The sequence below is a fragment of the Natrix helvetica genome (genome assembly GCF_964273705.1).
Source record: "Natrix helvetica genome assembly, chromosome: 7".
Classification (NCBI taxonomy): Eukaryota; Metazoa; Chordata; class Lepidosauria; order Squamata; family Natricidae; genus Natrix; species Natrix helvetica.
In genome coordinates this window covers 30,930,169-31,057,057 of record NC_138558.1, presented here as the reverse complement: position 1 = coordinate 31,057,057, position 126,889 = coordinate 30,930,169, and the positions used below count along the sequence as shown (strand labels likewise).

The 126,889-nt window shown below is 37.5% G+C and overlaps 2 protein-coding genes across 2 annotated transcripts; one reads left to right on the top strand and one right to left on the bottom strand.

The window, feature by feature from the left end:
* Positions 1-7,707: 7,707 nt before the first annotated feature.
* On the top strand, positions 7,708-34,642 carry SMARCA5 (SNF2 related chromatin remodeling ATPase 5). The gene is made up of 24 exons (XM_081959945.1): positions 7,708-8,124; positions 11,425-11,499; positions 11,947-12,113; positions 13,690-13,790; positions 15,366-15,466; positions 16,603-16,782; positions 18,572-18,727; positions 18,816-18,947; positions 20,559-20,627; positions 21,007-21,116; positions 21,248-21,474; positions 21,785-21,906; positions 21,986-22,138; positions 22,422-22,554; positions 23,220-23,368; positions 23,494-23,613; positions 23,707-23,817; positions 24,806-24,919; positions 25,089-25,211; positions 26,076-26,208; positions 27,624-27,742; positions 28,736-28,948; positions 33,846-33,956; positions 34,355-34,642. Exons 1-24 carry the CDS (start codon positions 7,987-7,989, stop codon positions 34,418-34,420), a joined length of 3,123 nt encoding a protein of 1,040 aa, XP_081816071.1. The 5' UTR covers positions 7,708-7,986; the 3' UTR covers positions 34,421-34,642.
* Positions 34,643-37,964: 3,322 nt separating this feature from the next.
* FREM3 (FRAS1 related extracellular matrix 3) lies at positions 37,965-103,918 on the bottom strand. Its single transcript, XM_081959943.1, has 24 exons — positions 98,422-103,918; positions 97,231-97,320; positions 84,492-84,638; positions 77,715-77,945; positions 77,444-77,569; positions 71,395-71,646; positions 63,413-63,562; positions 62,485-62,694; positions 61,227-61,424; positions 60,151-60,315; positions 58,526-58,708; positions 58,233-58,363; positions 57,193-57,351; positions 56,226-56,529; positions 53,784-53,915; positions 52,729-53,060; positions 50,152-50,344; positions 49,359-49,463; positions 48,522-48,649; positions 45,359-45,493; positions 44,044-44,170; positions 41,724-41,911; positions 41,486-41,632; positions 37,965-41,337 (listed from the first exon to the last, which is right to left on the bottom strand). Exons 1-24 carry the CDS (start codon positions 103,613-103,615, stop codon positions 40,816-40,818), a joined length of 9,549 nt encoding a protein of 3,182 aa, XP_081816069.1. The 5' UTR covers positions 103,616-103,918; the 3' UTR covers positions 37,965-40,815.
* Between the last annotated feature and the right edge of the window lie 22,971 nt (positions 103,919-126,889).

Below are 126,889 nucleotides of genomic sequence, written 5' to 3'. Positions count from 1 at the left end.
CAAGGTGCCAGACACAGAAGTCCTTTCCAGATCAGTTCACACCCTGCTGATGAAAGCCCAGACACACTGGGCAGGCCATGTTGCAAGGAGGCCAAGCCATCACATCCCCAAACAGCTCCTCTATGCACAGGTACAGTATAGGTGGTACCTTGCTCAACAGTAGCAACTGTGAAAGGGATCTTGGAGTCCTAGTGGACAACCATTTAAATATGAGCCAGCAGTGTGCAGCAGCTGCCAAAAAAGCCAACGCAGTCCTAGGCTACATAAACAGAGGGATAGAATCAAGATCACGTGAAGTGTTAATACCACTTTATAATGCCTTGGTAAGGCCACACTTGGAATACTGCATTCAGTTTTGGTCACCATGATGTAGAAAAGATGTGGAGACTCTAGAAAGAGTGCAGAGAAGAGCAACAAAGATGATTAGGGGACTGGAGACTAAAACATATGAGGAACGGTTGCAGGAACTGGGTATGTTTAGCTTAAGAGAAAGAAGGACTAGGGGAGACATGATAGCAGTCTTCCAATATCTCAGGGGTTGCCACAAAGAAGAGGGAGTCAAACTATTTTCCAAGGTACCTGAGGGTAGAACAAGAAGCAATGGATGGAAACTAATCAAGGAGAGAAGCAACTTAGAACTGAGGAGAAACTTCCTGACAGTTAGAACAATTAATCAGTGGAACAGCTTGCCTCCAGAAGTTGTGAATGCCGCAACACTGGAAGTCTTTAAGAAGATGTTGGATAGCCATTTGTCTGAAATGGTATAGGGTTTCCTGCCTAGGCAGGGGGGTGGACTAGAAGACCTCCAAAGTCCCTTCCAACTCTGCTATTGTATTATTGTATTGTATTGTGAGCTGTTTCAAGGAAAGCGATAGCACGGGAGACAAAGGAAGCAGTACAAAGACATGTTGAAAACCTCCTTGAAGTCCCTGGATATTCACACCACCTCCTGGGAAACCCTGGCACAAGATTGATCGACATGGTGCACGCTGATCCACCAAGACTGCCAGACATCTGAGGACAGAAGAACAACCATAGCACAAGAGAAGCGAGCACTCCGCAAAGCCAGAGCTGCAAATGCTGCAACAATGTTACCCACACATCTGCCCAACATGTGGAAGAACATTTTGTGCCCATATAGGTCTTACCAGCCACCTGCGGACACATCATGGCCAGCCCACAACCTGTTAAATGTCAAGGTCTCTTCAAACATGATGGACGAACATCACCTTTGTACTGTTAGAAATTATACAAGTGTTTTACCAAACACTAATCCATTCAAATTATAAATTCTCAGATACCAACAGATTTGAAAAAGCCTTGGTTGTATTTAGTTCATAAAATTAATTTCAACATTATTTTTTTCAAGCTACAGTTTTGGAGGTTTGTTCTGATTTGCTTATACGCTATAAAATCATTTTTCAAACTTTTAGGCTGGAAGGTAAGAATTGAGCGCAATAGCTGTCCTACTTAGTTTTACTGTTCTTATTTTATATATTGCTGACAGCTGACATTCTATACTGGATATAAATAACAAAACATTTAAAGATGTGGTTTGCATTTCAGTGTTTCACTACACTGAATAATAAATAACCATACGTTTGACAGATTTTTTTGCTACATTATGAAGTAATCGCTATTTAACCTAGAAACCTTCTATTATTAAATGTCTAGAAGACTGAACAAATGTCCCATTTTTTGCATCCTTATCTGTAAATAAAATCTAAATCTTACTAAGAATTCAGGAAATCTTCACAACACTACAGTTCCCATATTTTTCAGCAGGAGTTGAACAAGAGAACTATTGAGTTCATGTTGCATGAACTCAGTCATTGTGCTTTATAAAACAGTGTGGAAAAAAAACCCCAAATTGCTTTTAACTGCATTATCTTGGTAAGTGCATTATGCTAATATTTTAAACCTTTAAATATGTATATTTTTGGCCATGGGCAAATCAATTCAACTTGTTGCTAATGAGAATTAAAAAGATAATGTTTTAGAAACAAAGATAAGGTATTGGAAATCCTTTATGTTTGCTGAGCTAGTATAAGTATAGTATCAATGGTATCAATGATCACTGTTTAATCATCCTTATTAAAAAAAAACCAGAATAAAACTGAAATCCACCAGAAACTATCAAAAGTCTGATGTCATTTCTTTTCTTAGCAGTGGTTTCCTGAACTATTTCAGACCCTGCTCAATACAATGGCTGGATTCACACATTGCACTAATTACAGAGTGGTTGGTTGGCTTAAGGCAGGGGTGTCCAAACTTGGGAACTTTAAGACTTGTGGACTTCAACTCCCAGAATTCCCCAGCTGGCTGGGGAATTCTGGGAGTTGAAGTCCACAAGTCTTAAAGTTCCCAAGTTTGGACACCCATGGCTTAAGGCTATAATTGGATTTGACAAATTGGAACTGAATTTATGGTTCAGTTATAAAAGCCGTAAACCACGGCTAAGCAAAAATTCTAAACTAAGTCAATGTTCCTTTTCCTGAAAAACCGAATAAAAAAATTAAAAAGTTAAAAAAAAGATTAAAAGACCAGTAGTAAATTATACAAAAATTTAATCTGATGAAATTTATTTACATATTGAATGGCTGTGGGTCAAATGAATAAAAAAGACCAGTGAGGTTTGTGCAGTAATTAAAGAGACATCCACAGAAGCAATAACATAGATACACCAAACTCAGCAGACACTAAGTAACGTCAAGGATCTATACACTGTTGGAGTAAATGTCCATCTGGGTTCAGTTTCATGTGGGAAGAAAGACACTGGAAACATGGAGACTGCTTGGAAAGATGGTTTAATGGTGGTTTGAGGTCCTGGGCAAAAATGGGGAAGAGATGCTGAGAGTACCTGGGTTTTATGCCCTAAGTGGGATTTTGGATTTGAGCTTGCATTCTGATTGGTTGTCAGATTCCATGGGGCTATACACGGATAACTTTGTAAGTTGTCTGTGTCCTAGGCTTTGTTGACCTTGCTGGGTGGTGTAATCTTACTAGGTGCCATGTGGTAAGTTCTGTTGCTAGATGGGTCCTATTATGTCCTGGAGGCCATGTCTTTTGTGTTGTAGATAAGATGTTCCAGGCATTAATTGCCCATTAACAAAGGTGGGGAGGATGTTTCTGTCTTCCTTTTAGGGGAAATATTCTGCCCTTTTAATATTTCCTAAAATATCTAATTTTCCTAGGAGGGGTGGGTGCTAAATTCCTATAACACAGACTATTAGAAAGCAATTAACGAATGTAAAAATGACTGGCTGGAAACACAACCGCCCCAGGAGTAATTAATTGTATAGTTTGAACATGATAATCACAAGATTTGATTATCTTGTGTAGGAAGAAACATTATGGCTCTGTGCTTTAGGCTTACAGTGATTCCATGATTTATATGTGAGATATAAAGTAGAAATAACTAGAATAGCTGAAGTCTACTGATGTTTTCTATTCCTCCTACACATTTCATTTCATATGTTAGTGATAAAATGTATAACATTGGTAACTTCTTGGAAAGAAGTAGCAATCTACAAATTCTTATCTAAAAATAAATGTTTTGATAACTATTCAAAGCCAATAAGTGTAACTGGAGAAGATTTCTTATATATCACTGGTCCCTTACTGATCACAATAGTTGTATTAGATAGCCATAACTAGAATATCAAACATTCTACTCATGTGATAGTTTTATTCATAGGTTTCCTACATTTGGACTGCAGAAATCCAGATAAAAAATTACAGAATTAACATTTTACTGCCATCTAGGGTTCATCAGAATTGATGCAGCAAATGCCAAATACACTACATTCAATTTAATCTTCTAATGTAATTTTCGAGTCCTATTATAATTACGCAAAAGTTGCAGTCTATCAACTTCCTCTGAAGACACTGAAACACAATTTCAACTGCCATTTCAGCTGCCACTTGTTAGATTTTGGGCTCAATAAAATGATGTTGAATGATCAATATTTAAACACTTGAAAATGAAGATTTTATATCCAGATCATATAGAATCTTGAATGTGTTTTTCCAAAAGACACTGGACTTTGTCTTTCAGGAAGACGTTTTGCTTTTCCATAGTTTCAAAGATCAGCAAATTTTATTGGGATTCTAATGTTCCTGAAACTCACATAACATAGAAAATCATCAACATGAACACCTGTATTAATTCATTAATCAATCCCTCCATCCATCCATCCATTTATTGTTATCTAACTATAAATTAATCCATTTAGATGGAAGATTCTTTCATTAAACTATTGTATCTGTATACCTAACCCTAACTAGTGATATATTGTTATTGTACATTTTTGTTGATTATATTTGTTTGTTGGAAGAAATGTCCTTCTGGGTTCAGCTCCAAGTGGGGAAAAAGACATTGAAAACATGGAGGCTGCTTGGAAAGATGGTTTAATGGTGGACAGGACCACATGGCTTAAGTTCCTGAACAGAAAAGGGGGAATCAATTGCTTCCAAATGTTGGGTGAAGAAGAGAGAAAAGGGCTGAAAGTTCCTGGCTTTATATTCTCTATTTTGTCCCACCTCCCTGTTTCCTGTTCCTGTGTAAGAAATGTAGTCTGATTGGTTATCAGACTCTCATGGGGCCATGCAGGGGCAACTTTCTAGGCCAGTGTTTCTCAACCTTGGCGACTTTAAGTCCTGTGGATTTCAACTCCCATAATCCCCCAGCCAGCAGATGGCTGGGGGGTTCTGGGAGTTGAAGTCCACAGGACTTAAAGTCACCAAGGTTGAGAAACACTGCTCTAGGCTGTGTTTTGAGTCCAGGTTTGAGTTCCCAGATGCCATATGGTGAGTTGGGTAAAGGGCTAATACTATCATGCCTTAATCCCATCACCCTGGAGCTGAAGAGGGAAGTCTTTTGATATGTAGAATAGACTGGCCCAGGCTTTTTTAATGGCCCATTAACAAAGGTGGTGGCTATTAAGAGTGAGTCTGTTTCCTGCCTAAAAACATGTTTCCCCATTTCTTATCCAGGGAAATATAATTGTTAGATACCAGAATCAGTTACAATGGTTTACACCAAGGTCCTCTATTCCAGTGGGAACAGAGATTCAACCTGATTGGTCGAAGGGTCTGACAGCTCCCTATAAAAGGGCTGCTATCAGACTGAACCTTTGCTGGATTATACATAGTTGTTTCAGAGTTAATAAAGAGCTGTTGCTGCCTAAGCCTGAGTGTGCCTTTCCTTTACCCGATCTAACACTGGCGACAAAGGTGGGATTGGAAGGCAACTAGATAAACAAAAAGACCACAACAATCCAGCAAGTAAATCCAGCCTGGAGCTTGGTGCGGCATCGAGCAGCCATCTTTGAGCGGCAAATTCAAATGCGCTCAGGGGCACAAGATGTCAATGCACGCCCTACTGACTCCGTACAACCCAGTCACCAAGCACTGGGAATCCTACATGCTGAGGTTCAACTGCTTCCTAGGAGCCAACAACCTCATGGGCCTTTCTGAAGGCTGGAAAAATAACATGTTCCTGAGCTACTACAGATGAGAAGTGTTCGAGACAGCAAAGGACTTGTCCGAGCCAACGCCACTCCAATCGGTTGCTTGGTCGGTGCTACAACAGACGCTACAAGAGTACAATAGAGGACACACTATGCTCCCAGACCATCTAAACACGTCCGAAGGCACAAATTCAACATTTGTAACCAGAAAGAGGGTGAATCCATTAATGAATATGTTGCGGCGCTCACAAAGGCTGCAGGGTACTACGAGTTTAGAGATCTTGATGAACAGATACTTGACCGCATCATATGCGGTGTTTGAGACATTAGCCTGCAGAGGAGACTACTAGCGAAATCTAATCTGACGCTCCAAATTGCTCTAGACGAAGCCAGGGCCCCTGAGTCTGCCGTTAAAGCAACGGAAACCCTGCAGCGCCAAAACAGTCCTAAAAGCGCACAGAAGAGTTAGCGTGCATCGCGAGGCTACAGAGCCTTTCCTTTACCCGATCTAACAATAATATTCTGCATTTTCAATATTTCCCAGGATATTTCTTTTTTCTAGGAGAGATGTGGGTGCTAACTTCCTACATGTTTTTACTATACAAGGTAATATGCTTTTACTTTGAAAAGCTTTATAGCATTTTAAGGTTTTGTTGTAACATAGCCATAACCACATATAGCCTCTGAAAAATTTGCTTGCAACCACTTGATAGCACCAAATGGCTACAGAAAACTCTTTAATTAGATAAGTCTGCTTATCTAATGGTGTTGAAAGAAATGTCCTTCTGGGTTTGGCTCCAAGTGGGGAAAAAGACACTGGAGACCTGGAGGCTCCTTGGAAAGATGGTTTAATGGTGGACAGGACCACATGGCTTGAGTCCTGAACAGAAAAGATGATCACATGCTTCAATGTTGGGTGAGGAAGAAGAGAAGGGCCAAGGAAGGGGCTTGCAGGGTTTTTAATAATCTGTTCAGCCCCACCTCTCTGTTTCCTGTTCCTGTATAAGAAATGTAGTCTGATTGGTTGTCAGACTCCCATGGGGCCATGCAGGGACAACTCTCTAGGCTGTGTTTTGAATCCAGGTTTGGTTGAATTCTCAGATGCCATGTGGTGAATGGATAAAGGCTAATCATACCTTAATCCAATCACCCTGGAGCTGCACCCTGACAGCGCGACACAGCCATTCACCCATGAGGCTGTGCCCGGCTCTTTGGGAGCCCGCTCGCAAGAGATCAGCCGCCCGGCAACCCCAAAACAATAAACCCTTCCCCCGTAATAAAGCCCAAGCCATATTTTGTAGGTAAAAAGAAAATAAGACCCTATCATATTTTCGGGAAAACATGGTAACTTTCTACAGTAACATAGCCATAACTACATATAGCCTCTGAAAAATTGGTTTGCAACCACTTGATAGCACCAAATGGCTGCAGAAATTCTTTAATTAGAGAAGTTTGCTATTTAATAGCCCTCTGAATTTTTTTTTCTATTGGATAGACTCGTTAATTTTTAAAAATAAATTCTAATCAAACCACTGGTATGCTTAATAGAACAATTAATATAATAGTGTCAGTTATATTTTATGATTTATAAGCTTAAGCTTCGATATTAGTTATGAAAATCGGGTTTATCAAAAATCCTAACAGCTATAAGTTGTTAACCCAGCGACCGTCCTAATGTTTGAAGCCTTCGTGAAAACGTGCCAGTATTTTCCAAGTCGGGAATGAGGAAAAACCTGCAGGAGATTCTGCCAACAGGCAAAAAAACGCCGGGTGTCGTGGTTCCGAAATAGTGGAGGGCTGCACAAATCTCCCATTTCTATTCTTACTGACTAAAAGATTTGAAAGACCTGAAAAGGCTAAAACTCCACAACTTTTGAGATGTATGTATTTTAATGCATGGCTGGCTGGGGAACTCTGGGAGTTGAAGTCCACAGACCTTAAAAGTTGCTGAGGCTGAGAAACTCTGAGCTAATCTTCCGGCACCTCGACTTCTCTTTTTCGTTGCCTCTTTCATCTCAACGGAACTGTAAGCCCCTCCCCGATCTAATGACTCAAGGAGATTCCCGCTCCCAGTTGTTGGACTCATGGGCAAACTTCAGCCATTCCTACCCCAAATACCGAACGCTGGGGGCCAAAGGAACCCGCCTCCTTTGCTTTAATTGGCCAATCAGGCTTTGGCTTCAGCCAATGTAAGAATCAGAACGGGCTTTTTTTTTCCCCTTTCTTTTCCCCTCTCCGTGTTTTCTTCCACACCCAGCCCGCGAGGCTGAGTCTCGCGATACTCGAGAGCCGGCTCGGTTCCTGGTTGGTGGGACCGCGTTGAGAAAGCCGGGGCGGCAGCAGAGAGAGGGGCCTGAAAGAAGAAGAAGAAAAAGAAGAAGAGAAAGAAAAGAGTCCGGTCCGAGTCGCGCGCGGAGGGAATCGGCGAGAACTCCCTTCATTTCACTTTTGTGTTTCGAAGCGGGAGTCGAGAGGTCGGCGCCCTCGGCGGTTTCATCTCCCCGGGGCGGTGTTCATGATGTCTGCGTTGGGACCGGAGAACGAGAACGTGAGCTCCCTTTCGGGCGCCGCTTCGCTTCCCAGCGGCATGGAGAACCCAGGAGGGGCCGCGGCTTCCTCCGAAGGGGCGCCCGGGATCAATGACGAAGGAACGGTAAGGGGCTGGACAAACCGGCGCTGTGGGGGCGACCCGCAGGTTCCTCTCGCCGGCTCAGGCGGGGAAGGGCGACGGGCAACGTGGGGCGGAGAACCTCGGCCGTTTCTTCAGACCGAATCTGGGAAGCGCTCGTAACCGCTGAGTTTCTCCGACCGAGTTTCTCGGGGAGCCGGAGACAATAGGAAGAGCCGAGCGGCTGTTGAAGCCGCTCTAAGCCCAGCCGTGCGGCGCCTCCGGCGGTGGACGCCTTGGCAAGGCACAAGAGTGATGGGCGCGGGTATCCCGATGGAGGCGAGCGATTCCCCCCGGGGACGCCGCTCCTTTCTCCGGGTTAATCGCGCCGCCTCCGCTGCTTCCCCCTCCCTTTTCTTTTTCTCTCTCAGCCGTTAATAACAACAGCAGTTAGACTTATATACCGCTTCACGCCGTGCTTTATAGCCCCCCTCTGAGCTGTTTCCCACCGTCAGCCCCTTGCCCCCAACCATCTGGGTCCTCATCGGGTCTTATCCCTTCGCCTCCCTGCTTTTCCTGCTTTTCTTCCACCGCAAAAGCTCGGTCGGCGGCGCGGTCCTGGCTGGGCTGCAGGTGGAAGGGGGCTTCCAAAGAAGCGGCATTGATGCTCGTAGCGAAGGCGTCCTTCCCACGCTCATGGTCGGCTTAAGCATCCAGCGTTGCGTCGAGAGAGTTACCTTCCGTGTGGCACGGTGGTAGCCTGGCTCTGGCAAGCCTCCAGTCGGGTCGCCTTAGCTCAGAGCTTGGAGGCTCCCTTGGCAAAGCGGCGTGGAGAGGCCTTCCCTTTCGGTGGGTGATGCAGTAATCCTGTGAAGCCGCTTCCCCTTGTTTTAACCATTAGGATGTGCAGACGTCCAAAAAAAAAAATGCTGTTGCCAGGCCCGGAGACCCCTGCTCTTGACTGTGGAAAGTCCTTTGGACCCTGTTCCTCCTGGTGGATGTGCATTTCTGAGAAAAGGACCCTTCTCTACTTCTCCAGGGCATCACCTGGTTTATTGTATTACTGTTGAAAAAAACTAAAGATAAAGTTAAAATGTTTAACATAAAGGTTAAAATGTACAAAAATACACAAACCCTCAAGGGTAAATTTTAAGTAATTGTTCTTAGAAAATTAACATAGGATCTTTTTCCTTTTCTATTATTTTGCTACAGTATATTACTTGGGGTGTTGGAAAGGCTAAAGGTTGTATTTACTGGTCTGTTAATCTGAAATAAACCAGGAAATGCAACCTATTTGTAGGTGGATTCCAAGCAATTTTACTTCTAGGTGCTGCTGAAGTATATACTGTATGTTGTTATACAATGTATTCAGAAGTGCAGCTGCATCAGTGTTTTGTGTCCAGTTTCTGTCATAAATCCCCACTTCCCAAATTTATATTTGTAGTGTCACCTGAAAACTGTACATTGAACAGTTTGAATGCATGTCTTTTTATAGTTACACAATAAGATACATCAATGTTAGGCAGTGTCTTTCTTCACTGAGAACAATTAACATTTACATTAATGGTTTTTTTGTGTTTGTACATTTTAGCTTATATGTTTTACTTATTTAATACTTACTTTTATATGTTACTCCATAACATATAAAAGTATGTGGGGGTGCTTACATTTGGCTTGCAGGGCTAGCCTAGAAATATTAAATGACCACCCCACAGTGCCTCTGATGGCCAAAACGGGGCATGCCCACTGCCTGCGGCCCATTTTCATCTGGCAGAGTGCTGCAGGAGGCTGTGCAGGCGAAAATGGACGGAAGGGTTGCGGACGAACCCCCCCACCCATCCGCGGAGAACTACAATGCTGATCTGGCCCTCGAAGAAATCCAGTTTGACACCTCTGCTCTAGGATATTTATATCCATAAAAGAGCCTCACCATTTTTAATAACAGCTAATTCATATTACAAATTTAAAACACAATCAGAAGTATTCTAGTATTTTGACTCTGCAGCGATGGATAACCTAATTAATATGGTCTTTTGTGTGTATTGGACATCTTGAAATACAGGTAGTCCTGTATTTAGCCCATAATTTATGTTGCTAAGTGAGACATTTGTTAAGTGCATTTTCCACATTTTATTACCTTTATTGTCTCAGTTATTTTGAGAATCACTGCAGTTGTTAAGTTAGTAACATGGTTAAGTGACTCTGCAACCATCATAAAATTGATGGATTGAAATGAGGTCCTTAGTACTCTTTAAGCTTGGTTATTTTCTTGTAGATGTTTCATTATTCAATGAAGGTAACATCTCAAAAATGGGTGTTTTGGTGAGGACTTCCTTCCCTGACACACTCACTCTAGTTGTGAAGCAAGGATAATTCTCATTCTTCTGGTTTTCTGAAAACCTGTAAAAACGTGGCTGTTCTGGATGGTCTTTGGAACTTGATGCTGTAGAACTCCAAGTGGCAAAAGTATTAATGTAATGTAATGCAACACAGCACAATACAACACACACAAACACAATATGTAACTTTACTGTAATTTATATTTATTATGTTTTATGTTATTACTGCATTGTCTGCATCCATTCTTTTTGTACCACCTAGAATATGTCTTACTAATGTGGTTTATAAACTCATAAATACTATTTTCCCCAGAAAATACGACCTACCCTGAAAAAAGCCCTAGCCCGATTTTCACGCCTGTGCCTAATATAAGCCCTACCCTAAAATAAGCCTAGTTAAGCCCTGCCACCATCTGGTTGTACAAGGTGAGGCGAGGTGCAGGTGTAAAACTCAATGGCACATGCACCATGTAGTGGCTTGCCATGAGAAGCTGCACCGGCGCTGCGAGCCTTGTGGTGTCCTTCCTAGAGTGGCTCCATCGGCCTGACAAGTCTTGCCCTTCTTTCCTAGAGCAGCTCCACTGGCCCAATGAGCTTTGTGACATCCTTCCAAGAGTGGCTTCATTGACAAGACCCGAGCTCCATTGTCCCAGCAACAGAAAGGCCAGCAGACAGGGAGGCTGGAGGCCAGGACGCGCTGAGAGGTTAGGTTGTTGTGGCCGCAGACAAGTAGATGTTGGGCCAAAATGGAGCTGGTGGTAGCAATGCTCCCATTCCTGTCGGCCCCCGCACTTGCTGCCTCTTGCATGTCAAAAAATGAAGACCTCCCTGAAAATAAGCCTCAGTGCTTATTTCAGGGCCCAAAAGAAAATAAGTCTGGGTCTTATTTTTGGAGAAACATGGTATATACTTTTGCTGTATATAGTTTAGATTTCCAAAACAAATCTTAATGTTTGTAAAGTTATAAAATGTGAAAGAATAGTAAGGGATGTTATTTTTTCCCTAGGAACTTGTTGGTGATGAATCTCCAGGAAAACAAAAAGAAAATCAAGAACCAGATCCTACATATGAAGAAAAAATGGTAGGTATTTTGTATCATAATGTAGGTGATTACTTCAGGAATTGACAGTTTGGTTCATGCACTGGGCAGCCAAGCATCTCAAACTTGGACTGCTCTATTAAATAATCTTGATGCTTTATCAGTGTAATTTTGGTTTATTTTGGAAGGCTATTACGAATGAGAAAAGAAGTGTTTGTTTCAAAGAAGCCACCTCCTATTCATAATCTTAAGTTTACTTCAATGTCTGTTGACATTCCCCACCGTCTTCAGCTACACAATTTCTAGTAGTATCATTGTAATCAGAAGGCTTCCTTGACGGCCCCAAAGATTGGATGCTAAATTATGGTATTTTCTGCCTTTGCCACACTTTATAATTGATTTTCCAATGCTAAAAACTAATTCTAGAATTTGATTTTTTTTCATATAAACTTTCTTGTTTTCTTGCTAATCTTTATAACTTTATTGCAGCAAACCGATCGATCAAACAGATTTGACTATTTGTTGAAACAGACAGAATTGTTTGCACATTTCATTCAACCTGCTGCTCAGAAGACTCCAACTTCACCCTTAAAAATGAAACCAGGACGACCAAGAATAAAAAAAGATGAAAAACAAAATCTGTTATCTGTTGGAGAGTGAGTAACAACAGTTATATTTATTCTGAAAATGTGTCATTTTAAAATATTTTTAGCGCCTTTGATTTGCAATATGCAAAGGGCGTCATGCAACTAAATAAATAAATGTGAAACAAAGATAGATCATGAATGAATACAAATATGTAGATTAGTGTAGATTGTACTTAAATTGTCTGGGGAGATCTACCTCTGATGAGAATTGATAGGGCCATATATGTGAATACATAGTGCTTTGGAGCATTCTCTGATTGGTTTACAGTCAACATATTGCCCCCAACAATCTGGGTCCCCATTTTACTGATTTCGGAAGAATGGAAGGCTGAGTCAACCTTCAGCTGGTCAGGATTGAACTCCTGGCAGCCAGCAGAATTAGCCTGCAATACTGCATTCTAACCACTGCGCCATCCTGACTCTTCACTGTGAAACTCTTCAATCTGGGAAGAGTTCCTATATAAGGAACTCTTATATAGAGTTCCTTATATAGGAACTATAGTGATGTTTAAGAAAGCTTTAAAAAGAGTTTAAAAAGAGTTGCCAGGACCCTGTCTCTGAATGTCTTTTTCTCAGCATGTGATACAGGATTATCTCTTTTTACTCTTTCTAGCTTTGAGTTGGAGAGGAATAAAAACCAGCCTTTCATTAGAATTGGCAGCAATTTTTTTCTAATAGAGTTTCATATATGAATGTTTTGAATATTTTCAGAATGAGTGAAATTGCAGACATGGTTTTAGTTCAGTTTCTGGTTTACATGATTGAAAGAAGGAAAACTGACATGGCAATGTGTTGTGATGAGATTTCATCCTCTTCTAACAACCTCATAACCCCTTGTGGGGTGGAGTCTGGGCAACTGAATGGAGCTGAGTGTTTACTGGCCGATGCCCTTCCTGTTGCCAGCTGTGATGAGATTTGATACTTCAGAAATAGAAAAATAGCCAATACTTCCTAAAAACCATACATGAAGTATTTGCCTATAGAATAGAAGAACCATACAGAGCATAGTATACTTGTAATTAATAATAGCAGGAAAAAGCTTAAGAATGGAGAATGAGTCATTGGCATCTTGGGCCTAGAACAGGGGTGTCCAAACTTGGGAACTTTAAGACTTGTGGACTTCAACTCCCAGAATTCCCCAGCCAGCCTGGCTGGGGAATTCTGGGAGTTGAAGTCCACAAGTCTTAAAGTTCCCAAGTTTGGACACCCCTGGCCTAGAATAACTGCCTCTCACAATTTGAATTTTTTTAATGGGTTGTTTTTTTCTTCAAACCTCAGATAATTGAATGTTTGTTTTTATTTTTTTTACTTCTTCCCCCAACCAAATGTTTTCCAATAATTTACTTAATTTATTTAATAATTTTTAGGGAATAATAACTTGGACAAAGTCATGAATCCTGTTACATAAACTCTTTTCAACATGCATTGGATTGGAAAGTATGAAACGTTGTGATGGGTGCATTTTTTCATCCAAATAAGAGTTTAGCTAAGCAGCTTGTAATAGTTATTCAATGTAAAAATTTGGCTTATTTTTGAATTTATAATAGTGAACTCTTTATTTTCTTAACATTTCCATTGTTTCTAGTTATCGCCATCGTAGAACTGAACAGGAAGAGGATGAGGAACTTTTAACAGAAAATTCCAAGACTACTAATGTATGCACTCGATTTGAAGATTCTCCATCCTGTAAGTAAGACTTTTTGTTGTTTACATGTGGCCGTTGGGAACTATCCAAAATTAGAAGATTTTGATACTTCTTTGCTCATTTAGCATAATAGTATTTACACATTTGCCAATATTATCCTACTTAAATTGATATATTTTTGAAATGTTATATGCTTCCTTTCCAAACAGAAGTCTTCCTACAACACATTAGAAAATGTTCACTTTGTCATTTTGAATAAAATTTTACATGCACTTTTAAATATACTTATTCTGCTATCATGTTCTACTTTTTAAATTCATTATATCCAACTTTTAATATAAAGAAACCTATTTTTTAAGCAGTATGATTTAGTTGGTAAAAAATGGGAACATGTTTTAAATTTTCTACAACAAATTATATTTCCAAACTGTACTCTAAATTGAGCATCAAACTTATCTCTTCTAGAACTACTACAGAGAAGTTACATGTAAACTAAATCCATCCCCAATTAAATATGTGTGTAATAGAGATTTCAGGTTTTAAAGTTACGCAATTTTAAAATATATGTTCCCATGTGTGCTCAAAACTATTTTTCCTCCTTGATTTTGAATGTGTGTCATGTATAACACAAATTCAGGGATTTATTGTTTGCTGTTTCATAATGAACACTTTAATGGAATATCATTTCTTGTGTTTGAGAACAGTTAATTTATCTGTTCTGTTAGTGGGAAGGAAGGGAGGCAAGTGGGATTCAAAAGAAAAATATTGCTAATAAATACATCTATCCCTTTGTATCTAATAACTTACTATAATTCAGTGCTTCTCAATTATTTTCTGTCATGCCCCCCCTAGGAAGAAGAAAACATTTCGCGCCCCCCCGCGCGACTGTAAATAGTATTATTTGTCTATAAAATTGTTATAAGTACACCTCTGCATAACACTGTATCCTTGTTAACATATAAGAGAATAAAAAAAGAAAGAAATGTGGATCAATTTACAACAAAGAATAGCTTTATTAACTGTAGCAGAAAAGATTTAAAGGAGCACAGGATTTAAAGAAACACAATATTAAAAAAAACTTTAACCTGCAAAACAAAAATATATAAAATAATTTGAGCTGAGCCCCCCTTTATGGAGCCTCGCGCCCCCCCTGGGGGGCCCGCCCCACTATTTGAGAAGCACTGCTATAATTTGAGAGGGTTTGTTTATCCTGTTGTCAAGATATATTAAAATGCCATGATAATTTGTTTTATAAGTGTATGACATTTCTTTGCAAACAGAAAATAAACAACATTGTCTAGTTTTCTAGTGATTAATCTTTGTAGAACAGTCAGTATTTTTATTCATTTGTACTCTATTCCTGTTTCTGATGTTGGTTAGCATTTTGTTTTGCAAACATTGCAACTAGTTGGTAGACATGAGAAAAATCCTGAATTACCAATGAATTTGCTTTGTATACATTTAATTTAATCATAATGTCATAACACTTGGCATTTTATTCTGTTAAGAATATGGACTGAATATTAGTTCTTCCTCCTGGGGTATTGGGAATACTTACTACGAAGAAAATAAGAGGTGACTTTAATTTATTATTACTTGCTTCTGTCTTACTGCAGATGTGAAATGGGGAAAATTGCGTGATTATCAAGTCAGAGGATTGAACTGGCTCATTTCTTTGTATGAAAATGGCATCAATGGTATTTTAGCAGATGAAATGGTATGCTGAAAGCTGATTTTATTTAGAATTAAAGTGAAAAATAACATTTAATTTTAATTATTAAAGTTTGCCCAGTTCCTTTTTGTGAACTGTTGCTAATTGTTGAAATTGCTTATAAATTGTGTAATAGCATGAAATGCAAATCATAGTGAATTAATTAAGTGAACTAATTAAAAGTAGAATAAGAGCATAATATTTTTATATCAAAATGTAGGCTTTCTGATTGTAGATTTTCTAGTCAGTCCTGTCCCAATATAAAAGGTATTGATATTGTTATAAGCCTAGTACTAGCAGATATATGTTCAGATTTTTAAAAAAATCAGTGCTTATTCTAATAGCAAATTGAAAGTTGTTTTTTTTTATTTGCGTGGTAGTTAGGTAAAATATTTCTCATTTTATGTAATTAGTTCTGACTTATGGTATTGAACATAGATATTTGGAGAAAATGTGCTTTTAAATACTTGTAAAAACAAGATATATATTTCCTAAGGAATGTTATATAATTATTTGATTGGCTTTTGTGAAGGTATTCTATCTTGAGTAGAATTATTATTTAAGATAGCCGTGGTTCTGGAGCCATTACTGTAAATTCTATATGAATTGCAGAATGTTTTATTTTATGTTCTGCAGTTGTCCTGGGTTTTATATTTTGAGAATGATATATCAAGCAGGTTGCAGTCTTTTTTCCCTTTATAGTTAAAATTCTGAATATATAATGTTTTTATTATAAAGGATTATATGCTAGTGATAAGCAGTCGTATAGTTTTGAATGTTGATCTAATTAGAGATGGTTGTCATATTTGAAAATAGGCTTTCTGATAATATAGCAGCTCATCCTAAGAAAATTAACAATTCTTAATAGCACTTTCAGGAAGAATTTATAATATGGGATACAAATATATATACTTACACAGTTATACATTTTCTAAATTTAATATATTGATACATATAGACACACGTAAAATTCCAAGATGGATAAAAGGCAGCTGGCTTGATAAATGTATAAAATTGCATTTAGTTGTTGCTGAAATCTGCCTTTGAAAATTCAGTGTGCACACCCACACAAACACACACATAATGTATTTATCTTGCTCTCTGATACAAATTAACTTTTTGTGTGTATACATTGTTAACAGGGTCTTGGAAAGACATTGCAAACAATTTCTCTTCTTGGGTACATGAAACATTACAGGAACATTCCAGGTCCTCATATGGTATTGGTTCCCAAATCAACATTGCATAATTGGATGAATGAGTTCAAGAGATGGGTGCCAACTCTTCGAGCAGTATGTCTGATAGGTGATAAAGACCAGCGAGTGAGTATGAAGTCAAGTGTGTTTTTCTACTAGTCATATATATATATATATATATATATATATATATATATATATATATATATATATATATATATATATATATATATATATATATATATATATATATATATATATATATATATATATATATATATATATATATATATATATATGACTAGTAGATATATATGACTAGTAGATAGATAGATATATATATATATATGACTAGTAGATATATATATATATATATATATATATATATATATATATATATATATATATATATATATATATATATATATATATATATATCTACTAGTCATATATATATATATATATATATATATATATATCTACTAGTCATATATATCTACTATATATATACTACTATATATATTTGTGTTACAACCCCTGGTATGCCCAAAATAGCTTGAAATAGATCTATACTAGTCTCCCTTTATTTATTTATCAGCACAAATACAACACACACACACACACACACACACACACACACACACACACACACACATATTCAGTGACAATTAGCCTACATGCCCATAGCAAAGTACTAGGGATTTGTAACTGAAATTTCATATGGATAATGACAGACTTATGATGCCATTAAGTGAGACATCACTTAATGATTTCCTGCTGGCTTCTCCATTGACTCTGGTTGTCAGAAATAGTTTGTGAAGCATGCAATTGGTGAGCACATCCTAGATGCTGTGACAGTTGTAAACTCCTGTTTGAAAAGTGCCGGAATGGCAATCAATGGCTGCAAGGGTACTGTGATGGTCATAAAGTTACATTTCAGCACCATCGTAACTTCAAATGATCAATTGGCAGGGACGTCACTAAACATCTACCCATGTCCTACTGTATTCCCCTAAGCAATAAGTGTTATGGAATACTTTCAAGTTTCTTATCAATTATATCTCTATTTGGCAAAAGCATTTTTGCCAGGAGCCGTGGTGGGCTACTTTCTCGGCTTTTTGAATTTTATTTATGATTTATTAATTGGCAGATTTTTATAATTTAGTCCTGTTTATCAAAATAAGGAAATATGCTATACTTTTTTAAATTGGTTTTGAGTTTCCACATTAATTCAATCAAATTGCTTTTTTGCTTTTCAAATGTCTGTAAATCTTCTGTTTATAAAGAAAATGATAACTTTGCAGCATAATTAAAATAAGTATATTTAAATATAGTTAAATGCCAAAGTAAAATATTGCAAAAATTAAGATTGTTGTAGTGTCATTGTTTGAAATCTTCTGTTAACACAACAGCATTCTGCCAGTTAGGAATTATTATTCAATTGAACTTTTAAAATAAAGAACATAAGGCTGTTATTTTTTTACAGTTCCTTAATTTAATTGTTTCTAATTCTTTATGCAGGAATTAAGGGAAATGTATTGCTATGTTTATTAATTCTAAATTAGTTAATGTTAGGACTGTTGATTATCTATTATTTTTAAAATACACCCTTATTCCTGACATGACCTGTTGGAAAACCTGGTCAGAATGTTGATGCAATACAGTTTGTGAATTTTTGAATGAGCTTTTAGCAGAGTTACAAATTATCCAGAGTTTATACTTCTGTATGAAACCCTGAATCTCCCTGGTACATTAAGATTATATTATATCTAATTTTTGGGAACAAGTGGTAACAGATTTGAAATTATCAAGGTCACACGTGGATGTATTTAATAATAACCATAAAATAAAGATTCTGTGATATAATAATGATTATTTCTTTAAAATGTTTAATTCTATATTTTCTCTGATTAAGGCTGCTTTCGTGAGAGATGTTTTGTTGCCAGGAGAATGGGATGTCTGTGTAACATCATATGAAATGCTCATTAAAGAGAAATCAGTATTCAAAAAATTTAACTGGAGATACCTAGTTATAGATGAAGCCCACAGGATTAAAAATGAAAAGTCTAAGGTAATTTTAAATATCCTATTTAGATAAGAATTTAAATTTTGCAGATTCCTTTCCTGTCAGATGTTTATAGTAATCCTTTTCCTTTCAGTTGTCAGAGATTGTGAGGGAATTCAAGACTACAAATAGGTTATTGTTAACTGGAACACCATTACAGAACAACCTGCACGAACTGTGGGCACTTCTTAACTTTTTATTGCCAGATGTCTTTAATTCAGCTGAGGTAATGTATGAAAATATTTGTAATGTTTAGTGGATACTTAATTAAAAAATATAGCTGAGTGAAAGATGATATGACATTTATGTAGATGAGGTGATTGGTAAGCAGTTTGTGGATGAAGCCTCAGTGATCCTGATCTAAATAATTGTATCCCAATTGCTAATAGAAATAGGAAAATGATCATCATTTGGAAAACTGTAATTAAAGGGAACTTAGGTTCAGATTTGCCTCTTTTGATTAAGAAACATTTCTTGGCAAGTATAAATAGTTTTAAGCAACAGCAGCAGTTCTGTAGGAATTTATTACCGTGTTTCCCCCTTTTACTCACAAAATACGGCTTGGGCCTTATTATGAGGGGAGGGTTTATTGTTTTGGGGTTGCCGGACCAGCTGTGCAGAGCGCCATTCACTGGCATTTCGAAGGCGCCAAGTTGCGGGAGCCAGGCGGCAGCGAACAGGCGCTCACGCGGCTTGGCGATACCCCTAGGTCAGTGAATGGCGATGTGCCCGGTTGGAAAGGGGGTTTGCCGGGTGGCTGCTCGTGAGTGTGGTCGCTTCATGGCTGCTGTGTTGCGCTGCTGCGACAGCGCAACACAGCCATTCGCCCATGAGGCTGTGCCAAGCTCTTTGGGAGACCGCTTGCAAGAGAGCAGCCACCTGGCAACCCCGCTCTTCAGCTGGGCATAGAGCCGCTCACCAACCTAGCGGTATCCCAAAGGTGCCAAGCAACCCGATCACCTTTGCCCCCCCCCAATTCCCGTGACTTGGCACCTTCAGGATACCGCTAGGGTGGTGAGCAGCGCTCTGCCTGTCCGGAGGTGAGGGTTGTCCAGGGGGCTTATTTGCGGGGGAGGGCTTATATTTTTGCCCACCAGAAAAATATAGCATGGCCTTATTATCAGGACATGTTGTAATTTCGGGGAAACACAGTAGTTGAATTCAATGAGATAACAGCAACAATTATAATGTGGCACTGTGAGCTGTTCAGCATGAAATAAATATTTAAAATTGAAAATAAAATATTTTTTATAAAACTGTTAAAGCATTTGAAAAAGAAGCATTTCTAGCAAGGTAGAAAATAACTATAATTGATGGTTGTTATCTTCATAAGCATAACTCTTCAGTCCTATAGAGTATATGATGCCCAGAGAATAATGCTGTTTAATCCCGTGTCTCTATTTTGCAGGTTGGAAATCAGCCTGACCTTTAGTGCTATTTCAATTTTTACCCACTGATAGTTATATTTACTTTATAATGTGGAAATCAAATTATAGCTTTAGTATATCTTAAAAATCATTAAGAAAGATTATTGTGTTATCTTTAATCTGTATCAGTGTGTCATATGAAATTATAGATAAAGCGAGAAGAGTGGGAGTATGTTCATTTATCTCATAGCAAATGTTGACATGTATGTCAGCCAACACAAGTTATGTTAGCAGCATTCCTATATTATTTTAGCAAGAAATTGAAAGAAAATTGAAATATATTTTTGGAAAGCTAAAATTTTAAAGAAAGTTAAATTCTTTTGTTTGTATTTATTATATGTGTGGGCAAGGAGTAGTATATTAAATGCTGATAGTGAATTATTTGATTATAAAGCATGTTTTTAATGCAGGATTTTGATTCATGGTTCGATACAAACAACTGTCTTGGGGATCAAAAATTAGTAGAACGGCTTCACATGGTGAGTTTTTTTTAAAAAATGAACTAACTTTGGTCTATTTTTACTACAGAGCTCTTACTCTGTGTAGCATCTCTATGTATTCTACCTGGAAAGTAATAAAACATGCCTCTAAACTTTGCTTGAGATGCTGTTGGTGCAGATACTGAAACATTTTTCAATTCCATAAATAGCAGAAATAGTTTCATAGTCATTGGGACTTTTAATTTTGCCTATGTTTCTTTCCAGAAATGTTATGTGATAGTTGAGGTTTCTTCAGTTATATGCATAAAGGCCTTAGAACCACAATTATTTTGAAAAGCTGATCCTTTTAAAATAAATTAATCCAGTAGTATAAAGTACAATTATTTTACTCTTTGATATTATTTATTATACTTGACAGGTACTACGACCATTTTTGTTACGTCGCATAAAAGCTGAAGTAGAGAAAAGTTTGCCTCCAAAAAAAGAAGTTAAAATATATGTTGGTCTCAGCAAAATGCAAAGGGAATGGTAAGTAATTAAAATTAGTATTTGAATAAATATAATTTCTCCACATTGCTGATTGCTTTTTATTATTATTACTATTTGCCTTACGTTAATGCAGGACCGAGAGATTCAGTTGTCTTTGTCTTTCAATACAGGTACACAAGAATCTTAATGAAGGATATAGATATATTGAACTCTGCTGGAAAACTGGATAAAATGAGATTATTGAACATTCTTATGCAGTTACGAAAATGTTGCAATCATCCATACCTTTTTGATGGAGCAGAGCCTGGTCCCCCTTACACAACAGATATGCATTTGGTTACCAATAGTGGCAAAATGGTAGTTTTGGATAAATTGTTGCCAAAATTGAAAGAACAAGGTAACTATCTTATTGCTAAGAATTATTGGATAAAAATCAAGAAAACTTTCCAATTGCTTTAACTCTTCATACAAATAATGATGCTATTATTTTTTGTAGAATTACAAAATTATAAAAGTAATTGTGCTTATAAATTATCTTCTATCATTTGCTTATTATATATTATACATTTTCAAGGATTTCTAATAGCTACGTTTATTCAGATCGTATGTTGCATTATGAGTATACTTACTAACTTCAGTTCTTCATGAACTTTATTTAGAAGAATTTATTTGAGTAACAATTTTTAAATTCTTTCTTCATGCAATAGGATCACGAGTCCTAGTCTTCAGCCAGATGACAAGAGTGTTAGATATACTAGAAGATTACTGTATGTGGCGAAACTATGAGTATTGCAGACTTGATGGACAGACCCCTCATGATGAAAGACAAGTAAGCATGCAGATTCAAGAGGTTTATTTTTTTTGTCTTTACAGTCAGTGTGAATTGACCAATTTTTTTTTTATTGTAGGCTTCCATTAATGCATACAACGAACCTGGCAGTTCCAAGTTTCTCTTTATGTTGAGCACACGGGCTGGTGGTTTGGGAATCAACCTAGCTACAGCTGATGTTGTAATTCTATATGATTCTGATTGGAATCCACAAGTAGACCTTCAGGCTATGGTAAGCTTGATTAGTATGAAATCTTGTGTTTGAATCTGACTTTGTTTGCAGGGATATTGAACATGTAGCAATATGTTTGCTTGTCTGCCTGGATTTTTGATAAAAACTATTTCATTAAAATAAGTTTTCCCTGGTAATTATTACATACTATTTTTAAGTTGCAAACATTTAGACTTCTAAAAGTTATTCCAGTGAAATGATATTTGTTCACAAATTGTGCATTGTTTATATTACAAAAATGTAATTTTTATGAATTGAATATTCCTTTTTTCTTGCTACATAGGATCGTGCACATAGAATTGGTCAGACGAAGACTGTTAGAGTATTCAGATTTATTACAGACAACACTGTAGAAGAAAGAATAGTAGAAAGAGCAGAAATGAAACTTCGCTTAGATTCCATAGTTATTCAACAAGGTAAAAATGTTACACTGTTTTTTAATACCATATGTGATCAATAAGCTAAATATATCCAAACATAGAAGAAATGCATCAAAATAAAAAATGATTGCTAAGTAATGTAATGGGAAAATATACCCAAAACATTTTGTCTAGAGATACGCTTGATAAAGATATATATAGAATGTTGATTTAAGAATAGTTGATGTTATGATTTTAATTTTAAATAGTAATTGCAAGGATACAAAACTTTTTAAAAGAGAAGTTGCAAGTCTTATCCACCAGGGTGAATAATTATCAGTTTTTATACATTGGATGAGGAAGACAAAGTATACACAGTATAGACGTTGTGCTTAATGTTGTAAAATTGTATTTATTTAATATGAAAAATCGGCTTCACCTTTTCCTGGAATAGAATCACAAATTACATTTGAATAATAGAAGGTTGCTACTTTAAAAAAAAGTGTCAAATATTGCAAGAGAAGTAGGTGTGCTTGTTACTACACTATTGTTTTAATCACAGTCCAGCTTTCAGTACAGAAATAATTTTATAAATTCTTTTTTTAGCTTCAAAACACAAGTTAAATGTTGTAGTGTCAAAGAATTGCATGTTATGCCTGTTTTAAAAACTTGTTTGTGAAGTTATCAGCCTCTTGAGAACATTCTCTTTTATATATATACAGGAAGACTAGTAGATCAGAATCTGAATAAATTGGGAAAAGATGAAATGTTGCAGATGATTCGACATGGAGCTACCCATGTCTTTGCTTCAAAAGAGAGTGAAATTACAGATGAAGACATTGACGGTATTTTGGAAAGAGGTGCAAAGAAAGTGAGTGGATATTAGGAACTAGTAGAAAAAGTTATACTAATTCTCTTAATTCAGATTTTATTAGAAAACCATACCTGATGATAGAGTGTTACAAAACACTAATTAAAATCTCTTTATATATGTAGACTGCGGAAATGAATGAAAAACTTTCCAAAATGGGTGAAAGTTCACTCAGAAACTTTACAGTGGACACTGAGTCTAGCGTGTATAACTTTGAAGGCGAAGATTACAGAGAGAAACAAAAGGTAATGTATTTATTTACCTTCAATATGTGGGTTAACTTTACTGTCCATTTATGATACTCCCATACAATTTTCTAAAAGTACCCTATGTTGCAGATGGCATTCACGGAATGGATCGAGCCACCTAAACGTGAAAGAAAAGCCAACTATGCTGTTGATGCTTATTTTAGGGAAGCTCTTCGTGTCAGTGAACCAAAAGCACCAAAGGTGAGTGTCATTGAAACTTGTTAAAAATAGAATAATTAGAAAAAGCTTGTAAACTTATTCCTAAAATGTTTTATACACTTCAGGGACACAGTAGCTCAGTGGCTAAGACCCTCAGCTTGTTGATCAGAAAGATCGGCAGTTTAGCAGTTCGAATCAGTAGCGCTGTGTAACAGAGTGAGCTCCCGTTATTTGTCCCAGCTTCTGCCAACCTAGCACATAAAAAATGCAAGTAGAAAAATAGGAACCCCCTTTGGTGTGAAGGTAACAACGTTCCGTACGCCTTTGGCGTTTTGTCATGCTGTCTATATGACCACGGAGAAGTCTTTGGACAGCGCTGGCTCTTCAGCTTTGAAATGGAGATGAGCACCGCCCCCTAGAGTCAGGAACGACTAGCACATATGTGTAAGGGAACATTTACCTTACCTTTTTATCCATATTGATTGATGAAATTTGTAAACTATTTAAACCAGATTTATTTGTGCTTTTATCATAGTTGTTTCCAACTATGTCTCTTGAGACAATGCTTAAAGATACAATAGAAAAAAGGTTTCTTCCCTATAGATTCAGTTTCCAATTCCTTTAAAAGAATAACATATAATATATCAGTTCCATTCGTTCATTGAAATGCTTATCAGAATTTTTATGGGTTTGTATGTGTTGGTGAATATATTCTTTGCATTTTGTCATCATTTTTTGCTGTCTTTTTCTTTCAGTTTACCACTACATTGTTTGTTTTTTCTGTTTGTTTTGTAATAATGGCAAACAATGAAAATAAATCAAGCAGAATTGGAGGTTGCAGAAATTAAACCACTCCTGTATAGTTTTTCTCAATTAATTAACAATTAAATACACCTATGTATCAGTGGGGAGACACTTTCAGGGGGTGAGGAATAGCATAACATGGAAGTAATTTGTATTTTATGTGGAAATTAAATGCTGCTTGACTTCTGTTACTTAGGTGATTATGTTAATGTGTCTTTTTTTAAAGGCCCCACGACCTCCAAAACAGCCTAATGTTCAGGATTTCCAATTCTTTCCACCACGTTTGTTTGAATTGTTGGAAAAAGAAATTCTTTATTATAGAAAAACAATTGGATATAAGGTATTAATCATTTATGTTTTGCTTTTTCAATTTAAAAATTAAAGTTCTGTATGTTTTACTATATGTCAGTAAAGCCATATGTTTTGAGTAAAACTAGAGGTTTATATAAGAAACTATAATGTTTTTGGAGCATATGAACTAGTTGCTTATAGAAATATAAATTCCTTAGGTACCTCGTAATCCTGACTTGCCAAATGCAGCTCAGACACAAAAGGAAGAACAAATTAAAATTGATGAAGCTGAACCACTTAATGAAGAAGAACTAGATGAAAAAGAAAAACTACTTACTCAGGTATTCCTCCACTGCTATACAAGTTATAAACTACCCTTAATTCCTTTTCTAGGCTTACTAGTTGCTGTAGAAAAAAGTTCTTGTTGTAAAGGAATACAAAATTGAACTACAGTTTTGTTCTGCAACTTATGACTCCATAATTTGATGGACATTGTTTTGTCAATAACTGCATCTTGTAAGCTTAGTCAATATAGTCACGTTCTCTATTGGCCTCTTTTGAAAATGTCTTTGAATTGTTTAACTGAACTGTTTTCTATATGAGCCTTTCTTTGCTTTATTCGTCAGAATAATATTGGCTTAAGAGTTCCATAAACTAGTATCTTCCAGTCCAAGTATTGAGAAAAATTTTATTACTCTTAAATACTGTTCAGTACTGTTGAATAAATTCAACAAATTTATCTATTCCAATCATTCATAAATTGCTTCGGCCAAAACTTGCTGGATAAAAATGCCATAAACAAATCTTTATTGTCCTTTCCTGAGTTGAAATCCAGAAAAGGGAAAGGTGGTATTTGTGGGTATTTCCCCCCCAAAAAGGTATTATTGACCTCTTCTAATCAAGTTTATACTTTTGGAGTAGCTTTTACAGTATGAGAATGACCAGAACATTAATGAACTTGAATGAAATTGAGGATGGTTATTCAGTCATAAAGGATTTATGATTATGCCCTAGTGAGGCAAGAATTGCAGACTTCATTAGTTCCATTAGTGTCGTTATGGAACATATTTAAAAATACTTGGAAGAATCAGAGTTTATCCTCAACTGGATAATGTAATTTTTCAAGTTCAACACCAACCCAATTGAACCTTGTCTTCTAAAGGACAATAATATTGAACAACTTCTTTATTCTTCTTTTTTTGAAGGGATTTACAAACTGGAATAAAAGAGATTTCAATCAGTTCATTAAAGCTAATGAAAAATGGGGTCGTGATGACATTGAAAATATAGCTCGAGAAGTAGAAGGAAAAACACCAGAGGAAGTCATTGAATATTCTGGTAACACAATTTAAAATGTTTAAATCATATAAGAAAAAAATATTAACGATCCAGTCTGATACATGTTTGATGGAGTCTAATATAGTCTGATGCATGCTGCCATTTTCACTCAACTCATTTCCATAGTATGTGTAACATTACAAACAGTAAAACATCCATAGTAAGTGTAACACTAAAATGTACACAGTAAACAATAGAATAGTAAAGCATTTAAAACAACTTTTGAAGATTAGCTCGCAAATTTGCTCTTCTTGCCCCTCTTTTTGGTAGCTTCCACTGGCTTGCTGCCAAAAACCTGCAGAAGAGTTTCACTTTATTCTGGGAGAATGAGCATGAACACTGCATGTACACAACTTAAGCTTTAGCAAGCCAAGTACCATAGAGCTTTTTTGTGCATTTTAAGTGCACACTGATCATCCACAAAGGAAATCAAGAGAATATATAGATTACAATAATGAGCACATCTGTGCAAAAGAAACTCATTTTGCTGTTTTTCAAAGCTGGCATTCAACTAGCCAACTGACCCAAAAATATTCATTAGTCGTAGAAAACTTGCAAAAAATGATACTATATTGATTTTCAAAAAACTGTGTGAGTGCTCTTGTCTTATTGATTCTGGAGATTTCACACTGCTCTTGAAGATAAAGGCACACTGTTTCAGACATCCTGAATCTCAAAATCAGTAGGGCCCAACACCAGGCACAGTATGCACATACAGTCCCTTACACATTCTGTTCAAGTTCAGCAGGCCGAAATATGGGTACTTTTTTTCTTTTATATTCCATCTGCTTTTCTTTTGAGGAACATACAAATGTTTGTGTGAAGACTTTTAAATTATATGTAATCCTGCAGCTTTGTGACCATATTATAAAAGTTTTATCGAAGTCCTTTTAGCAGTTAAAATATTCATTTTGTATCTTCTTTACTGAACACGTTGAGCTAACTTTAACTCTCTTTGTTGGAAAAGAAAGTATGAGGCACTGGCATAATCACCTCTTAATGCGGTAAGATGAGTTAGATCAGGGGTGTCAAACTTGCGTTGTCATGTGACGTATCAGCACTTTCCTCCCTTTGCTAAGCCGGGGCGGGGGTGGAGCCAGCATGTGATGCATCCGGCCTGCAGGCTGTGAGTTTGACACCCCTGAGTTAGATGTTCCAGCAGTGGGATAACAACGAGTGCTTGAAGGACCAGCCCTTTTAAAATACACACAAATCAGTTTGTCACAGTTAAAGGCTGTGCTTTATGACAAGTTTGTGGAAGTAAATCAAAAAGATCTTCTCAAACCTCAGAAAAAGGGTTGTTGATCTCCATCATAATGAAAAGGCTACAAATCCATTTACCAAACTTAAAGAATGCTAGGATTTCCTTTGCAAGCTATGTGAGGCAAAACTAATAGATTACTTACTTTCTTCAGCTGTTTTCTGGGAACGATGTAATGAGCTTCAGGACATAGAAAAGATTATGGCGCAAATTGAACGAGGTGAAGCTCGAATTCAGAGGAGAATTAGTATTAAAAAAGCACTTGACACTAAGGTAATTGCCTTTTAAATTGTATCATGTGAAGAAAAATGTTAAAATATTAATAAGGAATGTTACTATTGTTTTTTAAATATTGTCTTTCCTATTTTATTGTCCCAAATGTTCTTTTTCAAGAGGCAACTGGACTTTCTGGTTTTTCTTCGAAGACGTTTTGCTTCTCATTCAAGAAACTTCTTGCATGAGAAATATCTTCAAAGAAAAACCAGGAAGTCCAGTTGCCTCTTGAAAAAGAACCTTTGGGATAATCATGATCTGTTTTATTGTTACTTTATTGATTATTTTTTCCATATTTCAGAAAGTAAGGTTGATATATTTTCTGGTTAACTAAGAGATTGGGAACCTTTCATTAGCATTTCTCAGCACTTCTTTGTTTCAGGTTCTACTTTTCCATGGCTCCATTGTGGGCTTCTAGAAATACAGGTAGCCCTGGACTTACGACCACAATTCAGCCCAGAATTTCTGTTGCTAAGTAAGAAATTTATTAAATGAGTTTTCCTGATATTACAACTTTTCTTGCCACATTGATTAAGTGAATCACTGCAGTTGTTAAGTTATTAACATGGTTGTAAAATCAACTCAGATGACATGGTGACCTGCTTATAGACTGCAACAATTTATGACCAAAATTCTGGACTCAAATGTAGTCACAAGTCAAAGACTAAGATGTATTAGTTTTTGTGATCTTTTGAAACCCTAATCCAGTGCTCAAATTTTGAAAGAATGTCTAAATATTTGGAAGGCTGCTTTCCTACAAATTAAGAAACCTACTGGGACTTAAATGTCAGATTGCCCTATTTCATCCTGACTTCTAATGTATACATCTCGAACAGAACTGGTAAGTTTATAATTAAGGCAGTTAATCAAAGGACCCATTATATTGAACAGATTGGTTTTGTTTACTGAATGCTGATGCTTTATATGTTTACATACATACATACATACATATTCTTTTACATCATGCCACATTGATTTCCTTCTTTTTCTTAGATTGGCAGATACAAAGCACCTTTTCACCAATTAAGGATATCGTATGGTACTAACAAAGGGAAGAATTACACAGAAGAAGAAGATCGGTTTTTGATCTGTATGCTTCATAAGCTTGGATTTGACAAAGAAAATGTTTATGATGAATTGAGACAGTGCATTCGAAATTCTCCCCAGTTCAGATTTGACTGGTTCCTCAAGTCTAGAACTGCAATGGTATGTACTAGTTTCTGTTCGTTTTTTTAAAAAAGACAAAAAGCAAGAAAACCAATTTGTGGATAGAGAAGGCTGTTATTATGTGTAGATAAACATTGTTTCTTACAGATGTTTCTTGATTTATGACCACAGTTGTGCCCAGAAATTCAGACAATGTGGTGGTGTTAATTGAGTCATATGATCAAACAAATTTTATGACCAGCTTTACTGCAGTTGTTAAGTAAATCACTGTGGTAGTTAAATAAATTACATAGTCATTAAGTGAGCCACATGGTTGTTAAACGAATCCAGTAATAAATTTGAGAATGGATCATAAGGCCGTCATAACTTTAAACAGTTTTTAAACAAATGATCGTAAGTCAAGAACTGTATGTTCTTACTGAAAAAATGTTAGATTGGAGGTAACAAGTGAAACCTGATTTATCAGAGTAGCATCTCTCCTTTGGATACACCATTTGTTATCTGTACATTTCCTAGTACAATTAATAATGCTGGTTATAACCTATGAAGGGGCATGGGAGGGAGGGTATGGCAATGTTCTCTCGTCTTGCTCATAGTTGAGTATTTGTTTTAATTAATATGATTTAATTCCCTTATGGATAAGCATTGTATGTATGTTATTTTTTATTTTATAGTATTTGGGGGAGGGGTTTCTTAACTTTTTAATTGGATGCAGGAAATGTTCATATGCTCATATGAAAAAGAAGGTACATTCTCTTGGAGTTCCATGTTTTATATATGATGATGAGGATATGGAGTAATATATTACGTATTGTTCATCTGAGGTTGTACTTACCTTTTTTTTAAAGAACTACTATGGACCAGATGATTTTTACTATTTCCTGATACATAAAACCCAAATATGATTTGATTTCTTTTTCATGTGACTGTACAGGTTTTTTTTTCATTTCCTTACTTTAAATCTATAAACATTAAAAATATTATTAAATATTCATTCACCTTTGCAGAAATAGGTCATGCTTAATGTTGTATGAGGTGCAGGTCCTACCAGCTTCCACCTAAACATAAAATTTGACCAGTGCCTAAATGTGTCCATCCAATTGTACGTTTGGAACAGCATTGTAATTGTGTAATAAAACATTTTTTAAAGTAGGCCATATTTACCAACCACAATTGGGATTGGTAGCTCTGTTGTTACACAAAGCAGTCAGTAAGTGGGAAATCACATGGCCATGTCTATGCTTTTTCCATTGCCCCTCACTTTGGTTTGCTCAGTTCGGCACTGGTTAGCACAGTTTAGCAAGAAGTGAATTAATTTTTGTATTTTCATTTATTAGAGAGGGAGGCATTACAAGAGAATAAGCAGGCATATTGAACAGAATGTGCTGCTCGGTGCAAATGATGATGATGTTATCTAAATACAAATACAAATACAAATACAATAGTAGAGTTGGAAGGGACCTTGGAGGTCTTCTAGTCCAACCCCCTGCCTAGGCAGGAAACCCTATACCGTTTCAGACAAATAGCTATCCAACATCTTCTTAAAGACTTCCAGTGTTGGGGCATTCACAACTTCTGGAGGCAAGCTGTTCCACTGATTAATTGTTCTCACTGTCAGGAAATTTCTCCTCAGTTCTAAGTTGCTTCTCTCCTTGATTAGTTTCCACCCATTGCTTCTTGTCCTACCCTCAGGTGCTTTGGAGAATAGTTTGACTCCCTCTTCTTTGTGGCAACCTCTGAGATATTGGAATAATGCTATCATGTCTCCCCTAGTCCTTCTTTCTCTTAAGCTAAACATACCCAGTTCCTGCAACCGTTCTTCATATGTTTTAGTCTCCAGTCCCCTAATCATCTTTGTTGCTCTTCTCTGCACTCTTTCTAGAGTCTCCACATCTTTTTTACATCGTGGCGACCAGAACTGAATGCAGTATTCCAAGTGTGGCCTTACCAAGGCATTATAAAGTGGTATTAACACTTCACGTGATCTTGATTCTATCCCTCTGTTGATGCAGCCTAGAACTGTGTTGGCTTTTTTGGCAGCTGCTGCACACTGCTGGCTCATATTTAAATGGTTGTCCACTAGGACTCCAAGATCCCTTTCACAGTTACTACTACTGAGTAAGGTATCACCTATACTGTACCTGTGCATTCCGTTTTTGTTGCCTAAATGTAGAACCTTACTCTTTTCACCATTGAATTTCATTTTATTAGATAGTGCCCAATGTTCAAGTTTGTCAAGATCCTTCTGTATCTTAAGCCTATCTTCTGGAGTGTTGGCTATTCCTGCCAGCTTGGTATCATCTGCAAATTTGATGAGTTCCCCATTTATTCCCTCATCCAAATCATTGATGAAGATGTTGAAGAGTACTGGGCCTAAAACAGAGCCTTGGGGTACTCCACTGCATACTTCCCTCCATGTAGATGCAGTTCCATTGAGAACTACACGTTGAGTGCGGTTGGTCAGCCAGTTACCAATCCATCTGGTGGTGATGCTGTCTAACCCACATTCTTCTACTTTATCTAGTAGTAGGTTATGGTCTACCTTATCAAAAGCCTTACTGAAGTCCAAGTAAACTATATCAACGGCATTCCTCTGGTCCACTAATTTTGTCACATTATCAAAGAATGCAATAAGATTAGTCTGGCATGATCTGTTTTTGACAAATCCATGTTGGCTTTTGGCTATTACTTTGTTTGCTTCTAGGTGTTCGCAAATTCGTTGCTTGATTATTTTTTCCAGAATCTTTCCTGGTATTGAGGTTAGGCTGATAGGTCTGTAGTTTCCTGGATCTAATTTTTTCCCTTTTTTGAAGATGGGAACCACATCAGCTCTTTTCCAGTCCTCTGGTAGTTCCCCGGTGTTCCAGGATCTCTGAAAGATATAATTCAGTGGTTCTGAGATCTCGTCTGCTAGTTCCTTCAGAACTCTGGGGTGTAATCCATCCGGTCCTGGTGATTTGAACTCATCTAGGGTAGACAGGTGCTCACTTACCATTTTCTTCCCTATTTCAATTTGTGTTCCTAATTTTGTGGTGCTGCTTTTGATAGGTTGGACTGTTTTATCCCTTTGTGTAAAGACAGATGCAAAACATGAGTTAAATAGTTCTGCTTTCTCCCTGTTGCTTGTCACCTTCTTGCCACTTTCTCCTAGCAATGGACCAATTGTTTCCTTAACTTTTTTCTTGTTTTTAACATGTTGGAAGAAGCTTTTTTTGTTAATTTTTACTTTTGTGGCAAGCCTTTCTTCATTGTGAGCCTTAGCTTTCCTCACTTCATCTTTACAGGCTCGGGCTATTTGCTGATATTCTGCCTTAGTTATGTCCCCCTCCTTCCACTTTTTATACTTACTTTTTTTGTCTTTCAGTTTGTCAGATAGTTGTTTATGCAGCCATGCTGGTTTCTTTTGGGAGCTGTTGTTTTTCTTCTTCATTGGTATTGTGTTAGACTGGGCTTTTCTAATCTCATTTTTCAAAATTTCCCAAGCTTCTTGAGTTGTTTTCCCCTCGAGGATTCTCATCCATGGAATTTTTCCCAAGCTCTCTCTAAGTTTATTGAAATTAGCTTTCTTAAAGTCCAAGACTCTAGTTTGACTTTGTTCTACTACTTGTGTTTGGATAATGTTGAATTCCAATATTGCATGGTCACTTGCCCCCAGGGTTCCTATGGCTTCAACACCTTCTATCATTTCCTCTCTGTTAGTGAGAATTAAGTCCAGTATGGCTGATCCCCTTGTTTCCTTCTCTACTTTTTGGAAAACAAAGTTGTCTGCTAGGTTTGTTAGGAACCTGTTGGATCTTCCACTTGGTGCAGAGTTTGTTTCCCAGTTGATGTCAGGGTAGTTAAAATCTCCCATTACTATTGTGGTGTGCTTCCTACATACCTTAGTTAGCTGACTAGCAAAAAGTTCATCTTCTTCCTCTGCTTGGTTGGGTGGCCTGTAGTATAGACCTATGGCAATGTCATTTCCCCCACAACCTTTAATATTGACCCAAATGCATTCAAGATAGTTCTCATTATTGTTGTGCTCTATTTCTGTAGAGACATAGTTATTTCTTATATATAGTGCAACTCCACCTCCTCTTTTATTTGGTCTATTTCTTTTAAATAATTTAAATCCTTCTAGCTGTATGTTCCATTTGTCAGTTTCATCCCACCAAGTTTCTGTAATGGCAATAATATCATATCTGCCCTCTTTTACTTGAATTTCTAATTCTCCCTGTTTATTCCTCATACTCTGTGCATTGGTATATAGACATTTGAGTCCATTTTGATTGACCTTGTGTTTACTGTCTACATAATCTAGTTGGGTTATGAAATGCCTGCAAGCAAACAACCAAGCTCTTTATTCCTAACTAGGGACATACATAGTGGAGATTTTATGCTTCATGTAATTGTAACCCAAAAGGGACACTCACTTTTATTGAAGTAGTATAATGACTATTGACTATACATCTTTTCTGCTTTTATTCTCTGCCTCATTTCCATCCCATCAAAAGAAGTTCCTTCCATATGTTGTACTTCTTCTAGCATAAATATCGGAACTTTGTAGTTATTCTTCAGAAATGGTTCATTCATTTTCTTTTTCTTTGGGAGCTCATTTCCATAGCTCAGTATTACAGGGTTCTTGGAACGGTGGTAGATAATCACTAACCTTCCAGGTGTTGTTTAGTGCTACATCACCATAAAATCTCATTGCTGAATATAATGATTCCCAAGAAATGGAGCTGTAGTTCCAGATACATAGTAGATGTAAATTGTTGACAAGTAGCCTTTTAACATGGCTATTTTGAAAGGCTGGAAGGGTTATTCTACAGAGTTTTCCAAAGTTTTGTCTTACATGTGGAAGCATCTATACAGTGGAGAGGAATAGAAATAACCTAATGTAATTGTGTAAAATTCTTTATACCATTGAATCTCTTGTTTGCCCTTGATTCAGGAATTACAAAGAAGATGTAATACCTTAATCACTTTGATTGAAAGAGAAAATATGGAATTAGAAGAAAAAGAGAAGGCAGAAAAGAAGAAACGTGGACCTAAACCATCTTTGGTTAGTGTAATTTAACTCTGAAGATTCAGATGAAAGAAAATGATATAAATGATAATATGTATGGGAAAAGATTATGAATCCATATTAGTTATAATATTTCTTAATCTAGTTTTTTAAACAGCACACATTAAGTCTAGATTTGTAGGATTAATCACATTTTTATATTACTTCATGCTAAATGGTGTAGAATTGAGCAGGATTTTAAGATAGTCTTTGCAATATTTATTTCTAAACTCCTTTTCCCATATTATTATGATTTTTAAAAAATAATAATTTGGCTATATAATGAAAAACTAATTATAAAATGTTTTTAACCTCACTATAGCTTTATAGTAATTTAAATCGTGATGAACAAAATTCTCAGATCTGAGACTCAATTTTTCTCTTTTCTGATTCAGACACAGAAGCGTAAATTGGATGGTACTCCTGATGGAAGAGGAAGAAAAAAGAAACTAAAGCTGTGAATACTGAATTCTTGTAATCACTAAAGTTAAGCTAGTTCTTTAATTTTACGGGTCTTCATAAGATGTACTTTACAAATCTCAACTATTATGTCATTAAAGGACATTGGGTTCATGTGTTTACTTGCTGAACTAGAAGAGTAACGTAGTTTCACGTTTTTAAATAAAACAGCTGTGCTGAACTTTTTTTTACCATTAACACTTGAAATAAAAAAATAGGCTTCATCTAGTAGTTGATGTTTTTTATATGTGTATATATATGTATGTATATACTGTTCAATTCTTTGTTTCTCGAATATGCTAAATCACACTACCCACTAGTAGTTTATAGATATCATGCTTAGGTTTCCCAGGCTTTAAAGTTTTCAATGTATGTCCATAGATTTTTATGGACATATATCCAATGATAAAATAAACATTTATCACTGGGCAAGCTATTTAGAATTATCTATGCCGCTCCATTAGTTTCCCAAGATGATCTCCGTACTTTAACTTTTGCCTTTTTAAATAGGCAGGTAAAGATATCCAACATCCAGCTAAACAACATTTTTATTTTCTATGAAAATGTCTGTGGGACACAAAATTGTCATTGGAAATATTACATTGGAATTGATACTTTGCATTATAGCATAGAGTCAGTCTTGTTGACCTACAATGTAACTATGATTGTGCTTATCTCAGTCATCACCTCCCCTCTCTTTTATGGGACTACTTTTTCTTTTTACTTGCCAATTATTGTATTCTGCTCAATCATAATAGTAATAAGCCAAGAAGCCAAAATCAAACTGTATTCCCATTTGTACATCATGTTAGCTGCATTTATAACTGTTAAGCCAAAGAAAATCATAACAAATTAGCTTACTGCACAGAAGAAGAGAATGTTTAAGTGAAAATCTTTCCACTCAAATTTTATTTCTAGATTTCTTACAGAAAACAAGAATTAGTCTTTTTTCTTGATTGTGCTCTTTAACCCACCTAATAGAGGTACAGAGAGATTGCTTTCTGTGTAACCTTCACGTATACAAGTTCTGAAACACTTAGCAGTCACTGATATTGGATCAAACTATATTGAACATTCTGATCATGGACTGAACTTTTTATTTCACCCAAATTGTGGAAGCCACCAACTTCAAACTTAGCGAATCAATTTACATTGTTATAATGAAGTGTAATTAGCTAATATAGTCATGTGAAAAAGAAAGTACACCCTCTTTGAGTTCTATGGTTTTATGTATCAGGACATCAGTGAAAATCATCTGGTCCTTAACAGTTCTTAAAAATAGGTAAATAGAACCTCATTTAAATAACAACGCATGACATATTTTATCTTTAAAAAAAGCCAAAATGGAGAAGCCATGTGTGAAAAACTAAGTACACCCTTTCCATAGGTATGAAGAGCCTAAATAGCAGCCAGGTGCTATTAATCGAGTGTCCTTGATCAATTAATCATCATCAGCAAGTGTGACTACCTCAACAAAGCTGAAGTTTTAGGAGTTTGTTGGTTTCCAGTGTCGAGGTGTGTGTTACAATGTCAAAGAGGAAAGACAACAGCAATGGACTTAGAGAAGTAATTGTTGCTACCCATCAATCTAGGAAGGGTTATAAGGCTATTTCCAAATAATTTAAAGTCCATCATTAGTGAGGAAGATTATTCAGAAGGGGAAAACATTCAAGAAAGCTGCCAATCTTCTCAGGACTGGACTTCCTGGCAAATTCAACCCAAGGTTTGATTGTAATGGTCAAAGAAATTGCAAAAAACCCCTGAAGAGTTGCATCTTGGAATCTACAGGGCTTAGTTAGCATGTTAAATGTTAAGTTCATGACAGTACAATTAGAAAAAGACTGAACAAGTATGGTTTGTTTGGAAGGGTTGCCAGGAGAAAGTCTGAAAAAACATTGCAGCGTGGCTTAGGTTTGCGAAGCTGCATCTGAACAAATTGCAAGACTTCCGGAACACTTTCCTTTGACACGAGACAAAAGTGAAGATGTTTTGTCATAATGCACTGTGCACTTTTTGGCAGAAATTAAAAAACAGCATATCAGCACAAACATCCCATACCAACTGTCTAGCACAGTGAAGGAGGCCCTGATGATTTGGCATATTTTGCAGCCACAGGACCTCGGCACCTTGCAGTCATAAGTTGACCACGAGTACCAAAGTTTTGTAGAATCAAATGTGAGGCCATCTGCCTAGTTAAGGCTTAGTTGACCTTAGGTCATGCAACAGGACAGTGATCCTGAGCACACCAGCAAATCTGCAACTGAAGGGCTGAAAAAGAAACATCGAGATGTTGCAATGGCCCAGTCAAAGTCCATACCACTGAAATGCTGTGGTGGAACCTCAAGAGAGTTGTACATAAACAAATGTCCACAAACCTCAATGAACGGAAACAATGTAAAGAAGAGTGGGCCAACATTCCTTCACAATGATATGAGAGACTGATCAAATCATATAGAAAGTGATTACTTTAAGTTGTTGCTGCTAAAGGTTTTACAGGCTTATTGAATCATAAAAGGTACTTAGTTTTTCGCACACAGATTTTCCATTTTAGCTTTCTTTTTGTAAAAGAAATGATGAAATGATGTAATGTGTTGTTCATCTGAGGTTATATTTACCTACTTTGGATCAGATGATTTTTACCACATAACTCAAAGAGGCTTTATACTCTTTTTCACACTACTATATATTTTACATTAGGAAATGTTAGGAATAAAACAGGAAAAAACTATGTAAGGATAAATTTTAACATAGTAACTTTATATTTTCTAATTACTTGAAAATAAAAGAAAACTTGTTTTGGTTCAATGAATTCTTCTGTTTTTTTCTACAAAAAATAATGGGCATCCACTTGTACCAACTAAATTCGTATTATTTTCTGTTCTCTACCACTATCTGAATATTTTATTAATCAGAATGCAATCAGTAGTGTAGTTTCTGGCAAACATATCTGACAATTCATATCAATCAAAGGCTACTGACAACTTACAAAAGTAGAAAAAATATTAAATATAATTTAATCTTATTTATTGTTTGTAGTAAACCTGTAGTAAATAATTATTTGCAGTAAACCTGTAGTAAATTACCTCTGTGGTTTTTGCAGATTCCAGGCTTTCAACTTTAATAGCAGGATAGTTTGGTCTTCAGCTTTTACACCGTGGTCATGGCATTTAGTATTTGGCCTTATGTTTAGGCCTAATGTCTTAGATAATGTAATATGACAACAAACGGAAAAGACAATACTTGTATGAAAAAACCATTTTTATAAAATGATCTCTGAAAGAATATTTTGGTAAATTCACAGTCATATATACCATAATACAATACAGTTGAAACAGAATGTTTCTGTTCTTGACAACCTAGTTTTACCTGTGTCTTGAAATAAGTGAGTTAAGTACATATCGATATATGACTTATAAATCTGAATGTAATATAAACTGCAGTAATCTACTGTTCGGGAAGTATTTTGTTCTACATTAGGAACACTAATGAAATAATGCTTATATTTAGTGGCTTTCCACTTTTCGGTTGCTAAATGAAAAATAGACTGGATGGTTGTACCAGTTGTCATATAATTTACAGTAAAACTTTGAAAAGAGAGATTTAACTAAAGTGAGTCTTATTCCAAGTAGTGTAAATAAAACTAGTCTTATCAGAATACACATGCTCTCCTCTTATTGAGCAATGTACAAGCAATGCACAACATTTTCCAAAGGTTGTTTCTTTTCAAGATATTTCTATCAAGAGTTTATCTATAGAGATTCTCACTCATCCAGGTCATGGTTGTCCCAAAGGTGCTTTTTTCAAGAGGCAACTGGTTTTTCTCTGAAGAAGTTTTGCTTCTCATCGAAGAAGCTTCTTCATCTACCATCCAGTCAGAGCTGAAGAAGCTTCTTGGATGAGAAGCAAAACGTCTTTGAAGAAAAACCAGAAAGTCTAGTTGCCTCTTGAAAAAAGCACCTTCGGGACTATCAGAGTTTGCTTCTTTCTTTAGCGCTTCAACATAGACGTATATATTTATATATATTAATGAAATAATCTTCCAACTGCTTGGTAATGTAACAGTGGTAATCCTGGAAATGTGAAAGTCTACAGTTAATAAGATATTAAGGCCATTATTTTCACAGAATAAATAACCAATGATTAACATATGATAAATTTGTTCAGCCAAGTATATAAACCTTATTAGTGCAGCTAATTAAAATAATCCTTGCAAATTTTGACTTCCTTTAAGCAAAAGAATCTATCATTGTCAATTTTACACTGAGAATTTTTCACACTTCATACATTTATTTCTTCATGAATGAACCATTCAACTACTTTGGCTTAACAAAAAAGAAAGGATGAGGAGGAATCAAAACTAGCTATTATGTCTTGACAGATAAAAGGTACAGAAGAAAATACAGCATGGTCCTCTGATATGAGTAACTTGAATTTAGCTGGTGCAGGTGGATAAAAATATATTGCTATTGTCATTTGGAACATATCAGGGCAATTCACAATAGCTTTGAAAGCCACAAATGTTGGTTTGCTTTAATGAACAGTAGAGAGCTGCTCTTATACAATGCACATTTCCAAATAATCTTGAAATGTGAATTGCCCTACATGAAACGAAAGAAGCAGCAGAGGCAACTGGTAGATCCATTATTAATAATTTTCTTCTCTAAAGCAGGAGACTTTTATATGCTAGTTATTTTTTGACCGATTAGCTAATAAACTCTGAATTAAAATATTTAAAGGAAACTAGCATCCATATTAAAATGGTTATTATAATTTAGGGATTGGTCAGTAGTATCATTCTGAGAATTTCTTTCTGGACAAGAAAAATAGATACCTTAATTAATTCACAAGATTATATCAATTAAAAAGTTGAATCTTAATTAAATTGCTTATAGACAAATTAGTGTCCAAGCACCATTAACAGGCGTTCCTCCTAAGCATGAGAAAAAAAGAAACTCTTTGTTTTAACAACACAATTGCTGTTAAAAAATAAAACTGGCTATCCAATTAACCAGGGATAGTTTTTAGTATCTCAAAATACTTTGAACAGCACCCTGATTAATTAAAGCTTTGATCTCACATAGACATTTACAATGAGTAGATCCTACTGAAATTGGTGTAGCTTCTGAATAAGTTGGTGCAATCTTATTATTAATGTACTTTGTTTTTCTGTAAGGAAACTCATTTGAATCTAAAACTTTCTAGATGTCTCGGGCAAAAACCTACTATGTGAGAAATATATAAATTCTGTAACCAAATTTAGCATATGCTGATTAATTCCACACTACAGAACCTCAAGAAATGGCAATACCTTACTTTTATTTATTTTGGAATTATATAGATTCTATCAATCTGGCATGGAAAGTTGTTTTAGAACTGAAGACAATTCTATCCAGTTCATAATTAAAGTTGAAATAAAAGGGGGGTTACCAGCTTTGAAAATATGGCACTATTTTATTCATCTTGGTTCTCCTAAAACAATATTGAATAGACCTTTCCAGAATGATTTCCCCCCCAAAATAACATGGTAATAATTGTCACATAATTTTTTTAACAGTTGCATCTGTTGACATAAAATTTACTATGATTGCTTAGATAAGTAGCAATTGTGTGTGTTTTTTTAAAAGGACACTCTGAAAAGAAATTTCTAGGCAGTTAAGGTCATGTAAGTTATTCACAATATTTTACAACATTTTCCAAGTTCCATTAGGAGAGAGCTATTTGAACTAACAAATAAAATACGACTAACGGCAAGCAATTGGAATAATAATCTAATATTTAGATTTAGTTGTATGACACTTATGTTACATAAGTACAGAACATTGCAGGATGTTGTATGAAAGACTATTTGTAATACCTATATATTAAAACATTCAAGAAACATTCTCGTTAAATAAGTTCAGTATTTTTCCAATACAGTGTTTTGCTTATCAATACAGATTCCATTATAGATATTTGCTTGTATCCCATTTAGTTAAAATTTTACCTTTTTTCTTAACCTCCCTCCCACCCTTTCATATAAAAATGGTATAAATCTAAACACTATACAACTTAATGAAAAGGAAATCAATATCCCTTTGAATAGCACCAGGCTTTCACGTTGATAGATAAGGCACACTTATACCTGCTAACGGAATTTTTTTAAAGCACCATTTCAGGGGGGAAATGCTAAATTTAATTAACATTGTAGTCCAGGAGATCATCCTGTGTTCCTGGGAGTTGGTTGTGGGGAAGTTATAAATAAGTCACATTTCTATACAGATTATCTTTGCTATATTTTTCTTCCAAATGCTGGAATCTCACACAACATAGCACCAAAACTGAAGCAGCCTAATTCCATATCTACCCCAGCCCCATATGGTTTCCATTATGTAGGATCTTCAAAGAGTCCTCAATGCTGTTAAACTTCAGAGCTATCACTATTGCTCTGCTGTGTAGTCACGGTTTCATTACTGTTGGAATGATTGGTAAATGAGCTTGTTTTTCCATCAGTTGAATGTCCCTTTCGCTTCAGAAGTAATATAATAATTATAACAGTGCAGAGAAGAAGCAATAGTCCAATTGCACCTCCAATAATGGGAATTATCTTGTCTTCTGCATTACTTCCTGGAATTTGCAGGACTGGCTTTTCATAAGGTTTACCTGCTGGAGACCATTCTTTCTGCTTGAGTGTAATTTTATTAGATCGGTCAAGAACTATATGCTGGATATTTGTTCCTCTATTCTTATCAGCACCAATATCTTGGGCAAGAGCAGGAATATCAGAAACAGCTCTCCGAGAACGACTAAGATGTGAGGTGCTGTTATTGCAAGATAAAACATGGTGATACTCAATACTTCTTTTTCCAAGGCCCTTATGAGCATTTTCACGTGATCGAACCATGTAGATGGTATGGATGTACCATTCTCGACCCACTGCTACCTATTAAATTTAAAAAACAACAACAGATGAAATAAAATAGAAAACCAAGAAAAATGAAGAAGACAGTGAGATTCCAGTAGCTGCACACCCAACTTGCGTGTAGCTGTTTTCATGCAATAACAGTATTATCCACCACATTTTTTTTTACCTGGAATAATGGAGTTGACAGCAAGCTGAATCCATCAGAACCAGGCTGTTTTACCAAAGGATGGCCATCAATGTGATCAACTGCTAGTTTGGCGTGGAATGCCATATTTCCAAACATTTTTGCTTGTGTATCTGGTTGAGCTTTATCCTAGGGAATAAAGAAATAGTGGTATATTATTAGGTTTAAAGTTAAAAATGATGTCTATGGTAATCTATTCATCTAGTATTAGCATACATACCAGGATTTTGAATCTGTACAATAGGGAAGATGAGTCAGCTAGACAACCATATTCTTTGTTACTTGGATTATACTTGGGAACATACCCATCGGCCCCTGTACATAAGAACACCTTCTCTATGTTACAGATGAAAGATTCCCCTAAATTCTGAACGGGATCCACCATGATACGACCGTAGATTTCTGAACCTAAAATTAAAGAAACATGAGATCAAAACCAACACTGGCTTGAAAAGCCCTTGGATATAATTCCCCAAATTCAATAACCAAATAATAATAATTCATGTGACAGAAAAGTAAAATTAACAGACTAAGATAATCACATTAACCATAGTTTGAATTCACTTTAAATATTTTTTAAAAAATCAAATTTATTTTTTTACTCCAATTTAGTTTACTATTTTGAAAAAGTGACAAAGGTTGAAATTTATGAACAATAATATTTATGAACAATATATGCTTGGCATATATTGATAACATCAACACACCATGCTATCATGGTGAAGAAGACATGCTAGGCCCAGAAAACCAGCATAGGAAATTATTTTCCACACATCACCGCACATTGCACTGCACTTAGAGAAGACATGCATGACATTCTGGATAAGCTAGATTTCTTTTATATATATTTAAAATATTTTTAATACTAGCATGTTTTAACAATTCTGTTTATTCATCCCTCAACAATGATTGGCTAGTATTATGTCATAATTTTATATAAATACTGTCCTTACTTTGAGCTATTAAGATAAATGCTTTATATTTGTCCTAGATGCTTAGTTCAGCATTTTACTTGCTCTAGCGAAAATTCCTGCAATTCAATTTTTCTTCACCAGGGGTCAGTCTTTATTCAGGACACAAGTAAAGATAATTTATATGATGTTACACTAGTGCAGTGCTTCTCAATTATTTTCTGTCATGCCCCCCCCCCTAGGAAGAAGAAAACATTTCGCGCCCCCCCCCGCGCGACTGTAAATAGTATAATTTGTCTATAAAATTGTTATAAGTACACCTCTGCATAACATAGCACACCGGTCTTTCCTCGTCTCCCACTGTAGTCACATGCTTTCTTTCCTCTTTCCCTCTTACTTGTCTATCCTTCCTTCCACCCTCCCTTCCTCCTTCCCTTCCTTCCTGCCTCCCTTCCAGTTCCCTCCTTCCTCTTTCCCCCTGCCTGCCTGCCTTCTTTCCTCTTTCCCTATCCTCCTATCCTTCCTTTCTCCCTCCCTCCTTCCCTGCCTCCCTTCCAGTTCCATTCTTCCCTCCTTCCTTCTGCCTCCTTCCTGCCTGCTTGCCTTCTTTCCTCTTTCCCTCTTGCTTGTCTATCCTTACTCCCTCCTCCCTTTCTTCCCTCCCTCCCTGCCAGCAGCTCCTCCAGCATCCCAGCTGGAAGCAGCAGCACAACAGTTGCCGTTACCAGGGGCGAAGGGGTGGCGGTGGCAAGATCGGGCGACCGCCGCCCCTTTGTCCCTTCCCCAACAGCGGCTGTTGCGCTTCCGCTTCCAGACGGAATGCTGGCGGTGGAGCTGCTGGCGGGGAGGCGAGCTACCTGCATAAAGACGCCGCCGAGGGCATGGCAGAATATATCCCGGCTTGAAGTGGCAGCGCTGGGGACTGCTCAGAGACTCACCAGAGCCGCGGGCTGGAGCTGTTCAAAAAGTCTGCTTGGGCTGGGGGGGGGGAAGGGAGGGAAGCCTGGGACAGCCATGCTTCCCTCCCTCCCACCCCCGCCCGAGCAGGCTTCTTGCACAGCTCCAGCCCGCGGCTCCAATGAAAATCCACAGTCCGAAGTGCTGCCACTTCCAGGCGGGATATATTATGCCTCGCCCACGCCGCCGCCGCTGTTGCACCCAGATGGAAAGGGAGCCTTCGCGCCCCCCTTTATGGAGCCTCGCGCCCCCCCAGGGGGGCGCGCCCCCCTATTTGAGAACCACTGCACTAGTGATTTAATATATCTTGGTCATCCCAGTTACAATTTGAATAAGGTATTAGTCAATATAAAATCAGGAATTCCGCTTCCTAAGTCACATTTTTTGCAGAGTCACATTACACAATGCATTTTATAATTAAAAAAAACAGCATTTCATACAAAGATGATTGCTCATCTGCACCACTGTAATTTTAAATATGCTTTTTAATTCATAGTACAAGTGGACAAAAATCCCCTTCATTCTGAATAACGAATATTGTAATATAAGAGGACAGGATTCCTCAGAGCATTATCCATTGTAAATGAACACACTGCAGTTAACAAAAGGGATTTGACAAGAGTGGCCAGAATGGTTCATTGATCTACTCCGCTATGTTAAAGCAGACGTTACCCTCTGTGAATGAGACATCAGTTTCTTCTCCAAATCCCAGAGAACCATCAGACAGCCACAGGTCCTTCTTGGATAGCAGAAACATTTGAGTATTGAGATTAAATTCAGCTGCTACCGGGTCACTGACCTGTATAAAACAAAGACTATTTAGGGAAGTAATTTCAATAGTCTTTCTAGCAAAAATGTAGCAATAATTTAATTGCAGTTTATTCTCAAGATTATTAGAAATACTCAAGAGCGTTCAAGAGAGTAAAACTAAAGAGCAGAGTATGGTCCATGATTTGTGTTATATAAATAATTCCTTCAAGAACTAAGTGCTTTGTATAGTGTCATTGTTCTACATAAATGTGCAAACTTGAATTCCTTCTCACAGCCTTTCAAGAATAAAATCTGTAAATGTAGGCTGACTCCATCAAACGATCACCTAGAGGAAATATCATAGAGTTGGTTGGAATCGGGCAGTATCCAAGTAATGAATAAATAAATATTATTTTTTTCATAGAAGGAAACAGCAATCTTTAGTAGGTGCTCCAGTCAAAAAAGCCCAAACCCAACTTAAAATAAACTGATGTCTGGCAATATTCAATCCTGCTGAAAACAATTCCTCTAATGCAGTTTTATCCAACGTAATGGCATCCAGGTCTGCTGGACGTACAATTCTTTTATTGGAAGGCATAGTCTCAAAACAACTGATACAGCATAGTTATAGAAGATGTTCTAAGTCTAAGATAATTCTCCTGCATTAAGGTGACTTCTAATAATCCTTTATAAGGCAGGATCCATTATAATCCATTATACAGAAAGATTGCATGACATTCTAGAGACATGCAACTATTTATATGACTAAATGTTACTAGAAGAGAGGAATGAGTTTAATTAACATATGGCAATTATTTTCAACTGTGAATCCTAAATTAGAGACATTTATAGGTATACTCGGTGTTTAGTGCTATAATCTCTACCTTAAAGGCAATATAAACTCTTGCACACACTTCTCTAATCTGACACTTTTCAGATATGTTGCAACTCTAATTGTCAGAATTCTAAAAGTTTAGCTTTAATGCCATCTCAACGTTGAGAAATACCAATTAAAAATAACCAGATTTTGATTTGGAGAGAGTGCAAAAGAGAAAATGTGTTTAAATATTTAGGGCCCAGTTTTCTAAGTCAGTTTATAACAACAAACATGTAAAATTAATTCAGATTTTTGGCCCTGATACTGCAATTAAGTCAATATGATTATTAAGTTATAATTCAGAGAAGTGTATCAAAATGCTTCATTAGTTGAGAACATTAAAGTCCTGAAATACTTTACCTGCTGGAACCTGATATCTAGATCAAAAGTGATTGGCTCCCGTGGGCTGCAGATGACAGGCTGGGTATATTCTTGGCTGGGTGTGGCAACACAAGGGATAAGTTTCACAGTGTAAGTGCCAGAATAGTCACGTACCTGGAAAAAGACACAGAAACTAAAATACAGGTAGTCCTTGAGTTACAACCACAATTGAGTCCAAAATTTATGTTACTAAACGAAACATTTGGTAAGTGAGTTTGCCCCATTTTACGACTTTTCTTGCGACCATTGTTAAGTGAATCATTGCATTTGTTAAGTTAGTAACATGGCTGTATAGTGAATCGGGATTCTCCATTGACTTTCCTTGTCAGAAGGTCACTAAAGCTGATGTGGAGCGACCCTCGGGACACTCCAGCCGTCATAAAGATGAACCACTTGCCAAAGCATCTGAATTTTGATCAACTGACCATGGGGATGTGAAAAACAGTCATAAGTCACTTTTTTCAGCGCTGTTGTAATTTTGAACGGTCACTAAATGAACTGTTGTAAGTCTAGGACTGCCTGTGTTAACTGATACAAATCAACAAAGAATAAGAAACCTTTGAAAGGGTATCTTGAAGTTTCAACTGGTGCAGAATGTGGCAGCGCAGGCAGTCGTGTACTTTTAGATCAGCATAAACTACACTCTGTGAGTTGCATTGGTTGCCAGTTTGCTTCTGGGTCCAATTGAAGGTGCTACTTTTAACTTTTAAAACCCTTCACGGCATGAGACCAGATTATCTGAAGGACTGTCTCATCTAATTACATCCTCCTATGCCATTAGATCTGGCAGAGAAGCCTGCTTTGGGTCCCATCTAAGGACTTATAGTTGGCAGGTGGCTAAAGGCAGGTCTTTTCTGCCATGGGGTCCACCTTGTGAAACATTATTTCTCCCAAACTGAGGTTAGCTTGATCTCTGTTAAGGTTCTATAAATCCATGCTATGTCATCGACCATAGGGGTTCCAGGAGACTGGTGATGTTCAAAGATGGTTCCAACATTATCATTGATTTAGTCTCTCTTGTACCTGGTGATTTGTATATTTTATTATGACTGTTTTACATTTTTAATAAATATTATTTTAATATATTCATTTAATTATTGTACATCAACCCGAGTCACCTCCAGTGGTGGGTTCCTACCGGTTCGCACCGGTTCTGGCGAACCTGTTGGTCAATGAACCCGGAAGTAAGTTCCTGTCCTGCCCCTATCACTCACTTGCTCGCCCCTGCCCATCCAGAAGCCACTCCATTGCTCGCTCACCCCCCTTTCCTCCTCTCAGCGATCTTTTGGGAAGGAAAAGAACTGAGAGGGGGAAAGCCTCCCATTGAAAACAGCGCAGAGTGGGGTGGGGAATCCTCCCGTTCCTCCTCTCAGCGATCTTTTGGGAAGGGAAAAGTGGGGTGGGGAATCCTCCTATTCCTCCTCTCAGCGATCTTTTGGGAAGGGAAAGAACTGAGAGGGGGAAAGCCTCCCATTGAAAACAGCGCTGAGTGGGGTGGGGAATCCTCCCTTTCCTCCTCTCAGCAATCTTTTGGGAAGGGAAAGAACTGAGAGGGGGAAAAGCCTCCCATTGAAAACAGTGCTGAGTGTGGTGGGGAATCCTCCCGTTCCTCCTCTCAGCGATCTTTTGGGAAGGGAAAGAACTGAGAGGGGGGAAAGCCTCCCATTGAAAACAGCGCTGAGTGGGGTGGGGAATCCTCCCTTTCCTCCTCTCAGCAATCTTTTGGGAAGGGAAAGAACTGAGAGGGGGAAAAGCCTCCCATTGAAAACAGCGCTGAGTGGGGTGGGGAATCCTCCCATTCCTCCTCTCAGCGATCTTTTGGGAAGGGAAAAGTGGGGTGGGGAATTCTCCCGTTCCTTCTCTCATCGATCTTTTGGGAAGGGAAAGAACTGAGAGGGGGGAAAGCCTCCCATTGAAAACAGCGCTGAATGGGGTGGGGAATCCTCCCTTTCCTCCTCTCAGCGATCTTTTGGGAAGGGAAAGAACTGAGAGGGGGGAAAGCCTCCCATTGAAAACAGCGCTGAGTGGGGTGGGGAATCCTCCCTTTCCTCCTCTCAGCGATCTTTTGGGAAGGGAAAAGTGGGGTGGGGAATCCTCCCGTTCCTCCTCTCAGCGATCTTTTGCTAAGGGAGGCTTCTCAAAATGGGAGGCCCCCATCTCTTTGCACCCTTCAATCCGTCTCTCTCTCCCTCTGACCTCCCCCAATGGCTCATCTTGAAAAACTGGGGGGAACAGAGGAAAAGGAGGAGGAAGGAAAGGGGGGAGAGAAGAGAAAGGGAAGAGAGAGAGAAAGAGTGACACACAAAGGAGGGAAGTTGGGAGACTTCCCTCTAAATACTGACGCCCTCTGCTTTTGGGGGGAAAGGAGGGGAGGGTCCTTGGTGAACCTCTACCCCCTATTCCCCCTATCCCAGTTAAGCCAGCTGGGTTTGGGACCCAGCCTTTCTAACTTCATTTGGGATCTTCTAACAACCCACTCCCACCCGGTCACATGGCCGGCAAACCACTCCCACCCGGTCACATGGCAGGCAAGCCACTCCCACAAAGCAGGCCACACCCACAGAGTAGGTTCCAAAAATTTTTGAAACCCACCACTGGTCACCTCCTATGAGATGGATTGCCATATAAATTTTATTTATAAACAAGAAAACAAATAATGGTTACATGTATCAGTGGAACGGTTGGCATATGGCTTTTTTAAATTATTTTTTTATTATACTTACACAAAACCATTGGGATTCTGAATCCATGGCATGGACAAAATCTGCATCAGTAGATGCCTAACTGATTCTGATATACCCATAACATGCTCTTCTTTTCTGTCAAACCTTAACCTAATATAACACTCTACCATATATAGTCTTAAGACACCAAACTCACTCATATGCTTGTTCTCTTTACTGAATATGCATGTAAAAATATCCGCTCCTCAGCCATCCAAAGTCTATTTTCAAGCCATACATTAAGCCATGGTTTGTGTACCTGTGATTATTTATAGCGCACTAACATTATTTTAAAGAAGGTTAGTATGAACCTAATCTAAATCTCAACATCACAGACTTGCAAGTATAAATGAGTTTATGTTGGCCCTTTTTAAAAAAAACGATAAAAACTACTACAAAACGCTAATGTTAGTACTCACAGCAAAATCGGAGAGAAACCTCCATTGCTGCATTGGCTGATTGAAGGTTTTCTCACTTTGAGAAAGGTTCAATATGAATGTAAGGCCAGGATGATCAGATGACATCACCATAGAAGTCAGAGAAGTACCTGCAAAAGTGAAATACCGTTTTATGATGAAGTTCATTGATCTGATCCAACACACTGTGGATGGAATTACCTTTTCTATTCTGTCAGTTTGTTGCATAAATTAAAATCCAGAAGCACACACAGATAACTGATTCAGTTGGATTCATTAACTTGTTTATATACATAAGAATAGATGAATAAATGTACAATAGCAACAGATGGTCCTTCCAATTAAACACAAACAGTTACTTTCATTTCAGCAGACAAAAGCCCAGAAAGACTGCTAGTTTACTTCTCAGAGCAGCAGACTTCTTAAGTTTTTGTTTCAATTCTTTGCACAGACTCAGATCTGTTTAAGCTCCCATTGGCTGATTTAATTCATCGACTGACCTTGTTCCCATGTTTCTCCCAGTCATGAATATTTTAACCCATTCCAATCTAGGAAAGCAAAGAATCAGGATATAAGGAGATGAACTAATGGGCAGTGTAGGATCAGGAAACCCTTGCTGTGTGTTTTGAAGACAGAAGGAAATTGGCAAAAATATGCTTCTCTCTTCTCACTAGGGAATCTAAAGCATTTCATGAATAGATGATAAAACCCAGCTGAAATCATAACTTCCTTACTGTTTATGAGATTCTCATTAAATCCCAAAGTCTGTTGTCATAGACCTACAAAGAAATTTTTAGCTTAGAAAAGATACTTAGAAAATATACAAAATACTGGCCTTACCTGGGTGGGATATTATGAATTGCCCCCTGAATCGAATTTCTGTCCTGAAATGGACCACCAATCGCCCTTCATCATTGATTTGCATACTGGTTGGGTAAAGAGACCCTAGATGTAAGCAGCCATTATATTATTTTAGAAATATTCATTAAAAGACTAGTTGTTTGATATCATTCAAATGCGTTGGATTGCAAGTGCCACAAGACTTAGTCAGCACTGTGTGGAGTAAGGAGCCAAAATCATTGCTATGATCAAATAAAGCAATAAACATGAAAATAGAATAACATCAATAATACAAATTTTGTTTTAAAAGGTAGATTGGCTTTGAAGCAGCTGTCACTCTGCAAATGGCTGGATAAAGTTGTTTACCGCAATCTAGCCTAGAAACCAGCTATTCTTTTCTTATGAAGTTCCATATGGCTAATTGTGTCTAAGAAGCTGAGTTTTCACATCCTGTAAGCCAGTTTTCCAGACTAATCTCTTAAGGTAAAAAGATTCTGGGAAAGAAAAAAAAGGAAATAATACAATACAATATAATAGCAGAGTTGGAAGTGACTTTGGAGGTCTTCTAGTCCAACCCCCTGCCTAGGCAGGAAACCCTATACCGTTTCAGACAAATGGCTATCCAACATCTTCTTAAAGACTTCCAGTGTTGGGGCATTCAAAATCCATTCCAAAATCAAACCTTGTAGGCTCCACTTCAATTCTAAGAGGCTGCCATTCTGGAGATGCAATTATAGTTCTTAATAAAGGCTCCAAAAGCTTCCATCAAACCTCTCAAATATTTATAATTTACCTTGCAGTTCTGCTTCTGGTGGGCTTCCAATACCGTCTTTCCATAGAATGGCAGTATCATACACAAAAGTGAGCCTCAACTCAGATTGCAGGTCAAAATGTTGCCAGCCCCCAACTGCTGCAGGTGAATGGAAGACATAAGATACATAGAGGGGCACTCGAAGAGTGACATACGATTGAACCAGATTCAACACCTGTAAAATAGTACAGCATTAGATAACCCTAGGTTCATACTGGATCTTCGGGAGTTAAAATCACAGCTCTTCTGAACACAGTATAAAATCCCATCATCATACCTTTCTTTCTTTATTTATTTTCTGATATGTGTTGGCTCCAGAACAAACATTTCTTGTTGCACTTAGAAATCTTACTCTGATGCTTCAAAAATGAATTTACAGCTTATGGAGAAGTGGGAGAGAATGAAGTGTGGGCCAAAACCTAAGCAGGCAGCCCTCTTCCTGGCTTCTGTAATTACAACCCCAGCAAAGAACAAAACCCCACTCTAAAATCAATTTGACAGTCATCCCAGAGTGTGTGGCAATCTAAGATTACAATCAAGGCCCTATTATGGGATTGATGCTAAGAATCTCGGATTCATCTCTTACCTCCGGTGCATTGCAGTCCAACTTTTTAAAAGTGAACTTGCTCATATTCAAAAGTATAGTTTCTGATTATTAAAGATAAGCAACATCATCACCAATTTCCTCTCCTGCTTTTAGAACTGATATCAAATCAGATAAACAATAAGAAGTGAACTAATCAAAGCCTGTATTCTAAGAAGTAAATAAAAGTCCAGAAAAAAAAATAACTGGCATCTAACACTCAAAATAATCTTCAGGATTTCAAGCAGTTGAGAATATTTTTAAAATCCAAAGCAAAACTGAATGTAACCACCCATCAGTAATAGCTTATAATAATATAAATTTGATTAGGAGATGACATGGAAGTCAAATTCTCCAAACATGCTTTCTCCTTGCCTGTTTAAACTACAGGGCTATAATTTAAATATATAGTAAATAATTTGGAAAAAACACTGTTGATTTTAAAGCAAGAGGCAATGTTATTTTCTCTCACTAAGTTGAATGTCACCCATCAGTAATAAATTGATATTATCAGGTTTTAAGCTCAAATAAGTTCTGCCACCCTGAATTAACTAAAACAGATTTTTTCCTGCTTTATATGGCGTTTCCATTTGGTGCATATTAGTACACTATTGCCTCATCAGTCACACTCTGAAATATATAAGATCTTACTTGGCTGCCTTTAAGTTGCCCCATTCATGAATCACAAAAATTACTATCTGTAATTTTAGTACTATCTGAATTATCTTTGTCAGTAAACTCATGTAATCATTTGACTTATGCTCAAACTGATTAGAATCATGTTCAGTCTTTGAGAGTTAGCACATAAAAGAATCATGTATATGATGGCACTTTTTTCTTTGCCTATGTATGGAAATTAAATTAATGATGCCTAGGAAGTCTGGTATCTATAATTTTATTTTCATACTTATAGTTTAGTTAGACATTAAGTTGACTGCCAAATTTTCCTCCAATCTTAGCTATACATATACACATTTCTCCTTTCTATATTCATTCTCTTTTGATTATATATTATGTATTCATTATATCACTTAAAAAGTGGCAATCTGTTTGAAACTCCAAATAACTAATTTGCTTGTAAGAGGATCTTTTTTAATGTGCTATCAGCAAAGCTTTTGTTATGCCATCTAGGTAGATTTTCTAATTGAATTGAACTGTTATGAGCATTAAGCACAAAATTGTTCCTTGGCTTTGTTTTACACAACACATAGATTCTGCCATTGTGTTGGATAAACTAACTTTATTACTTTGTTTATATCTGAATCAGGAAATAATGTGGTCTTTAACAAACCGTAATAAATTTCTGAGTTCAACTACATTATTGGCCCGTCTGCCACAAATCTCCTTTCCTGAATAGCAGCAATACTCCAAGTAATAGATAGGAATTTCCATCAAAAGGGTTAGGAAAAGGATGCTATGAAAGCTTTGCTGTAGACATATTGAATCAGAATATACAATGGAACCTCATTACTCGTTAATTGGTTCAGGGAGATGCAACGAGTACTAAAAATGATGAGTACCAAACAAACTATGTGATTTATCACAACCCTTTGTTTTGGCTTGGAATAACTTCCTGTTTGTCTCTTTTCTTATGTCAGTGGCCTTCCCAGCATGGCCAACTTCCTGTCTTCCCTCTGTGACCGTCCCACACTTCCTTTTGCTGTGACCTTCCTGGAATGGCTGTCTTCCTATCTGTTCTCCACAGCTGTCTTCCTCTTCCTATTGCAGCAAGTCGAGTACCAAACAAAAGGTGAGTACCAGGACAATATTTTCATGTCAAAATGTACTGAGTACCAAATTCAATGAGTTTTGAAGCAGTTGAGTACTGAGGTAACACTGTATATTTTGATTTTGTATATTATTGGTTTAAATGAAGGCATAATCTGTTCTGGTTTTTCATACTATGACTTGCAGTGTATGCAACTAAGCAAAATCCTTGCATTAATAGGTATTTGCTTTTCTTCAATGGAGCCTACCTGACCATCTGTCCCAATGGTGCCGCTACAGCTAGTTACCAGTTCTGACATATCATAATAACTGATAAATTCCCACAGGCAGGCCTCCAGATTGAGATTACGATAGAAACGTAAAGTTTTAGCTGATCGTATGCTACTGCTGTATTGATAGGATGAAGTTTCTCCAATCACGTTTGGATTCTTGATATCATCTGTGATGAAGCCATGTTTTGTTTCAATTTCATTGTAATCCAAGAGATTGGAGCATTTGTGATTTCCTACACGAGTGCCATCCGGGCTCAGTGTCAACTCAAAATTGGACAAAGGTCTGGTTGAGATTACTGGCAACATTCCTGAAATCAGAAATTGCCTATTAGATATTTTATGCACTAATAATGAAAGTAACTGGTGATTACATTACATTAACAATGTTACATTCAGAGCATATGTAAGATTCAGATAAGTTTTACAACAGTAATTCAAATTTCAAAACAGGGTGAAGAAAAATGTTTGTAGTTAGTTGCCAAAGGACATCTAAATCTTTTGTAGGTGAAGTACAATGTTTTATGGAACTAAAGTACGCTGAAGTAATAGTTATTTCCCATATAAGATAAGATAACCTTTATTGACATTTTTACTGCATTATTCCACTGTATGGTTGTGAAACTTCATATTGCTGTTTTTAAATTTAAACATGCACAGACAAGTCTGTGTTTGTGTGTATACGCATATTATATTTGAATCCTCAAATCTAAGCATTTGGTGAAACATTATTTAGAATAAAAAATAAAGGTTTTTTTAAGTCTATGAATTGATTCTAAATTGAGTTCCTGGTCCTAAAACTCCCAAAACTACTGCTTATTCTCCATTTCAGCACTAAATCTAATATATTTTCTCTCTCTTATAGTTAAGAATAAATATAACATTCTTTCTTTGTTAAGCATGTTAAGCAAAGATGAGGAAAAGCATTAAAAGTTGTCTTTGAATCATTGTTTCAAAAATCTCCTCCCGATGTCAATTGGTGCAGCACCATTTCCGCTGTTTTGGTTCTAGTGGCACACGTGTACGGTACTTACCATCTATATGAGGCATGGTGACCGAAAACCTGATCAGGTTTGGATAGTCAGGATCATCGGGACCCATGTAATGAATTTTGGCTGAGAAAGGCTCTGCTCCAACTGTACCCAGAATACGTGGTTGGCACAGACCTAATGGGAAAACAGCGCCCTTTATTGATTGATCAATGTAAATCAGGCCACACCTCTCATTAATGTGACTCTGGGTAACTTACACAATTACGAAAAATAAGCACAGGAAGTCTTTGTCTTATGACCGCAATTGGGCCCAAAATGTCCACTGATAAGCAAGGCAGTTGTTAAGTGAATTTTGCCTCATTTTACAACCTTTCTTGCCACAGTTGTTAAGTGAATCACTTCAGTTGTTCAATTAGTAATACGGTTGTAAAGTGAATCTGGCTTCCCAATGGACTTTGCTCATCAGAATGTCACAAGAGCTGATCATGTGACTCTGGGACACTGCAATTGTCATAAATATGAGCCTGTTGCCAAGTGTCCAAATTTTGATCACATGCTCGTTGGGATGCTTTAAATGTGAAAAATGGTCATAGGTAACTTTTTTCAGTGATGCTGTAACTTCTAACGGTCACTAAATGACGTTGTAAATCAAGGACTACCTGTATTATCGTAATATAATTTTATTTATGCTCATGGTTTAATAGTAAATGCTGATAAATGCTTGATGTGGAATTCTATAAGTCTAAATGCTCTCTCCAAGTGTCATTTAGTTACTAAAGTAATCATTAAAGCTCTTGTGTGTAAGTGTGTGTGCGTATGGTATATACCAGCGATGGCGAACCTTTTTTGGCTCGCGTGCCACAAGTGGGGGGAGCGCGGGGGGGTCGTGTGCGGGCGTGCCGCACCCATAATGCAACGCACCCCCAGTGCGCATGCGCGCACGCGCCCATTTTTGCATGATTTTTTCGCCTTCCCCAGGCTCCAGAGGCTTTAAAGGAGCCTGGGGAGGGCGAAAAGAGCCTCCCCCGGCCCCCGGAGGCTTCAGGGAACGTCCAGAGGCTTCCCTGAAGCTTTCGGAACACTTAAAACCACCCTCCGAGCAACCCGGACTTCCGGGTTGCTCGGATGGTCGTTTTAAGCGCTCTGAAGGCTTCAGGGAAGCCTCGGGACGGTCCATGAACAGGCACGAGACGTGCGTCTCCATCGCCCGGGCCCGGATCGCCTCCGCCGCGCAGCGCCTCAGGCTTGGCGTCCTTGCGCCGCTCCGCCCAGGCTCTGCGTGCTCGCCAGGGCCCGGCCTTCACATCGCTGCCGCCGCCGCTGCCACCACCACTGCCGCTAGGACGGGCTCGGCCGAAGGGAAGTCCGTCAGGCCTCGGCCGCGCCGCCCTCGCCTCCTCCTCCTCCTCCTCTAGCCGCGCCATCGCAAGGATTAAGGCGAAAGGGGGGGGATGGGGAAAGCGAAGGGGGCTTTGTTGTCCTCCTTCTCCTTCTCCTCCTTTCCCCCTCCGGCTCGAACGCAGCGCCGGGGCCCGGCAGGCAGCGAACGAGTCGGAGCCTGTCGACTGGAGGAAGAGGGTGAGAGGCGGGTCCTGTGAACGGCGGCAGCAGCGGTGGCAATAGTCGCAACTCGGCTGCCTGCCGCCTTTCCCCTCCTTTGTCTCCCAGCCGGGGTGGCCCGCCGCCGAGTTGCGACTATTGTTCGCTATCACGGGTATATACAATATATACTTGTGTGTGTTTGTGTGTGTGTGTGTGTGTGTGTGTGTATGTGTTATGTCAAAGCACCTTGTATGCCCAAATATGGGAGGGAGCATACTCTTCCTTTTTGCCTTTCAGCCCTATGAGCCTTCCAGGCAGGAAACCATTTTTGTGTTGCATTTGTGCTGATAAATAAATAAAGGGAGACTAGTATAGATCTATTTCAAGCTATTTAGCTCTCATCCCAGTAAGGGTATGCATCCCCAATAACAGGCAGCTCACATCTACAACACACATATCACAAATATGTGTAAACAACAGATTTGGAAATCCTTTCACAATTGTTTCCCTCATAGGCAAATTGTAGGAAGCATCAGATGACATGCAGATTTAGAGCATCACAGAACCTTTGGATACTATGCAAGCCAACTTTATGTTTTCTTTACATGTATGGAAACCAAAATGTTTTAAGCTTGTTTTCAAATGACATAAATGCAGAGGAAGAGCCCTGGTCATAAAGCTACTATCTCTATTTTTCACCTAGCTACGTTACACAGGTTCTTAAAGATATTAATTTCAAATTATTATTTTAAAAAAATAAAAGTATACTTACTACAATAAATATATTGAAGTGCAAATGTTGAATGTCATATCTAACTCCCTTTGCAAACTAACCTAATAATTGCTCTCTATCTTTTTCATTGCTAAAAAAAACATTTCTCTGAAAGAATGTTCTATCTGAATAAAAGTGTTCAGAATCACTTCATGGTTTACTAAACTTACCTTCTTCTCTATTTATTACATGAATGGGACTCAACAGTTCTAAGCCCACATCACCATTGGCCTTGACAGCACGTGCTGCGCACTGAACCCTGGAACCAGCTTGGAAATAGATGGAGTCTAAAGCAATTGACTTGGTGTTAGTGAAGAAAGTATTGGAATCCACTTCACGCATAGGACTGGTTACACCATCCATGCCACTTGGGGCACTGACAAGCCAACGATACAAGGTCACTGTGTCATTGATGTTTTCAGCAGCACAAATAGATCCAGTCTTGTCATAATCTGAGTATTTGGGGTTGCATGCCTAAATGCCAAGATGCACACATTATATCCATTTAGTTACATTTAACATATATGCCATGACAATGCTTAATTAAGATGCAATAAGATTGTCCTCTCTTTTTGTTGACTAGAGTATTTAGCAAATTCCTTATTCTTGTTATCACTTCATAAATCCTATGTTATGTTCACCCTAGCTGACAATTAAGTATTACTGACTCTGGTATTTAAATGTAAAAGCCAAATGCTATGGAAAGACTTCAATTTATTGAGGCTTGAATGAAAAAAGATATGGATATCATCTGTTAGAAAATCAGGGGAAAGGAAGAAAGGAAGCATCAGTAGATTATTTAGGGAGTTGCAAGAAGATTTAGATCAGGTTTTAATTCTAAGGAGAATGCATATGTAATACTAAACAAACATCTATTCCTTCATATCAGTTTCTTTTCTGTGAAATTGGCATTAACATGATTTTTTTCCATAAGCAAAATTTTGAGGGCACATGAAACAAAAAGTATAACTAATATCCTCAACATTAAACTTTCTATGTTTTTAAATAGATACTGATAATCAAGTATGAACTGATAAAATGAAACTTCTAGAAGCTTAAAAGTTTAATCCCAAATATTTTTTCCATCTAGTAGAAGAAAAATCAAGACAATATAACTTGAAAAAAGATGGATCGTACCGTTACACACACAACAGGATAGCCATTGGGAGGCTGGGGATTTATTCTGCTTTTGGCAGTGTCATCATACAACAGAAGTGATACAACTTGTGGCACAGCTGGGAAAGTCACATCTGCCATGCTATCCATTTCTTCAATGTATATAATGGCTTTATTCGTCTATATTGGAAAAACACAAAAAGTTTCTATCTCTAAATGTAAAGCTGACATGAAAGCATGCTTCTGTAATCAGCTACATTATACATAATATATGAAATGTTAAGATTAGTCTACCCATGATAGAATGCAGAATATGAAGATATAAATTAAAGGAGCATACCATTCAAAACTGATTAATTTTGACAATGAAACATATAATGAAGACTTTATCATAATAAAATATAATAATCAAGAACTAAAATATATGAAACAACAGTTTATTCCTTTTCAAGATATTTTAAACCTGACTTACGATGTAGGGTCATAAGACTTGTCTTATGCCATTATTATCCATTCTAGAGGATGAATCTAAAGGTTTCTTTTTGTTAGAGGAAGAAATTGTTCATTGGACAAAGGGAATCATAGAACCATTCCATGCCTCTAAAAACATATTAACAAGGAAACTGCTTTCCACCTTATTTGGTAAAAGAAACACCCATGGCCAATTCATCTTGATAGCTGTTCATATGTATCAATCCATATTTGCTAGAAAGATGTAGATTCAGATCTAGAATTCAAGCATGCTAAAACTATTTTTCACAGAGAGGCAATTGGATATTATTGGATGGCACCAACACTTATTTGGTCAGTTTAATGGTCAGTCTAAGGGTAGAGATTTTAAATCAAGCCAAAGCTTTAAATCTTCCTTAATCTGAATGCCTGAATCTGAAACTTTCCAAAGAATAGCAGCAGGTCTGGGTAAAGGCTTTGCTTTCAGTTTGATCTCCAAAAGCAGACTTTCATGAATTCTGAACAGCTAATGCTGAACAGTTAATGCTTTGACATTTCTGAATCATCCTCAACTGAATGCAAACTACAGGACAAACCACTTGGATATTTACCTGTGTCTCAGCCACCATATTCTCATCAGGTTTCAAATGCACTATAAATGCTTCACGCATTTCTCTCACTCCATCATACAAAACTTCAACCTCCACAAAGTGCTCTGTTTCTCCTTCTTTAAATTCAATATCTAAAATGAATAATGAGAAATGAGAAATTTGGGTCATATCTGTGAAATATGAATATTCATCAGTCAAAGTTTTGCACTCACATTTTGTAGCATTAAAAACATATCTAATTCCAGATTGTGCAATAAACATTTGTTGCATTGACATTAGGACCAGAATCTTACCCTCGGACATTGGATTATAGTCTTCTCCAGAAGTAGCGGAACCATCTTTAGTATGAATTCTTACAATGGAAACTTTGGAAGTATCTCCAAGTCGCAAGATTGGGATCTTTAAAACTGCAATCTCTCCAGGGTCCCGTGGTTCTTGAATGTTGTATTTAACCTCAGAGAATTTAATCATTGGTTCTGCAAGACAACTGGAAAAGGTCAACTTCTCCTTTCAATCAAGGTTAAACTTCGGTATCGCTTTTAAGTATAGACTGAGACAGAAAAGAAGTCCTAACCAAGAAAATAACATTTTGCTTAATTCACTGAATTTATTATTTAGCAATGTGATTTATGTTAAATTTACTTAACGACAAGACAAGAGCGATGCCATTAGGAACATCAATTGATCAGTTCAAATCATAAAAGGAAGACGATACAGAATTTTGTAAGGTTAAACTTTATAAAACACCATTGTTCCCCCTCAGGGTTTAATTCTATTTCAATACATTCTATTTTGTCATCATATGCAATAATAGAGTTGGATGAATACAAATCAAAACTGATTCTCACCACTCTGTACGGGTGTGAATTACAGTAAGTCCCTGAATGGTAGAGCTAGATCAGTGATGGCGAACCTTTTCAGCCAACTGCCCAAAGTGGAACGCACATGCATATGTGTGCATGTGTGTGCTGGAGCGCTGGAAACCTGAAGACCAGTTGGCCGGTGTGTGCATGCCTGTTTGGGGGGCATTTTCAGGCCGCGTTTTCGGCCATTTTCAGGCCATTTTCTGGCACTCTGGTGCCCGCAAAGAGCAGCTGGCCGGCCAGAAAAGCACCTGGTGACAGCATGCGTGCCCACAGAGAGGGCTTTGCGTGCCACCTCTGGTACGCGTGCCATAAGTTCGTTATCAGGGAGCTAGATAATGAATAGTTACTTTCTGAAGTACCATAAGAGTCTCTTTCTTAGATTATCCAGTGGCACATCAGGGGTAATGTTAAAACAAATTATTCATAACGTTGAGCAGTTTGTTTTCTGTAACTACACAGGGAAAGTCTGTACCAGAGGATACACATGAAAAGAAAAAAGATTTTAAGTATCAAGAAGGATTTCCTAATAAGCTATTAAACAATTGAAAGTTGGTAAACTTTTTTGATAGAAGCAGAGGCTATAATAGAAAACCTCCTATCAGGGATACAGTATTTGTAAACATGACCAATTTATATTCAGCTATAGTTTTCTCTCCATTCCAGTCTTTTCATTTACTACTTTATTTTATTCATCAGTGGAGGAGGAGCGGTTAAGCATTTCTACATTTTGAAACACGGGTGTATAACTTGTACCTCATATTTCATAATATGTTACCTTCAATTGCTCAAAACATGTCACTGCATTGTAATTTTTAAGGTGACAAAAGGGAGAAATTATTGATTACATGTGATTAATGTTTTAAGTACTTCTAATATACTTTTAAATATATTTAATTTTTGAAAAATTCCAATTTAATGCTTTATCTGATACATGTTAAAATGTAACACTCATCTTATGTATATAATACAGCAGTTGTCCAGTTTGATGTCCCTTGAAGTAATAATCTAAAGGCCCTTTAATTGAAAGAATAGCAAATAGCTCATCAACCTACTGTCTTCTTCATCCTTAATCTTCACCAGTACTTCTTTTATCTCCCCAATGGAAGCACCAAATGAAGAGGTACTTTTTGGAGTTCCAAGCACCAGTCTGAACTCTTCCTCCTCTTCATAGATAGCATCATCTTCCAAAACCACAAAACAGGGTTTCTCTATCTCTCCTTTAGGAAACAAAAAGCCAGGGTAGCTGTTACAGTGTATTTTGACTCTTGGTGACTTATTGGATGTGTCCATGTAGGTTTGTTTGTTTTATAAAACTATGAAACCAGTTTTTCATTAACATATTCCAATATGGTTTCTCAATCTTCCCTGGAATTTCCTGGTGGTCCTGAACCAAATATTGGCCAAATCCAATTGTTTAGTTTTCAAGACCAGTCAATTCAGCTAAGATGTGCCAACTGCAGAACCTACCATTTAACTTCAAAATTCATATTAAAGAGATTAAGGCACTAACGTTATTACATATTATCATATGTAATCACTGAATACTGGAAATAACCAATCTTGAGAAATTGATTCGTTTCGAGTTTCAGTTCCCCTTAATGCTAGCGAGCTCTCCAATGCAATTTATATTCCAACTTTTATCTGCTAAACTTCACAGGAATAAAAATGATAAATTTAAACAACAATAATAATAAAAACAGGAAAAAAAACCACCCCTTAATAAAATCTGCTTGATCGGGCAGTTGCTACACAACTGTTCTCTTCAGACAAAGAGTTTGAGATTCACAAATCTTTTATAGTGAAGTTTCTATAACCATTGATTAATAAAAGGCTTACTAATTAATTTCATCATAATGGAAGCAAAATCAATGGACTATGCATTAACATGGGACTCTAGGTTTCTAGCTTTACATTCACTGAACTTTCATTTCTAATTTGTATGTTTACAGTATATAGTACTGTACACCTGACTGCAAACACCCCAACATACATACACACGTTAGAAGAATGATTAAAATAGGGCTTGGAGTGACTACATGGTGCCTAAAATTATGAGTATGGTCATATTTTTTAATCACTGCAACAAGTTGCTTCCTGGGAAGCTTCTTTATTTAAAAGAAGATCTTACCTGGTAGGAATGTTATTACTGAATCATCTGTGTTTGGTCTCTCCTCATAGTCCATCATAACCTGGGCAGAGCCTTGGCGAGTGTAACAGCGGACAGTAGACTTATGATTAACATCTCCACTTCGTGAGATTACAGCTTCCACCTGACCATCTTTTTCATTCACAATGTAGAGAGGTTCCTTAAATTGGACTTTGGGTACTGCAAAAGAAATATGAATTATTCTATTTGCATTCCATTGTCATGTCCATCTCATTTGAGTTCACTCTGTACTAATGTTTAAGTTTAAGTTTAATTAGATTTATAGACCGCCCCCTCTCCCCGAAGGGACTCGGGGCAGTGTGTACAATGTGTACATAATCAACAGAACTGTCACATTTATAATCAGGGCTACTCAATTAAGAACTTGTTATATCAAAACAATTGGGGTTACTTGTAAAGGTGACTCAATTACCTGAATATATTCTGCTTTATACCCTGTACAAGGTACCCCTTTTATTTTAATTTGTCAACCAAGATTAAATTCTTTTGTTTTTTATATAGTTGATTACCTAATCAATAAATTAGTTACATTTACACATTATGATAAATACCATTTATAGATTACAATTTATGAATTAACAGGTAAAAACACCCACTGCATAATATGTATGAATCAGTTGATGGAATTCTTTTGTATAAATAATTTAAACAAAAGCCATAAAATTCGGAGAGTTCTTGAATTCCAACAGTTCATTTAGTGATTGTTTAGGGATTAGAATGGCACTGAAAAAGTGATTTTTGACTGTTTTTTACACTTATGACCATTACAGCATTCCATTGTCAAATGATTAAAATTCTTTCATTAAAAATGCCTTCAAAATTATTTAAAATGAAAGAAAATGACAAAATGATTCCACTAATTAACATAATAAAAAAAGAAAAGCCAAAATCCAGATCTATAAGATTTGAATTAGGCATTCTATCCTTTTCTGGAAGTAAAGTGTAGTTTAGGATAGTTCAACAGATTTATAATGAACTCTAGTATAGTCTGTATCCTAATACTATCTTGGTAGCTAGGTAGGTAACCAGGTAGGTAGGAAGGAAGAATTTGTTTAAAATTCAGAATTCCTAGCTATAATTTCCATTTTTTAAAAAAATACAGGTTCTATTTTCAAAATTCAGTTTTAGCACTCTCTTTTATGCACCTATGCCTGTTGTCTTCTAGTTCTATTAGAAAATATTTTGTCTCGATTTATAGAAAACAATTTGCAATTCTTACAATCAGTGATGGTATCATTTATGATGATAGTAGCTTTGCTTGGCTCTCCAAGCACTGCATTCACTGGCATCTGGAGAACAAGTTCAAACTTTTCTGGGCCTTCAAGAACAGGTTGTCCTAGATCATCCAAAATAGTAGCACGAAAAGTCTGCATGTTTACACCAGGAGCAAAATCCATGTTTTGGCTTATGCCAACATAATCAATTCCAGCTACAAGAAGAGACAAAATGTTATTATGTATGCAGTAATATTCATATGATTCAGATAGCAGTTTATATACATTTTAAAATGCTTTTTTCATGTATCTTGGACACCTAAACATAGGACAATTAAACTTTCTATCACTTTTAGAGAACTGTTCCAGAATGTTTAAAGGAGATCAATTAAAAGGCTACAAACTCAAAATCTGAGTTTTATTAATTTGGACAAATTAAAGCACTTTTTGTCACAGGAAAACCATCACTGGCCTTATCTTGTTTTCATTTCTACTTTGAGATTATGTCAAGAAATTTCTAAACTTAACCGAAACACATAGGAATTGCAATGAGCAAAGCCCAGGGAATTTAATTTTATTTCAAAGTTTGAAGTTTTTTTTCTTTAAGACTAGTGCTACGGCATACAATTTAATTAGATAATTTGACGATCCCAGAATGTGACTGTGTCAACAAAATAAGAGGGAATCATTCTACTGAGCATTATTCAAACAATTCCATGGAATAAATTACAGAATATTGGAACAACGAATTCATTAAATATTGGGACTGCTAGAATGTTGCTTACCGTATATGGTACTTTTCTATGCACCTGTTAGTTTATGAACAACATATAACTCTTATGTATGAAGCCCTAAATGTTATCATCATAGGACAAAATATTTGGTGACAGATTATTGAACAGATATATTAGCAATTCGGATGAAACAATTCACCTTCGGCAGATACTGGTTCAGTTTTCCTGGAACGCACAGTGACAGTGGCCGATTTAGACAAGTCCGTTCCAGTTCTCCAAACACGAACTTCTACATAACCAGCACTCTCAGCAACATAATAGTCAGTGTCACCAAAATAGAAAGCAGGTTCTAGGACATAAAAGATAGAAAAGAAAATGGTAATTTTTTTTAAAAAAATTGATGATCAGACTTCTTGTATTTAGTTATCTGGGCAATTAAGAAAAGGAAAACAAGGAAAAATAGTTTTGGAGATGTGAAAATGTTAACAATTGTCAGCTGACATAAAATAGGGGATCTGTCAATATTTTTGGTTTTATTTTTAATTTCCCCAATATTTCTTAGATCATCGCAAAGTCAGAGAAAATCGTGAAGAACATTCTTTAACATATGTAACCTTCATGTTCTTATAGAATTAATAGCCTACTTTTGCTTATATTGGCTATAATCCTGAAAATCTGATTGTACTTTCCTCTTCCTTATTCCCGTGTGAATTAGGGACAACTATCTGGCAAAGGATGGAAGGAATTGCCTTGAAGAAGAAGAAGAAGAACTGCTATCAAGGCAATGATAGATAATCTCCAATAAATTATGTGAAGAAATGACTCATGCAAACCCTAATTCACATGAAGATAAATTGAGGGTGTGGGAAGCACATTCAGACTTGCAAGATTTTGTTACAATACAGGTAGTTATAGACTGCTTTATTTAGCAACAATTGAAAACTACCTAAAAAAAAAAAACCTAGCTTTGCAACCAAACCTTGTATCTGTATCTGCAGCATCCCACAGTTATGTTATTGCTATTTATGCTTCCTAATTGGCTTCCTAAAGCAGATTTAATGCTGAACACAGAAGTAAAACCACAAATTGTTAAGTGAGATGATGTCTCACTTAACAACAGAATGAGAAGTTATGTTGTAAGGCCTTTGTGCCATATTATTTTTCCACTTAGCAACCATAGCACTTAGTGACAGAGCTGCCTGTCCCATTTGCGATTACTAAACAAGGTCTAACAGTAAAAAATAGTACTGACCTTTATAGTTTCTAGTCTTGTCTACCTTGCAGGGTTAAGCTTACGGTTAGGATAACAGACTGAGATATTTATGCAATTTTTCTATATGTCTGGACCCGGTGGGTACCAGTAGTAGCTGGGAGCAGCTGCAACTGTACTGGTACGGTGGCTCATTTGGTCCACCCACCCGCGTTCCATACCTGTTTTTAAAGCAACTGGCCAATTGCGCACGCACAGTGTGTGGTGCCTGCGCAACCTCCAACAAGCAACTGGGACTCACAGGGGCAATGGAGTGCGCATGCGTGCGTGCACAAACAGGATGCCCAGCTCCGTACACAGCGTACCGGTAGTGACGGGGAGAGGAACTCACCATTGAGTCTCTCCTCTCTCCTTCAAACTATGCTCCTTAATCTGAACAGATATTTATATTACATATATTTTCATATGCATAGTTCTCTGCAATTAAGATCAATTTTCAAAAAGTATAATGTAAATATGTGGGGTATAGATCAAACTTTGAATTCATTCTCAGATTATTTTGCCAGTGGCAACCTAACCCCATTTTCTATAGTAGTATAACTGTGAAAATGCATCTAAAACTTTAACCTGTGAAATTGAAAAGTGCACTGTGGATAATAAAGATCTCTTTTGTAGGTTGGATATTGATAACAACAACACAAAAGAAAGCCAATGGCAAATAAAATTTATATATAATAATACCCTTACATTTTATTGTAAGGGATAAAATGGGAGGAAGAACCTGTACATCTATCTCCAGCTTTGTAAAAGTGTGTAATTATGCCTTCTAAAAATGCAGAAATATGGATCAGTGCCTGTTTCATGAATTGTTAATAAAACATATAGGCAAGAGCTTAGAAACAACCCAGGCATTCCCCAAAGGTAGAACTATAAACCCACGTTTCTTCATATTAGTAGTCAGTTTGTACAATCTACGTTAACTCATGAACCTTAATCACAAAGGGAAGCTAAGGAAGGCTTTTTGAATAGCATATAATTTAAATCATATAACGTAATTGCAAATTAAAGACAAAGCAAAACATTAACCATTTATTGTATCTTAAATTATGGTTCCTGTGACCATTGATGTTTAAGACTTTCATTCACCCCTCCCAAAGTCTGGGAGGGCTGTAATCTCAGCATCTAATTGTGCATTAAACCCTTTTATTTCCTTATCTATTAGCCATTTCATGAGGAAATAAAAATACTTTTATTATGAAAAATACTAGCTTCCTCACTTTTGTACAGCAATAAAATGTTCTGTGTAAACTACTCATTTAAAAGCTATTTCTGGTTTCTCAAAGGGGCCCTCAGAGTGTTTGCTGAGGCTGGCTATTCCCCAGTGGTCCCTCCACAACTGAGAAACACGTGTGCCAGTGCTGAAACCTGTTCTACCTGCCCTGCCACTTAAACATTCCTGTAGAAAACCATGGTAAGATTTCAACTTCCTTGTAAAATCACAAGTTGTTTGCATCTCCATCTTCAAAGCTCATTATGGTATAACTGGATCCTTTGTTGAGTTACACATGATCAGGCAGCATGTTTCTGCATAACAGGAAAATAATACAGAACCCACAGCTTCCTAGAGTATGATCAAGGGCAAGTAACAAAACCCATATTGTTCACCCTTAGGTGGAATATGAAGATCAAAGGAATAGATTTTTTTGGTCTTGAGTACTTGATTATGCAGCTTTTTCTTTAATAGGAAACATGAGCAGTTTGCTGGTCTTATAGGTCACCAGCTGCCATGATACCGTACAGAGCAAACAAACCACTGATTTACCTTCTAAACTTCTTAAAACTAAACCTTCCTATCAGTTCTGTATGCATTATTTAATACGAAAGACATACAATTTTCACAGTGCAAAACTACAGTATTTGTAACATATGTTGTATTGACATTGTATCAAAAAGAATCAAAATCTGATTCTTTTACCAGATTACAAAATAGATGCTGGATTAAACAAACAGAAGCTTTAATCGCGAACCCCCCCCCCCCCCAGATCACTATCCTCTATGTGTCAGAATTCAGAAATTATACTCTTAACATTCTGGCTGGAAATCCTGAAAACAACAGCCTCATTGGAAAATACCAGGTGGGGGATTAGGTGATCTTTACTACCTCCTATACTTCGGTTTTATTCTGTAAGGTTTTTAAGGACAGTGCATGGCAGGGAACCTGCTGAAATCCAGCAGGTTCTGGAGAACAGGTAGCAGAAACTGAGTAGTTCGGAGAACTGGCAAATGCCACCTCAGGCTGGCCCCAGAGTGGGGTGGGAATGGCGATTTTGTCTTCCCCTATCCTTCCCCTGCCATGCCCACCAAGCCACGCCACGCCCACAGAACTGGTAGTAAAATTTTTGAATTTCACCATTGGACTGCATGGGTACTGTTGTCAGTTTTCAAACAATTCTACATATTCATTTCTTGCTGTTCACTAACAGAATTCATTTCTTAATAGAATGGCAGCCAATTAGTCCAAGAAAGTCAGGCTCTCCCAACACTTCTAAATAAGGAATGTCGAGTTATTGTAGTAGCCTACATGGTGCCCAAAGCAATGTCTTTCAAAATTTTTACAAAAGATGTAGCATTTAAATAACTGTCCCCTTTGTTCTATCATCTGGCTCATTCATCCCCACCTTGATTCCCTCAGTTGTCTTAACTTCAGTTTCCATTACTTCCAACCAGTATGACTAATATCTGGCTGAAGACTATGGAATTGAAACTCAACACGTTTGAAAGACATCAGGTTGGAAAAGGTTTCTCAATCATATGAAACCTCTTTTTCAAATGTCTTCTCTGGGGTTTTGCAGCAATTTAGAATATTATTTGACTTGGGAAGGTGAGTTAACTTATTTGTGCTTCTGGCCAATTTATTACTGTGAAAAGACACACTGATTTTTCCCTTTCCATTGCGGTAATTTACCAGAATTGTTGACAAGCCATTTTCTCACTGGCAGAAATACTTTCCTTACACTATTTATTGGACTCAAGACAACACTTGTCCCTCTCCATATAATGTTCCAGTATCCTAGTTCTGATGCATAACTGTTGGCATAGTTTGCAGTTGTCGCTTCCCCCCCTCTCCCATTGCATCTAATAGCAGCATGCAATACATTTGAAAGAAATGCTAACATGCTATTATTTCACTTATTGCAAGTTGTAGCAAGTTGCGAAAGGGTTTTAAATTTAACAAATTGATACCTTTGCTTTCAGATTCCCCCTTCATTGAAATAGATTGTTTGAAGATCATTAGACAAATTCATGCAATATGCACTAAAAGATGAAAGGGGAACAGTGTATTCTGTCATCCTTTTCTATGACAGAAGGTAGCTTTGCTGATTCAGGCTCTGCAGTAGCACAGGAGATGGTATCCTAACGTCTTGTACTAATGTGTAAAAATCTCTTCTTTTACTTGTTCTCAGGGATGTCTGCTGCAACATGATACTGGCAATTGGGAAGTAGAAATAGAGTAGGAAGGGAACTGAGCTATGATTAAGAAAAGTTCCAAATTGACTAAATAAATTTTCTCCCTTAAAAAAATGTGATAGGAAGCCATCTGAATTTTGTTCCACTCACAGGTGCTTGCAACTTTTTCCCGAGAAACTTGAAAAGTGTTGCCTGCCCAGCTACCCAACCCCAAATCATATTTCCTTTCCAAATTGCCATGTAAAGACACACACTGTACAGACTCATTGTGGAATAGCCAACATTCTTAACGCATGCTCAGCTGCAAATATGATGAAGCCTGGCAGGGGTGTCTCATTTACTGTATAGAATGAAATGAAGCACTCCAAAGCTTCTCTTCTGCCTTTCTTTGGGTTGCAGAAATGAGACTGTTCTTTCCAACGTGAGTAAACGAAGCCTAGCTGCATTTATGCACCTATGCACCACCATATTCCTAAGCATCCCTCTGTGTCCATTTAGCTGGATCTTAACCAGTGGTGGGATTTACTTACCTTCCCTACCGGTTTGCAAATGTGAGTGCATGCACAGAAGGTTGTGCATTACGTCGGGGTGGGTTGGTGAAGCCTCCCGCTGCCTCCACTACTGGTTTGCCCAAACCGTAGAGGACCGGCTGAATACCACCTCTGACCTTAACATATATATTTAGCTGCGATTTAATCATTACTGTAACTGGTCTTGTAGATCTTTCACAAATTCAGTATTGCAGGCTAACTCTACTCACGATCCTGACTGGCTCAAAGTTGACTGAGCCTTCCATCCTTCTGAGGTTGGTAAAATGAGGACCCAGTTTGTTGGGGGCAATATGCTGACTCTAGAAACCACTTACAGAGGATTGCACTATATAAATCTATAATAGTGCCATAATAGAGGTGTTTTTTTTTAAAAAAAATTATCTTCCACTGGCCTGACTTAAGAATTCCAGCTCCAGAAATGATGAACGTTGTAACGTTCTCAAATTGAGCTTCACTTCTGCTAATTAAATGGGTTCAGTCTATAATTTTCTTAGCTATTATGTAGAAGACTGCTGCCTTTTTCTAGAATGTTTTCAACTTCTCAGTTTACGTGCCTTATATTCCCCAATCGTCTCCCAGTGAAGTACCCACCAGACCTAACTCTGCTTAACGTCTGAAACCAAACAAGAGCAGAAAGATCTGCTACTTGCTAAGGCATTTCCAGGTATCCTCCCCCAAATATTTAAGTAGGTAGCAGCTTAGGAAATGTTCTCCTAAAACATAATGCTCCACACTTTTATGAGAAGCTTCTCTTTGAATGTTACAACCAGCAACTGATCCTCTGAACTACTTTACTTAAGAAAGAAATACAGTTCTGTGAGCACTGAGACAGGCAGGTTTCCTGACGCCAAATCAAGTTGAGATAAGAAGCACACTGGAAACTCTGATTGTTGGGCCCATTAATGCCATTAGTTTTGAGACAAGTACACAGCATGGAAGACGGTTCATCTTTTGTTGCCAAATGGAGAGGATTTTTTTTTCGCTCCAGGAAGTACTCTCCTCTTCTGGCCTTTAAAATCTGGGAAAGAAAACAGCTCTCTGATTTTTACAATTGCTTAATTCTCTCTTTATCCTCCTTTCTTGTAGGCAAGAACAGCACAAAGTAAGAGGGATGCCATGCAAGTGAAAATTGCAATGCACTTTATACTGGTTCTGTTTAATAAAGAAGCTATTATGGCATAACCAACTCCACTCTCTTGAGGTCTCTTTTTTCCAGTCTTTACCATCCTCCACTGAAGAAACCCATTTATGATTTCCTTTCCCTCTAACTCTCAACTTCTGACAGGAATTATTGCATTTCTAGAAAGAATGGAGCCAGCATATCATAAACATGTAAAAACAGTTAAAGCTTTCTCGTATATTGTTAGGTCAGACAGCCTCATCGTATTTATTAAACAAGTCAAATGTTTCATTTTCAGAAGAGTTGCTGAGTATCTGAAGTGTATAGATGCAATTATAGACATCTGTGGGCAGAGTCAGATGCTGGTAATAGGCCAGTGATAGATATTGCATATGAAACATGCTGTCATTCTTTGAGGAAAATGAGGTGAGGAAATGAAGAGGAAGGATACTGCTATTATTGTTGCTGCTGCTGCTACTATTACTGCTGTTGCTACTACTACTACTACTACAATTTGTTTTCCACTGCATAATCATAAGCCAGGGGTTCCCAACCACACAGGTCTGTGCACTGGCACTGAGCCATGGCATGCCACAAACCAGGCCTCACAAACAAGTGAAGCACCATCCATGGGATGCAGGTAGCCTGTGAAAACATATCCTGTCCATGAAAAATCTCTCTCCATGGAACTGGTCCCTGATGCCCCAAAAGTTGGGGGCTGCTAATGTAAGCAATGCATTTTCTAAAAAATTAAAATATCACATCTGTATTGCTTTTGGATTTATATAGAACATGCATACATTAAAAGGAATAAGTTAGAAATAGAATTTGTAGAACAAAGCAATTGAAATCAAGGGGTTTTATTTTCAAGTATAAGTGCTTAGCACTAATATAGATGTAGATCACAGTTGTGAGCAGAAAGCTATATGATTATAGTGAAAGTCAGTTGTTGTTAGCCCCCTTTTAAATTTAATGGATCAAATGATGACTGAAGTTTTACTTCAAAGACATCTAAATATAACAAGCCTCTGAGAATCTACTATAGCATCTCTGTCAGTAGCGCAAACAACTTTGGCTGACAAACATCTCCTATCAAAATCTGCTTTGAAGAATTTGGAAACCAAATCAAATTTCAGTCACACAGTTGAAGAGAACTGTATTGTTGCATGAGTCAAATATGCTTGTGCAACAGTGTGTGTTTCCCTTAATCCAGTTCAAACTCATTTTGCTTTTAAGTAATAATTTGAGAGTTAGTTCTGTCTCAAATGTTCAACTTTCCAAGAAACATATTTTTTTTTCAATTTAAACTAAAAGCTGAAACAATGGATAAAAAAATATTAGACCCCAACAGAAACAAAATATCCAAATAAAATAAAATCCTATCTAAATAACCAATCACATCTAAAAAGTCCAATAAAATGTCCAGACAGAACACATAATATATACCAGTTAAGCTATGACTGAAAACATGATTCTGTAATCTAAGACGTATATATGTAGGATAAATGATAGATAGTCAAGAGATAGATGATTGAGTTAAAGGGAGAGATAGAGTGTGATAGAAAGACAGAGAGATAGATAGAGATGATAAGAGGTAGAGAAGATAGAGATAGAGAGATAATGACTGTGTAGATAAATACAAGAAGTGACTAATGTGATGAAGACCTGAACAGCCAGCTATATGATTGAAGTGAAAGTCAGTTGTTATTAGTCCCCCTTTAAATTTAATGGAGGGAAAATGAGGGAGTAAGTATTCAGGGACCAAAACATAAAACAAATGCATTGAATATTATAAACTTTGAAAAGATGTCTATCATTATTTTTCTACTCACGATCATTTGTATCAGCTAAAATGATGACATTAGTACTGGAAAATTCAGCTCCAATTTTTCCACCTAATGGCATACTTAAAGTGACATTAAAATTTTCATCTTCCTCATAAAGTGAATCATCAATAATTATGACCCGGCATATTTTCTCCTTCTCATCCTTATGAAACCGAATTAGACTGGTATGGTCATCAGGGCGAGATATATAGTCAGAATATGACAAGACTGTAGAAGGAGTTGTGCCAGTGGCGGTCCCTTAAAGAAAAAGAAAATGAATGACAGTGAATATATATTGCATTTACAATATTTATTTTTGTGTATGTATAATACACATTAAAAAGGTTGCGGTGGCTCAGTGGTTAAGACGCTCAGCTTGTCGAACAGAAGGTCGGCAATTCAGCAGTTCAAATCCCTAGCGCCACGTAACGGAGTGAGCTCCTGTTACTTGTCCCAGCTTCTGCCAACTTAGCAGTTCAAAAGCACGTAAAAATGCAAGTAGAAAAATAGGAACCACCTTTGATGGGAAGGTCACAGCATTCTGTACGCCTTCGGTGTTTAGTCATGCCAGCCACATGACTACAGAGACGTCTTTGGACAGTGCTGGCTCTTTGGCTTTGAAACGGAGATGAGCACCACCTCCTATAGTCTGGAACAACTAGCACATATGTGCGAGGGGAACCTTTATATTTATAGAACACATTATATTTCCAATATTTGCATTTGTAACTTTGTTATATTTATAGTCATATAACTACCGCATGGAGCATACAATGTTCAAATGTTTATGGGTCTATTAGTAGTTTTACATCAAGCAAATACAGAATTAAAACCAGTATCATAACAACTAACATCTCTGTGCCACTTAATGAGTATAAGTCAATTTTCTTTCTCCCCAAATGTTTTCCTGAAAAAAATATGTCTTCAGATACCAAACAGGGAGGGTTAGAATACTCCCGATATCAGGAGGCAAGCTGCTTTAAAGAGGGATCTATCCATGTTATCTCTGTGTGGATGTGTAATATATAGATTACAGATAGCAGAAAGCAGCATTTTAAATAACTTTTTTCCCCAGTTTCCAAACTGAAAACAATAGCGTGATGCTCAAAGTTCAATTTCTGAAGTCCTCCTTTTTCCAATTCTCTCCAGGTTATTAGAAGAAAAGTAGACATCCTAAGGCCTGTTGGGTGATTGTTTCACATATATTTCTTATCTAAACAGAAGAACATAGCGATCATGGTTGCCCCCCCCAAAAAAAAAATCAGCAGGAGTGACAACTTTCAAATTTCTGCCAGAAATTGGAATTCCTTATGGCAAGTTGACAGTGAGCACTAGAAACCTTCATCCCTCCCCTTTCCTTCCTTCCCAGCAGTAGGTAAGCAGTGGCTTCTTAGTGGAGGAGACAGTGAAGGGCCAGGAAATTGTCAGCCAATACCAAAAATGAGGAGCTTAGTAATGGTATCAAAGCAGCCACAACTTGGCCAAATTTCATTTCCTGAGGAATAATGGATCCTGTAATTTAGCCCATTTGAGGTACCTTGGTTCAAATGTTGTCACCCTATGATTTGCTATTTCCCAGTTGAAGGTAATGGCAACAGTTTTATCTGTACCTATATGATATTAACACATACATCTACACATACCACTTACTTAAAAACACTGGAGATGCAGTAAAATGTAATAAAGCCCATCATTAAAAAATAATAATTGTAACTGCATAAAATATTAAGAGCTTCTTTAAATGATTTCTTTCTCCTTGTCATTGCTTATAATGTGACTTAATATCTTAAGATTAATAGAAACAATAGCAAATGTGCAGATCTAATTAAAGTTTATCTCACAGTTAATTGGGTATTTAAGTAATGTTTACACACTCTATCATTAAGACAATACAGATTAGTGAATATATATATTCACTAATTTATTTATATATATTAAAATGCCACCATATAAATACATAGCGTAAGTAACAATTTCTCCTTTATCAGCCATTTCCTTATTACAACATTCAATTTATTACAAAGACTGCTTTAAAAATTACAAATAGTGGATCTGCCCTTAGATGTAAAGTATTAGAGATATTTCACTTTTTCTTCCCCATTTCATATGAGGAACAATTATAATTAGGAAGTTTTCACTAAATTATATTCATGTTTAAATATGTGATATATGGGAAAGACCTTGGGACACTTAACTAGGAGATGTTGCTAATGGAACTATCAGATAAGGGACAGTCTAGTCCTCTCCTAGGTAATGAGTAGAACAAGATGCTCAGGAAAGACTCTCCCTAGTTTCCCAGTCTGTACAGGAGATGGGAAGGGAGGAATGTATTTTCAGACTTGCAAGATTCTGTCACTATAGCCTTACAATAAAGTAGAATTAGCTCACATGATTGTGATTACTATCTAATTTACCCTATGAGGCTAACAAAAAAAAATACATATTATATTTTATTAACAACTTATTTCATCAGGACCATTTTCCATACACAGGCTTTATTTATGACTTTTGAAAAGGTATTTATTTAAAATATTTCTACATTACAGCATTTGTGGATCAATTCCACTAAATCAGATATAACAGATTTTGTTAAGAGAATCTTTAAACAGTAACATCTGTTTGATATTTTATGCATGTAAAAAATACCATCTTATGCTTCTATAACCCTAATTTGGCATTTAATGGACATTTGTCTCTAGTGACAGCGCTTTTTACTATATGTCCATTGAATCAAGGTTTTATTCTGGGTATATGTCATAGGCTGTATAAAGGATTCCTGTAGGACATGAACGCAAAACTCAAGTGAACAAACAATATTGTCAATCTAATCTATTTATACTATCTAGAATTGAAACTAACTAGAATGAGCATTTCAAATATTGATGTAATGACATACTGCAGCTACATTAAGAGTAAAAGCAGAATATTTCAATCTAATCTTCTTGTAATGTGAGGTTCAACATTTGCTGTAGTTATTTCATTAGAAGTCTGATTGTTTCTTAATTAGCACAAAAAGAGATTGGATATATCAATCAATGGAATAGTTTATATCCCCTTAGTTGTGTAAGACATTTCTTTCAAGAAGTAACAGCACCATTCATACATGCACATAAAACTGTGATGCACAGTTGAATATTCAGATGTATACTATTTATCAATAGAAGACTTTTTGCTAACTTTTCCCTTTCATTTAGCAAATGATACTTTCAAACTAAGTCTGTATATTAACTTGTAAAAGTTTACAAGTATATTAACTTTAAAAATATAGTACAATTTATTCCCCACCAAATTCTATGTTTGGTCCAGGTGGTCTGGACAGTTTTACTAGTTTGGACTTTTAAGCCCCATATTTAATGTTCCACATATTAAATATTCTTTTTATCTAAATGTAGACTATAAATAATTGAACTAAGCTTCACTATACCCTAAATGGTTGGAAGAAAAGGAAATCATGCAGGATTGTTCAGGCATTGGAACAATCAAAGTAGCTAACACAAACCAGTGATTTACTTACTTGTGAGAATTAATCTAATATGACCTATACAATGCATTATTGGTGCAAGAAAGCAATAATGTCCTCCAAAAACAGCTTTTAATTTAAAGAAAAGAAAAGTTCACAATAAGCACATTGTAATTGCTAAGCCCTTAATTTTTTAACCTATAATTAATTGAAAAAGCAGATATTGCTAGCTCAATTATTCCTACTCTCAGTTCAGCTTGGTGGGGGGGGGGGGGGAGATGTGTGCTTTATTTGGGGAGTACACAAAGTTTGGCAAGAAATGATAGGAATGTAAAGAAGAACTGTTATCTCGAAAAAGGGCAAATATACAAAAGAAGGAATTTATTTGAAGCAGTGGGTTGTCTTTTCAATTAAAACAGAATTTAGATTACATTGGCAAAAATACAAAGATACTAAGAGTTTACTTCAAACTTTGCATCTTTGAGAGGTAATATGTGTTACTCCCTAACATTTATAGCTTGGATGAACCGCTGTCTTCCTGTTACTTTATCTAGAAGTAACATGACTAAGATGAATAGGTCTGGTCCCAACAAGGTGAAAAAAATGAAGAAATCAAAATAAGCAGAATCCCTCCCCAGTCTCAGTTCCAATCCTCGATTTACAACAGTTCATTTAATGACTGTTCAAAGTTACAACAGCACTGGAAAGAGTGACTTATAACTTATGTTTTTCATACTTAAGACCATTGAAGCACACGGTCATGTGATCAAAATTCAGAAGCTTAGCAACTGACTTATATTTATGATAGTTATAGTGTCTCAAGGTCATGTCATCATCTTTTGCAACCTTCTGACACGCAAAGCCAGATTCACTTAACCACTGTATTGCTAACAATAACTGCAGTGATTCACTTAACAAACGTGGCAAGAAAGATCACAAAATGGGGCAAAACTCACTTAACTAATGTCTCGCTTATTCAGTGTCGTAAGTTAAGGACTACCTGTAGTAAACATTTAACATAAATAGCACATAGCAAGAGCTAAATTATTTCCTCCCTTCTCCACAGCATTCCACATTCATAGAATCAAAAGACGTTTTCATGCTGAGTCCTGTAAGTACAACATGGAAGACTCTATCCTACAGAGAAGCTAGTGAAATGTAAATTAAAACATTCATTTTTCTTGCCTCCAAACTATTCTGAATGTTTAGGAGTCTAGGATTACTTTTCAAGCTAAAACCCTCTCTTTACACATGCAATCCTCTGAGTGTTTATTCTATAGTTTGATTGCATTAAATGAGACTAACTCTCAATGAACTGAGCATAAAACTGTAAGCCCTGAAATTAATTAATGACCTTATACCACGGTATTCTACCACAGCTCTATTTCTAGTTAAGCCACCTAGTAAGGCTCAATATGAAAGCCTCTAACTAAAGGAATCTAATCTTCCTTTTTAAAGTGGCTATAAACCTGTTTCAATACTTTCATCTCTGAGCTATTACATCTTGCAGCTGTGCTGGCATACCTAACAACTGAGACTGACCAACAGCTGTCATGCTTCACAAGCACAACTTGACTAGCTGCCTAACCCATGGGGTCATAAATCTTGCAGCATATGCACCAGGCAGAAGTTCATCCTGCCTAATAAGGAAATAAAGTATTAGGGAAAAATGATCTTACATATATTTTCCACTAGTTCTCCCATTAAGGTATGACAAAGCTGAGAAAAAGACAGAGGTATTGTATTTATACTAGCATATTCAACATTTTTAGTACCTATTCATCATTTCTACATGTTACTTGGCAGTTTGCTCTAAAAACCAATTTGCTAATTTTCTGACCAATACAACGGCAACCTTCTGTTCTGCATTTTAATTAAAAAATTAGTTCCACTAAATTTGGTGGAAATGTATGAATGCAAAACTAGCTTTAGAAAATTTTGCTATTGCTCAGGAAAAGAAACTGCATTGCTTGTCTTAATGCTTACATCAGAGAATAACTATCTAATCTGGCATTAGAAGAGAGACAAATATTGGTGTTTCCATAACGTGACGTGAGATCTTGTACAAATTTACTGAATCTTCTACAGTCTTATTTGGGAATATGAATTAGAACACAATCCCTGGAATCTTGTGAGGGTTTAGTAATTTGGAAATATAAGATTGCAGGACGGCATCAGAAGACTTTTTCAATACAGCAAACGTATACAAAGCAAAACTAAAAAGAAAAAGAAAAGACAAATGAAAAGAAAGGGGAAAAAAACATAGTTATTCCATGCTACTTTTTATTTAAAAATGATTTTATTCTTTTCTGCACCTAATTTTACCTTTTTTAATCCCAATGATCATGCTTTCCCATAGTTTGTTAAACCTCTTCTCCATCAAATGAAACAAAGAACGGTTTAGAAAGAAAAGAGAAAATACTTTAAGGTGAAGAATAGCATGTAAAAAAATTATTCACTGGCAATTTGCAAGCGTTTTGGAACTGTTTTGCCTTACACTTTTTCTAAAATGGATATACTGTGCTAAATTAAATCAAATTCTGCTTTATGGGACAAATACAATATTTATATTTGGCATAGGTTAGTAAGAAATACCTTGATGAGTGTAACAAACAACCATTAGTTCATGACTAGTATCTCCAGATCTCCTGATAGGGATTAACAGTTCACCAACATCTTCCTCTACTCTATATTCTGAGCCAGGAATATACACAGTAGATTCTGAAAAAAAGCAGGAGGTCAATATATGCTAATCATTTATGACAAAGACAAAATATACTAGATTTGTTAAAAATTATATTCCAGTAAATGGCAGCCAAGGTATGAAAGCTACAGTATGGAAAAAAGCAGAAAAAAAGTAACATACCATCGCCAGGATCAATGATTTCCACCACTGCCTTTTCTGGCAACTCCAGGGCAGCCATAACTGGATCTGACAAAATAATCTGGAAGGTTTCAGATTCTTCATATTTATTATCTGCAATTATTCTTACTCGCCAAGTAGCCACAGTCTGTCCTGGGTTGAACTGAACCTGTTTCTGAGCTTTTCCTCTGAAATCTTTATCCTTTTCTGCTGTTCCATCTTTAGTCCCAATGCCTATGTAAATGTTTGGAAGAAAAAAATGAATATAAGCCTTGGACTTGAAATACTTATTTATGCAAGGTATCCTATCTTTCTACCTAAAATAGTTTTAAGGCATTTAATATTAAGAAACAAATGAGAATGTAAAATTATAGTTAGGTTTAAATTATAGTTTAAGATTTAAAATGACAACACAACAGATTTTTTCTTCTTTTTATGACCCTGTAATTCCTTAATTTGGGGTAATTTAATTTGAGGTGACTAAATGGAGCTGAGCGTTTACTGGCTGGATATCCTTCCTGATGCCTACATGGAGTTTGCAACAAACATTTTCTTTTTACATACTGAGAAAGAAACATCTGCTGCTACCTAGGACTGAACTCCCAACCTTCTGAGCGAGAGACAAGAATTTTCACACTAGGCCACCATACCTCTCAATGATATGGTGTGGTACCTCATCACCCAAATGACAGCCATTTTGAACCTCACATGGTAGGCATTTTATTTGAGTTTCCACAATACACTCCTAAAATTGCAAAGTAACTTAAACAGGCTTAGACAGTGATATATAAGTCAATCAAACTTTTGATTTATTCAAAAACGAAGGTTGATTCCAGCGGTGAATTTATATTGATTAATTTTGATAACTCATTTTTTTTTAGATTTTAGAGGCACTCAATTGTATTACTGCAATATTGAGAACTACCAGATTAGGCCCATTTTGAATAATTGTAAAGACCTAACTTCATTATTTGATTGAAAATTTATATTAAGATTATTCAAATCTTTTGAAGAATATGCTTTGAAATGCATTGGAATTCGTTGAATGTTTGAGCAGTTGCACCTTTTTCCTGGCTCTACGACTCTTTGAATGCGCCCTTGCAAGTATCCACATACTTTCAAATACAGCTGTGTAAGCCTAGAAAAATATACCACTACTTTACTGATTCTAAGAGACAAGCTGGGTGTGCCCTTCTGTTCTCCTGAAGGACTTGCCCAGTTCTAATATTAATACAATGCTTTAAAATGCAAGAAAGAATCAAAAGTGAGAATCTAATTACTGAGAAATGAGAAAGTTCGATACTAATTTCTGCCAGCACATGAGAAATTTGCTGACATTTTTGGGAACTGTTTCCATTTTGACATCCTGGTGCAAAAATGTGATTTCAGTTATTGCAATTTAAGTTTACTTTAACACCATGAATTTGAGCTTGAATTTGTTAATATCTAATGTTTCTACTCAGCTGCAGCTTAAAAAAGTAACTTTTTAAAATTAAATTATCATTTGAGACTGTCAGTTACAAAAATTTTAAGAATAATAAATCTTCTGCATACAAAAGTACACATGAAGTCACATTCATAGCCAATACTAGAACAAAACATCCTTTAAACATATATTCTTAAGTACATTAAACTCCCAAGGGAAATATCACACATCTTTGTTGTATTCCTTGCTCAGTAATGAATTGCTGGCTAGGAATTTCATTTATTTTCACACATTCTTTACTTCTGTCATATGCTGTATCACTCATCACATTCAACTTTCAACTTCAACTTTCTATATTTGTGCTAAACATTCCATGATTCATGCCTCTTCACTTTGCCTAAACCAGCAGAGTGTTATAAACGTCTTTTATAATAAAATTTCAATTATCTTTCTCAATGCTGAAGAACACTTTTCTGGTCTGCCATCACCAGCTTTTAGTCACTTCAGTGTCACTATCTACAGTCTTCCATTAGAGTTCCATCAATATATTGTCAAAGCATTGCCAACAAATAAAACTGCCTGTAGTTTATGTAGCAACTCTTGTTACTTTTCTATTTTGTAAAGCGAAATGTACAAAACATCCATCTTCTAATTATCAATAAAAATATATGATTCATACAGATTAAGCAATTCCTGTAGAAGGACTCTGGAAGCAAATCATAATAATATATGCAAGCATATATATCCCTTTTCATAATATTTTTTCTTGAAAATTGCCATATATAGCAACAGTTCCACTCTTCGATATATATATATCACTATCATTCTAAATATTCCTCCCATTTTCCCTTCACTTCAGTTTCACCCGAAGCCATTTCATCTTTTTTATTTTTAATTCCATTTACTCTGGTGGAGATTCTTGGTTAATCTTCCAAAATAATTATATTTCTATCAAACATTTTGTCTGTCTCTTTTTAATCTTAACCATTTCTTGATCTTCTTGCCAATATGTCATTACACATATTATATATAATACCTTTCTCTCCTTTCTTTCTCTTACCTTTCTCTGTTATTGTATTTCATAGGCATGCATATTTTTTTTACAGTATATCCAGTGGTGGGTTTCAATTTTTTTTAGAATCTCTTCTGTAGGTGTGGCCTGTTTTGTGGGAGTGGCTTGGCAGTCATGAGACCGGGTGGACATGGCCAACTTGGAAAATGTGGTGAAACTCACTTAATGACGCTCTTGCTTAGCAACCAAACTTTTGGGCTCAATTTTGGTTATAAGTTTTCTTTCTTTCTTTCTTTCTTTCTTTCTTTCTTTCTTTCTTTCTTTCTTTCTTTCTTTCCTTTCTTTCTTTCTTTCTTTCTTTCTCTTTCTCTCTCTTTTTCTTTCTGTCTCTCTGTGTCTGTCTGTCTGCCTCTCTCTCTCTCTCTCTCTCTCTCTCTTTGTGGCTCTTTGTCTCTCTCTCCCTCCCTTCCTCTCTGTCTCTCTCTGCCATTCTTTCTGTGTGTGTGTCTGTCTGTCTCTCTCTGTATCTCTCTGTCTCTCTCTCCTCCCTCCCCCATCTCTGTCACTCTGTATGTGTGTGTGTGTCTCACTCTCTGTGTGTGTGTCTCTCTCCCCTCCTTTCCTCTCTCTCTGTCACTCTGTGTGTGTATGTGTGTGTGGGTCTCACTCATTCACTTAATCACTCACTCTATGTGTCTTTCTGTGTGTGTCTCTCTCTCTGTCTGTCTGTCTGTCTCTCCCTCCCCCCCCCTCTCTTTGACTGTCAGTCTCTCTCTGATTCCCTCCCTCCCTCCCTCTGTCTCTTTGAGCCTCTCTCTGTCTGTATGTCTGTATGTCTCTGTCTGTCTGTCTTACACACACACATACTGTGATCACCTTGTTGAGTGTTCCAATCACATTTGAAACACTCAACAACTGGCCTGCATTTATGGTTTTTTGCAGCATTCTGCAGTCATAAGACCAAAATATATGGTTAAAAGTATCTGGCAGTGGTGTTTTTCCCTGGGGGGCTCCGCAGAACATCCCAAGGCTTCGGAGGGAAGCTTACAGCCCGGAGCAGGACCAAAGCCCCTCTCCCAACTGGCCTTTCCTCCCTCGGAGCGCTTCGGAGGGAAAAAGCCCGTGCGAGTGAGAACAAGTTCCCGCCGTTACGAAGTCTCAGATGCTGTAATTTTATGAGCTGTGCGCACTCGCCTATGTTTTCCATGATGTGGAGCAGCGGCGAGGCTCTGCGCGGCCGGCGATGACTCCAGAGTTCATCCGGGAGGATGAGAAACGCGAGGGGAACCCCGCCCCCGTGGATGGCCTCTGGAGTCATCGCTGGCCGCACAGAGCCTCGCCGCTGCTCCACGCTGTGGAAAACATAGGTGCGTGCGCACAGCTCATAAAATTACAGCCTCGGAGACTTCGTAATGGCAGGAACTTGTTCTTACTCGCCCGGGCTTCTGCAGAAGCTTCCCTCTGAAGACTTCCGAGGGAGGAAGGGCCAGTTGGGAGAGGGGCTTTGGTCCTGCTCTGAGCTGTAATTGCGCGGGGCGCACACACGCCTATGTTTTCCATGGAATGGAGCCACAGCCGGAAGACAAGGAATGTGAGGTGTAGCCACCCCACACCACCATTGCTTGCTACCACTCAGGCCGGAGCCCGGATGGGCACGCAGAGGGGGCGTGGTGGCAGCGATGGCAGCAGGGGGAATGCTTTGGTGGGCGCTGAGGAAGGAAGGAATGAAGGAGGCTGCAGGCTCCTTTGCCCTTAGCTAGGCTATCTCTTTTCATTCTCTGCTGCCGGAACAAACTACCGCCCATCGCCCCATGCTCTAGGATGCCTGGTCGCCAGCAAAGCACCTCCCCAGACTTGCTTTGCTGAGCATGGGACGATGGGCGGTAGTTTGCGCGGTGTGGCCGGCACCTAGGAGGTCCTAGGAGACAGCCGTGCCGTGTAAGCTCCTGCTGCCATCCCCACCCCCGCGCCCGTGCTTGCTGGCGGCCATGCGCTATAAGCGAGCCCAGGGTTCCTTGCAAGGCTGCAAAAGGTAACTGGACTCGCTTATAGTGCAGAGCCACGGCAGGCCGCTCCAGCTGACCTACCGCCGCCCCCTCCGCCCCGTGCTTAGTTGCAGCTTACTTACCTCCTCGGCAGGCAGCAATAGAGAGCCAAGCAGGAAAATAGGCAAGTGGGTTTAGATAGGGCTCTTAGAGGCAGGCAGGGCAATTGGTGAGCCAGCCAATCAGTGAGCGGCGGGTGGGGCAAGTGTGGTGCGGACAGGCAGGGGGAGGGAGTTGGAACCGGTTCTAAACGGCACGGTAGATTTGTGGAACCTCTTCTATAGAACCGGTTGGAACTGGCAGGAACCCACCCCTGAGTATATCCACTTTTCCACACTTTGGGAGATTATTCTACCTTCTATTTTAAATACATTTTTTAAAAAATATCTGGTCATTCTTCATATACTGCTATTTCATTTCTTCTCCTTTTCTTCCATATTGATTTTTCCTCATTTTTTCTACTTTTAATATTGCCAGTATAATATTCCTTCTCTCTATATTATGATGGAGGTAAACTATAGATAGTCAAGTCAGGCAAAAGATCTGCATAGTGTCCTCCTGGACCAGATGACAGAATTTACAAGGATGTGGTAATGGGAATTTTTAACTAACTCTCCAAACGTTTGTTGCAAAACCAACTCAGCCAAAATTATCAGATTCTAAAAAAAATACATCCAAAAAACAAAACAAAAAAAATCTCCCACCATTGCAAGGAGGTTCTTTGATCATCATCTGACATGCCTGGCCACGTATGGTAGCATACAGTCCTTAGCCACAACGACCCATGTTGAGTGCACAGCAAAGGGTAATTTTTTAGACAGTCAAATGTGAGAGTTATATGACCCTATCATGGGGATGGGAGTCAGAAAAGTAATACAATGCAATACAATAGCAGAGTTGAAAGGGGCCTTGGAGGTCTTCTAGTCCAACCCCCTGCCTAGGCAGGAAACCCTATACCATTTCAGACAGATGGCTATCCAACATCTTCTTAAAGACTTCCAGTGTTGGGGCATTCACAACTTCTGGAGGCAAGCTGTTCCACTGATTAATTGTTCTAACTGTCAGGAAGTTTCTCCTCAGTTCTAAGTTGCTTGGATTTGCCCAAAGACAATCATAAGCAAAAACAATATTCCAATGTCTAAAGTTCTCCACAACTGTTGATTTCCAAGTCAATGCTGTCTCTGTCTTCTTGGGTAGAAATTGTAATGTTTGGGGATCAACTAAAGGACACCAAGCTAAAGAAGATTGCAGCACTTGTTCCTAAGGGTCACTTCTATATTTTGAGCCATTTTGAGTTAAATGTTTGAATTCACCTGTGACATCTCCCCCCACCAGCTTTACAGTTTATCTTAGCACTTCTAAAAAACCTTGATGAAGAAACTTCAATGTTTTCCATACACTTTTCCCCCCTGTTTCTTAGTGGAATTCACTGAACCACACTTAACAAAAAGTAATCAGACACATTTTATTTTAGTTAGGAAAGGTGATGGATTTTTTAAAAGATTCAGCATTAACAATTAGTTGACTACAAACATTTCAGCAACGTACTATGTTTCTTGTACCAGCCAGTATTTGTTGTAACAAGTTTGAAGACGTCACAGAGCTCAAATCAAGAAAGAGCACCAACAAATTGCTAATATGTCTCTAGAGAACAGTTTTCCTTCCTAAGGTAGAAAGTTTTTTCATACAAACAGGAATAAATGCATTTTTGAATCTAAAATAAAAAAGAAGCCATTTGAGAAGAAATGGTATAGCCCAATATAAAAAAAAAGTCCATGAATCTGCAGGGCAGTCATAAAAACATACATTTATAAAAATATTGTACTAAGAAGGATAATCAATGAAGGTATGTAAGGCAGACTAATCCAGTGTTTCCCAACCTTGGCAACTTGAAGATGTCTGGACTTCAACTCCCAGAATTCCCCAGCCAGCGAATGCTGGCTGGGGAATTCTGGGAGTTGAAGTCCAGACATCTTCAAGTTGCCAAGGTTGGGAAACACTGGACTAATCTATAGCTAGAATAGATTAGCTTAATACACTGCAGGGTTCATTCAGAAAGATATCTAACATAAACAAATATTCAAAGTACATAGTACTTTGGTTGACACATTTGTTACCACCTTCATTACTGTATATTTGTTTACATGATATTTTACACTATAAAAGTCTATTTTCTTTTAAGTAATTTTATAGTGCCTATAATCTTTTGACCAGGAAAATGGTGAAAATCACAAGTTCTCTATAATAAAGCTACATGTTCCATTTTAAATATTTCAACATATTAAAACCGTACTTACTAACAAATGAAGTTTCCCCCAGATATCCTCTGCGTTTCAGGGTTACCTCCAGAACCTTGGAGTCCTCATCTATCATGTAATATTCTTTTTCCAATGAAATCCAAGCCCAGTTCAAACGAAAAGGTTGGCTCTTCAATCTGTTTCCTCCTAAAATTCAATAAATAAATTATTATGTAGTACATATATAATCTGAAATATATCCAGAATCCTTTTGATATTCACATATACAGGGTGTCCATGATATACAATATGAATAAAACTGCATGAGTAAAACAATATTTCTTCACTGTAATACTATGCAAATGTGTTTTATTTGGTTTCCCCTTAATTGTGTCTTTTTCATGAGACAAAAATACAATGATTATTTTTAAAAAATAAGAAAATATAATTGGACTTTCTGTCTTCAAAAGAATGACATTTGTCTTTCAAAAGCAGATGGACTGCTGAATTGTGTCCTCGTGGCTTTGTTCTCCTATGTTGTGCCATGGGTTTGTAATGTGGTGTTTTGTACCCCCAAAGAAGACAGCAAAGTTCACATTCTGAATAGGGAGGACCACTGGTTTGAAGAAGGGATCAAAGAGGTCATCTACGTAAAAATTGAACAACAGGTTAGACTGCAACACCACCTATCTCCTTTCTACCTTTTAGCAGTCCCAATTTGCACTCTGATTCAGGTAGCTCTGAGGGTAGGGATAAGACACCAAGGGGCCTCAATGAGTCACAGCTCACAATCAACTTTCAGAATGCTAAGAACCAGATGACTGCAAAGTATATAAATCCTTCCATTCCATTCAGTCAAAACTGCAGAAGCTTCCTGGATGAGAAGAAATATGTTTAAGGAAAAAAACCCCCAAAAGTCCAGTTTTCTTCAAAAAGCACTTTTGGGAGAACTAAAAGTGGGATCTGGATGATTAAGAGCCATCATAGACATCAATCTATTTTATTTATGATGATGTGAATGAAACTGTTAATAACCTAAACAGATAAAATGTATCATTAATCTAGGATCATATGGAGTCCACCAGCATTTAGTCACTGATTATCACAATTCAGGTAAATTGTATCAAACACATCATCACAATGGATGATTGCTTTATGCCTTGCCAACTCCTCTACACTGTACTGGAGTTGGAGAAGAGATCTTGAAGCTAACCATGAAAGCACTATGAAGACACTGTGAAAGATAGATACCCTATGACACGGTGACATCCAGCCAAGGGAACTAGAAGCTGAGCTGCTGACAGAACACACTGGTGTTCCTGTGCTATGAGCCTCCATCAGCTTTGAAGACACTGCCAAAAGAAAACTGTGAGCAGTGTCACAGAATAACACCCACAGCTGCTACTACAACAGACTTCCAGTGCCCTCATTGTGATAGATTTTGCTTCCAGATTGAGAGTGCAGAGTCACCTCTGTGTCCACAGATTAATAGAATGCAAAACAGAGTTTTCTTCAAACCTGAAGGACTACCTATAAAATGCATAAAGTAGCTTTAATAAATTGTAAGAAATCTGTAAAGATCAAGTCGTTCAAAATATAAATCTTCATTAACTTCGCTAAGATATATGACAGAGAATAGGGAAAAGCCAGTGCTTCAAAGATAGCCAGTTAAGGCATCAGACTAAAAACCAGGAGAATATACAACCTTTAGTTAAGATTACAAAAGATGTGCAATTATAAATAGATGTGGTATATAATGAGTGGTTTGCTTGACTATTTCTGTAGCCTAATTCATCACATTACTTAAAATTGTTTAAATTCACAATCACCGGAAAATATTAATATTTTACAATACTTTTTACAACTGGAGATTGAACACATTCCTTTATATAGAGCTGCATTGTGAAACATGGATTAGAGAGTTTATTTATAATTAATAATAGCAAACCTAGCTACCATAGGTTGTAACCATACAGTATATAAATAACAGAGTTCATGATGTCATGCCTTCCTGATTTAAATGCAGGGCATAGGGTTATATTTTTTTAAGAAATTAATTGACTGAACAAGTTGCAAAGTACACATTTCACTATTTTTTTCTGCTCAGCCAATATCCCCTCCCTTCTATCACAGGATTGTACTTTGTGCCTTTCAAGGGAAGCCGAAAGAAATTGTTAGAAGGATATCTGAGTTTTACAAAGATGTATTACTGTTTGTTCAAAAAATTTCAAGCTATATCCTATTTTATAATTTTGGTCTCCTATTTCAATATCATACATGCTATCTCTTCAAAGAATGATTTTGAAACTAATTTTTTTAAGTCTTTTGTTCCATTCATTTTCTTATTATTGATATGGCACAAAGAATAAATAATATCAGGAGTCAAAATGAAAATGTTAGGTTTAAAGGTCCATCTTCCAAACGACAAAGTACAACATGGTGTTTGATTCTGCCACACATCCAATTCAATTACCTTATGCTTAGACTACTGTAGCACATAATTACTTTGGGCTGCCCTTGAAAAAAATCTGTAAACATAATCAAATGCAAAATTGTATGGATCTGTTCTATGCATTTTAAAGATCATGAGATACTGGTCTTCAAACAATTGGAAATGCTTCCAATTTGTTTTCAGATATAATTTTAAGAAATCCTGGTTCTTGCTTATTATGCTCCAAGAACTCTAGACAGATATTTGGAATACCATTATATAGACATGTCAAAATTACCATTCATCAAAATCTTGTTACATGTATCTCTTGTTGATATCCGATAGCTTCCTAAAATATTTTAGTAGCAGAAAACAGCTACATTAACATTGAGAGGTAAAACAATACATACAAAGACAACATAAAAACCCACCATCCATTAAAACATTTCAGGAAAGGAATACTACATAACAATTCCATGGTCACATGGATATTAGGTTTTCTTAACATCTTGACCCCAGCACTGGGATGATAAGCCAAGCTTTATCTGCCTTCTGGAAGACCAGATTGGTTGGAGCCATCCAAATATGTGGAGAGGCTCTTCCACAGGCCACACAATCCCTGGTCCTACAAGAGAGCACTGTTTGACAGAGGGGATCTGGAACATGCCCACTCTGTCATATCAGGTGTATAAGATTGACACCCTGAGACATAAGATGGTCCCACAAGAAATCTGTTCCCATTTCATATAAGGTTTTAATGATAATAACCAGCACTTGTAATGCACCTGGAAGCATACTGGTAACAAGGTTTTAGCAGCAGTGGTGTAACACATGCACTTTGTAACATACACACTGTCCGATTCTGTATCAGTTCAACCTTCTAGGGATGTTAAAGGGCAGCTCCACCTAGAGAATGCTGCAGTAATTTCACCAGAAAGTACCTAAAGTATACGTAACAATGAGCAAGAACCTCCTGGTCCAAGAAAGGGGGCGACTGGCATGTAATCATATCAGTAAAACATTAGGAAGATTAAATTAGTTAACTAATGGTTTTATAGACAGCTGGTAAAGATAACATTGATTCAGGCTTAGTGTGTTGTGTAAGTCTAGCCACTGCACGTTATAAACCCTGTTGATGATTTAACAGACTCTGCCGCATTCGATAGAAGGTAATGAAATAAATTATTGCAATAGTGGCGAATATCTGGAGCTTGGCTATAGGGTGAGGGTTCGTTCTCCAAGTTGGCGGCTTGGTTTCTGAATGTTTTGTTACCAGGCTAGGAAACATCTTCTGCAGAGTTTAGGGATGTCAATCAGAGGTGGGTTGCTCCCGGTTTGGCCCGGTTCCGCCGAACAAGGAGCGGTGAGGTGGCCTGGGTTGCAGAACTGACAGCGACCCTGACCGGCCACGCCCCCAAACTGGTTCCCTGGTCTCTTCTGCCATTGCTGGCATGTTTCTGCGCATGCGCAGAACAGTTTTCAGTCAACTGAGCATGCGCAAGCAATGTGCCGCATGTGTGAAGCTAATTGATACCAACTGGTACAGGAACCCACTGCTGATGTCAGCGTCATGTTCTTCTGTTTATAAAGGCTTCAGGTGTGGGTGTGTCAAGTGAGAATCTTGTACATGGATTATTGTTTAGTGTAATGAGAAAACATGCAATAATAAGTAAAAGAGCAGGATGGCAAACTGACACTGGTATTTGGATTAAAATTCCCATATGCTATGGCCAACAGTGGGGCTATAAAAGTAAATTATGATAGTAATCCAAAATTTGATGTATACCAAGTTGCTTAATGGATTAAAAATATCCTCAGAATAGCATCTAATAATAGTAACAGAAATGCCAGGTCTTTGCCTTAGTCTCAAATATACTGTATCAGAAATCTACTATAGTAATAACTTTTATTGTTTTCAATAGAAGAAATATATAAAACTTGTCAAGGCAGAAAAGATTTAAAATGAAATATTTCAAAGTAAGACATTTACTTCTTATTGTTCACTGGTAGGCACAAAAAACCTGGAACAGGTCCAAATTTTGTGCTTCACCAGACACCAGTCAATAGCAGAGGGTCTAAGAGCAAAACATCTAAAAGGGACCTGGGAAGATCAGCGCAAAAGCTGTGACAAAGTGACTTTGATACTTTTTAAACTTTTTTTAAAGGAAAGGCCACATATAGATTTTGAACGGTTTGTGGGGAAAGTTGCATTCCCAAACTGTTGACAGGATCAGGACAAATGAATGGTATGGCCTAGCTAAAATAAAATCTGATTTAACTTAATGTACATTTAATTTGAGCTCAATTAATATGATTATTTTTCTGCCTATTTAATAGTTCTTGTCTTCTGTCAAAATAAATAGAAGAAATACAGTTTGGTGACAGCTGTTGAAGGGGCTTGGAGAGTCACACCCAAGGTTTTGGGAGCCACATATAAACCTGGGGCTGCAGCTTGAGCACTCCATCTATATAGGGTAAAGCAACCTGCCCATTTACAGACATCCCTAGTTGTGGACGATCTTCTCCAAGTTACAATCCTTCATCAGTCAGATTATTTGTGGATGAAACAATTACCCTCATGGTTGTATAGATGTTTTCTTCCCAATCCTTGACCCTCCTTTACAGGTCCACAGCCCTTCGTTCAAAAACACGGATCATCTGTCTTACACAGAGATAATTAACATTCCAGTGATACACCCTGTGCCTCCCCTATACTACTTCTGTTTTTCATCTGTGATACGTACTTCACCAGTTGAGAACCACTGATGCAGATCACTAACTGGAAACAACAGTTCAAGGGCTTCAAATTGGCAGTTTTCCCAGCCCTACAGGGTGATGCCAAGAACTCAGAGTTTAACTCTTTTGGCCCCTTCCCCAAATTATTACTCTGATTGGCAGTGAGCCTTGGGCACAAGTCTTTTTCCTCATTCATATCCATCTGTCTGTTGTTAATAAATAATTATGGGGCTTGCAAATCATGTAAATCTAAGCTATAGCTTTCCCCCAAAATGGGTGTACTCCTATTAATTGCAGCAGAGGAGGTGATTGCTATGCCAGCTTGACAAATGCAATATTTCACATCTTAAGGACTCTTAATAATTGTCCTCAAGTGTGTATGTAAACATTATGGCAGAGTGTTAATGGTTACATAAATAAATAAGAATAAGGAAACCATAGCACTATAATTATCCTTCAGCAATATGCTGTGAAACTTAAATTGTTTGGAAATAATATGTAAGCATGTTATATTAAACAAGGAAAGTTTTGATTGCAGCAAAGCGTCACAGCTTCATGTTGAGGCAATTGTGTTCTTGCACTGCCTCGTTGAGACCTTCCCAAGTTATCTGCACGTATGTTATACCCATATGATTCTTCTCCTGGGTTTATACTAACGGATGAGCAGATGACATGGTACACTTGAAACAAGTGTCAGACCCGGAAGCCATCTTTTACATTGGGCCTTCAGGCCCGCCACATTTTGTGCTGGGGGATTATATGGAGAAAGGAATGTTAATTAGACTATATATCTCCCATACTCCATATACTCCATACTCCCACCTCTCTGTTGGAGGTGTTACTTGGAATCCTGACAACAAGCATGGTAGACTTGAAACAAGCATGGGCCTTTGAAAAGCAATTCAATTGCCCAAGCAATTCAAGGAATGGTGTTTTCCTTGTGGCGTTGACATGAACAAAGTCTCTGAAGCCATTACACTAAGGTAATTTTGGAAATGAAGCTTTTCTTTCCTATTTTATATACATTGTTCTCAGTCAGGATGTTCACCCAAATGCTTAAATCAGTGAAAAAATTAAAGTCAAATAATATCTACCTCATATTTAATATTGACTAATGAATGTGATTGTGCTATACTAGATGTTTGTGAGGATACAAAATCTTGTCTAGTCAATTTTGGATGAGTTTATTATATAACATTCTTCCCTGAAATCATCCTGCAATCATGCAGTTAAATCAGGATTTCAGGATTGGTTCCCATAGGATGGAGAATTATTTCTATTTCCCTAGAAGAGTAAGATATTTCTTAATTGGGTTCTGAACCTGAATACTGAAGATCAACAATACTTACAACAATACTTAAACTTAAATAAACATTAAAAATAAAATTACTTAAATAAAAATTTGAATTGCTTAAAAACCCCCAAAATGACTGTACTTTTACTGAAAGATACATTAGGTTTTACATTGCTTAGAATGCCACCTTTTAAAATTGGGATAGTATTAGAAAGATATAATTTCTTGCTAACTCTATCATATTCTTGCTAGCCCTTCAATGTGGTCAGAAAATCCTGCTTCAGCAGAATATTGAAAGATCAAAGGAAAACAGCTGTCCAACATTTCACAAAACAAGAACAGTACTAGCCAATGTTAACTGAATAACTTTTACTTGATATTCTTACTGCTCATAACTCTTTCTGGTTGATTATTAGGGACCTCATCAGCCCAAGTTCACCAGTGGTGAGATTCAATTTTTTTTACTACCGGTTCTGTGGGTGTGGCTTAGTGGGTGCGGCAGGGGACAGATACTGTAAAATCTCCATTCCCTCCCCACTCCAGGTGAAGGTTACTGCAAAATTCCCACTCCCTCCCAATCAGCTGGGTCTCGGGATGCAGAGAATAGATGGGGGCGGAGTCAGTCAGAGATGGTATTTACCGGTTCTCTGAACTACTCAAAATCTCTGCTGCTGGTTCTCCAGAACTGGTCAGAACCTGCTGAATTCCCCCTCTGAAGTGCACGTATCTTATGTGTAGTCAACATATATATAGCTATCATCAACTTTTGCTTTTGTTTCTAGAGTCAATTTGATGGATCTACAGTGGTAGAATGAGACTGGCCAGAAGATTTCCCCCCATTGCATGATATCCTTGCATGGCAGGCAGAATCCTATCACTCCTTGAAAATATTGAGTTAATGACATTGGGTTACTTATCCTTGAACATGTCGTCCAGTGTCAAAATAACAAGGAGTCTAGTGCCCAGCACACAAAGATTGGTTTTGCTTATTGGTTTGAAACCATGCCTTATGCCATTTAAAATAATATCTGAATACATCTGTTAGGATGTCTCCAACTTTTAGGTACTGCTGGATTGGCATATTTTCTGTCTAATTTTCTGCCTAATAAGGCAAGTGTTTCTTATAAATATGGCAAGCAAAACATGCTATCTAATAGCTAAAATGTTGCTGAAATTGTTTTGAAAAATCAGACATAAATGTAACTACTGTAAACTATCTTTCTGTGAAAATCCATTATGTGAATTACAGCAAAGTATTCTATTTCTTATACATGACTGAAGATTATATAATAAAAGGAGAGTATTTCATCTTTGTTTATAGTTCTATTAAGTAAGGCTATAAAACTATTTTCCTTATAAGGCTTACATTTTGGAAACTGTTTTCATTGTTTACAATGCACTTATTTCAACATATACTTTGCAACTTTTTTATGGGTAATATATTACAATTTTAAGTGAATAGATTTTCAAAAGGAGAAGATTACAAATGACTTTCTGTTCCTGGTTTGTTGAATAATAGAAAAGCGCCTACAAAACTCTAATTTACCTAATAGAAGAATGCAGCACTAATTATTATGCCAATCAATGCAGTTAGTTCTCGACTTTTGACCACAATTGAATCCAAAATTTCCATTGCTAAGTGAGACATTGCTAAGTGAGACACGTGAGTTTTACCCCCATTTTATGACCTCTCTTGCCATAGCTGTTAAGTGAATCACTTCAGATTATAAAACAGTAACCTGGTTGTTAAGTAAATCTGGCTTCCCCGTTGACTTTGCTTTTTCAGAAAGTCTCAAAAAGTGATCACATGACCTTGGGACACAGCAATGGTCATAAGGAACCAGGTCCCAAGCATCCGAAATTTGATCATAAGATCTTGCGAAGGTCATAATGTGAAAAACGGTCATAAGTAGCTTTTTTCACTGCCATTGTAATTTTGAATGATCACTAAATGAACTGTTGTAAGTCGAGGACTACCTGTATTTTGCTTTTCATTGGAAGATTTTCATACAATTATTTCAGTTTGTTATCAATGTTTAAGACAATATACGAATCAACTTATAAAAGACAATACACTGAAGCAATAAAGAGCTAAGCATGATGTCCTATTGTTCTGATTTGTAAATATAGTTAGCAGTATTTTAAGTTAATTCTAGGACCCCACTAAGCTTGCCAAATATAAGCTCGGGCTGGAGAATTCTGGGAGTTGAAGCCCACAAGTCTTAAAGTTTGAAGACCTCTGTATTAGGTTCTACACGGCATAAACTTATGACCCAGAAAACCACATGTATGTACTTCTCATATCACTGGAATACCCAAAGCTGATTTGTTTGTGTAACAGTTATTATTGATAGATGAAATATTCTATAATTCTACATAGAATATTCTATAATTTATAAAATATAATAAAACAAATAAAACAATTTGGTTACCCTCTAATGAAGATTTACCCTCAGACCAAAGACGGTTGTCAGAACAGAAAAGAAATTCAGCTATACGGTTCTTTGCCTTGCTGAAATAAATCATTCTATCTGGTGTTTTATTTCACCTCTTACAGCAGAAGCTTAATGATACTTTCCATACATTTTGTTTCTGTTGGCTTGAGTTCAGTACTTTTCTTTCATTGTTATGAGTGGGAGTGCATGTGACAAGCCATTTATACTATCACAACATTATTGATGACTGTACTAGAAACATTTTTAAAAGGAGGAGCCTTTTAAAAAGTGTAAAATGATCAAAGGTTTTAAGGTGCCACCTGCTGCCTAGGACATAGAAATTATTTGATTGATCAAAGAAAATCTTATTTCTTCCCACCTAGTACAAGTAGATTTCCTAGATCAATATGATATAAGCTTACTCGTTAAATCTGGGTTTAGAAAATGAACAAGTACATTTGCCAAAGTGTGATCGCCAGGTATAAGGAACCACCTGGTTATCCTGCTCTCCCAGCCTTATTTAGGTATTTACTCATATCATTGGTCACTCTAATGCAGGGGAGTCAAACTGGCGGCCCGCGGGCCGGATGCGTCAGGTGCAGGCCATGTCCACCCCAGCTCCACTAATGGGGCAAATGTCACGAAACGTCACATGATGGCAATGTGATGCCACGAGTTTGACACCCATGCTCTAATGAAATAGAAGCCACACAGCACATCTAGCTCCAATGCCACAGCTACATTCTTATCCCTGCTCCAAACATCATCATACTCTGAAATGGGTTTCTTGTGAGGGAGGGGACAATACACATAGATACTGCTCTAAAGGAATAGAAAGCGGCTCAGCCTTTGGGGACTGGCCTTTTCTTAGTTTATCAAATAATGAATATGTGCTCAAATAGTACTCCTACCATCTTCAAATGCATTTTCTCCGTATCACTCTATCCTTTCTCTCCAGGAGAGTGGAGTTTGTCTCATTGATGTGATAAATCACCTACAGATATCAGGCACTTTGAAACTTTAAGGAAAGCTCCATGCAGGTTCTTTAGATGTGTTTCTTTCATTTATTTCTAATCACTGTTTACTACTGAGAGCAGGAAAAAAAATAGATAAACTATTTCTTCCTGTTTATTCACTTCCCAAAGTTTCTTCCCAGCAATTCTGTGTGTGTGTGTGTGTGTGTGTGTGTGTGTGTGTGTGTGTGTAAGAAAGAGCGAAAGAGCACATGGGTATAAAGTTTTTGCAGTTCCTTCCAGTTCTGGTAACCACTGCAGCCCCTGTAGAATTTATTGGAACCAATATAGCTTACTAATCCAGAGTCATGTATATGGGAGGAGTGGCCATACAGTACTGTATACTGTATACATTTTGTATACGTACATGCTGTATAAATGTATTAACTAAATAAATAAATGAAGATCTCTGCCTCACTTATCCAATATTTTGGATTATTAGAAGAATTACTATGAAAGATATTATCATAATTCATCATTTCAAATCTCCTTGTGACTTCTTTCGAAAGCTAAATGTATCCTCTTGGTTACTCAATTTCTATTCCACAAGATTTATGTTTGCAAGTTAATTATTATGCACCAGTGCAATACACAAATAGAGAGTTGCATTCTATTGTAATTAGAAATAATGCACCTGAGGGCATTCCTTTCCTGCTCCTTCAGCAAACCCGAACATCATATTACGTTTAGTCATAAGGCTCTTAAAATCAATTATCACCTATTATCAACTTTGGTGTCACATTATCTATTACCTTCATTAATCTCAGATTCATTAAGAAACTCTGATCAATGCATGTGTCTTCATTCTATATAACCTCAGCTATTAGCTTCTCATTTAGCTTCATAAGGTACATGATTGTACCTTATGAAATCAATCAATCACTGTTTATTCCAAAGATAGAGCCACTTTTTACTAAGTTCATATACTGTATGCATAAAAAAGATCACTCATTTTATATATCTTAAGTACACATGAATTTCAAACAAGTTAGTAAATAATTTGGCTTAACAGAAATCCAGCATTAAATTTAAACAGGTACTGTCTCATATGGTTTTCAGAAAACACAAACATTTATCGAATGTATTTTGGAATGTAACCAGGTCTGTTCTGTTTTTTTGAACTATTGAGTGTAATGCATTCTCCAAATAAAAAAAAATCAATTAATATTTCATTGTACATCGTTACAATAAGACTATTTTTACCTGAAGGCAAAATTATCAAAGCATGTGACTTTACTTTTAAAATCTAGGAATAGTAATAAAGCCTGTGATCATTGTAATCATTAAAAAGTTTACTGACAAGTCAGAAAAACTAGCTCATAACAGCTTTTTTTTTAAAAAAAAAAATACGGTATATTATAAATAAATTATAACTCCTTATAAGGAAATTCTACTGGATCTAAACAAAATCAATCCTTGATGTGGTTAGGACTGGAGACTGGTTTGCATGATGAATGTGACACATCTCAAATTATCACTTAGTCTAATGGATATTAAAGGCTAAAGTGGGAGGACAAAATGGACTTCGGGGTATTCTAATATAGCTCTTCCCATGTTATACCCTTATACATATCATGCAGTTTTCCACGACCTGGCTGCCCTCCAGCTATATGGATTTCAACTCCCAGAATTCCTCAGTCAGTTCCACTATTCCACTGCTGAACATTCTGGAAAGTGGCCTAGTTGTGGGATGACTACTGTTATACTGTTTGGTATAATGTTTAATACAGATTAAAATACTAAACAATTAGATATGCCAGGAATTTAGTGATTATAATATACATGATTTTTATAATGTCCCATAGTTTTCTTTCTTCAATTATATATTTATTAAAATAATTAGAAAAATGTTTTTAAAAGTTGGAAACTGTAGAGCTGAATCTTCATTTCTATCTTGCTTACCCCATGTCTTAAGACACAGTTTTCCCCGTCTTCCACCACATCATCATTTTAATAGGACAGCAATAGAAATGATTAAATATATTGGAAGCAGTTATATTGATTGTGTAATGACAGTGCAGCATTTTTGTATTTGAGGTTCTTCAGAATACATAGATAGTATGAATGTAGCCCCTGTCTGCAAGTTTTTAAAGCAGATGCAATTCCTCCAGGATCATATATCTACCCTTTGTGGTTGACTGAGAAGAGAAGTGGCTGCTTTAAAGATATGCAAACAGATGTGCACTCCTGTGTAGCCTGAACCACTTTTTGGAATCAAGTCTGAAATACTGCATAGTCCTAAAATGAGCTTTCTTGTGCTCCTCCTTTCTTTGTCATGACTAATTTTAAGATTGCAACTACTAGAACAACCTTTAGAGCACCAGCTGTCTCTTAGCAACAAAAATATTGGACCTATCCTGATATAGAGATGAGACGGAGTTGCAAGGAACACATGTTCATCATTAATAACCAAAATAACAAAATCCAATTAGAATGTATAATTAGTATTTGAAGTCATATATTGTACAGGTACCAGATTATAATCACATTTGATTGAAAATTATGACATCACAAATATTCAAACCTTTCCTATCAATTCATGGAGACTCTTACAATGTATTTCTTCACTACCTAAACCAGGTTTCACACTAATGCTATTGTCTCTAAAGAACCCATTTCAAATCTGTAATTAGGATGTAATAATGTACCTATACCAAGCCAAAACAAATTGTAATTTCCAATTATTGTGTAAGCTCGTATATATGATATGAGTTTCAATATCTCTGAGCACAAAAGGACTTCTGTTTTTTTTTAAAAAGCATAGTTTCAGTACAAGCAATGTATTTGGTGCAGCTTGAATTACAACAAATTCACAATATTTAATGCCAATATTCATGTGCACATCACTTTAAAACTACTGAACCACTGTAAAAAAAAAGGAAAATCTTACCATTATCTTCAATTGAAAAATAGAAGATATCACTCGTAGCATTTTCATGTTCTTTCAAGGCATAACATATCTTCATTTCATCTATATCAGCTGATGGGAATGAGAAAAGTTACACAAGTCAATGTTGACATCAAGATATTTTCACTACAGGTTAAACTTACCCCTTTGGTTTTGTTTGTTTATTTGTTTAGAATCAGCTTATATTTGTGTAGTATCCTTCACAATATATGAACATCTGAAAAGGTTTAACATTTCTCCCTTTGTCATCTGGAGAACCAAACCTGATGCCCTTCAGATGAATCTGAGCTATTCACATGCTCAGACTTCAATGTCCAGAAAGAGATTATGGAACTTTATCTGCAAAGTATCTGGTTGGAGAACACTTGTTTAAATGATTGTGAGTCACTTGTTTTCATTTAGAACCTATAGCTAGGCATACACATAATACTGTTCTATAGTGTTAGAGTTCTATAAACTCTAACATAATACTGTTAAGAGTTTATAGAACAAACTATAACAAACCATTATGCTAAGCCATAAAACATTTACAAATCTCAATATAAAGAACACATCACATTAAGTCTTCATGTGTGAATCCAAGCTATTAATTACTATATGCTCAGAGCACTTGGAATGAAATATAAAATTGATAAGATTGTGCTGGTTGTAATCACTGAATAATACCATAATAATTAATGGAACGCCATCACAGCAAAAATTGTTTTCTTATTCCATGGGATAATACATATTACAGGTGTTTACATATTTTCTAATATAGAACAAGTTTTTTGACTGTTGAGAATTTGTAAAAGTTAAACATTTTACACTGTCAAACAACTGAGAATGCTCATATAATAAACCGTATAAATCTATGGCAATTTGAAAATGTATTTGTGTCCATAGTGTAAAGCCACTTGACCTACAATGGGCAGAGCTCTTTACTGCTGGATTTAAGCCATTATGAGGCAGGAAATGCTTTTGGCTCGACAGGATTATGAATCCAGTTAATTTTGAACCTGGCAACAAAATAAATAATGGATTGGATAGGTGTAATGACCATATAAGAGAGTAACTTGCTTGTAGATGTTGAATATAATTTTAAAACAACATTCAGACAGATTTCATTGTTTTAGAAACATCGACTTTCTTAAAAGAAATGAATAAATAAACTAGTGATTACATAGTACTAACCTTGGGAAAATGATTTGACACTTGCATTTCCTAGACCAATATTAATGAGAAATCCATGCTTTGGCCCATCTGTGATCTTATATTTCAATAATTTGTGTGGACTATCTCTGTCTTCTGCTTTCAAAGACTTGCTGGTTATTAGGAAGCCTAAGTGTCCAGTTGCTATATTTCTCAGTGTGGAGACACCCTTGTTCACTACTATTTGTGGTATTCCATTGTCTAAAGCATTGATCTGAATTTTCATCATCTGTGGGTTACGTGTTTCAAGGATGGTATCAGGAAAAACATAAAAATCTGGATGTGTCCCATCCGTTACAGTGAAAGAGAAGCTATCATGATTAGTTTCAGTGCCATCATGTTTGTAGCTGATCATATTTTCATTTAAGTCTTGTTTAGTGAAGCTGGTGACAGAATAGCTGTTGTTATAAATAATTTGACCATGTACAGGGACTTGGGTAATTATGAAACGGAGTACATGGTCAGGTGTATCCCGATCATCCACATTTAGCTCAAATGGTGTGATCAGTTTGGTTTCCCCTTCTTGAACTGTGAGGTCATGTAATGTGAGAACTGGTTTTTTATTGTCTACATCAGTAATAGAAACTCTAAAAGTACGGAAGACTGGATTATAGCCATCAGTCACTTCAAACTCAAAGCTATCCATCTTCACTTCATCATCTGCAGTGTGAATGTAATAAATCTTGTTTCCAGCTAGTTGAAGTTGAGTGAAGGTAGTGACAAGAACTCCAGGGTTATCAGAATTTTCTAAATGACCTCTGCTTGGTGCCCGGGTGATGCTGAACCTAAGTAGTTCATCAGGACTGTTGATATCACTTGTACTGAGGAGATCAGTAGTGAGAGTCACTTTCCCTCCTTCTTTCAGAGTGACTCCTTTATTGATCACCTCGGGAAACACCATATCAATGCCATTGATAGTAATGTAAAAATATCTGTCTATCAAGGGATTGATGCCATCAGTGACATCAAATTTAATTAAGTCCCGGAGTCCCTGTTGGCCTGTATGTGTATAACATATATATTTATGATCTATGTCATCCTGTGTGAAATTCATGCCAAGTGTAATGTTGTATAGCACCTCTTTTTCTTTACTTATATGCTGTAGTAAGCCATGCCTGGGGGATAAACGAATAATATAAGTAAGCATCTTGTCTTCTGAGTCTATGTCAGTAGCTTTGAGATCTTGATTGGTGATAAATTTAGATTCACCAACATCTACTTCTAATCCACTATTGATGGACATCCGGGGTGTTTCATCATCAACCAAAATGACCATTATTAACACTTCCTCTTCCACTGTGTGTAGGCCATCAGTGAGCTGGATTTTGAAAAAGTCCTCTTTAGTTTCTGAGTCATCATGCTCATACACAATGCTAGATGCTTCCTGAATTTCTTCCAGAGTGAAATTGGTAACAGACACAGTACCTGTAACAAGCTGGTTAACAATCTGTCCATACTTTGGAGGAACAGTTATAAAGAAGCGCAATTCATCTGGGGGAATATCAGCATCAGCACCATTGAGAATGGGTGTGTCAATTACCAAACTCATTCCTTCCAACACCACAAACTCACGTACAAACAATTCGGGCTTCTCATCATTGGTTGGGATGATGATAATTGGAAAGAACTGAGGTGGTGAAAAGTTGATACCATCAGAACACTGGAAAGTGAATCTGTCTTCTAAAGGTTCTATCCCCTTATGGATGCTCTGAACATAGTTGATATGACCAACACGAATATCTTTGATAGAAAATGCACTGATGGGAATCCCAGCTCTGGATTTTTCAGATCCTGGTGCTGGAGAGATATTCTCTAGATATCCAGCAGTTGACTGTGTTAGAATGGTACATAGAATATCATCTCTGGGAGTATCAATATCTTCCACATCCAGCAGTTCTAACCTTAACACATTTTTTTCTCCTTCATGAACAGTGAATGTTTCTTCTCCCAACATAACTTCCGGAGCAATGTTGTCCACTGGCAAAAGAGTTACAGTCACACGCACTCCTTCTATTGTGCTTCCTCTCACCACCCAGTCACTGGACCGATCTGATATAGTAAGATTGAAAGAATCAGTCTGCCTCTTCAATCCAATCTCTCCACTATTGTGAGCATAAGCGACTGTTCCGCTTATGAGATCTTCTTGAGTGAATCTTTTAGAGGGTACTCCATCCACTAAAATACTACCCAGCTTAGGGGGGTCCTCTACAATAAAAGTTAATGCCAGTTCATCAGTATCCTCATCTGTGCCCTGGATAAGAGAAGTTGTTATTTCAGTAACACTATTTTCCAGAACATCAATAAAGGCCCCCAAAAGTCCATTACTACTAGGGACCATGATGCTGGGACGTTCATCATCAACTGGTTGAACAGCAATTTTAACTGTGATTGGTACCTGATGAACTTCATCACTTACTTCTAATTGAAAGGAATCACTTCTGTACTCATCACCATTATGCTGATAGGATATGCGACCATTAGCAACGTCATCTAACAGAAAAGATTCACCCTGTAGCATCAATCCCTCCTCCAAGTAGCGCAGGTGGCCATGCTGAGGTGCTTCGGTTAAAGTGAAGACAATTCGATCAGTGTCTGTATCTTTATCAGTAGCATCTAGCTGAGTGGTGGTGAGAAAGAAACTGTGCCCCTCAAACACAGTGAAACCAGCATTGGTTATTTGTGGGGGCTGATTATTCACTGGCTGCAAAAAGAAAGTGAAAATACCTAGAATGGAATTACCAGCTGCATCTTCTACACTGTAAGTGAATTGTGCTACTCTTGGAGTAATGCCAAGTTCTTGGTCTGGTGGTCTATAGGCCACTTTATGATGATTTATCTGTGCTTGAGTGAAATGGGTAATGGGCACCAGAGGACTGTCAGTCAATACAATTTCACCTGCCAAGACAGGATGATTTTCGTCAATGTCAGTTGGTGATGTAAGCACTGTATATTTCAGTTCTCTATCATCTGTGTCCAAATCAGTATAACACAGATAATGCTTCTTGAAATGTGTCACCTGATATTCCAGGACAGTCATCTGTAAAGTTGTCCCTGGATAGAGTTCTGGAGATAAGTTATCTACTGGCTGTATCTTGATGATAAACACCTGTTCTTCAGATTGATTTGGAGGGTCATTATCATCTTGTAGATAGAATACAAACTGGTCCATCACTACATTGGTGCTATGAGGTCCAATATGCCTGTAGAACAACTTTCCATCCAGGATATCCTCTTGCAGCCATTCAGTCACTACCTTCTCATACATACCCTCACTGTCTATAAAGTGCCAGGGGGATGGATCACTCTGATCTTCTTCCATACCTTCCTCTTTTTCATAGGCTGATGGAACCTCTTCCTGACGTAATAGAAGCTCACCCAAATGTTTCTGAACAGGTATACCTGAAGACTTTTTAACCTCCTTAACAACAAATTGAATAGTTGAGTCATCAGAGTCTATATCAGTAGCACTAAGAACAAAGGGTGAGATCTGCACTACCTGGTGCTCACTGAGGACCAAGCCAGTGTTGGCATTAAGGAGCGGCGGTTGATCATCATCAGGGGCAATTGTAATTGGATAAAAAAATTCCACCTGGTGTTGTGCATCCTCCATGCGGAAGATAATGTTATCACTGAAACTGTGCTCACTGCCGTCATGCTGGTAGATCACCTGTCCAGCTTCCAACTCTGCTGCAGTAAAGAAATGACGACCAGGAGATGCACCCAAAACTCTCAGTTCGCCATGTTTTAGACCTTTTGTAACCCAAATCTTCACTTCACCTAAGTTGTCCTCATCACTGATTACAAGATTGTCAGAAAGCGGCCTTGACTGGCCTTCAAAAAGCATCATCTGAGGGCCAGCAATGCGATTAAAGACAGCCACCGGAGCCAAAGTGTTCATAGGTTTTACTACCACCATGAAGGCAAAGGGGTCTGAAGAGGCACCCTCAGGGTCCAACACCTCCATCTCAAATTGGAAGAGGCGCTCATGGTCCGAGTCCACTGTAGGAGGCTGGTAGGCAATCTTCAGCTCCCTCAACTCCCGCTGAGTGAAAGAAGTGAGTGGCCGACTAGGATCATCCGTACTTAGCAAGTAACCAGTTGTGGCATCCTGCCCTCCAACACTGAGCCAGGGAGAGGTGAGATTAAATAGCAGCAGATCTGAGGGGGTCTCCAAGTCCTCCGCAGCCAACATGTCAGGGGTGATGGCGGTCAGCACAAACTGATCCACCTCCATCATGAGCAAAGCCACAAAGCTGGGCTTGGGGGGCGTGTTCTCAGCCCCATCCCGGATCCGAACCACCACCTGAAAGTATTCCTGCTGACTTAGGCTCTGGGGAGATCCGCTGTCCTCCAGCACTTCCACCCGCATGGGGATGTAGTCGCGGTTGGGGGAGGGCGTGGGAGCCGTGTGCTGGTAGCGGATCCCTTCGCTGAGGAAGCGGCTGCAGTCGTTGCTGTAGCCCGGCGGCAGGGGGCGCCCGCGGGCGTCGATCAAGCGCCCGTAGGAAGGCAGGTGGTTGCCGCTGCTGGACGGGTGAGGGAGGGCGGTGAGGCGGCAGTGGCGACGCGCGGCTTCTCCCTCCTCGGCGAAGGCCAGGACTTTGGCGTCCAGGGGCTGGCTGAGGCCCCGCAGCTTCTCCACGGCCAGCGGCAGGTTGCGGCTGAGGAGGCGCAGCTGCTGCGACAGCACCTCGGCCTCCAGCGCGAAAGGCACCACGGACGTGCGGGTGGGGGAGTCGTAGCGGAGCTGGAGGCTCAGGCGGTCGCGGCCGGGGCTGCGAGAGCCGTAGTGGGTGTAGGTCACCTCGCCGGGACCGAAGTCGCAGGGGAAGCGTTGCGGGGAGAGCGTCCCCGGGCGGTGAGGCGCAGGCGGCGGCCCGCTCTCCAATACGGTCACGACGCACTTGTCGCCCGGCTGCACGCGGATCACCAGGTCGCGGGCGGGGTCCAGGGAGACGGAGCGCCCGAAAGGCACGCGCAGCCCGCGGTTGGCCACCAAGATCCCCGCGGCGGCCCCGTCGGTAGCGCCCGGTTCCGCCGGCTGAAGGAGAAGCGACGGCCCGTCCGAGTCCGGCTGGGTGGTCCCGAGCGCAGCCAGGAGAGAGAGCAGGAAGAGCAGCGCCGCCCCGGAGGACTCCCGGCTGCGGCGGCGAAGGTGCCTGGGCGATTCGGCCATGCCGCCTCTAGTGCTGCCTGTCTTCTCCCTCTCTCTGAGCGCGGGTTCCGACGGACTTTGGGACCCGGGGACGGCAGGGCGGGCGACAAGGTGCAGGAGCCGGGCTTCTGTGTTGCTCCGGAGCGGGGCTCTCTGGGACTCGGCCACTGCCTGCTGCAGGTACTCAAGGGGAGGAGAGGGGAGGGGGAGCTGGCAGCCCCCTCGCACCGCCCAGGAACTGCCTCCCCCTCCTCGGCCCACCCAGGAACCGAGGCTTAGTTTCTCCGCCGCGCGAAGCGGCGGGGAAACGTCCGTTCGCTGAGCGAGCAGCTCCCCGAAAGACGGCAGGGGGACGGACGACCCTCTTCCGACCTCGCTTGCAGGAAGGCAAAAGAGTTTTCGGTCCCAGGCTAGGATCCCATCGGCCGCGAAGACGGCGGTTCCCTTTCCAGCAATCGTTGCCTCCGGGGCGCCGATTTTTTTAAGGCGCGAAAGAGCAGGGCTAGAGACGCTGGGTCTCGATCACTTGCAGGTTGCTGCCTTTCCTCCCGCAGGTGAGAGAGGAAGGACGAGCTGTGGTCCGGTCCAGCAAAGGCGGTGAAAATCTTGCAGTTTTCTCCGAGACGCTTTGCTGCTGCTGCTGTAACACAGCTCGCTCTCTCCTCTTGGAAGATATCAGGGATGTATTCAGCTTGGATTCTGATTCAGGCAGAGTGTGCTGTGTGGCATCCGGGAATACAACCGGTTCGTTGGTGGACCCAACTTTTTCTTTTCATTATATCAGACAGGAATTCTAAATCAGAATTCCTTGGAATCATTGTGCAGTATAGATTGGGGAATACGTGTTAGGCTGACAGGATAATCAATCAGTTTCTTTCTTAGACCCGAATCATAATCTTTGGTGATTGTCAAATTCACCCATTCTCATCAAGTTGGAGGAGGAGGGAATACCAAAAGGACATTTTTGCCAAATTCATAATGGTCTGACAATTCTGATAAAAAACAAGCCTTTAATGTTGGGAACTCACAGATTCCTCCTTTGAGAAGGGATCATGTGCCCTTTGCTTAACCAAGATTGTTTAGGAGTTCTCTGGATTGTGAAGAAAATAAAGTGATCTGACTAAAGCAAGGGTGGGGAGGACAGCTCTAGAGACGAAGTTCAGGACTCCTGCAAACTTTAGATTTTGCTAATTAAACATTTTGCACTGATGCAGAATCTGTAAGTCAGATATTTTTATTATATATTGTATATAATATCTGACTTACAGATTCTGAACCAGTGCAAAATGTATAATTAGCACTCTCTCGCTCTCTTGCTCTCTCTCCCCCTCCCTCTATAGCTCGCTCTATCTGTCTGTCTGTCTGTCTGCCTGCCTGCCTGCCTGCCTGCCTGCCTGCCTGCCTGCCTGCCTGCCTGCCTGCCTGCCTGCCTGCCTGCCTGCCTGCCTGCCTGCCTGCCTGCCTGCCTGCCTGCCTGCCTACCTACCTACCTACCTATCTATCTATCTTGCATTGGCTTGTGAATATCTAGTATGTAAATTCTTAAAATCATATGGAGACTGACTTGGCAATTAGCCATGTTAGACTCTATACAAACAAATGTAGCTGCTCTGTACTATTGCATTTGTCAGAACATCTGTTTGAAGTCTCAAAAGATTTTTAGAAACCAGAAGAATATATGGGAACACAAGTACATTTCTTAGCCCATAGAGTTAATTTATAAATTCATGAACTAACACAAATCTCTCACAATTCATTTAATACACAACAATAAAAAAATTAGAAAAGTAAAGAAACTATGCAAAACAACACATAATCCACCCAGTGCTGAATAACAACAACAACAACAACAACATATGTATTCATCACAAAACAGGCTCATCTACCATCGGTAGTCCAACCAACCTTGAAATTTGGTTCCATGGTACTTCCAGCTTCCCTGTATTTTTATACTTTGTGCCCTCACTATCCCTTTTTACCACTTCCTTTTTACCACTTCTAGCATTGCTGGAGCAGTTGCTTCCCATCTTCCATTATAAATTCCATTTCAAATTATGGGAGAAATTAAGAGCTTCAGATGTTAAGCTTGAATGGTGCTTTTAAGAGATTTTAAAATTTTGAATGGGCCATCCTTGCCCACTTAATTCTATACTTTTGCAAAGATTTCAAGACACTTTTAGGACATGTTTGTGTTGTCTGCTAAGTTCTTTGCATCTAATAATAACAAATGAAAGATGAGAGAAATTGCAATCTTAATGCCTCAGTTTAATAAAGCAACAACTGAAGGGCTGGAAATGAAATTTCTGAATGGGGGTCCAGAGCTTTATATGCTTTGTGTAATAAGATAGTGCTGCAATATTTGCCCTGCAATTGCTGTATAAGGTTCCCCTGTCTCATAATTTTGAACTGTCTGTACTGCTCAGATAATTCAATATAACAGCCCTATACCTCCAAACGGTCATTGCATACTATGTCATTCATAGAAGTAAAGGGTAGAATGATTATGGCCCACAATTTTGCCTCCTAAAAAGCAAAAATGCTAAAAATAAATCTCATTTTCATGGCCTGATTTTTGTTGCTTTATTAAAATGGGTGCATTAAGACTTTGTTAGGGAAATGCACCTGATTTGCACTCAGCCTCTCCCCAAAGCCTCCTTCCCAGGGGGCGAAAAAGGCCATCCTTGCCCATTAAAGATCTCATAAGAATTACCAAAATCTTTTGCTCAAATCTTTTTGAGATTTTGCACCAAAATGACATGTGATGAAACCTAATCAACTAGGATGACGGAAACTTAACCAGTTGGGATGCTGGTCAGCTGTCTAAGATGAATACTGAACAATTTTTTTTATTTCTATTGTATTTATTTCTATGCCTTTTCCATTTCTTATTTGTATGACTTTGCATGAAGTAATTCAGCAGCAGAGAAATTAAAATTCTCACCTAGTGCTCATTTATGTTAATTTTATTTACTGATTATCCTGTGAAATCCCCGTTACAACTATACTATTCTGTCATATTGCTAAATTTTTCTTCTCCTTCAAGACAATTTTCAAAGCATTTAAATACTTACAATAATTGTTTTTCTTGTTGCTTGTCCAGGCAGTCTCTTGAAGGGTTATTAACTTAAAATACAACAAAAGAATGGCTTACTTATTAGGTAAATACTTATTTATAGGGATTGCCAATCAGCATGGATTAACTTCAGCATTCCAAAGCATGTTTCTTAATAAATCACCACTATTATTTGAAAAAATATGCATGAAAGACGTATATTTGAGAATTGTCCTTGATCTGAAATTTTGGAAATGAAAGAATTACTGTAGTTTTAGCAATTCATTGTATGTTGGATTTTGATTGTATTTTTAAAAGTATGCTTGAAAAAAAATAGCAAGATTATGATTATATTTTTCCCGACAAGCCAGGTTTTCTAGCAGCAACAGTAAAAACATTGTGGGGTATATTTTTAGCCAAGCATGAATAATACGTGTAGTATATATGTATGTATGTATGAGTTTATTCCCCTCCATTTCCAGTTAATGTGAAATTGATTTCTATTACCTTAGTAAATATTACTTTGACTATGAAAACCGTGTTGTACACAAATTAACCTTTAGGTGGTGAGTAAGCTGAGTAGTCTATTGCGGTGCCCCTTTGATGTATCTAAGAGCTGATATTTCAGAGTAGATTACCATGGTAATTACGAACTGCAGGCCATGTGAACAGAAAGGTCTTTCACAAAACCTGATTTATGGTAATGCACCATCCCGTCACACTACGATCCTTTATTCACAGTCTCACCAAAAACAGAAATCAAGATGACAGATTGAAATGGCTTTGAATGTATTGAGATTTTTACTGTATAAGCAGATATTTGAGTATTTAACTTGGACAAATTGCGTGATGATTTTTATGAGACTGAAGCTAATTTTAATCTTAAGGAAATTCAGGTTATACAATGAAATTGTTTTTTTCATGTAATTTGTAATCACATACTTGCATTTGAATGTATAACAAATGCATACAATTACAGGTGGTCCTCGATTTACCACCACAATTGAGCTCAACAGTTCTGTTGATGAGTGAGACATCTGTTAAGTGAGTTTTGTCCCATTTTACTGTCTTTCTTGCCACATTTCTTACATAAATCACTACATTTGTTAAGTTAGCAACATGGTTGTTAAGTAAATCTGGCTTCCCCATTGACTTTGCTTGCCAGAATGTTACAAAAGGTGACCATGTATGATTATGGGACATTGCAAGTCATAAATATGAGTTAGTTGCCAAGCATGATCACATGACCATGGGGACGCTGCAATGATCTTAGCTGTGAAAAATGGTCATAAGTCACTTTTTCCCCGTGTCGGTGTAAACTTTGAATGGTCATTAAATGAACTGTTGTAAGTCAAGGACTACCTGTATTGAAAGCTAATGCTTTTTAAAACAACCATCATAAATACAAAATAAAGCTCACTTTCCCCAAAAAAACATTTGTAAAAGTACTGCTAAGAAAAAGGTGTCTATTATTTATTTTGATTATTTCCACAGCTATGTTTTTACAACTTATAACTCATCATTAAATCCTTGATTCTGAAATTAACTCGGCGGTTTGGTTTGTACAACAATGAAGCACCAACAAATCACAGTGGCTGGGTGTCTACAATATGCTGGACCCCAAACAAGGTAACCACATTTTAGTTCAGCAGTCCAATTCAACCCAACCACCAGATTGATTCTTGGTTTTCCTTCAACAGTGGGAGTGTTTCTTCCATCAATGGAGTTCGGTTGGAGATACAATAGTGCAGAAGTAGGAAAGATGTCATTTGATTACTTGGCATCTGACTGACTGAATTATGTCTGCAATTCTGACTGTCATCTCCAATGGTGTTCTGCTGGTCCCACAGTTCTCCAGAGCAATAGGGAAAGAATACAGAACAGCAAAACATACATCGGAAAGTTATATCAATCTCTGTTTTTCCAGTGAAATGCTGATAGGATTAGAAGCAGTGCATGGATATAGGGAGCCTCTTTATTGATGGGAGGCAGATCATAAATTCAACCATGTATCTTACATAAAGATAATGCAACCCTTTTTAAAGCTGTTCTAGTAAATGGTTGGATTCATTCCCATGCCTGCAATTTACATATAAGAAAGCATTCTTTGAAAGATACCGCAGATATCAATCGAGACATATATAATGGCAAGTGCAAAGAATTAAAACATGGCAGTAGAATTCACAGCCTGTTTTTTGTCTGCAAGTCTTACGTGCAGAAAGTGTAATCTTCAAAACCAAGGGAATCCTATATTCTTTCCTGCTACATGATCATCTACAATAAATGGATCATTGGTTTGTGGTTGGTGTTGGCAATGGGAAGTCAGCATTATAGTCTTTATTAGCACGTTGATCAGATTAAAGCCTTAAATCCACTGGGTAAGAAAAGAAAAAATCATGCAGCTACAATATATAGTATGAGATATTAAAATATAACAGTCTATAGCATGTTGAAGTACCCACAACTACTCTTTAATGCAGTATAACACATACTTAAAATTATATGCACAATTAGCATACGGTATATTTACACTATGCAATACTCTTGGTATTTAGAAGGTAATTTTGGCTGGCCTGCTTCCAATTATTCCAAGGTGGTGTACTGACATGTTAGCTCTGAATTTCAAAGTCACATTTAGGCCAAATTCTTGTTAGTGTGTGGGATAAATTATCTCTAGATCTCTAAACATAACCACTTCCTTATGGCAATTTTTTAATGGACTATTATTTAAATCATACTAAGTAATATGAATTACCCTGTTACTAATAAAAAGTCAAGAATAGTATAGTAGTTATGTATACAATCAATATTTCATAAGAGGAAACTCATACCCAAAAAGGCTAATTTTACACTTTTTAATCCTCAGTTGTTGTCAATGGAAAAGATTTAAGGATGTTATGTTAGTTTTATGAAATGTTATGTGGCTGTAGCAGTGTTGGCAAACCTTTTTGTAAAAACGTGCCAAAATTGTGCGCATGCTATTGTGCATGCATGCATACCCACACCCTCAATTCAATGCGCCCCCCCCCAGCCTTCGCATGCGTACATGAACCCCTCCCTGTGCGAGAGAGAGTTTTTGCCCTCCCTAAGCTCTGGAGGGTTTCCTGAAGCCTGGAAAGCGTGAAAATGGTCTTCGCTGGAGAGCCTCCGGAAGCCAGAAACACATCGTTTCCAAACTATCGGTTTGCCCATTGGGCCCATTTTTCACCCTCCCTAGGGAAGCCTGGGGAAGGCGAAAAACTGGCCCAACGTGGCAATCGGTAGTTCAGAAACAATCTGTTTCCGGCTTCTGGACAGCCTCCGCGGGGGCGGGGGAAGTCGTTTGTGCCCTCCCTAGGCTTCAGGAAAGCCTCCAGAGCCTGGGGAAGGTGAAAAACAGGCCCAATAGGCCAACTGGAAGTCCGTTTCCAAACTTCCGTTGGGCCCGTTTTTTGTTCTTCCCAGGCTCCAGAGGCTTTTCTCCCCCAGCCCTCCAGAAGGCCGAAAATCAGCTGGCCAGTGTGCATGTGCGTCGGACTGGAGGGCTGGCATGCTGGCAAATATGGCGTGCCATAGGTTCGCCATCATGGGTCTATAGGGTCCTATCATTTAACAGAAACTGTTACTTAGTTATCTGTGTCAGCATAAGATAGTTATTTCATACTGGAATCCTAAAATTAAAAGATGTCCTATAGCATTATATAGGATTAGGACTGTGATTTAATTTCCCAAATACTAATAAACTGGTCGCTATAGATGTAAACGTAACTTTAAAAAGATAAATAAAAAGCATTTTTGTTTTCTGTTTTAAGCTAACCAGAATTGTGTGAATACAACTGAACTGGAGAAATTATGATCTGGCTATTTAAACCTTAAGGCAATGATGAGCGTACTGTGCCTTCTCAAAATTCTTTTTAAATTTTCACCCTAAAACAACGTAGGGGTCTCTGTCCCTAATCTTATTTTGCAGCTGTAAAGAGGAAGGAGATGGTAGAAATTGGGAATTATAGAAGATTTTACACCAAGTCCTAAATTAAAGCTACTGTTGCTCTCTGATTAGTGAAACATCCACTTCATACATTTATATTTTATTAGCATAAGCCAAACAAATTGTCAGAGTGTATTCAACAGCATAGTGTCTGAGGTCTTTAGTTCTATTGCTAAGTTGCTTGAAAGGGCAGTTCTGCTAAGATAAGATTGCCTTGTACATTATCACACTGAAATAAACATCTTTGCTGGAATAATACGCTGAGATTCCATAAAGTGCTAATTATCCAAAAAAAAAAAGACCTCAACCTCCTTTTTCCATTGGCTGCTTTCCAAGTAGGGAGTCTTCTTTCTTCCAGGCATAATCTGCATTCTTTGTTCTGAGATGTACAACCCAGTATTTAGCTGTATGAAAACACACGTTTTGTTTGATTGTAAGCTTTTAACCAAACAACCTTAAGATTTCTCACAAAGCAAGAACTTTTCAATGTATCAGAGAGAGAATTCTCCCTTTATAAATGTTTGGGCCACAAGGAATTTTACATTCCATTATGGAGAATCAGTACCGAGTTGCTTATGTCCAAGAATCTCCACACCTTTTATCAGTAGAGCATCAGTTCTCCTCCTCCATCTATTCAGTTCCATTTAAGCTTCAGGCATGTAATTGCTTTACAACTGATTAAAACAGGGCGATGACCAGACAGTTGCAATAGGAGCTACATTCCATATTAAGTGCAATGATCCTCCCCCAAATGAATGATTATTTTGAACCACAGTGGAACTTAGTTACCTATTAATATGATGGGAACCTCAAAAAAGGTGCAGAAATGCTTTGCCCATAGAAGTTAAGAAAAATTACAAATACAGAATTGCTCATAACGAATATATATATATATATATATATATATATATATATATATATATATATATATATATATATATATATATATATATATATATATATATATATATATATATTCGTTATGAGCAATTCTGTATTTGTAATTTTTCTTAACTTCTATATATATACGCACACGCACATATGTACATGTTTAAAATGAGTATATCAAAGCTCTTATGTTAAAAGAATGTTTTTAGGATGCTCAGACAATTGTCTGGACTGCTGAGTTGTGAAATGTTAATAGGTAGATAAATGCTAACTGAATTTACATTAACTCAATAAATGATTGATACATTAAAACAACATCCTTTGGAGCCAAGTGCGTAGACTTTCTGCAAGTTCCTTTCAAATTTGTTCCTTGCTTCCTTCTTTTTACACTCTTTTGTATTTATTGGATCTCACGTTCTCTCTCAAATTCCATTTCCATTCCTTATGGATTAACAGTAGAAAAGAAACTTCTCACAAGAACTTGGAGCATTCTATTATTGTTAAGAATATCTTCGATTTTCTCATTGTGTTTATGTGCATGTGAGGAAAAAAAGCAAATGAATTACTTTTGGAAGGAAGGGGCATACCTCCCCCTCAAAGCAAACATCGGTGATGGATATAAAGTTCCTGCTCATCACCCCCTCCTCATTTCTAAATTGGCTTTTCTTGAGGCTCCATGACCTCAGTAGTTCAAAAAAACCCATATTTTTTAAAAAAACAGTCAATTAAAAATACACTATGAGAAAAACTAAAAAAAAATGCCAGTGACAGTGCTCTTGAAACTCACCCTAAAATGAATAATTAAAAGCAATTTTTTTCTCTTGGCAAGCTGTTGGTAATGATCAGAATCTGATAATTACCATCTCAGAGGCTTGGCCACTTGCATCCAATCTAGTGCCCATCTGCTGGTGGGGGTGAGATTGGGAAAGAAAATTGCAGAACAGTTCGCAAACACATTCCAAAGGAGATGATTCTAATTAGTTCATGGTGCTCTTCAAGAAATAATAGGAAACTTTGTTATCCAAACAACCAAAGAACAGCTATCATGGAAAAGAATAAAATTATATGCAACAGATGATAAAAAGTAATGTGCATGTGCTTTGAACAATAGACTGTTCACTAGGATGCTTGCTTGCAGCTGTTTGGTGTGTTACCATCCTTTTAATACCAGTGCTATTTCTTCCTGTCTGGAAGCAGGAGAGAGACAACCAAAGGAGACTCTTGGAAAGATAACACAGCAAATGAAAGCTTGTCCTTTTCATATTCTCTTCTGGCAGCTCTCAGCTTCAGTGCTTTTATTTTTATCGGGCTTTACACGTGGTCCAGTTGGCCTTTAGCAGCATACTACAGATTCTTGCCAAGCGCTGTATTACATTATCTCAGTGATATGTTTGCTAAAATCCTATGAAACCAGATGCTGGTCTTACTTTGTATGCCCTTGCTCCGTCACAGATAATTGAGAATATAGCTCCTACCTACTGTAGGTTAAATATAGTGAGGATTTAGTTGGCTCCCTATCATGCTTGCCTGCTGCCCCGCCCTCTCTAATTTTAGATGTGCATGGAGTGTATTTCTCTCAGCTCTCCAATTTCTTTGTTGCTAAAATAAAGAGGGGGAGGGGGAAAGGGAAGTTTTCTTTGAGAAACTGAGTGTGTTGCACCATATTTATCTCATTCATTTTTATGGCTCCAGGATATAAGAAATGTATCAAAATGCATGGGATCCTAAGATTTTATCAAGAAAGGATGATATAGAAACAACTTTATGCATTAGTGGATAATAATTGTTCCTGTTTTTCAGATTTATAAAATGAGGCTATGATTTAAAGTACATTATAATACAAGGTTAAAATAGAAATTTTTAAAATCATATTTTCAAAAAGAAATAGTCTTTTTGAGAATCTGATTTATCCTCACAAACTATTTTGCCATCTTAATGTATTATGTCAGAATAAAAGCAGTTAATATTAGCCTAATTTGCCGTGAGTTTTCTCTCGTGAAATATTGATTGCGTGCATATCTACAATATTCCTTGCCTTTTTATCATAACAACATAGATCACATTATTTAGCATGATTTAAATAAGTCTGTGTAAAAGTTTTGCCAAATAAGGAAGTGCTTATGTTTGTCTTAATATATGGTGTCATCTTAAGCTAAGGCTTTCTGACTGGAGCCAATTTGTTGTACTAGTTAAAGCACCAGACTAGAAAGCAAGAGAGTGGGACTTCTAGTCCTGCCTTAGCCATGACAGCCAGCTGAGTGACTTTGGACCAATCAGTGTCTTTCTGTCCAACCCAACTCACAGGGTTGTTTTTGTGGGCAAAATAGGAGGAAGAAAGTGTGTGGGATATGTTCACACCTTGAGTTATTTGTAAAAATAATAAATGTGGGATACAAATAAATAAATAAAATTTGCAATGTTCTATACTTACGTTTGCCATAGATACCAAACATTGATACAAATCTATATAATGCAACATGCATGTTAGATATGTGTGGAAAGCTCCCCCTCCCCAAAGAATGAATTATTTTGGAAAATATTTAAAAAGGCAGAATATTATATTTCCCCAAAGGAGAAATGGCGAAACATGTTTTTAGAGGCAGAAAGCAGCCCCCAATAAACCAAATCTTTCCAGTCAGTCTCCATGTTATTTCCAGCACCTGGAACTGAACCAGAGGAATTTTCCTTCCAACATATGTCAGTTATACCATTGACTGAAAGGATTTGAAGGAAGAAATACCTTAATAAAACATGCAAAGGATATAAGATGAGAAGCTGTTGTATACTGAATAACCGAATTTATTTTTATCACTGACACATAATAATACAGAATTTCTATAGGATTCAGGCTTCTCTACCAGACATAGATAAACATAAACAATTGTCCATTTTTGATCTGGAGTCACCAATAATATTCCTGTAGTATTTCTGTTAGATCGGGTAATGGATAGGCACACACAGGCTAACGGTAACAAGAGCTCTTTATTAAGTACAACAAGTGAGAACAATCCAGCGAAGGTTGAGTCTGACAACAGCCCTTTTATAGGGAGCTGTCAGACCCTTCGACCAATAGGATTAAACCTCTGTTCCCGCCGGAACAGAGGACCTTGGTGGAAACCACTGTAGTTAAAGCAAGTATCTAACAATCTCAATATGCAGTCTGTTAGGTAAAAAGTTCTGAGCCAGCCTAGAGAACAGAATTCACATAGAATAAGGTGACCAACTTTTTTACAATGAAAAGGAGGACAAATAAATTGGAAAAAATATATCGTAAATAAAAGAAATATTTTATTCATTACAACAATAATACACTAAAATATGATATATGCATAATAAAAACATTTGCAACATTTTATATTGTAATTATGCTTACATGCCTGTTAATTATTATTTAAATGAGTACTTTTCCATTGAATTAATATTTTTTGTCAATGTATCATCTTCTAACAATATATTGGAAATATCTGAACAAGAAATATCCTTCATATTGAATTTTACGGCAAGTGCTGCAGCTAGAGTATCAACATTCAATCTCGATTTCTCACTTGTCGAAAAATCGTTGGCAATTGAAAAAAACTCTTTCAACTGCTGCATTAGTTCCAGGGCAGCACAACGTAAATTGAACAAGTATAAATAAATGTTCACATGGAATATGTTCATTTTTGAAATGGCTGAAAATATCCACCCATCTTTTATCAATTTCAACATGTTGATTTTCCCCATTGTATTAATTTTTCAGAATTTAAATATACATTCAGTCTTTTAATTTCTTCAAAGAGACAATTGTCGTCTATTTTAATGTCTAGCATTTCTTTAGATAAAAATTCAACACAAGATTCAATATCTGTTCAATATACTTGCGATGAAGTAAAAAACACCATTAAAAACTGTTTAATAAAATATGTCACATAATGCGCAACAGATTAGCCTTCAAATATCAAAAAGGAGGACATGTAGGAGGACACTTTTCAAGGGAGGACAGAACTTACAAAAGAAGGACTGTCCTCCCTAAAGGAGGACGGTTGGTCACCTTACATAGAATGGATTTAGGAACCCTTGGAATGAAGTACACTTGGTTTTTGGTGGCTATTATTTCTTTTTTATTTAACTAAATTCAAATAATAACAGAGAAAGATATATATATATATTAGTCATGAAATGGACAAAGGCCAAAAATGCTTTCACATACCATTTCCAAAAACACAAATTATAAATATACGATATGTGTGTGTATATACTTATATACTTTTTCAGAGGCACAGAGTGACTTGTTTTGGGATTAGCAAAACCAAGTCACTGTGGTTTGTAAGATACAGCTTCTTTCTTTCTTTAATAAGGCTGGCCATCTCAGTGAATGTGACTCTGGATGACCAACAACTAAAAACAATATCACGATGATTATGAAATAATATACCGGGTTGTCCATCTCAGTTATATTTGTTGTTCTGTGACAATTTCTCTAGCCTAAATTTAAATTTAGAATGAAAACGCTATTGAATTATAGATTTTGAGATTAGTTTAATAGATAAATAACCAAACATAATGAAACTGACATTTTAAAAAACGCTGCTTCTTTATTTTAAAGATACATTATGGACAGGAAGATTATTAGTTTGATTTCATGAAAACTTTAATCTTGAAATATGGAAATTAATTTTGTTAATTATCTTTTGATCTTCAATTTAAATGTAGAAAAAGCTAAGATTTACTTTTTAAAAGAAAAATTGCATTTTTTTTTAGGATTTCTTTGAATGTAAGACCCATTGAATTAATGTGGATTAACCAGTGGCATATCAAATAGCATTGTATTTAAAATAATATTGCAGGAACTTCAATATACCTGAAACATTTTGAAGATATCAACCAATAATTTGGATAGCATTATGCTCAAAAGACAGCTTGCTAATATCAATCAAAAAGGCTGCCTTTGATGCCAAATTTTGTTTTATTAAAATTTGGTTCAATAGATTAGCAGATCAAATAACAACTAATCTTTTCTGCAATCCCTTTTTTATTTATTTTTATTCTGCACCAGAAAATGTTCATGTTTTGTTTTTTATGAATAAAAACTTTATGCTGGCTTTATTTCACACAAGAAGGATTTAATTTACTTTCTAAAAGTCATTCTCAAAGTTTATATAATCAATATCCAAAAACAGAAAAAGAAAACTGAATGTAATTAATTCCCAGTTAACAGTAGCATTAACAAATGCAACAGTAGCATTTTACCTGTATATTGAATTAAATTCTAAAAGGTCAAAAATCTAATATCCAAAAACAGCAATCCACTATACTTTGGCTAATTTGTAGAGTCCCACCTTTTCCCCCCCTTGTTGCCAGTCTGATATTTACATAAACCAAGGTTTGCTTTACTAATCAGCCAGAGGCACCCCAACGTTAAACCCCAACGTTTAAAGTTTCTTGACTCTTTATCGCATCTCACCTCCAGGAAACTAGCAACCAATTTGTCAATACATATCAAATGTTTCTGTAAACCTATCTTTTTAGCAGATTTACCTTAGCACTTTGTGCCATTTCAAAAGCATCTTTGTGTTATGTATTATACACTAGTGTCTTCTTATAGCTTCTGATCAAATCAGTACACATTTTGTAAAGTAGATTTTGGAAAATAATCCAGGATAAGAATATAAGCAACCAGATCTCGAAAATGTTTACATTTTAGTCTTATCACAAGAGATCATTTATAACATATTCTCTTTCGTAAAATGAATGGACTGTGAAAATCCGTGATGGTAATGACACCACATATTTTAAATGTTATTCTGCTTTCCCCCCCAAGAAAACCACAGCCACTTATAAACTGCAAAAAGGATGCAGTGTTCAAGTGCTAAATACTTTAAAAGTCATTTTCTGATTCCATTTTGCTTTCTCTTTTATCCTTTGCTGGATTGTTATTGTCAATTTGCTTTAGTTTGCAAATAACTTGTATTTTATATTATATTTGGAATGATGTAAACAAGTGATTCCTTCAAAAAAATCTGTCTTGGAAATCTGAACTTGGAAGGGTAATGCGGTAAAGGTGTAATTGTATACATTTTGCTTTTCCTATTCCAGACTTCTGTAATCTCACTTTCTATTCTCACGCTTTGCTGTAGAGAGATCAAACACACTTTCTCTATTTATCTCTTCCAAATCACACATTGGAAACTATTTAGATATAGCAGCAGCTGGATAAGCCTTAATTATAGGGTATGCTTATAATTGGAATTTACATTACACATGATCGTTTTCCTACCCACCATTATGCCTGATATGGACTCTTTAATTGGAAAGATATTTGGCAACTTTGCTGGATGAATGTCATATGGATGAATATACTGCCTTGGATTCATATTTCATGAATTTCTAGGCAGTGTGCTTCACATACAAAGATTTCCTGACATATATTTGTGTTGTCATATGTCATGAAGCACAACTAACTGAATTCTTTACCTGTTTTTTCAATAATATAGCATAAGGAAAAAAGATCTATTTTCCAGAAATTTAAATTCAGTGGCATCAGTTGTGCCTCTTGTCAAAGTACTTTATAATTATCCTAATAAACTCTTCACCATCTTGTCAACACATTGTGATATGCAAAGATATATAACTCCAAAATTCACTACACAGGAAAAAAATAATTGTCCAGGAAATATGTCACATTGCTTTATCATATCAGTACAGACTTAAACAACTATTAATATTCCTTATCCTTGGTTTTTCTTTATATTAGTAGGAATACTGCATGCAGCTTTGGTCACCATGATTCAAAAAAGATGTTGAGACTCTAGAAAAAGCCACAAAGTTGATTAGAGGACTTGAAAATAAAACATGATGAATGGTCACAGGAACTGGGTGTATGTTGTCTAACAAAGAGAATGGAGAGCAGTCTTCCAATATTTGAGGGACTGCCACAGATAGGAAGGGGCTGACCTATTCTCCAAAACTTGTTCTCTTGTCCTCGGTACAGGACAAGAAGCAAGGGATGGAAACTAATCAAGAAGAGAACCAATCTAGAACTAAGGTGAAATGTCTTGACAACGAGAAAAAGTTAATCAGAGGAATGCCTCCAGAAGTTGTGGGTGCTCCATCACTGATTATTTTAAAGAAGAGATAATTATTTGTCTGGGATAGTATAGGTTTCTCTTGTTTAAGCAGGGAGGTGGACTAGAAGACCTCCAAAGTCTCTTCCAAGTCTGATATACTGTTAAAAATGTTAAAGAGATACATTTGGATCCAGGAGGTCCATGAGCAGAAACACAGGACACTGTACGGAAAAATAAAGGAGAAGAAAGATGTTCTTCTCGTTTTATTTTATTATTATTTTCAGAAGCCCTTATATTAAGTCCTGTAGAAATTGTTTGACTTCCCAATATACGGTAATTCAAATGTTTCTTTCCTGTTATTCTAGACCTGGAGTAGATTGGTTTCAGTGAATTTTAGTGATCTGCCATGCTTAAGAGGTCCTTCCTTCCTTCCTTCCTTCCTTCCTTCCTTCCTTCCTTCCTTCCTCCCTCCCTCCCTCCCTCCCTCCCTCCCTCCCTTCTTTTCTCTTCAACCAGGTTCTGAACAGTTGCTTAAAAAGTATTTCATGTGAAGTTTTGTCTATGGTATTTACAGTCTGACAAGATTGCAATATTTTTAATATTAATATTTTAAAACTTTTTTTACCATCCATTCATAAAGAATCCCTAGTAATGTTGGTGCAGTACATTGCTGAGACCAAACGTTTGAAGTCAGAAGTCTTGGTTTTGCTTGGTTTCCCTACCTGTTGTACTAGTGAAAAAAGATGGATCATGGCACTGTTGACCAGCATAAATGAAACAAAAATTATAAGGCAATAATAACACTTTTATTTCAAAAATATATTTTATTTCATGAAATTGTTTTCCTTCTTTTCAAATTCAATTGCTGTTGGCTCTTATTTATTCAGTAAGAGATTTTGAGATTACCTGACTACTAAGCCTATTTATTTTCCACTTTCATGGTAGAACTCAGAATTAGTATATTAAGAGATAATTTGAACTCTCCACTGCTGTTACATTGTTCCTTGGTAGTTCAGTTGCTTTGAAATAATTTAGTTCTCAATGAGTTTTTTAATTCATTTTCTTGTTATTAAAATTATACTTACAACAGTATAGTAATATTTATGGAAAGGCAATATACGGTATAAATAAAATGTCCAAATAAGATCTCCATCAGATTGAGGTAAGTTTTTATAGAATTTATTAGTTTATGAAAAAGAACAGGTGGCTCAAAAGATAAGCAATAAAGTAGTGATGTTTTCATGCATTCCTTTTATCTTTCCAAGTGCCTTGATGATCTTGCAGGTGGCATAATTTATCATATTCACTAGAATAAAACTGGAAAAGATCTGAAAGATTTATTGAAATAAAATGTTATATACTAAGTGCGTTATAGCAGTCTGAAATGTTCTTTTGTCAAGTAACTGTTATTTGAAATGTTAATCTTTTTCACTCTGACAACTTTTCGTTGAATAGTTTGATATGGGACACATGTAACAATTAGAACTGAATAAGTCAGTGCTTCTCAATTATTTTCTGTCATGCCCCCCCTAGGAAGAAGAAAACATTTCGCGCCCCCCCCCCCCGCGTGACTGTAAATAGTATCATTTGTCTATAAAATTGTTATAAGTACACCTCTGCATAACATAGCACACCGGTCTTTCCTCGTCTCCCACCGTAGTCACATGCTTTCTTTCCTCTTTCCCTCTTACTTGTCTATCCTTCCTTCCACCCTCCCTTCCTCCTTCCCTTCCTTCCTGCCTCCCTTCCAGTTCCCTCCTTCCTCTTTCCTCCTGCCTGCCTGCCTTCTTTCCCTCCTGCTTATCTATGCTTCCTTCCTTCCTTGCACCTCCCTCCCTTCTGCCTGCCTGCCTTCTTTCCTCTTTCCCTATCCTCCTATCCTTCCTTTCTCCCTCCCTCCTTCCCTGCCTCCCTTCCAGTTCCCTCCTTCCTCTTTCCTCCTGCCTGCCTGCCTTCTTTCCCTCCTGCTTATCTATGCTTTCTTCCTTCCTTGCACCTCCCTCCCTTCTGCCTGCCTGCCTTCTTTCCTCTTTCCCTATCCTCCTATCCTTCCTTTCTCCCTCCCTCCTTCCCTGCCTCCCTTCCAGTTCCCTCCTTCCTCTTTCCTCCTGCCTGCCTGCCTTCTTTCCCTCCTGCTTATCTATGCTTCCTTCCTTCCTTGCACCTCCCTCCCTTCTGCCTGCCTGCCTTCTTTCCTCTTTCCCTATCCTCCTATCCTTCCTTTCTCCCTCCCTCCTTCCCTGCCTCCCTTCCAGTTCCCTCCTTCCTCTTTCCTCCTGCCTGCCTGCCTTCTTTCCCTCCTGCTTATCTATGCTTTCTTCCTTCCTTGCACCTCCCTCCCTTCTGCCTGCCTGCCTTCTTTCCTCTTTCCCTATCCTCCTATCCTTCCTTTCTCCCTCCCTCCTTCCCTGCCTCCCTTCCAGTTCCCTCCTTCCTCTTTCCTCCTGCCTGCCTGCCTTCTTTCCCTCCTGCTTATCTATGCTTTCTTCCTTCCTTGCACCTCCCTCCCTTCTGCCTGCCTGCCTTCTTTCCTCTTTCCCTATCCTCCTATCCTTCCTTTCTCCCTCCCTCCTTCCCTGCCTCCCTTCCAGTTCCCTCCTTCCTCTTTCCTCCTGCCTGCCTGCCTTCTTTCCCTCCTGCTTATCTATGCTTTCTTCCTTCCTTGCACCTCCCTCCCTTCTGCCTGCCTGCCTTCTTTCCTCTTTCCCTATCCTCCTATCCTTCCTTTCTCCCTCCCTCCTTCCCTGCCTCCCTTCCAGTTCCCTCCTTCCTCTTTCCTCCTGCCTGCCTGCCTTCTTTCCCTCCTGCTTATCTATGCTTTCTTCCTTCCTTGCACCTCCCTCCCTTCTGCCTGCCTGCCTTCTTTCCTCTTTCCCTATCCTCCTATCCTTCCTTTCTCCCTCCCTCCTTCCCTGCCTCCCTTCCAGTTCCCTCCTTCCTCTTTCCTCCTGCCTGCCTGCCTTCTTTCCCTCCTGCTTATCTATGCTTTCTTCCTTCCTTGCACCTCCCTCCCTTCTGCCTGCCTGCCTTCTTTCCTCTTTCCCTATCCTCCTATCCTTCCTTTCTCCCTCCCTCCTTCCCTGCCTCCCTTCCAGTTCCCTCCTTCCTCTTTCCTCCTGCCTGCCTGCCTTCTTTCCCTCCTGCTTATCTATGCTTCCTTCCTTCCTTGAACCTCCCTCCCTTCTGCCTGCCTGCCTTCTTTCCTCTTTCCCTATCCTCCTATCCTTCCTTTCTTCCTCCCTCCTTCCCTGCCTCCCTTCCAGTTCCATTCTTCCCTCCTTCCTTCTGCCTCCTTCCTGCCTGCTTGCCTTCTTTCCTCTTTCCCTCCAGCGTGTCTGCTTTTCTTTCCTTCCTTCCACCTCCCTTCTGCCCTTCTTCCCTCCCTCCCTGCCAGCAGCTCCTCCAGCATCCCAGCTGGAAGCAGCAGCACAACAGTCGCCGTTACCAGGGGCGAAGGGGTGGCGGTGGCAAGATCGGGCGACCGCCGCCCCTTTGTCCCTTCCCCAACAGCGGCTGTTGCGGTGGAGCTTCCAGACGGAATGCTAGCGGTGGAGCTGCTGGCGGGGAGGCGAGCTACGCGGTGGCGAAGATGGGCGGTCCCATGCTTCCCTCCCTCCCACCCCCGCCCGAGCAGGCTTCTTGCACAGCTCCAGCCCGGGGCTCCAATGAAAATCCACAGTCCGAAGTGCTGCCACTTCCAGGCGGCATATATTATGCCTCGCCCACGCCTTCACCGCCGTTGCACCCAGATGGAAAGGGAGCCTTCGCGCCCCCCTTTATGGAGCCTCGCGCCCCCCCAGGGGGGCGCGCCCCACTATTTGAGAACCGCTGGAATAAGTCAATATATAGATATACCATAATGTCGGGGTCTATGTATATTAATTTCTACATAAGCTGGGAACAAGAAATGAAATGTGGTACCAATAAAAAAACTCATTCCATTTACTTAAGTGATCATTGCAAATGCATTACTTCGCTTTATTATTAGGATGAACTTTGATAAAAAATGTTTGGTGAGTGCATATACATGTGCATATACATATAATATGGTACTTCCATAATATTAAGAATGAAATCCAGATATAAACTAAATTAATCCTTTCAGGAATGTGGCCCTGATCAACCTATGATGGTAACGATCATACATTCACAATAGAAGTAGAGTTTTTGTGAACATCAGCATACCAAGCTTCATCTAATTTAACTCAGTTCTTATCGGTGGTTCAAGTTCTTGAAAGGTGAGGAGCAAATGAAAAACAGTGACTAATACAAACATAGCAACAATGATTTCCATTCTTTATTGAAAAGGCTAAGTTGAACTAGTGCAGAAAAAGTAGGCCTCATTTGCAGTGCAACTTAGGAAAATATACATTTCTGTGTTGAAAATAAATAGCATTTACACTGGACTTAATAACCCCAAATTTAAGTAAATTTTCCTGTCATTCTACTTCACATTTTGCTACTTCATATGCAAAATAAAAATGATTGAAGATATCACCATGTAATTTTATTATTTGTTCTTATTATATTTAGACATAAAATAAAATTACTTGTAGCCATAATGTAGCTTGCCCAATATTCATGTATTGAAAAGAATGCTCAAAGAAATATCACAACTGGGCAAAACAGCATTGTGACAAATCCCATTTCCCTTTTTCATTTGCAAGATAATTCCTCTAAATAGGGAATGGGAACAGCCAGGCCCAAGACATCCAGAGACCAAGCAGTGCCTGAATCAATATATTTGGCCAATGTTGCTCAGCTCAGCAGTCATGTGAACTTCAAGTCCCAATAGAATGGTGGGAGTTGAAGGCCACATCTTTTAAAGTAAAACCTCCATTCCCACCCCACTCCAGGGGAAGGTTACTGCAAAATCCCCATTTCCTCCTGATCAGCTGGGATACAGCAGGCAGAGAATAGATGGGGGCGGCCCAGTCAGAGGTGGTATTTACCGGTCCTCCCAACTAGTCAAAATATCCGTTACCGGTTCTCTAGAATTGGTCAGAACCTGTTGAATACCACCTCTGTAGAGCATAATGTTATGTTTGATTTTTTTTACTTACCACATTGTATGAATTTAGTCACATGGTCAATGAAGCTTAAATGTATTTGTACACATACAGTTAATAGTGTAGTATATAATGCATCATCAAAGACAAATCTTGGTCAGATTTTTGTGACTATAGATTAATCAATGCATAATGTGGCAACTAATACTAATGATATATTATCTGTTATAACAGATTACGGACAACCACTTGAATGGTAAATGAAAAATAATCAAATCTGAATAAGCTGAATCAAGGCCATATTTGAGGAAAGAAAAGAGAGACAAGAAAGTAACAGGGAAGAAAGTCAACAGCAAATAAGATTTGTTTGTGTTTTTGTCTAGAAAATGTATATTCTAAAAAAGAGAAAAAAGTAAATTTAATATGTAGGATCCATCCTGGCTGGATTCTGAGAGAGAGGAAAAAGAAAAAAATTGACAAAGGATACTGTAAAATTCTGGTTGGCAAACTAAATGGTTCTACAATTAAGTAGATTCATAGCTGACTTGAAAATTGTACTCTGAACACGATCAACAATTTTTCAACAAACTAAAATGTCAGAGCAGAAATTGATAGAATTCAACTTTTATTTTCCAGAAATTAGTTCATGTAATTGATCCATGCAAAAATGTTGTTTAAAAAAATCAGATTGCGTCTTTACAATTCCACCAGGTCATTAGGAAATGAGTTTAGTTCCTAAGTAATGTTTGATTTGCTGAAAGACCAGGATATCACAGATCATTTTCCTTCAGGGCAAATTAACATTTTCTCCAGAGATGCTTGCTTTCTCTTATCTCTTATGTCCCCATAAACTGATGATAAATGCAAGGAATGAAATGGGGGTGGGGATGAGGTAAAGATAAGGGTTGGATGGCCCTATGAACATCCGGGAGGGAGGCCCAGATAATTTATCTCCAACTATAATCTATGAAACAAACGTGTTGAAATTTAACAGCTTGTTCAATAAATTAATTAAACTGGGCTAGATTTGATGGTAATAATTTAAATTCAATTTCTTGAAATACAAAATATTTGTAGCTGTAATAATTTGTCTAAGGCAATTTAAAGAAATAATGGAAGAATTTGATTGTAAGGACAAAAAAAATGACATTTCCATGAAAATAAGATGAAATATATGTAAGAAAATAAATACATCAGATAAATAATCCTTAGGAAGGATTATCAGTTGTCTCAAGACAAGACAACTTTGACTGCAATCATGGAACAGTTGATATTCCTGTCTATCTTCTCTGCCCTACCTCACTTTTATCTTGTGCTAGATATCCACGCTAAAGTATAGTTAGGTAAATATGATCAATTGTTTAAGCTAATGGATAAGGAGTAAATTTAATATTAAAGTTTATATTTTGTGCACCTGAGTCATTTATGCTTTGACATGTATGTATCTGTCTTGTAAAAATAACCAGTGCTTTATTATATTTAAATATTGGCTGATAGTTGAATAGTTTCACACTTTTTCCATTGATGTCAGGTTTATTTTGTGTGGGATTTTTTTTTACAGATTAACTATGACCTTACATTTCCTTGCATTTTAGATATATGTTTGTTCTGACGAACAAACAGTTCATCCACACTGTATATCGGACATTAATACAATCGAGTGAGTCCAGAGGTATTTCAAAAGAAGAGTACTCCACTCTTCTGCTGACAATAGAATCCCTTAAGCCACGAGGCCTTGGACAACCTAGAACTACGCCGATTAAAGTCTGACCTAAGTATAGTACACAAAATTGTCTGCTACAATGTCCTTCCTGTCAATGACTACTTCACCTTCAACCACAATAATACATGGGCAAACAATCGGTAAACCGTTCTAAACTCGATTGCAGAAAATACGACTTCAGCAACAGAGTGGTCAACGCCTGGAATGCTCTACCTGACTCTGTTGTTACATCCTCAAACCCCCACAGCTTCAACCTGTAAACTGTCTAGCATGGACCTCACCCCTTTTCTAAGAGGTCCATAAAGGGGGCATGCATAAGCACACCAGCATGCCTACCGTCCCTGTCCTACTGTCCCCATTTATTCGTACCCATTTGTGTTCGTGTCCATGTTTAAAGATATACCTGTTATCTCATACATGTTTGACAAACTAAATAAAACAAACAAACAAACTACCGTAATACACAAGATTGTATTTTTGCAAGAGTAAACGTAGTAAATAATTAAGAAACGTTAGGCAGCATTTCACCCTGCTTCTGATCCAATTCTCTATTCTAACATTCAGGGTTCCTAAATGCAAGGTTCAGTTGTTTTCAGGAAATACATTATGGGGCTACTTTGTGAAGCAGCAACTGGTCTGGCAATTGTCCTTGCTTTGTGCTGAAAGAAATAAGCACGTTTGGGCATGTGGAAGAATGGGGTGTTTCTGCATCCTCATTCCATGGCTATCTGTGTCATGACCCGGTTGCATCCTGAACTCAGAGTCAGGATACACCTTTTGTTTTCCTCCACATTATTAACTTGCAAAGCCTCCAGACATATAATTATGAAGCATTAAGAAAGTGCCAGGCTTTTTTTTCCTTCTTCAAAGAAAATAGGTGCAGTAAAGATGAAGTGATTAACCTTCCAATCAACAGCCATATGTTCCGTTTTAAAAGCCTGGTTCTTCGGACCCTGGAAATGTGTAATATTAGGAATAAAATGACTTTTGGAAACGAAGACCAAATATGCAAGTTAAAGTTCTTCTTAAGATCAGATTGGGAGTATTTTTTTCTTGTTTTATTTTTGAAGTCATTTAACTCATTCCATGATACTTTTATTTTGCTTGCATTTAAAGAGGAGAAAAGGATTGATGAGAATAATGGGTCCATCTGTTAAATAGAACTCTCTATAAATGGGTACCATTTTCACAAGAACTAAATCAAAGCATTTTTGCCTTCAGGCCTCTGGACCAGAGGTCAGTTACTCATTTATACTAAGGGATCACATTTGGACGAATGTATTACAAACTTTGGAACTCACAAGCCTGGTTGGAAAAAGAACAGTTGCTCTTAGTTTTATGCACATAGAATTTGACATTTCTGCTTTAAAGTTATTTTTTTTTGTTAAAAATATTTTTTAAATATATTGAATGCTTATGCATTGGATTTAAAATGTCTCTATATTGTATTTGTTCTACTTTATAAGACATTTTGATTATTTTGGAAATAACATACACATTTCAAACTTAAATATAGTAATTATATTAATGATATATTTACTTACTTTTAGGAGTAGTAAAAGAAGGAAGCTTCTAGCTTCAAGAAAATGTAACAAATTATAACAACTGCT

Bases quoted from the DNA above. Each gene is read 5' to 3' on its own strand.
- SMARCA5 (XM_081959945.1), top strand. From the start codon at position 7,987: ATGATGTCTGCGTTGGGACCGGAGAACGAGAACGTGAGCTCCCTTTCG. The intron at 25,212-26,075 runs GTATTCCTCCAC...CTTTTTTTGAAG, and splicing joins AAGAAAAACTACTTACTCAG to GGATTTACAAACTGGAATAA. The intron at 28,949-33,845 runs GTATGTACTAGT...CCCTTGATTCAG, and splicing joins TCAAGTCTAGAACTGCAATG to GAATTACAAAGAAGATGTAA.
- FREM3 (XM_081959943.1), bottom strand. From the start codon at position 103,615: ATGGCCGAATCGCCCAGGCACCTTCGCCGCCGCAGCCGGGAGTCCTCC. The intron at 97,321-98,421 runs GTTAGTACTATG...CATTCCCATCAG, and splicing joins TGTCAAATCATTTTCCCAAG to CTGATATAGATGAAATGAAG. The intron at 44,171-45,358 runs GTAAAGTATTTC...TGTTTTATACAG, and splicing joins TAGATATCAGGTTCCAGCAG to GTCAGTGACCCGGTAGCAGC.